Source organism: Myiozetetes cayanensis, unplaced genomic scaffold, assembly GCF_022539395.1.
Source record: "Myiozetetes cayanensis isolate MyiCay16 unplaced genomic scaffold, myiCay2020 scf1, whole genome shotgun sequence".
Lineage (NCBI taxonomy): Eukaryota > Metazoa > Chordata > Aves > Passeriformes > Tyrannidae > Myiozetetes > Myiozetetes cayanensis.
The window spans coordinates 28,018,667-28,162,845 of NW_026086604.1; the positions used below are offsets into that span (position 1 = coordinate 28,018,667).

Consider the following 144,179-nt stretch of genomic DNA (forward strand, 5'->3'; position numbering starts at 1 on the left):
TCAGGTCATTCCTAATTGATAACATTTTTGTGTGCTTTATGTGGTTTTTAAATAAACATAAAACAGGCCAAATAAATCAAACAGGACACCTCAATAAGTGATTTAATTTTTAGCTCTTGTTATTCAGCTTTTTAGATGCGGAAAAAGTTTTGTTTGGTTGTTTATTTTGGGGTGTTTGTTTGTTTGTTTGCTAGTTTTAAACTTAAGAAATCTTAATTATTTCTTTTGGAAAGAGAAAAAATGCATTTGGAGAGGTAACATTTTTTATGAATTCTTGATGTGCAAAACATTAAAGTGTCCTTTATAAAAATCTATATTAGTTTCTTCTTTCTTTAGTCTCCAGTTCCAATTGTTGTTATAATTAGCAGCTCTCATATTTATTGAAGGCTGTCAAAACTACAGGTTTAAAATTAATTTAAAACAAAATAGTCACATTTGGCAAATACAGCTCGTTCATCAATTCACAACATTGATATCTAAATGTATTTAGAACAAAATAAGAGAATGAGTTTGCAAAGATTAAGGTGGTTTCTGAAGAACATTGAAAGTCTTCCAGTAAAGCTGTGTTTAAATAGTTTTGGTCTAACTCAAAACATTTGAATGTTTCACTTGATCTGCTCAGATCTCCAGTAGGTAAATACCAAAGAAAATGTATTGGAAAAAGATCCATAGGTGGAACTGATGGAGGAGCACCAAATCTCTGAATTATGTTAAGAGATAAGTAATTGTAAAGGCTGGGTATTAAATAATTCAGTATTACTGACACTTAGGTTTTCCTAGTCAGAGACAGTCAGGCAACAAGAGGATTTTTATGCTAGAATATTAAGCACACAAAGCACCCTGGGAAATCCCTGCATTATTCTCAGGGTCTTAAAATAAAGCGAGTTGACAGTGACCAAGTCACACAGTCATGTTTATGACATTCACTGAAAAATGTCTCAGGCTCCACAAAATGAAAAGATGAAGTACCTTGCTGAAAGAAATTTGGATGCCTTTCTGGTTAGGTGATAGCTAAGTGCAGTTCAGGTCCCCCTTAATTTCCATTTTGCATGCTGTGGTTAATGGGAAAATGTAAAATTTCATCTAAAAGACATCTAGGTAACTGTGTCCTGTTCTGAGGCTTTCTCACATTGATCTTCATTTGTAAAACAGAGATAACAATATCCAATATAAATCTTGGTTTTGTTTGCTTTGAAATGAAAGGTAAACATTATCATTGGGTTCAGAGTGGAAGGATCAGACTTCATAGCACTTCTGCTAGAACTCAGCAACTGTAGTATCAGGTTGTCCCAAGGATTGACCATCTGCCTGGTAAATGCTAAAAACCAAATTACCACCACTCCCTAAAGAGAACAACTTTTTCAGACCTTGACCAAATAGCATCACAATTTTTTTTTGTCACCTATTTTGGTGTGTGTGTTTTCTTTTGGGAGGCACAATGGTGGAAAAAAAGATGAAAACAAGAGTTTTTTGAACAGTGATATGAGCTTTAGTAGTCCTCCCCAGAGAGTACTCCTTTTGTTTTACATATGAATGACTCTAATCACCTCTGGGATGTCTTCTTAATGTGTATTTCTATTTTTCATCAGGAAGGGAAATACGTATAAATAACACTCCAAAGGTGGAGAAAGGCTTATCATTTGAACTAAATAATGAAGGAAGGAACACTGTGAGCAAGGAAGAAAAAAATGCACCAAAAAGAATATTAAATCAGAGATGATGACATGATAAAAACATAAAACTTGTATGTTTTATTATTCATCGCCTACTGTTATGGAAATGTATGCGGTAGCTCCACTCTGATGCATGCAAATCCTCGACCCATTCTTCTGATATTCACTATCTGTAGGGTTTTCATTAACCCAACCTTTTTAGGTCAGTTTCAAGTGCTTCTGTACTCATATTTAAACTAATGAACAAAAAAGGAGAACTAGAGAGAGGTCCTCCTATTGTGATGTAGCAGTATGGTAGCTGTTACTGGAAAAGTGTGGATGTGGGAACTGAAATCTGCTGATGTGTGTGCAAGACTTCCAGTGATAAGGTGAAAAGGCATGAAGCTGGTGCCATGTGTAATCAGTTTGTAGTTAATTTCTTTGCTATATTGTCTCTAAGCTCCCTAGTCACATAGCTCCTTGTACTTGGAGGGCTGTAGTGGAAAGGTAGCAGATCAGCACTATCAGTTTCCATCTGCACAAATTTTCTGAATGTCTTCGTTAGGAGGACAGACTTCCCTGCACTGCCTTATTTCATGAAGAGGGGAATTTAGCTCCAGGGACATTACCTAGAAGCAGAATTTATGCACATTTCTGCTGATGTCCCAGCAACATGAGGATTTTTTCCAGAATTCAGGCATTTTGGGATCCTATATTTAAACTTGATTATGACAGAATTCACAATTATGCCCATGCTGAAATGCATTATTGACTCAGTACAATGGAAAGGGTCACTACATGAAAGTGAATCACAGTACCACAATGATGAACCTCCCTAAAAAAATGTATTGTAGAACTTATTATACAATTTTGTTACTAATGTGATATCACCATTCTTAGATAGAAGATCTCACACACTGTCATTCTCTCTGGCCTCTAATACGCAGTGTCACGGACCTGCTTGTAGAAATACTTAATTTTGACCAGGAACATTCTAAACATAACTTACAGGAACAATGGCGCTTCCTGAATATTTTTAAATGCTTAATGCTTAATATTTTTAATCCTTTAAGTGAGCCTTTTAGTCTCAATGCATACCCTAATACAGTGCTGGAGCTGTAGTTTCTGAGAAATGTCAAGTCACTAGAATGGTCAAAGCACTGAAATCCTGCCCTATAAGAGATGCTGAAATTTCAGAAATTTGCCCCCACCCTGAGTTAGGATAAGAACCACTTTGGAATACTTCACAAATCTGAATATTCTGCAAATTTTGCTGTGATTAATCACATCCTTTTGATCTATAAGTAACTGAAAGGTTGTATTGATAAAGTTGATAGCAAATTCATGAGAAATGTCTTGATTTTGCACAGATTCCTACAGATTGCTTCATCTGAGAACTAGAAAACTGTTGTGAATGCTAAAATTGGTGCTAAAACAATGGTTCAGCTAAAATTGGGATTTTTTTTTAAAATAAATTATATGATAATTTCTACTGCTGAAGTGTGGCATACCATTAGTGCTAGAAAGCTGAGCAGTCTGAAGTGCATCTGAATATTTAAAAACTTATTATTAATTTATGAATACAGAAATTATATAGGCATTTGTGCCTGTAAGAATGCCCATGAGAATATAATATACCTGTATTTCTTATCTTTTACAGCATAAAAAAAACCCCAAACCTGAATGTCGGAGAATTGAATAATATAATCATAAAATAATATAATCAAAATGTATGGTGGTATGTGGAAGCAGAGGTTTGGTAGCTTATGGTTATCCCTGTGTGGCTGTAAGCCAGGGAAAAGTGAGAGAAGCTGAAGAACCCATGGAGTCCTCCACAGGCTGCAGTGTGAATATCTGCTCCACCATGGTCTCCTCCATGGGCTGCAGGAGAATCTCTGCTCTGGTGCTTGGAGCACCTCCTTCCCTTCCTTCTCTGAGCCTGGATTCAGCAGGACTGCTTCTCCTGCATATAAATATGCATATATATAATAAAATTGAGATGAGGAAGCTCCACTTCACTGTCAACATGTCTCAAAAACAGCTTTAGGAGCCTGTGAATACCCTGTGGGAAACATTATATATAACTTAGCATTTACAGCACGGGATGGGTGGAGTGCAAAAATGGTAATTTTCATTTGAAGGAAATACTTGAAAAAAATCAAAGAGCCAAAATTCTTTCAAGAGTGTTTCTGAATGTCTCCACATAGGATTAACTAATGATTCAGTTTCTGTGGACCAACAAATTAAAACAGGCAAGGTACTGCATAACACAGTGCATGTGTAAGTGGCATGGGCAAGAAAATAGTACAGTTAGCAGTGACACAGCAACACATGAACACATAGTATAGTCACTAGACCCATTTTAGGAATAATAAGCTTTTAAGTACCTTTATGGACCTTGCTTTTATTCTTTTTTTTTTTTTTTTTTTTTCTTAGTCTAAGAATCAGATTATGGTTTGTAAACTCAGCACCTATATCCAAAGTTCTTGGTGGTCCTCATAAAACTGCTGGACTGTTTCCAAGTTTCCAGAAGAAATCAGGTTCTCTGGCCATAGTTAGGACACTTGACTGGTTAAAAGTAAACTGGAATTCCAGGACTAGCTCCATTGATGACTAGTACATTTTATTTATTGGCTATTTAATGTTAAATCCATAAATGATGACTTTTGTCTTGATCTTGGAACAAAACTACCTGCAGAAGATGATGTAGGCTTGAGAACCTTGAATGAAAAGATTCACCCCCTCATAGCACTTCCCATACTTTGCAGTTCCTGGGGAGCGGTAGAATTTGGAAGTCAGTCAACATTGCCTGCTGATTGGGGTTTAGCAGCTCTTGCCAGCTCTTCACAGAACCAACATTTAGCTGTCACCACCCTTCATACAGAACAGGTGAACTGCTGAGAGTTCCAATGTCCCTTCAGGGAGCAAGTTCCCCTGCATAGTACACAAGCAACCGGACAAAAACTTCATTTAAGTGAGTCACAAAGAACCTGAATGAGAAGGTGGGATCCCTGATGTGCCTTTTCTTTGTCTTAAACACACAAGCGTTTTTAATTATCTTAAAATTAATACATTAATAATGTCTTTGCTTGGCTTTAGGTATAAATAGTTAACTTTAAAGAAATTTTACCTTTTACCCCTAGTTTTCTGATATGTGAAATCATTCCAAGTGATGATCTGTCTTTTACAAATTGTTGCAGGAACATTTAGATCACAGAAAAATTTTAAAACACGTAGGACCTGACAATCAAACATTTTTATTTCTTAAACTGGGAAATACATTTTAATGAGAACTGTCTTTACAAATGCATATGAAATTGAGCAAGACAAAATTTTGGTTTTGCCATGCACTATGCAGCACCAACTTCGTGCTATCCTGTGTGCAGGTGCAAAGACGTGTCATGAAGGTAGCTCACTGATAGCTGCGCCCTGACTCTCACACTGGCAGTGTAAGAATAAGGAGAAGGAAATTGAAACTTTTGCTGCTAGAAGAGAAAATGTTCTGGCAGGTGGAGACTACTGCTGCAAAAAGAGTCACTGCATTTTTGCCTGAAGTGTCAGTAGAAATTTGTAGAACTGTAGAATAGTTTGGGTTGGAAGGGACCTTGGAGATCATGCAGTTCCAACCCCCCTGCCATGGGCAGGGACACCTTCCACTAGACCAGGTTGCTCAGGGCTCCATCCAGTCTGACTTTGGACACCTCCAAGGGTGGGTTACTCTGTTGTAGAGCATAACCACCAAAATGTTAGGCTAGTGGGTTTGGTCATTAAATACTCCGAGTTTTTCCTGTTAGTTATTCAAAGATGGCTTCTTACCAAAGGGAAATACAACACGTGGGGATCTTTATATTTAAACTTACATTCAGCTAATAGTTGCAAGGTTACAATTTCCTCCTGTCTGTTCATGAATGACATTTTTCACTATATTTTTTGTACTATGTACAGCTGATATCAGGGACAATAGCATCCTAGTGAGGAGTTAAAGTCTTACTGTATAGTATACTATAAATGATTAAATTTCCTTCTACCAGTAGTCTTTGTTGTTGTACTGTGCATTTGAAGGGCAGTAGAGATATGTGTGAAGGACACTTTGCTGAAAATATTTGTCAACTACTATACAGAGCCAAATCAATTCCCCAGACACGTGTGTTACACACCAGCAGGATCTCAACTCTGTATTCTGATGGGTACAATTGATAAAGATACTATGCATCAAACTGTGCCTACTTCTGCATACTTATGTACTCACTACTCAGTGTAAGACCTTCTTGTGTCATGGTTGGTTTCTCAATCAATTAAATTTATCCTTGCTTTGATATACAGACTTGTAATTAATGTTTTAGAATTATGAAATATTTTGCACACTGACTGTAAATAGATTAATTTCCATCTGATTTACTGGTTAAAGAGAGGAAATAACTGTGTGTTCTCTCTAGAGATATGAAATCTAGATATGAAATCACTATGCTAATGTTGATTGAATAGATACAAGACTGTAGTTTCTAAAACTGTCTTTGCAGTTTTTCATTGTTACATCTCCTAAGAAAAGTTACATATCAAAATGCATAAATGAATTTTGTCCTTCTTCTGTCTTTCCTTCTACCTATGAGACAGACAAAGGTTAAAGATGCAACGTGAATCTAAATGCATGATTGGAGGATTACCTCAGTCTCCCTGGCATCTCAGCACTTAAGGTGCTTCTACTGTGGCCACCTCCAGTGCTGCATCAGGTATTCTCCATTTGTGAAGATGATGGAATGAAAAACCTCACAACAGTAGTAATGGCATTTTAAAGTGAAATGACTGTCTTGGCTCTGCTCCCTGATGTATGAACAATGAACAGAAGAAGATTAGCAACTTCAGCTTTTGACTGCAAAAGTGAGAAACTGTGAAACAGACTGTGGCATGTGTTGGAAGGGTGAAAGCATAGATGAGGACTGGTGGGCCAAAGAGCCAGTTATACAGATATGTTTGAAATATCATAGTCATAAAGCGTGGCACAAAAGTAGGGTCCTGGAGAGTTGCTCTACCATAGCATTGTGATGGCTTTTATTTGTCTCCTGAATGGAAGAAGAGCTGGCACATGAAATCTGTGACAGCTCTAGACAATGGCTTTGGGTTTGATCAAGGCTGAGTGAAAATACAAATGATTATTCTATAATGACGATGAGCAATACGGTTGATGACAGACTCAGATCTACTGACTTGAGAGCAAGGTCAAAGTCACAAGAAGACAGGTGGAGGCCCATGAATAAACATCCTTGACATGCCAGGGGAACAATAACAAGACCTTTACTGGTGATTATCTTTAGGTGTGTTTTGAGGGTTCAGAGCTGCAAGTCAGTTGTCATATACATGGCTGTGAATGCAGGTCCTATTAAATTATGCTGTGTGCTATCCCAAAAGATGAATAGTGAAGCTAAGCTATTTCCTAATTTTGATTGCACAAAGAAATGTTTACTGATTGATGCACTGTATCATGCCTAAGAAAAGAGGTGTCTGATGTTCTAAAGAACATTCAACTCTTTATGTGCCAAGGATGTCAACCTATCATGCACAACTGGGAAGAGGGCAGAGTGTTTTAGACATATATCAGAGGACATGACAGACCACTACTTAATTAAACCACAACCACTGTGTCGTTTATTGACACCCTTCTCTTTGTGTAGGAGGCAGCGGCAAGGTTGCAACGTCTGCAGCCAGCAAGAATATTTGAGTTTGTATTGGGTTTGTGTGGCCAGGTTTTGCTAGCATGGGGGCTTTAGTGGGAAGCTGCCAGAAGCTTCCTCCATGTCTGGCAGAGCCAACACCAGGTGGCTCTAAGACAGACCCACCGCTGGCCAAGCCAATCAGAAACAGTAGTAATGCCTCTGTATAACTTATTTAAGAAGGAAAAAGTTATTGCTCATATGTAATTATGCTCAGAGAAGACATACTTTAGAATATGTGAGAGGAATAACTCTGCAGACATCAAGGTCAGTGAAGAAGGAGGGGGAGGAGGTGCTGCAGGTGCCAGAGCAAAGATTCCCCCCAATGGTGAAAACTGTGGTGAAGCAGCTGTGCCCCTGTGGCCCGTGGAGGTTCCAATGTGGTGCAGATATCCACCTGCAACTCATGGAGGAGACCCATGCTGGAGCAGATGGGAAGAAGTCTGTGACCCCATGGGAAGCTGTGCTGCAGCAGGCTCCTGACAAGGGCCTGTGGACCCATGGGGAGAGGAGCCCACTCTGGAGCAGGGTTGCTGGTAGGACTTGGGACCCTGCAGGGGACCCGTGCCAGGGCAGGCTGTTCTTGAGGAACTGCAGCCCATGGAAAGGGTCCCACACTGGAGCATTTTGTGAAGATATGTAGCCCATTGGAAGGACTCACAATGGAGAAGTTCATGGAGAACTGTCTCTCATAGGAGGGACCTCACACTGGAGCACAGAAAGGACTCCTTTCTCTGAGGAGTGGCAGAAACAGCTTCTGATGAACAGGCCACAACCACCATTCCCTATCTCCTTGTGCCTCCTGCAAGGAGGTAGGGCCAGCAAAGGAGGGAGGGGTGGGAGAAGATGCTTTTAAGATTTTATTTCACTTCTCATTACCCTGTTCTGATTTTGATTGGTAATGAATTCAGTTAATTTCGCGAAGTCAAGTCTGGTTTGCCCGTGACAGTAATCAGTGAGTGATCTCCCCCTGCCTTTATCTCAACTCATGAACCTTGCATCATATTTTCTCTCCTCTGTCCAGTTGTGGAGAAGAGTGATAGAGCGCCTCTGGTGAGTGTCTGGCATCCAGCCAGGGTCAAACCACCACTGTCTTTTCCAAAGTAAGACTGGGGGGAGAAGGAAAAAGAGGAATTTCTTGTGAGTATAGACAGAGGCAGGGGACAGAATTCCAATAACGTTCAAGTATCACGGGAGGTTTGTAGTACAATCTGTTTGCAAAATGAGAAGGATCCATTTGAAACGCTTGTCCTGAGAGGGAAGAAAAGCAAGGCTTTTATGTAGCACCTTAGCTCTGTAAACCCAAGCTGACTCTAATCACATAAGCTATCAGAGGAAGTGCAGATAGGAAATCAAAGGACAATACAACACTGTAAAGCTGTAGATTATGCGGTGCAGAAGTTAAGGATGTATTCCACAAAAAAAAAAAAAATGGAAAAGGTCCTTGAATTAAGGTCAAAACCCAGAGAAGTGGCTAGGGAAAAACAAGAATTGAATGAGATTTAAAAATAAAAAAGGCCAAAGGAATCCCATATCCTGAGGGAAAGACAGATAGTGATGTCATAACCCAGGTAGCTTTCTGGTAGGCAATCATGAGTCAAATTTTAAGACATATTTGTTGAAGTGTTACATCTTCAAATTTTACATGTCTATATCTAACACTACTTTTAATCAAGAAATGCTAGTGTATCCCTCTGACCAGAAAGGTGAAGGTAAGGCAGTAGGAAATTTGGCCTTTCCACACCTGTAATTCAGAATAATGCCAACTGATCATTGAATATAGTTGTTTTTCAGCATTTGGTTTCTTTGGCCCTATTGGGAGTGTATAAAGACATATTCAAATGACACTGTGATTTTCAGCGGACAATGGGAAGACCAGATACATGTGATCAGAATTTTTTTTTTTCCTGATTTTGAAATTTGGTTAGGATGAAAGACTGAGAGCGATCCCTGGGTATTGTGTGCAGAATGTGAGTGAGTTTTCTCATTTGGGCTTCTATGCAGAAGGCACATAAAACACATGATGGAATAATGTCTAGATGCAATGGAAACATTATCACAAAGGGACAAACAAGACAGATGTACAAATTCTTTTTTTGTGTGCTTGGCTAGATGCATTAGGTTCTTTGTATCTAGGTTCTTGGAAGTGTTGAATTAAGGAAGAGAACAGCAACACTGCTGATGGTGCCAGATTCTCCAAGCTATTTCTGTTCCAGACAGATGCCTCCAGCAAGGTGAAGCAACTGCATTATATTGATATGATGTTAAGTATCCTTTAAAATATAATATTAGCCTTAAGCACAAAGATATCAGCATGGGAGAAAGCATCTTTAGCCACTGAAAGGGTTTCCTTGCCAGCTGGTTGGGAAATTACAAGACTGAATCAGTGTCTACTAAACACTTATTTGTCTTTGATGGATACTATGTACCCCATTATCCTGGATAAAAGGTTGTACCTACAAATTACTGGCATTGTCCTTCACTCTACAACTCTCTTCCTTTTCATTGCAATGTGTCCTTGAGAAGGTACAAATACAGATTTATTTCACAGAATTAGTGACCATGGCATGAAGTATCCTGTGATTTCCACAGAGGTGGTCCTGGAGATACAAAGCCCAGGTGTTCTCAGAGCTTTCTTTAATGGGCAATCTACAACGCTGATGTTTTTGAGGTGAAGGAGGGCAATAATCTCTCTATGCTTTCTGTAAAGTTGATGCCCAAATATATGTCCAATTTGTATGAGCCTGATTTTCAAACATACTCATTCACCCACAGGTGAGACTAATGTGAGAGCAAAGAGCAACTGGAAATTTGAACACAGCATGTATTATATTTACAAAGCTAAAAATAAGTCTCTGCCTTGGGCACAAGAATAACCAAGCATTATTCATAGCTAATATCAGTGTCACAGAGAAAGGTAAAGGCACAGATGGAAAGAGAATGTCTGATGCCTTGAGAAATGAAAATTAAAGAAACTGGACATTGTGCAAAACCCATATTTTCCCTGGAACGTGGTGAGTGGTGAGAAGAGGTCATAAAAGAACAGGTAATAGCAAAGGGCAGTAATATGTTTCTATAAAGCAATACGTCTATTATACCTTTAAAAATAATCTTCTGCCTTATCTCCCAGGCTCAATGCATGTCAGGTGGGGCTATTTACAGGCTAGAATTTGCAGTTGTCCAGTATTGCTGGCCTTAATATTAACAAAACTGTATGACACAGCTCTGGGGTGCCCTGTCTCTGTAATGCAATAGGTACAGGTGTTGGTCACTGTAGAGTTAAAGCTGCTTTGGCATCCACTCATGCTTTTTGCTAATGAACCATCTGGCTTATCAAGAGAGGTTGCTCATCCACAAATCAGCAGTTTTCTTGCAGATGTTTGCTATTTGCTACTTCTTAATTCCCTTACTCCCAGTTCCTCCTCTTGCCTTGCAGAGCTCTCACTCTGCCATTTGTCTCAATTCTTTCTTCAGAGGTAGCTTTGATTGCATATATACTGGTGTCTGGGACTCTCACTGTAATTATTTCTTTCTACATTCAAAACACCAAGTTTTAGCATCTTGGAAGTAGAGATTTTGCCTCTTAAATTACAGTATGACATCTTCTGCAGGCTGTGCTGGGATACATTTTTGTCCTGGGTGTACAGAGTTGAAAAGGATAAGCATCACAACCTACTTTCCTTCTCTTTGAATTTAATTTCAAAGGCTAAGTGTTTAAGGTCATGGACAGCAAGGTTTTCCTTACACCAATTATGTCATCATTTTGCTGTAGAAGAAACAGAAAACGTGCTACATTCTACTGCACTTTTGTTAGTTATATAATGTCCCATTCACAAATATGTACAAAGGAATCAAAATAAGTGCTCAGGAAATGGGGCTTTGCTCTTGGAAGAAGGTAAATTATGGGGACTGAAATCTGGACCTTGATGTTGGCGTAGAAGAGAAATACTGTAAGGGAGAGATAAGTCTCTCGATTTCCAGGGCATTTTTACGAACTACAACATCCTGCTTAGTTTCTGCCCTGTACTTTCACTCAGATGATACCTTTCATCTGCATTTTCTTTTACTTACCTCCTTCCTGGCTTCAGGGGTGACATTCTATTTCCTGTTCAATTTACATGAAAATTAACTTTCCTCATTTGTGCAAATCCATGTGGGTGGAAAGAATGTCATCTGTGAATTGCCCAGTAACCAGGGGCTTTTGAGCAGACCCTGTAAGACATTCAGTAAAAACTCATTTACCATGCTTTCTGTAATAGCAGATTCTTTCCTAAAAGCTGTTCTCCTGCAAGATGTTGCTATACTGACTCAGGATGGATTTTAATGTTACCTGTGCATGTAGAAAATTTTTATCTGAAACAAAATTGATAATAATTTAAAATCCAAACCTGTTAGGAAATTGGAAAAAATGTGAAAGAAAACCTAGGGCCATAACCAGTTTCTGTGTGAGAGACATCAACATCTGCAGAAAGTAGTGGTGTCCTGAGGGATTGCTTTTACCTATTTGCTTTCTTCCAGTGAATAATGAGTTTAATGGGTAGAGTTCCTCCAGGTGGGCAATCACAAAGCTAGCATTTTTATTTTCTTGACAGAAAATTACATCTCTTTTTCCTAGCAGAACATTACATTTTCCCTAGAAAATTCTGATGGGTTTGCATAAGTGGTTTTCCTTGTCAGAGTATCTATCTGAAACAGCATGTCCCACTGTTTTTAGCAATCTAGGAAAATTCTTGAGCAAATCCTTCTTCTTTACTCATTTTTTGTTAGCATGCTGCTCTGATGAGGGGGGCTGGGTGGCCTTTTTTAAAAATACACAGGCCAGCGTCTCTTTGTAGATTGTTAAAGGGGAGTACAGAGAAGGGCTTCACGGGATCTGTGCATAATCTTTAATTTGAACTGAAAACAGAGCCTATAGCCAGTCAGGCTGTCCTGTGTTAGGAGTATTGTCATCAGGAATGCTGCTAGAGATGCAGTTGAGTATTTGCAGCTGCTATGAAACCAGAGGACAGACTTGCATTGTTTAACTTTGGTTTCTGGGGCTTTTGCTAGGAGAAGAGCAGACTGAGGGGGTACCTCATCACAGTCTACAACTTCCTCGTGAGAAGGAGACACTGATCTCTTCTCTGTGGTGACCAGTGACAGGATGCAAGGGAATGGCCTGAAGTTGTCTCAGGGAAGTTTGGGTTTGATATTAGAAAAAGGTTCTTCATCCAGAGAGTAGTTGGGTACTGGAACAGGTTCCCCAAGGAAGTGGTCACAGCACCAAGCCTGACAGAGTTCAAGAAGTGTTTGGATGATACTCTCAGGCACATGGTGTGACTGTTGGGGATAGTCTTGTGCAGGGCTAAGGGCTGGACTTGATGATCCTTGTGGGTCCCTTCCAATTCAGCATAGTGGTGATTCTGTGATTTTAGGAATACAGCCATCCCTTTCTAAGCACAATGAGAGAGACGTGTTTGCAAAGGCTGGTTCCATACCACTCTGTAATCACTGCCTATGGCAGCACCTCAATGTTACAGAAATCCTAATTAAATTTATAGCGAGCCTGGGCTGAACCTGGACTGCATCTGAAGGAGTGGTAAGGAATAAATTTGACTTGCCAGACATCTCCAGACTGGCAAATGCAGGCACAGACTTAATATATTCTAGTTTCCCAAAAAGCAAAACTTGCTGCATCATGAGTATCAGTTACTGGGAACACACCCACAACTCTCCGTAACACTAGGTTTAGATCAAGACACCACTACCAATTCCCTATGACAGCCATACAGTAGGTCTCAGATACTTTTTCTTATCACAGATTTGAGCTTTCTCATAACCTATGTTCCTCAGCAGTTATGAGATCACTACTAAAAGGAGGGAGCTTTACTATGGAATGGCTCAGGACTGTGGACATTAAGATGGAGTCATTTGGTGGTAGTTCTAATGAAAGGGAGGTCAAATTCACATTTTTATTGGCTTTCATGTGATTTCAATCCAATCAGCAATGTCTGAGAAAAAGGAGTCTGAGAGGGATTAAATCTCAGCTTGTTTCAAGACAAAGAGAAGGTAAGATCACAGGTAAAAGCTGTAATTTGTGTACTCTACTGTCTAGTACGAAGCGGAGTTAAAGATTTTTAGACCTTTAAGACATCTCAAAACAGCTTTCTCATATGCACTAAGTATGTGTTTAATTGTTATTCTTTACACACATTTTTATTTTTTCTTTGACTACTCTGTCTTATCTATTTCCTGCTATTGCAATTGTGTTTTGCTACAGACTGAGGAGATTTTGATGTTTTGTCAAAGACTGAAGGCAGCTGCAAATATTATTTATAAGTAAATAATCTATGCTCTTCAAAAGATGTTCCTTTAAAATCTTAAGTTGCATGCCTGCATTTTGGAAACAGAGATAAGTGTTTTCTGTCTTTGTACTGAGTTTCTTCTCCTAGTTGAGTAAGTTCTTGAGTAAGAATTTGGTGCAACCAAGATCTGTCACTTAGAAAAATCTGATGCTTGTTGCTTGCTGTGTTTATCAGTTGTCCTGTGTCAAGTCAAACAAATTGTTTAAATGTTCACCCTCTTATATGGTTTGATCAGGCAGGCGGACTATTGCTTCAGCTGCTGGTGAGGTTTAGGGGGTTCCCTGAGGTGGTGGATGTGTCTGTTCAGGTTGGTTTTGCACAGCACTGCTACTGAAAACAGACTAGCCATTTCTGCACACTCAGACCTGCCTTCTTTCTGATGTTAGGGAGTCTAAATCTGCTCTCAGGACTTTGACATACTTCAGCTAAGTTTATAGTAAAAAGAAATTACAAAACTCCCAACAAAAAGACTCTAACTCTCTTTGTTTTGTAGTTGGTTTCCAGGAGAGGTTTGCATATGCGCACAATGAAACACACATTAAGCTGACATAGTTTCCCTTTTATGTTACTGAAAGGTACACAACCAGTCTGAGGAACCACACATGTGCTTAGCCAAAGGGTTAGTGGCTTGCACATTTTGACATTTAACCAACACAGAGGTAACTGGATAGCAATAGATGGCATTTATCAAGAATCTCAAAGTAAGGCTCAACCATTGTATGTAGTGATAAATAGGATCTCAGAGAGGAGAAATCAGATGTGGAGTAAATGGGAGAGACATGGCTGGCCTCACACACACACAAACACAGAAGTGAGTACACATACATACACATAATCAAATTTGAATTTTGAATTAATTTTTCCTAGGTCATGAAGGGCATGGAATTTGTCTTGGTCCTACTGAAAACACACATTTTTGATTATTCCTTCTTTGTATGATGCTCATCTTTTAACCCTATAAATCTTTTTTTTTTATCCTTCCTAGTTTATCAACTGGATTCTTAGAAGAGGTAGAAAATTGTTTAACACATTAATAGAAACTGTTTATTGCATTACTTCTTGTGATGCTCTTTGAGATTTTAGGAAAATAAGTATGTTTGAGGGAATCTGGATACCTTAGTCCCTTAGACATCAGGCTAACTTTGTAGAGCAACAGTGTGCATTTTAAAGGTGTCCTCACTAGAAATATTTGATTTAAAAAAATTGCAGAAAATGGAATCAGTGAAAGACCTGTTAAGAATGTGCTCAGAAGTAAGAGTCAAAACTACCAAGCACTGAAAATTCTGAGAGATGCAAAAATTCAAGGCTTTTATTGCAAGAAAAAGTGGCACTTATCCTCATTCAGTCTGTCTTTTTTATCTGGCAAATATTTTCAGTGAAAATAATATACTGCAAAGAAGTCTTCTATGCTTCTGAGTGCAGTGCACAATTACAATGATCAGGAAAAATAGAGCTGCTGATTCTGTGAATAACTGGCTTTGACTTTCATTTCAAGGTACAAATGACAGTGCAGCCTTTTCTGAGTCCCAGAAGTGATGCAGAAGTTAAACTCTTTTATTCCCCTTTGTCATACTGAAAGTCACCACTGCATAGGGAAGACTCAATTTTATGGGTAATTTTACACATTTTGTTACGTCAGCTCAAGAGCTCAGAAATATGCAACCATTCAGACTTATGACAGAAATTCAGATGGGAGTTTCTAAAGAAACTCCCCTCTAATCTCATTTAATGCCATCTGTCAACCCAGTGGCACATGCTTAAGGTCAACCTTAGACATTCAAATAACCTCAAAGAACACATTTCTTTTCACAGGTTTAAACACATTAATGAGGTATAAGGCAAAATATATTCTGGATTTTCCTCTTGGAAGTGAGTTCCCGCCATTTGTCCATGCCTGTTTTAAATGACTGCATGCAACATCTGTGTCCTGCTTTGAGGCTGCAGTTTGCTGGAGAGCCTTTGGGATTTTTTTATTCTATAGTCTTTCTGTCTTTCCTGGTACGCAACCCCATCTTTCCATACCTTTCCTGTTCCATACCTTTCATGCAATAAAGAAGATATTTTCACTCTTCTTACTTTACATTCTCACAATATATTTTAGATTGTCTTCTTTAAGTGTCCTTACATTTCTCTAATCCAAGATTCTTTAAAATTTTGTCTCATATTTCATGTTTTACATCAATGCATCTTTCTTCCAATCCAATTGTCTTTACAATTCTGTTTTCCAAAACCATGTCAGTAAAATCACCAATCTGGAAAGCTTTCAGGAAATCCATGCCAAAAGTCACGTCTACTGAAGGACTAAGTACTAGATTTAGTAAGGTGCTATAGACCTGCTGATATTTTTTCCATTATTAGCCAATAATATTAGTTAATGTGAATGAACTAGAGACTCGTGGTTATTAGTTATGCATCATACTACACTATTATTTCAAAGTAACTTTTTTATTGTTATGGAGTGACAGTCTGATAATACCCTTAGAATTAATTAGCTTGCACATAGCTGACAAACCATTTTGTGTCTTGAACTCCTAATTTAAAAATAGCTATGCCACTAGACCTAGGAAGAGAGAAGTCAGATACAAAACAATTCCTACCAGTGAAGCCTGTGGGACAGCGGGCAACAACCATTCCTTTTGACTGATTCTGCTTCTTTATCAACCAAGTGAGATATATAGGCAAGAATAAACCAGAAAATAACAGTTGTAAGCTACGTGTGAAATCAATTCAGAAGACACGTAGATCCCTTTGTGAAGATTTAGGGCAGTTCAGGCTTTAAGAATAAACATTTAGAGACAAAGAGCAATGTCTGCAGGCAGTGTAAGTCATGCATTTTCATTAGCTTAAGTGCAAATATGGAAATACACACCAGAGTAGATCTGACCCTCAGTGTTACCCAGAGCATATTCCTTACTCACAGAATGCCCTCTAAAGGATGAATGTAATGCGTAATCTTATTTGATAATGTATGTTCACGTTTCAGAAGATGCTAGGGAATTATTAGCCTTTGACAGACTTCCTTTTGGCTTTAGCAATTAGCAGAAACGAAACTCCTTAAGATTAAATTTCTCCTTTGGACCATGCATAATTTTAAGGCTTTTTCTATAACCCCATAAAGTAATGATAGAAGCCAAACACTGAGTTTTCAAATAATTGTGCAGTGATTTAGCCAGCTTCTGTTGAAGCTGTTCAGACTATGAAAATGAAATTCTTGGCCTTTAGAGCTCCTTTGAAAAGCATGTCCTCTCTCCCCAGTATCTGAATATAGCATGTGACCATAGGGACTTCTTGATGGAACCGAGGAGCAGGGTTTTTGGGCATTGTTTAAATTACTGTTCACGTATGTTTTAAGTTTGATTGAACATATCCTCATCACAAAGAAAATAGCATTCTTTTAGTGTTGGAAAGTGAAATTGCTACATAAAGCAGTGCTGAAGCCTTTCAGAGGAATGGCAAGGGTCTGTGCCTTAATAACCAAACTTATTGATGCAGGAAAATGAAATGAAAGTCGATAAATTGGTGAGGAAATGGAGTTCAGTGAATTGTTCAGTCCATTCCTTGCTGAATTGGTCTCTACCATACATTATTGTCTACCCTGCCCAACTCAGTTTTAAATAATGGAGCTCCTGACATTTTTCTTGTTACCTTTGCAAAAGTAATGGCTTCCTCTTTTTGTTCACTTGACAGGCTAAAACATATTTAAGTGGAAAAAACTGATGGTAGACCAGTATTTGTCTGAATTGCACAAAGGGTTCATTAAAGCAGCAGCCTCTGGTGAAAGTTTATTCATGTGTAAAGGTACCTGCAGGTTGGTCTGGATTCTTGGTGGAGGCTGAGCAGAAGTAGCCACTTGTCACAATTGCAGCATTGGATATAACCTACATAGAAGAATACTTGTCCTTACTCATTGACAAATATCTTGTTTCCATCACACGGGAGGAAGAAACTGTGGAAAAACAAAATTAGTAGAACAGAAGGTCTGTATTGGAAATGATTACGTAAAGTCAACTGAGTCTAGGAAATCCTTATGAAAAGTCCACTGACTACAGTAATTTGTATGTAGGTGCATACACTGTAAGACTTTATATCTTGATTAAAAGAGATCAGGTATGGAGTTTTCTGTTCAGGAGGTAATCAAGAGTCCTGTTGCTATTGAATGCCAACAGATCTTTCAAAAATCTGTTTCAGTGGCTAGGCAGGGCAGGGCAGGGCTGGGGAAGCTGGAGCCTGGCCCTGCTGCAGCATCACTGGGGCAGGGGCTGATGTTTTGTCAGCTGCCTGTTACACTGGGTTGAATGGGGCACAGGGGCTGTGCCTGCCCTACCCACCACAGTCCTGATCCATCCTGAATCTGGCTTCATCTCAGCAAGAAATGCAACAGCAGGGAGGTTGTAGGAGTCTATGTTAAAGCAGTGCGTTCCTATGGTAACAGACATCTTTCAGTCCTGACCAGGTGAATTACCACAAATGGGGCCCAACCTACCTCATAGCTGCATAAAATTGCAACTAAAGACCTACATGCATTATTGCTTTGGAGAGTGCTGGCAATGTTTAGGATGTTCATTTGTTCTGAGGAAGTCTAACTACTCACTAATGCATGGGAAAGCACTGGAAGGATGAGGTGACTGTTACTGTCTCAGATTAGCTGATTTTTGAGGCAATCAACAGGTATAAAGTATTTGAAATACCTCTGACTATTTATTATTTCTGTGAGTGACTATCAAAGCCTAAATAGCATAGGTGACAGGCTTTTAAGCATGAAGTAGCAAGTTACCTAGAGAGAGATATTTCCCTTTCCCAGGGTAGGTTTGGAGTATTTTTGTTTCACTCCAGCTGGCAAAGCCTTGGCTGATGCAGTAACATCTGGAGAACTATCTAAATTCTTAAATGCTGTGGGACAGAGCCAGAGGATAAAGAACGTTATCCAAAGAAAGGCGTATGGGTTTACACAGTCTGGCCACTGGGTCACCAGTAAAGGCTGGATTTCATTCACAGAGCCATGAAAGCTCAGCACAATCCACCACTTTTTCCCCAGCTTTTCAAATGTATCTTGGCAGCAGAACCCCCTTTGCCAGATCCATTCTCAGCACTGTGTTTTGTCAGCCCTTCCCCTGACCTGAGAAAGGCTTTCTAACTCAGTGTGTCAGGAGCCAGGTTAGTCAAATAAAGCCATTTCTTCTTTTCTGTATCCCTCTTTTCTGTTTGGGATTCCCAGCACTGGGATCTCTCTTTTCCAGAGGTGAAAAGGACAATGTGTATGAGCAAGCACTGCCTGCCTATGGGACATGCCAAGGCATGCTCATGCTGAAGACAAGCAATCAAAGAATTTGGAAGGTACATCATCTGCTATCTCATCTCAGGGAGAACCATGGTTACTCAGACATTGACTCAAAGAATTTGGGTTAGCATTTTTCTAATTAATCTTTTTATCACTTTTTTTTTTTTTTTTTTCACTTCAGAGTAAATCTATTAAGGGTTTCCTGCTGATTTTAAAGAAGAAAAGAAAAAGGTTTTTAATCAGAGCTGTACAGTTCATGTACCTAATGAATTAATAGTAATTGAATATAGCGGAAGTTTCTTCAAAGCACATCCATGGAGTATAGTAAAACCTCCTTTAACAGGTTTAGTTCCATGCCAGTGATGTTTTAAGGGGATTCTCCATCATATATTGGCTTGAATGTATGGTTTTATTCCATATATTCTCTGGAGTTCATCCAGGTACTATTTGCTTGGATATCCAGTGGTATAAATTATAGCTGTGGGTAATAGATCCAGGCACACATATACTTGTTGATTAATACACTTCCTAAAATTTTGTTATTCTCTGTATGTAGTTCTATGAAGGCCTAAATGGATTATCCCTACAGACTACCAAAAATAGCCAATATATTTCCATTTAAATTGTTCTAAGCACTACTTTAATCTTAAAGTTAAGGCTGCAAAATATCTTTAATCAACAGATTTGAAAAAGAAAATTCAGGCCACGAGAGGCCTTCCTGAATAAGTACTGCCTTAGCAATACATTAATCACACTTTCTTAGGGAAAAAGAGAGATTCATAGTGGAACACACTTCTCCAGATCAAGAAATCATTGTATAGGAGAGAGTTTCTGGAGAAGATTCTTGTGTAAGAATATCCTCCCTAACTTCTCCTTCAAAGAAAAGCCTTCAGGTATGGATGCAGACTTGGACCTTCAGAACTTGTCCACACATTTTTTGAGGACATTTGAGGTCATAACCGTACTAGGCTCAGGATATAATAGTTGAATTGATATTACCCTACTGATGAGGATGATTCCTGAGCCTCACAAAAAGGTGCCTTTACAGTGTCTAGCCCTTTTTGGTATGGTCGCAGATATACTCTGTATTGGCTTAGGTTTCTTCATCCTACTGTGACTTCATCTGCACTAGCAGCTTGCAATGATGTACCTGCACGGTTCACAGGGCAAAGCACTTGAACAGATCTCAGCTAGTCCTGCTCAGCCCCCTCCTATGGCAGCACATGTCGGAGGGGCCTGGGCAGGAAGAGTTCAGCAGATAATGAAATATTGCTTTGATTTCTTTGGTAATTCAGTTTCTTCAAGAATTTCACCGATGCCCAAAGGGTTTCTGCCTTCATGCAAATCAAGGGACTGTTCAGTCTTGTTTTATGTGGGGTCTTTTTGTTATAGATGAAGGTACAAGCCTTTTAACTGAAAAGCAAAGAGGCTTGGCTCTGACAGAGGGAAGGAAGCTCACATATACAACAACAAAACCACACTGTGCTTTAGACCGGTGCACCTTAATGTTAAGTCATCCACACTGCTCTGGGTCAACCCTCATCACACAAAGTAAAAATTCCTTATCCTGGGAAAAACCAAGCACAAAGGCAATTGCCTCAAAAGACTAATTTGTAAGACTTAAATCAGAGTTTAGTAAAATCTAAGCTTTAATTTTCAAAAAGCTCTCTAGTCTTCTTTTTTTTTTTTTTTTTTAAATGCAACCTGAAAGCATGCCAAGACTGTAAAGCCACAAGGCATTAATACAATACATATATATATATATAATATCTTTAAATTATACAATAAAGATGGAATGAATTAAGTATATTTGATCTCATGGTTTTCAGATTAATATCCTCCTTCTCTAAGCTCTCTGTGTTGATTCTGGAACATTCATAGCTCTCAATATTGAAAAATCTTCCCTTAAGAAAGAAAATAAAAAAGCTACAAAGCAAGTTTTTTTACCAAGTAATTGAAAATCTGAAATTAAAATGTGAGCTTTTTTTAGTTAAACTGTTCCCATAAAAAGTCTGATGTATTGGCTGGCTAAGATCTCTATTATGTCCTGCCAGAATGTAGATCTGAATTTCAATGTCTCTTTAATGTATATTTTTTTCCATTTTCAAGAACTCTCTTTCTAGAGCTCATCATCTGATGTTATGCATTAAAATTCATAAAATTCAGCAGCTTTGTATTAAATTTAGGAAACATTCAAACAATTTAGCTGTCAGAAGGGTCTTGATAAGGACCTAGAAACCTCTAATATCTCAGTGTGAAAAAGAGGGAGCTTAGGTGTGCTTATTTGAACTTGATTTATTATTATCAGAGAGTGCTGGTGCCTGGAGCACCTGAATGTCCTTCTAAAGGTAACTCCTGGCAAGTGGTGAGGAACAGTCAAACAATTCAAAAGCAGAATTAATTTTTGGATGCTCTTTTCTGACATGATAGCCCATGATGTGTTCTTTAGGTGATAATAGTGGTACCAAATTAGCTCTTAGCTGGAAGGACCTGTGCTGAAAGGTGCTCTACCAGGATTCCTTTCTAGTTGTGACAAGTTTTTTATCTATTAGAAATAGGGCAAATATAAGGGAAATTCATTACTCCATTAATGGAAAAACTCCTCCTCATTTGAGTCTGCATGTCCAAGTGGGTTTATCTCTTGGAAAATTGGTATAACAGTGTTTAAGTGGATATAATAATGCTTGCACACCTCAAAAGAAAGTTGTGAGACGTAATAGGCTGATTAATTGACTTTTGTGCTGTGTGAAATGTTTCTATCAATTCTTAGATTTCGTGTGTGTGTCAAAAATAAGATAGACGGATAAATGTGTAGTTACACATACAGGAAAAAGAAATTTTGACTTCAAATACAAAATGTTGTGTTTTGAGAGACCAGGAACAAGACCTTGGGGAGCTTATAGATAGATAGTTCTATGAAATTGTCACCTTAGTGTTCAGCAGCAGTTTGAAGAGTAAAGAGATACTCATAAGTATTAGGAGAGGAATAGAGCAGAAAACAGAAGACATCATTATGACAATAAGTACATTCATGGTTTTCCCACATCTTGATAGCTGTGTGCAATTCTGGTCCTCTCATTTTAAAAAAGTATGTCCTTAAAGGGGAAAAGGTTCAGTTCGTAGTGACAAGGGCAATTCAGAGGTCTGGAACAGTATCTGTGTGAGGAGAATCAAGTTACATCTACCAGTGCACTTACTGCACTTCAGTTCAAACACAGGACAGTCTTGGAGCACCTGAAACTGAGTTCCCTTTGGATGAAACAAAACCAGTCCATGTCCTGGAACGTGCCTAATACAATGCTGGAACATGCCCAGTGCAATCCAGCTGCTATTGAGTGTAAGATTTGCAGGACCAATTTTATTCTAATTGGAAGAAAAACAAATGGTGAGGATGCTGGAGACTCTATATCAATAATTTTATTTTGCAAATGCACTCCTATTACTTGTTCTACAATGCAGGCATAGCTGAGATGGACGCTTCAACCTGAAAAATAACTTATTTATTTGAGATATGAGAGAGGTCAACATAATTCCAAGTGGCATGGAGAGAAATGCTGGAGATCAACTGGTTATTGTATTTTTCAGATACAGATCCCATAGAATTAGGTATTACATTAATTTGGATCAGGTTCAAAACAAAGAAAAGGCTAAAACCAAAGACTTCAAAACAAAAGTTCTTTGTGTGGCATGTAGTGGTCCTCCAGAACTCCTTGTCAAAGGAAGTTTTATGTGGGTGAAGTTCAAGTGGGTGTGAAGACAGACTGGACAAATGCTTGGAAGAGAGATCTGTTGATGTTAAAACTGGATTACCAATTGCATCAGGATCAGAAAATCTCTTTGGGTGAAAGTGGCTGGATCACTTATGCTCCCTTTTCTTTCTCTTCCCTGCATGTCCACTTGTGACCACTGCTGGAGATGGAACATTGATCAAGGTAAGCCCTTGCTCTGAGCCAGTGGTATGTTCTTTCTTCTGTTATATTTTGTCCTTATATACCTTTCTTCTATATATAAGAAATGCTTTAAAAATGATCTTTGAATAGGCAATTAGATCTGAATTTTACCTTTGTGGCTGGTGCTGGTGATTTCCATATTAGTAATATTTCTCAAAAAACTATGCATGTTAAATTATAGTGTGTTTTTCTAAGGAAGTTTTAAATGAGTCATTTAGATGATTTTCAGCATCACAGCCTACCTAAACTCTAGACGACTGCAACAATAAAGGGTATTCATTTGAAGCAGCCACAATTCAATTTCCTATTGATATTTTATGTTCCTTTTGCTTTAAGCTTTATTGTTTCATCATTGCATAATTTCACAGGTGTATAAAAAAGCTGGGTGTGTTAAATATGCATTTGGAAAAGAGGAGGGGAAACAGCTGAGGAGACCTCAGGTCTTCTTAGTCTTGGTGTTTGTGTCATTTTTTGGCATAATATATATTTATGAATGCCTTTATACAGTAATGAAATAAATCCACCTTTGGGTTGAACGTGACAATTTTTAGCAATAAACAGCAACACTATATTTGACATTTATGACATGCAAGGAATGCAAGGCCTATTGCAATAGTAGAAGTTTTGAAACATTCTCCTTAGAGAGATGGTAAGTTAGGTGATGTTGTGCCAAAGCTGTAAGAGGATTGTCAAATAAAGGGCAATTGGTTTAAAGTGATGGTTCTGTGCTTTGGGAGAAAGCAGCTTGCTTGATCTAATAGTCAGAAATAGCCAGAATATTTTTTCTTTTTTTACTTTTTTTCCAACCAGAGTACAATGCTTTCAGCTACCCCTTTTCCTAACTGCTCTTCTTGGATGAGGTGTTGGCTGTGGAGTGGCAGCTGTTCCCAGTGTTGGACACCTGTCCTTGCCACACTGCTCTGGAGGTGACTGGGGACAGGGTTTCCTGGCATTACCTTGGATATGGAGCATGGCTGGTTCACAGCCTGGGGTGGCATGGCTGCAGGGAATACTCTTTATTACAGCTGAATGACTAAACTAACCAATAACAGTAAATATTTAATGTGAATCAGACAAACCTTATGACTCAACACTTCTCATGGTATTATGAGATGTTTTTTCTTACCAGTTGTACCTTGAATTCCTGTAACTGCACTCTGCTGGCAATGATCTCAGACTACGGGATGGCAAGATGTGACTACCTATCTCTGTCATGCACCAGGTCATTTGGGTGCTGGGCAGTGCTCTGACTCCCAGTTGCTTATGTATTGTGATCTGTGCTTACCTGGAGAGCAAAGCACCATGAGAGACAGAAAAGTTGCCAAAGAAAAACATACCTCTACTCTGGCCTCTGGCTTAGTTCAATGAAAAGACTTGTCATTTAAGAGATATGTAATCATGAAGAGATAAGTAATATGCTTTTTAAAGATAGATGGTCTGTAATGTATTTTTAGCTGCAATTTAACATATAGTGGGGAAAGCATTTATATAGATATTGGTTATCAGCTCCATGCAGTTGTGAGTTTTAAAATTTGCAGAGGGGAGAAAGACTCATAGAACCTTCTGGGGCTGATTTAGAGAGATTTGAGCCTCAAGAAGTTGACATATTCCTGCTGTTCAAGTTATCTTTTGTTTATGGTAAGAATGACTTCATCACCAGCATTCTGCTCCTTTAGGTGTAAACACTGGCTTTGCTCTAGGAAAAAGCTGTGCCAGAGTTTTATCAATGCACATGATACAGTGCACCAGGTGTTTTCAGTATGAAAATGTCTTCACAATAAATCAGTAGGGACATAATTTCAGAGGTTATTTGGTTTGTTCTCACTGTACTTAGTGTGCATGCAAGAGAGAGTGCACATACACTTCAATGTAGGTGACTAGAAACGACACAACTGCTAAAATACAAGCAATACCATGGTACAACACCTGAGGAAAGACAGTTAAGGAGAAATCAAGATGAGGAAACACCTTTCCATTTCCTCCAGGATTTTTAGACTGAGAAATGGTATAAAAATGGAGAAACCTAACCTCTGACTGTGCTTTCATTCAGAGATTTCCTTTTTATTTGACTTATCCTTCTAATAAGACAAGGAGTTTCATTTCATTGTGGGATGTTTCCTTCTCTGAAGGTAGAGGAAAGGGTTAAGGCTCTACCAATATGTCATGAATTCCTTCTTTCAGAGGCTGTGGTAATGTATGGAAAGGTCTATAAGCATGGCGTTTTTGTATTTTAATCCTCTTCCATTAAATTCTAATGACCAGTTGCTAAACGATGTCATGCATTTCCTGCTCCTTTTATGGTGAACTGTTTTATAAAGCAGCAGCTTGGAAGCGTGCAGGAAGCAGTCATCTCTGGAATTGATTGCATTTCTGATAGAGCACTTTTGTACTGTATCCCTGGAGAAACGCTGCAGGTCATAATGGCTTATGTTCTCCTTGTAGCTGCAGCAAATTAATTTACAGAAGTAGACCAAAAGCAACTCTACCATCTTTAAAACTCTTACTAGATTTATTTTACTCTGTTTCTTTCTTTCTTTATTTATTTAAAGAAAGCAGATCATTATTACTAGTGGCGGGGGGGAGTAAATGGCTGTGTGCAATACAATGAAACCCTCTAGGTCTGAAAGGGCTGATGTTTATAAATTGATCGGGCATATGATCCACAGAAAACCTATCCAGTTTGGTCAAGTGATGTGGAAAGGGCAGTTGAACAAAAGCAATGTTTGCATACATTGGGATGGCAGTAAAGATGTGACCCTTATGTCTGTCACATGGTTCATTAGAAATGGGTGTCAGCCATTAGGCTTTGATTTTCAGCACAGATAACTAATGAACAAGCAAATAAAGGAAACAAAGGCAGGCCACACTGCAGAGCAGAGTGATGATCTGATTATGCTGAGACACTGGCTGCCACTTTCTTGTCTCGGTGGTCAGTATAAGAGGATGCTTCCCATTGTTTCTGTTTCCACAATTCTGTCCTCAGTCAAATATTGGTAAGACATGAATGGGTCTTTCATGTATCTTCCCTGGAAAATTGCTTTCCTTGGTTACTGATAGAAATCAATAAGACAACACCCCGAGTGAATTCTTTCTGATGCTCCAGATTCAGTGAGTGTCTGGGTGTACACAAAGCATGTAGAAAAAAGCTTTTGAGGTTTCTAAAACACATGGTATTTGCTGTGGTTTCTCTTTTTACCATTTGCAAGTGTGTTGATCTGAAGAATGTGTAGAAACTGAGATGGTTTTAACTCTTTCTTTCTGCAGATACCTGAAATTTTAGCATGGGACTGAAGGTTTCTGCCAAATAATAACTGACACTGAATATCAATCTCTCTACTAGTATCAGGCTGTCACAAACAATTTTTTATGACTGGACTGATGTTAACTTGAGCAGGTTTCACATGACTGACTTACACAGTATCTCAGACCACTTTTTCTTTAATACTCTGATATTGTATGTTCATTGAACCATGAACTACCTCGTCACCAAAAGTGCAAGTGGACTAAGAAAATGCACTGCTGTGACCAGAGAAGGGCTAGGATATTTAAAATATGCTAGTAAATGAACCTGTGTCTTCTACTATAACTTTAGGAAGGTTACCTTCCATATTTCAGCTTGCCTGTTTCTGAAATGTTGATAATCCAATGTCACTGAGTTCAATGGAATTTAACGAATAAATATTTGCAAGGCATTTGGAGATTTCACATAAAAGATTTTGCAGTAATTCTTAAGACTGCAATGTCTTGCTGGTAAAGTCCATAATGGTCACCCTGAGATGAGACTGCTTTTGAAAACTGAGAGAAAGCAGTGGCAAAGGGAGCCTCAGTTTACTCCTTCCCCTTTTTTTTTTTTTTGGTGCTGAGTAACACTTAACACTGTGTGTAAATCCACTGGTTTCAAAGCTTCTCATGTAGAAGAATCTAGCCTGTTCTTTTTCTGGAATTATAGAAATAAGCATACACTAGGCATGCCATAAGGGAATGAGGGGTATAGGACAAATGGATATTGATTTAATTGATATGATTTTCACTAATTGTGTCACTGGCTCCTAATATACAATCATCTTTACATTAAGAAGAAAATTAAGGAACAAAATACTGTGGTTTTAAGCTGTGATTCATCTTTTGCTCCATCTGCTCTCCCAAGCCCTAGATCTGTGCAGCAGTAAAGAAAGGCACAAAGTGATCAAGCAAAAAAACATTTGAGATTTTTAGCTTTTACCTTTTTATCAAGCTGATTTGAAAATTTACATATATATTTTGTGATGTTCTGTTGAATGTTTTGCTTCTTTCAGTGGCCACTTGGCTAAGAAGACGAGGGCTTGAAAAAAGCTAAGCTTGAAAGTCCTGCCAGAGGTGAATGGTAAGTACCTTGTCATTTTTCCTGCTGCTTTTTTTTGGATGGTTTTAGGCACGTTGAATTTGATAACTTATTGTGTAGAGCCAACTAATCAAACAATAGTTTTCAAGTAAGTGGCAACACTAGGACCAGGCAGAAAAAGAGTGGGAAAATTGTAGAAACCTCAGAAGCATGGCTGAATGTCAACTCTGAAAGCACAGTATTAACTTTGCAAGGAATATGAGTGATAGTGATGGGTTAGTGATATCCATTCTCTCTGCTTTTTCTCTGTACTGAAAAAATAATTTTGTGAAGAACTCATTGGATCATCTGTTAATGTTTGTATCTGAGAAAGGAATGGTATTGGATTGAATGATATTTGTATATCGTTAATATTGGTCATAAGACAGTTGGGATTTTGGCATCAAAACAATCAGAAAAGGGCTATCTGTTCTTAGTTTTGAACTTTATTCATTGAAATTGTTTTCATGTGGTGAACAGTCCTGAAGACACACATCCCTACTTGGTGCTCTTCCTACTTGGGTCTCTGGGCTATTAAAAAATCAAATTTTATCATGTTCCCTTACATTTGAATGAAGCTGGGCTCTTGCAGGAAAGAGGAGTTGTCACTATTGATATATTTATTTTCCTGGGGTCATTTAGATGGGTCTTTTATCATCTTTATAGCAGCAAAATGAGAATGTGATGATTGTGAGGACTCTGGAATAGAGTAATCAGACTTTTTGCATGTGGAAACCCAAGAAAAGTGTGATCTATAGAACTATACTTTTATCCATGAAGGTCAGAGAGGTGACTGTGTTTTCCAGGATCTTTCCTTTCCTTGGGGCTCTAAGCAGCCTGGGCTAGAGGAAGGTGTTCCTGCCTTGGCAGCGTGGTTGAAACTAAAGGATCTTTAAAGTTCCTTCCAACCCAAACCATTCTATGCTTCTCCCTCCTGGATGCTGGAAGGTCTTAATCTCTAAATTTAGGAGAGGTGTTAAGAAAGAATAGCTGAGTTAGGAGTAGATTGATTGGTTGTCCCTTATTTTTAAGTCTAGTCTTTAGTGGAATGATGATTGCTTATTTTGCACCTGTCAGTAACAGACCCTACCCCATCACCTCCACTCCTTCCCCCAAAGTTCCAGTAGAAAAAAGCATCCATGAGTTTGAATGCAGTAATCTTGGCATTTTTTATAATCCAAATCTGCCCACCATTGTTGTAAAATTCCAGGAGTATATTTCCAAATCTTCTCAAACTGTGATTTGTTCCTGAATATGCATTTTGCATTAGTAGTTAATATTTGCAATGGGGTCCCTCTCCATGCATTAAAAAACACAGGCAGTGTCCCTAAGGAAATCAGAGCACTAAAATGCATCAAGATCTTTGTGAAGATGGTCACAGAGAGAGAGAGAGAGAGCAAAGTGACATTGTATTTAATGAAATGCCTCCACAGCAGTCTCATCTCTTTGGATGATGACAGATTATATAGAAACATAACCTAAGCACTGTAGGATGCAGCCAGCATGGTGGGGGAGAACTAAAAATTCCTGTAAGCAGAGCAGTCTCTAGATAAAGACATACTCAGGGCAAAAATGTTCATCACAATGTGCTGAGCAAGGAAATTTAGACATTAATAGTCATGATAAGTCCTTAATCTATATTTCCTATCTGTTTTTATTTATAAAAGTCATTTTGATTTACATATTAAGAAACAGGCAACTCTGTCTTACTAGCTACTTTCTGGATGAGGCACGTTTTCCGTAGACTTTTGACAATACAACTGCTTACTACTATAAGATTGCTAGTGGCCACACTTACATGCTAAACAAAGAGAAAATTCCCTCAAATACCTATTTCTATACATCTGTTTTTGCTTGCTTTCCTAGTTATGACAGGATGCAGATACAGGTGGTCGAAATGTTTGTGTATTGGGACTCTGGGAGCCTCCTTATTGTCACTGCTTTCATAAATTCTTTAGGTAAGGTTCATAAATGTATTACTCTCCATCTGGCTATATTAGAATGTGGTGTTGGAAGATATTTTGTAGTCTTCATTTTCTGAAAGATAAATTCTAATGGGATCTGTCACTGTAAGCATGACTATAGCAAGTAAGTCATTCAAGAACTCAAGTATTCTGATTTGGGTTATTTCATTCTCATCACCAAAATTCCGCTCTCAATTTTAGGTCACCTACCCAATCACTGAAGACCGTGGCAGAGAGGTGCTTCTGTATTCTGCTCCAGCTTTGCACTATGCAGGTAGCAGAGTTTCTTGTATATCTTGTGCCTATCCACCACTTGGCTGAGTCTTCTGTTGTCTATGCCCTGTTAGTAAAACCCACCAGAAGGAAGAGGAATAAACTAGAAATTACCCTATTTCTTGGAAAATGAAGAAGGTTGTACTATTCCTGCTGCAGTGTTTCTTGTACATTCACCAATTTTCCCTTCTCAATCAGCATTTCTCTCCCCAGTCAGCACACATCTCTACCTCAGCAGCATCAACAAATCAATGGCTGTAGTTGTATAGCCTAACATAACTCTGAATTCTCTGGGCATTTCTGCAACTAAATATTGAAAATTAATTTCTGTTAAAATATTTTCCATGTAATATAATGTTTTCCAAAGCACATTATTTTTTTTTTTTAACATATGCTCGATCCTTTTAATTATGGATACATTTTCATATTGCAAATTGTGTATCCATTAAGCTGTATGTTTAACATTGTTCAGTTTCCTGTTAGTATTTATCCTGCAGTAATATTCAGGAATGGAACAGTGAAAGGTTCTGTTTATCATTTGGTGTTCATTTATTATTAATCTAAGATTTGACAGACTCCAAGAGTCTTTTGTTTTTTCTTGTGGCACATAAGTGAGCTAGAGGAACCAATAGAATTTTTATGTTTAATGGAAATCCATTTTTCTAGAGTGTTGTTGTTTTTCCAAATACACTACCTGCTAAAGGAGATTATGATTCTGATAATTTTTGCTACTTTTGATTTAAGAATGTATTATAGGTAGATCAATTAAAATTCTATCTCCAAAAAGGAGAGGGAAATGCAATAAAACCCCCACATTATAGAATTCCACTGGCATAAACTTATTTAACAAAAATTTTCAAAAATATACAAGAAAGCAGCCAATATATTTTTCATGGTAGCTAACTCTGAGAGAAGCAAATCACATAAAAATGCAGTACTTTTGGTGCGTTTATAAATACCCATAGTGTTCTTGTATCAGAAATTAATATTAAGGAGATTATATTTATAATGCTTATCCATAGCATTATTTTAAAAAGTAAGTTGAGCTCCTGAATTTTAGTCCAGCTAACATTGCTGCTCTCAGGGGATTTAAAACAAATGAAAATGCCTACTAATAAATGATAACATTTAGGTGCTACTGGGAGTGGGTATTCCAGATCTGGAGTGCTACCAGGTACAATTACTTTGTAAAACTACACCATGCCTCTGTTCAGTATATTACCTCAGGTATAAGACCTGTTTTTTCAGGCTGCTGTTATGCTCCTGCTGTTTCATTCTGAATGTGTCTTAGAAAGATGTGTCTTATTCATGCAAATAATAACCATTTACCATCCATCTCTGAATATGCTTACATTCTTTCTGACTTTAATTAAAGCTGTCATCTGCTTCAATCCCCTTATTTTAACTTACTTGTCTTCGGGTTTATTTGACCTTTTGAGGTAGCAATGTCAGCTCTGAAGTATTTTTGTCTATTTAGTGACTACTATCTAGCAATATACATAGAATGAAAATCTATAATTTGACAGGAGGCAAGGAAAGTCAAAGTAGTAAATTTAGATCAATTTGTGGTCTATTCTTGGAAATAGTTTTAGCCTTTAGTGGGCTTTAAATTGATGCAAAGCAGTTACTGAAACAAAGCTAAAGATTCATCAAACTTGTTATTGTAGTTAAATATAGTAGCAATATTCAGGAAGGTGTGTACCCACATGACCCTTTGGTAACCAGTTTTATTTTAAAGCAGTTGTGAAATTGTTAAAAGTGAATTATTAATATTGCAAAAATCAAAAGATACCTGAGAAACTGAGTAGACAGATAGTAAAATTCTGAGACTATTGGAACCCATGACAATAATTCCTATGCCAATAGGAATCCAGTAATTCAGACCCTTTCCTGTGTATACCAGCTAAGCTAAAACCTGAAAAGCAGAAATGTGATCTGATAAGTAATTTCTGCAGGTGAAAAACACACAGGATGGTTTGTGTGCATCCCTTTGTGACTGAGGCAGTAAGAGTTCCCTGTTCATTCTCCCCTAGCAGTGGAAACCTGCAAAAACACGAGTTCTTGTTCTTCCTCGAGGACTAGCATGCTGTGAAAGTTGCACTGCTGTAATGATAAGGTACAATCCAGTGGAAGAAGTAGGAGGATCAGAATAGTAATATAAGTTTTCTTGCAGCAGTCAGTAGAAAGGCCCAAGAAAACAGAAGGGAAAAGAGTTCTTTAAACCTTTCTTAAACTCTCTCATAAATCTTTCTATAACCTTTCACAGGCAGGTGGGCAGGCGGGCAGGCAGGAATTTCTAGGAACATGCCCCACCAGCCCCACTCGTAGCTGTGTAGGTATGTGCATGCACACACAGTTTTGTTCCCATTCTAAACCTAGCCTGGAATCTGAAATGGGATGATCATCTTGCTCTGCAGGAAGACCCTCTGAGTATGTGGTTTCTGTCAGCAGTGGCAGGGGAGAGGAGGAAAATGACACTGGAATTTGAAACACGAGACAGTGCATCCCAGTGGCCCTGTAATCCTAACAATGATAACTTGCCTCCATTACAGAATTTGAATATGGGGAGCCTCAAATCACCCCATGCACAATCACAGCCTTCTTAGTCTGCAAATAAAGCAGTGAAGAAAACAGAACATTAAAGGCCTAATAAATTTCCTAGATAAGTTTTGAGAAGTGAACTTATGAAGAGCACATCAGTCTGTGGTGACAAGGAATTGGCTTTCATGTCTCTTGTTATCATTTTGAAGGTTAAATTTGGTCCCTGGGTTAGAAGCACTTGAGTGTTGTGACTGGAGTAGGATGGTTTGGCACTCTTTTAGATTCCTCATCTGAATCCCTCCATCAGCCGGGGCGGCAATGGGTCTAGTGCAGGACAAACCCCATCTTCAATCTTCTTTTGGTTGTCCTGGATATTTGATTTCACCCTGAGACTAAAGTTATCCTATCTTTACTGCCACTGTATAACACTCTCATATGGGAATCAGTAGTCAAATTATGATCTGAGGTTTGAAAACTTTTCCTGTCTTTATAGTCATGGTTGCCAGGAGAAATCCATGACCAGGCACGTTTAATGGGATCCATCTGAGAACATGGGTATGTAGGTAGATGCCACCTGTACATGGTAAATTATGAATGATTTATCTAAACTATCTACATTGTATCACTATTAAGTCATATCATTCTGACAGATTCACATCATGTCTCATAAGGAATCTGACATTTTATTCTTTGTAAATCACAGTGTTAGCAGTAAACAACTAAACAGTTACTGAGTCTTTCATTGTCCACTCCTCATGTGTCTGTTAGAATCTTCATTAACTTCTGCTGTAGAAAGTGATCATTTGACAGCCTGTAGAACATTATTTTTTCTTTTTTTTTCTCCTGGAACATTGAGAGTGCAGTTTGATGTGTGCTCTGATGTGTATTGGGTTACAATTATGACATGAATCACTCTTGCCTGACTTGACCACAAGCTAGTTGACTTCCTATTGCATGTCTACATTGAGATTTCACAATAATTAAATCATTAAACTTATAAAACATAGGTTACTTATTTGAAATATAACATGAGACTGAATGGCATCTGTAGTACTGAAACAATTCACTAAATGCACATCTGTGCTCCTACTGTTTACAGAATTTATAAATCCGCCATCTGACACTTTCAGGAAATGCTTGTGTATGCAATGTGGAGATCAATATCTTGTTGGTAGGAAATTGCCTTTCTGTTAGTCTGGGAGATCAGTGTACAGGGGGCAGGGCTCGCTGTTAGTGTTTTATGTCTGAATAACCTTATTTTTTTTCTGGTAGAGTCTCTTGCTTCTGTTTTACAGTTGGTTGCACGTACCTTAAACAGAACACCCTAAGCTACAGGTAATAATGGTTTGGTTGCCCCTGCGTTGATTTCTTCTCTGTCTGTTAAGAAACCAAGGCACAAAAATTAAAATTTGTGTATTTGCAGTGAATCTGCAAGTGCCTTGTAGGGAAACAAAAAGAAATTTCCTGAAAAAGAATCGCATCTTTGCTAGGCATCTTTGATGCATTTTAACACAATAAACTGTGAATTCTGACAATATGTACGTGTAGTGAAGACAACCATCAACAAGGGTTAGAGACAGCAGAACTGGTGTTATTAATGCATTGCTGGATTTAGCCAGGAGATTTAGGCTACAGGGGTCTGCCCTTGTCTGATATGTAATAAATAGTAAGGCTTTATCCTCTCCGTGCTTCTGTTTGCCCATCTTTAAAATAAACATAAAGCTTCTGACTTCCTTGGTGGGGAGAGAGAAAGAGAATGAGAGAGAGAGCGAGAGGGAGGGATTTTTATTGCTCAGGGGTGCACATTTTTACTCCTTGCTCTGATGCATATAAGGGTATTATGGACTTTTAAGGGAAGGGCAGAGAGCAACATTGTTTGACCATTTATGTCAAGATAAGAGCTAACTTATGAGCCAAAAATTGTAAAGTAGGGATGCAAGGTGGGATGTTCTTTGCTTGACACATGGTCACAGCAGACAGTTTATCAAAAGGAAGATGTCTAAATGTTCTCTTGGTTCAAAAATATCCAACAAGAATAAGATGGAGAAGAAGAAGAACCAGTGACTGAAAGTAAAAACCTCAGAATTGAAATGAAAAGTAACATGCAAATTCAAATTGAATGTGGATGGCTTTTAGAAAGATGTGCTTTTGCTAAACTCAAATTATTGCACTCAGAATGGGTGTAATTGAATGAAAATCTTTGCCCTCTGGTAGAAAGATGCTCTAATGGTTTCTCTGGCTTTAACATGGGAAGCTATGGCAACAAATGACTGCAGTAATAAGACTCTTTCCCTTCATTAAATGAAGCAGCTGCTATTGAAGGATCTGCCACTGTTATCTACCCCTGAAAATCTCTGACACAGAAATTTAGCTCCTGAAGCAAGGCAGGTTGCCAGGTGTTGAGCTGAATGAATGGCCTCTTAGTTTCTGTGAGTGAAGGTGGCTGTAACCAGCTGATGGAAAAAAAGACTTTCAGTATGGTAGTAATCAAGAGCAGAGCTGAAGTTATTTATTATCTTCTTTAAAATGTCATATTTTTCAATGCTTTGAAATAATATTTACAGACCCTGATTCCTCAACATTTGAAAAAAAAAAAGACCAACAAAAATGAGAACCTGATTTCTCATATATTTCAGGGTGGGGTTTTTTTGTTTGTTTCCCTTTTTACAAAATTCACAATAATTCTTTAGTTTCAGGTTTTTAGTTGGTGTGCAGATAGCACAAAACATAGACAACATGCAGTGGATAAAATGACTCTCTGGAAGACTTTCAGCGCAAAAAGATGACATACATATCAGTCATTTTATGTTTTCTGCGTTCTGGTTAGTGAGGTACATTGCACTAGCTACAGTAACATTTCCTGCATTGAGCGTTTAAATTTGTGCATGTATAATTTCATCAGTTTGTAAGCTAAAGGCATCCTACTATAAAGCCATATGCATCCAGAATTTGTGCCAAGATTCCTGGATTCTGCATCGTTGCTGGGGATTTGGGCATTTTTTTGCAGGAGCTTCAGATATGTCTAAATGGAGATTCAGATTTGAAACTCGACATATTATCTGCTGTTACTATCATTAAATTATTTTGTGATGTTTCCACACTTTCTGCTGATTATTTCCTACTTTCAGAGTTCCAGGGTTAGCAGCCCTTTAAAACAAATGATGCTGCTGAGGTCTGTGTCCTATTGTTTCAGACTGCTTGCTAGTGCAGGAAGACGTGTCTGTTGCAGTTGGTATTCAGCTCACATTCTCAGGCTTTTCCTTGCACCACAGAGGCTTTGCTAGAACCGCTTTTGTGCATGGTGAAAGCTGGGTACCTGGAACATATTTTGCAGCAAGGGATGCACTGCAGAGTCACCAAATCGTATACCATAAAGGACCCTGCCTGTAACAACACATCTGTCTCAGTGAGTTCACAGGGATACTTAAGTATCCATGTGGATGTAGTGAATGCAAATAAATTAACTGTGCATAATTTTATGGTTACTGACACAGAGGGAAGCAAGTTAAAATCTCATATGTCATGCTGAACCATATATATTTGCAATCCAAAGAACCATATATATTTGCAATCTTCTAACAAGTGAGTATTTTTTTTTTTTTTTTTTGTAAATCATATCATCATTCACCCTATAATGAGTCAGATGGATCTTTGTCCATGTGCAGGTATATTTTCAGAATATTTTTACTCCTTGTATTTGATGTGGCTGGGATAGAGTTAACTTTCCCCATAGCAACCCTCATAGTGCTCTGCTTTGTATCTGTAGCTAGAAAGTCATTGATGACACATCATTGTGTTGGCTACTGCTGAGCATTGCTCCCACAGCATCAGCAGTGTCTCTACAACATTCATCTCGCACCAGGAGGCAAGGGGTGGGAAACACCTTGTGAGGGAACACAGCCAGGACAGCTGACCAAAATTGACCAAAGGGATATTCCATACCATGTCACATCTGGTTAGCGATAAGAGCTAAGAGAAAGGAGGAAGGATGGGCATTCATTGTTTACAAAGTTTGTCTTCCAGACCAACCCCCACATGTACTGAAGCCCTGCTTCCTGTGAAATAGCTGGACATCACCTGTTGATAAGAAGACGAGATTTCATTTGGTTTTGTATGTGGTCTTTGCTTTTGCTTTATTAAACTACCTTTATCTTGATCCACGACCTTTTTCCAATTTATTTTCTTCCCCCACTATCCAGTTGAGGAGGGATAGTGCAGCCTGGTGGGTGTGTGGTGTCCAGCCCACCATTATCACTGACGATTTACATCATGAATAATGGATGCCAAATAAACCTGACGTCACCAATTACAGGATAATCTACAGATGGTGAGGAATTTTGTATCAGTTATGCGCTGTCACTACAGAAATATAGAAAACAAAATGCACAGGAAAATGATGATTCAGTATTCTGCTAGGAACAGTACTTTTCCTCAGCTGAATGCAAAGGCTCTGAATCCCTGTGCCTGAGAACACAACTGGAAGCATTAATTACAAGCATGGGGCAGAAGGTTTCATCTTCATTTGAATTTTGCCTCAGGGTAACAGGCTGGTATCAAACCCTTGTCCCTGGCTTCTGGGCAACTTTAATTACCTGCCTCCAAGTTTCTAACCGCCGGGTCTCCCTCTCTGTCGCCATGACAACCTCCCTGCTGTCAGCATCCTGAACTTTCTGTCTATGCTGCAGTCACTTGGAAACCCATTCAAGTAGTTTAAACAATATGGAAATAATACAGACATATAGAAAGGCGAATGCAGAAAGGAAATTAATTTTCTCCCTTCTCTTGGCAGCTCCTGTGAGTCAGGTGACCGTGGGGCATCTAGGAGTGTCCATGGGGACTACCTCTGTACAAAAAACTGAAAGCTTGGTTTAGTTGTCTTCTTGTATGACAAAACCTTCTGTCCATGACTTGTTAAATCCAGCAGGTCTCTAGTGAAGTGTTGCATGGGTAAAGAGTGAAAAAACCAGATAATAGAAAGGGTGGGGGAGGCAATAAAGAGGAGCATGGGGAAGTGCATGTCTGGCTGCTGCCAGCTGGACCTGCTTGGAGCACCTGGGGCTCCCAATTTGCTGCTGCTGCGGCTCTCATGGATGCCTGAGGCTGAGCTGGGTGAGGATGGGGGAAAGGAGAGAGCCCAGGGGTGCATTCCCAACAGGGTGTTCAGCACCCCCCTGTGCAAGCTGCAAGCCCTGAAAGTTTCCTCAAAGCTTCTCCCTGCCAGAGTGCAAGCCTGGATTTGGGTCTCTCTTGCCTCTTGTACTGGGGTCATAAGACTTGTGGGTCATAATGTATCAACAGAAAGGCAAACACTAGGAAAGTTCACTCTCTTTTCTGCCTCCTGTGGTTGCACTGAAGTGTACTGGCCCTTTGCTGTTGTGACAATCTGACTGCCTCAGCTGGCCACAACACACTCAGTTGTGAGCTTCTCAGTTCTCGATGGGTTAATGAAATTCCTCAAAACCAGTTTCTTGTGAGCATAAATGCAGTTACACTGCAAAATTTGCACTGTGGTTTTATGGACCCCTTAGAAACAAATGAGGTAAGAGTGAGACTCATCTGTTGTCGCTCCTGTTGCAAATCCCCCCAAATAGAAGCTGTTCTCAAGTGCCATCTTGCACCATCACCCAAAGTGTTTCTCTCTACCATTTTTTGCCAGTGCAGGTATGACGTATGTCTCTGTATTAGTAATGGCCTCAGCACAGCATGTAGTTTCTCAGCAGACTGTACTGGAAAGTAAACCAACAGATTTATGGATATTCAGCTGACCATTAAAGGACATACTAAATCTTACAGAAGATGACCTTAGGAAGAAGTGGAGAATAAACAGATTATTGAGCCATTGGCAGTCACGTTTATTACTGCCTGCAGTAAGGATTGTCTGTGTCTTCCAGCTAGAGATGAAGGCCATCTGGGCTGAGGGAAAGTTTGCAGACTGATGCAAAGGAAGATTTAGGTAAATAGAAATATATTTATAAAGCCCAATATTGACTGGGTTTTTTTGGCATGCTTTATACTTTGAGGTGCAGGAAAAATGACTTTGTTTTGAAGAAGCTGCCAGAGTCATTTACAGGGTCACTAGAACAAAAGGCTGAGATTCCTCCTACCAATGTCTGGGGACTTGTGGTGGGTGTAAAGGACTGAATGCATGACTCTGCATGCCTCCGGACTTTGTGTCTGCTTACCAAATTTGGATCCTGAATCAAGTTTTGCAAAGCTCTCTTTCAGGATCCAAAGGAATAACCTACTTTGAACTCTGAATCTAAGTATTTGAAAAAATAAATAAAGGCCAAAGGTACTTTTCTATGTTTAGGTACTTGAACAAGTGACCTGATTTCTAAAGCACTGAAGTTAAACTCTGAATTAAAGTTTTTGCTGACATCTGTGGGAGTTAATACATGCAAGAAATTCATAAAATCAGGTCATTCATTTTGCAGTTCTGATTTGGAGTTGGAATCTTATTGTGTGCTCTTAATTTTTGAAATCTGGCTATGTTTGTAGTCTAAATTCAGGTATGACTTGGTTTGAAAACTGGATTAAAATTTAAAAAATAGCTTGTGGAATGCTGGAAAAAAATCCCCAACAACACTATCTTTGCTCTCTTTTTAAGAGAAAGAGACCTTAGAAATATGATTTAAGTGTTGTGTGATGATAGGTGGTTACGTTGTGTGTTGGCTAAGGGTAAGAAATGTAGGATACTTTGCAGTCAGCCCCTTTATTTGCTTAAGCAAGGTACAGATCTTAGGATTTGATATCCCCTTTCTTTTCGAGGTTTTCTCCTGTGTTTCCCATCTCCAGTGTTACTTTACACAAGTAAAAATCAGAGGTGATTTTGAGAGAGGTGATCTTGAATGCCAGTGAAACTGTGTGAGATGTAACTTATTTCAGGCAACATGAAACCCACCCCAATATCAGCATCCTGGCTGTGGTGTGTCACTGCCCCATCACTGATAAATGCAGCTCTCATGGCTTCCTGGCCATGAGGTCAGCATATGTCTGTCCTACCACAGCTCAGGATTGTGGCTTCAGTCAGAAATCTGCCTTGAGCCTCCTGCCTGCTGGTCCTACCTATTGCCCCACTTCACCTCAGACTCCCACCAGGACAATACTCAGATGTTCCTCACTGCAACCTCAGGCACTGAACAGGAGGGCTGTGGGTCCGTGTCCTGGTCACACTGGTGCCAGATATCATCTCTAGTATGTATGACCAGTGGGTCTTTGATCACAAGGGATGTGACATACGGACAGGTAATGAAGGACAACAGAAAATGAGCTTACTGTCAAAAAAATGTGTGCTTTTCCTATTTCAAGTAATTCAATTTAGTACTTTTGCACTTATTTAAGTGAGAAGGCTGTGAAGAACTGTTTGGAGCAGAAAGAGTTACTGCAGCTTAGCAAGTCAGCTCTGTTTGTGTGCAACTGTCAAGGCAAATGTGATGGTGGTTTAAAACTAATGCATTTTACTTAACAAGTACTGTGCACAAGGTTTAATTACCAAGGTTCATCCCATGAACTAAAAGACAGCATTTTAGTCCATTTTTCTCCTTAGTGCTCAATATCAGTACCTTCTCTGCCTGCTCATCTGTTGCTGATACCTGACAGGTTAAGCCAAGAAACTTCCTTAATTAATAATGTGAGTTGCAAGAGACAGTTAATAATGTGAGTTGCACTCACAAACAGAGAGCAGGAATTCGGATATGGTAACACCTCATCCTCTGCGGATTAACCTGGCTGGGGGACACATCCAGTGGAGAACTGTGTGTGCATTCAGGCACAGGTTACTGATTTTCTATCTTCATCAGTTAATGTGAACTCGACAATATCGATGAAACATTAACTTTCTCACCTCTTGTATTTTCTTATTTATTTGGGTTGTATGTGCTTTGGCCTATGGAAAGTCTCCTGTCTTCACTGCTGTTTGAAGCACTTGATGATGTTTGCACTGCCCTCAGCTGCATCTTTAGATAATGTTTCCACATGACATTATAAAAGCAATGATTACCAATGACTGATGGGATAACTCCTGTTACATAAAAGTAGCTGCATTTGCAGCTACTGTAAAAAGAAAACATATTTGCTGCCATACAGAAAGTGGGTAAGACCTGGCCATGGTCTGATAAAGAGTGCACCTGGACATCACCTGGGAATTCTTATGGTTCTGCTTTAGGGATTTACAGGAATTTAATCAGGGCACGAGGAAGTTTTTCCTAGAAACTCCAATTAATCCTTCTGCTTGGAGTCCATTGAGATCTCTCCAGTTATTGCGAGGGTGCATGGGAGTCTGACAGTGGGACTTCAGTGGGAGCAAGTTACTGCTCTTCAGCTTTAAAACAATACTTGAAACAGCTGAGAAAATGTAATGTACTGTAAAAATCTGCTTTGAGATCTTCCTCAGTTATCAAAAAAGGAACTTCACTACTATAAATGTTATAATTCTTCATCATTTGAGTGTGTTGTCACATCTAGGAAACATTGTAATAGTGTTATTAGCCTTGTATATGATCATTATTTTCTCCATATCAAACTGCTATCCCCGAGAAAGTGAATACTACACCCTTACTGATGGTGAAATAAAAAGAATCAAAATCTACAGTATTAGCATCTCCAGTACTTTAAATACGTCCTTGTTAAAGCTGAAAAAAATGATATTGCAACATGCAGTCTGATCACAATTTGGAGATCGGAAGCTTGGAGAACTGACTCTCCCCTCATCCCATGGGCGGTGAACAGCTGATGGGAACACTTGGAGCCCTGAATCCAAATGCATCTATTCATGAGAGGCTGTTCTTCTGGTTGCCCATCCTTTCCAAGGTGGGGATTATATAATTTGCTTTGCATACTGAAACACAGTGACCTAGTAAAAAGGTGCATATAATTTAAGTAATGAACAGAAGAGATGCTCTAGCAAGCACATTATGTGAGCTAGAGTTACAGGTGGTTGATATGCATGAAAACAATCTCTATAAACAGAAAAAAAAAAAAAAAGAGGAAGAAAAGGTTTTGTCTTAATAATAAATGGAACAAAGCATGTTCTCTATATTATGATACCTTAGGGTAAGTACCATAACAGAATTTATATTCCACGTGACCACAATTTCTGGAACTTGTTAGGAAAAATCTATCTTGACCATCTCACCTCTATTTTCTTTTAGATATATTTCTTCCACTAATTAATAGATAGCCCTTTGTTATTTGTATCTGTTTCCTTTGAGTAACTCTAGCTAAGTCCTTCTTTGAAGATGAGGACGGGTTTTCTATCTACCTTCCTTACATAAAGAACAGTCAAAAAGCCTCTCTTCTGGCATCAAGGAATCCACATTTTCATAAATTGTAATTATTATTTCTCTTATTTTAAGCAAATTTTTTCATCCTCCTACCCATTTTTGTACTATCAAATACAATGAAGAAAATAGTCAACCTTGGAAAAAGGTCAGTGCTGTAATTGTTATGTGCTTATCAATTATTTGAAATTAAAAGTGTCTTTGTACTTGGCTCAAGAGCAGGAATGTAATTTCATTCCAGTGCAGATTGACTACAACATTTTTTCACAATTATTTTGCCTTGTAAATAACATTCAGTTTTATGGCTGAGGCACAAGGATGTTTAAAAATGTTTTATCAAAGTTGTGGTTTAATGGTTTAGCTTTCAACAAAAACATTTTTGTGTGGAAGTTCTGAGGTTCCCAAAATAATTGTCTAACATAATTTGAAAACAACAACAAACCCCCTTTATATTTCCAATCCTAGAAGTGTCACTGGTCTTTCTCCTAGGCAATGTCAAATCAGTTGTTTGAGAGCCCCATTGTCCTTCACAGTTTGGGTTCCCAAACTGACTTGTCCCTTACTGCATTTCAGTGGTAATTTTATTTTTTTCTCAGTAATACATTACAGAATTTCAATCAGAAGAAAAACAACTTTGTATCTTAGAGATGTTGTCCAGTAGTGGAATAAGTCTTAGAAATAAAAGTAAGAAAATTTGAGTTGATAATTTTTATAGTCGAGAGGTTCTGTGGCAACTTCTCTGCATGATCTTCTCAGTTTTCAGTGAAGAATTTATGTGTTTCATTTGAGGATAAAATGAATTTGGTTTAAATTATTTGCAAAGTTGCTGAGTTCTGTGGGATGTGCATGGAAGAACATGTTCTACGGGTCTGGGATGTAATTTCTATTTGGAGCCAACATAGTTCAGAGATCCCAGTTTAAGAATAGGAAATCAAAGTATCAAAGTTGTTTCAATTTCTGGTTTCAGTTTCTGTTTTCAGTCTGGCAAAACTGGGTGTGTAGTATTTTGTACCTAAAATTGTCTTTCACCACTACATATACATGCACAAATCATGGCTAGGCTTCGCAAACGAAGATTTGAGAAGGTGCTCTACCCACGCTTGCTACAAGCACACTGATGGCTGAAAAGGCCAATGCGAGATAGACAAGTCCGGTTGCAGAAGGCACAGCAGAAAGACTCCCCAGGTGATATCGATGAGACGCGATTCTTTCTGCGTTGTCTTTTCTCCTCGAGAGTGATCCTGCGTGTGTTCTCAAAAGCAGCAGCAGCGTTATAGATGGTGTGTCTCCAGGCCTCCTGATTGGAGGCCAGGGTAGACCAATGGTGGTGATCGATATGGCCAAGGCTGAGGGATTGTTTCAGGCAGTCCTTGTATCTCCTCTTCAGGGCTCCTCTCTTGCGGCAGCCAGTGGCAAGTTCCCCATAGAGCACGATCTTAGGGAGGCGGTAGTCCTGCATCCTGGAGATGTGCCCTGCCCAGCGCAGCTGTGTTCTCAGCAGCATGGCCTCAATGCTCATGACAAATAAAGACTAATATAAATATATATATATGTATACAAACACTTAAGTAAGTACACAATTAATATGCCTAAGTATTCAACAGTTTAATATGGAAAAAATTACTTCTGGGATAATGGAACTGTTTCACTTAAACCTTAAGCTTGAAGTTATTGATTAGATGAATTAAAAATAAGAAGAATATATTTTTCTTCAGTGAATCACCTTTTGCTATATTATGAAGTGTTCGTTGCTGAAATTTTAAGAAAAACAGTATAGAGTATAAGAGACAACCTCCTAAAATCACATCTCCTGCCTGCTCTCTGCGTAATTCAGTATTCTCAATATTGAAACTTTCACACATAATTAATTGTAAATTTCCACAACATACTTACGGCACCAAGTGATTTTTTTCCATGTAATTTGATCACAAAAAAAGAGAGGTTGAAAATCAGCAACTGTAATGTCTAACAACCTATTTGCTCAAGATGGGACATGCTTTTATAGGTTTTCTTCAGATCCATTTTAAAGCTATTTTTCTAGCCGCTTGAACCAGAATTTGGAGGTGAAATCACACACATTTTAATTTTTCTCTGGAAGTGTGAAGAAAGCAAAATATTTGTGTTCATATGACTGAAAAAAAAATAATGAGGGAAGATTATATCATAGAATCATTTAGGCTGCCAAAAACCTCTAAGATATCTTGAGAAACTTTGCTGAGTGGGAAAGACAGTGAAACTAAGCAAAACACATTTTCAATTACTTGTAAAGGTAAGATTTTTTTAAATAGCTGTGGCTGAACTCTTTAACTCTTCTTTGAAAACCAAGATCAGGCATAGATAAAGTCTGAACAAAAATAGAGAGCTTGGGCTAATCTAAAACTGAAACTGTATAAAATAACTTAGTTCAGAACTTAAATTATCAAGAAGTTCATCTAAAGGCTGACCATTTGTTGTTTTGCAAATTTTGGCTTTTGCTTGACTTGAGAATTAAATGTTTGCATGCCTGCAGTATTGTTTTAACGTAAACAATGCAATCTCTAGGTCAGCTGTGTTCCCACAGACAGGAGGATGAGAGCTGAAAGATTCTAAAAATTGTTATTCACAGAAAAGGTCTCATCAAATGCTTTAATATCAAATGCCTCAATCACTGACATATTCATAATGAATTCAGATTCTAGTGTCCATATAAGAAAGAAGGCAAAATAAGCCCAAAAAATCCTTTTTAAATTTCAAAATACTTTGGTTTAGAAAAAAAAGATATTTCTTAAAGGCTAAACAGATTTAAATACAAGTGCAATGAAATCTTTAATTTCTATTCCAGGAAAATATTCCAGTCTGACCGGCTTTAAACTTAAAAAAATATTCAGTAGTAAAGGGAAACTTTCAATTTCTAGAAGAACAAACAATCTTTTTCTTAGACTGTCAATGAGACAAAGTCAATCTTTTTCTGCAGTCTTACTTACTAGTTATAGACCTAGAATAATGGAAATTAAATGTATTAATGTGGATGAATGTGTAGTTAGTTATTAATGTGGATGAATGTGTAGTTAATATTTCACATAACTTATTAAAATATTATTTAAAATATTGCATTAGTGGAATAACAATTTTTTTTTTTTAGCAAAACTTATTTTTCAAGAAATATATGTAAAGTTTATTCTGACCAGTGAAGGCAGAAGGATGTTTCTAACCTTTTCTAACTTTTGCATCTTCTTATAGTGCTTCTGCTCCTGGCCCCTCTGGCACAGAGGATCCCAGGCTGGAGTGTGGCTCTGCACTCCAGGTGAAACACTCCCACCACCTTGCTTCTTCTGCAGGGTGCTCTGGCAGACAACAGTGACTTTTTTGCAGCTGCTCTTAGTCAGGTTTCCTTCAGTTTTAGTGGCTATATCTATCTGATTTCTTTCTTGCTCCTAAAGGGATCTCTCTGCAGGAGGGGCTAGAGAATCTTTGTGGAAAAGATTATCTTTCTTTTATGATACATCCTTTTTGATCTTTTCTCAGGCATGCAGCTGAGTGGACATTAAATCACGTTCTCTTGATGTGGCAAGAATAGTGCTGTTTGGTCTCAATTGCCATTCATACCTGACCAGTCACGAATTTCTCTGACCTGGAAATAGAAAAGACTGTTTCCAATGACCTGAGTTAAAGGCTTTCCACACTCAATTATAGACTTATTAATGATTTGTTATTTCTCAGTCCTCTTTTTGGGCCTAATGTTGCCTTTTGATGTTTGCTTTTAATCTTCCAGTATAAACAATCACAGTGAAATCTCATAAACCAAACCCCGGAACAGCTAGTATGACATTTGCTCTTCTTAGATAAGGACAGCATGAATGTGGTTGGTTTTATTGACATTCGTATAATTTCAAACCTCTAAGAGATAATAAATGGCTGTATTTCATTTGTTTCAGTTAAAATCACAAAACCAGGACATTTATCCAAAATTTAGAATACCTTACTCCTACATGTGGAACATTGGGTTGTAGCTGTGTTGTGTGTTGTTTAATCAAACTGGATCCAAAAACTGGAAAAATATCTTCTTTTTAAGATCTGGAAAGGACTCCACCTTATTCTGGTTTTACAACACCTCCCATTTTCATTCTGGGCTAGAAAACTCAATAAATGAGTACATACTTCAAATTACAGTTTCAAGAGAAATGTTTACAATATTTCTTAGACCTCAACTTTTAAACCCTAAAAATTCCTATTTTATGTCTTGGGAGAGAAGGATAGATTGCCAAATTGCCCAGTAAAATTGAATTATTAATCCAAATGTCTGTCTTTCCTCCACTGTCACTGGTGGATTTCCAAAAAACAATTCTGCTTTTTTTTTGGAAGTCTTGATATTTTCTCTTCGTTTTACTGAGTTTCACTGGGATTTCTAAAACATAGAATCAAGGATTAATACTGTAAATGAAGCCTTCTTTGTAGGAATTTGAATTTTGCTAGAGTGTAATCAGAACTTTTATGTAAAAGGACTGTCACTGGGATGAAAGTGAAAATTAAGAACGCAGAAGACATCAAAGTTCACGGAAATGTGAGAGAGATGATAAGCAGCAGGAAAACCAAAAGGACCCTTAAACATGTACCTGGAAATTGCAAAGGAGGCAGATTCTGTGCTGTGATGCATTTCAGCCATATGCACAGCTGTTTAAGCAATCAAGGTGGAGAAGTGTTAGTTCTGCCCTATGTTTGCCTGCTCAGAGCTTCTCAAACTATTTGGGGGTTTTGTTAATGCTTTTAGCACTTGATTAATACAAAAATGTTCTCTTCTAACTATGAGGTCTTACCAGGAAACTGGCTCTTTAAGAACCGAGCATGAATAGTTATTACCTCTCTAAATATGATGCCTGTGTTGCTTCTCTCTTGGTTTTGATGGGTTAGGAGCAAGCCTGGGTGAAACTAGGTCAAAGAGGCATGAACTTCACAAGAAAGCAAAACTATGAGTTTGGAAAAGAAAATATTTTACTTTAACAGATTTTTTTGCTACTTCTAAAATCTCGTTGAACCTACACATGTATGCAATTATCTAAAGGCTTCTTGGCTTATTCAAGAAAACTTTTCTACAGCTGGAAATGCTTCAGTGAGTTGAGTAACTGCTGAGTGATGGGGACTGTTTCCAGAAATATGGTGTCCCAGAGGTGGTCTCACAACAAAGCAGATGAAGGGAGCTATCAGGAAGGTCGGTAACATGGTACACTTAAGGACATCTGTAGAAGGCTAAATCATCACCTTTTCATTTCATAGAAAGCAATTGAGAAAGAATGCCTTCTTTTTCCATCTGGTGGAGAGTGAGTCAGTGAGTCTTTTTTCACCATTTCTGTTTAACCCAAGGCAAATGCATTCATCCCTGTCGAATGCAGGACTCTGACAATAGAGTAACAACTTTGCACTACAAGAAGAAGGGGCTTTGTTCACAGGAGGAAGGAGCCTTCCTTACAAGGCTCTGTGCTGTGTGCACCTAGTTATTTGAAAATCAGGTGCCTAGTCTAAGCAGATGCAAAAAGAGAGTAGGATGAATCAACACCCAGAGATAGCTACTTCTCTTCATTGACTACTGGGACAGTCAAAATTATTGGCTAAGATGCAATGTCTTGCAATGGCTAAAATTAAGGGAGATGAATTCCAGTCAAATTCTACTGTTCATCAAGGATGCTGGGTTTTTTTCCACACAGCTGCACCAAGCCTTTTCTTTGTTGTTGTTTATTTTATTTGTTGTTGGATTTTTAAATTTTTTATTTTGAGTGTGTGCGTTCCGAGCGAAGCTGAATGCAAGGAAATGGAAGGATGTAATGTTCTGTAAAGAACCCAGTAGGAAATAATGCCGAGAAGATCTGTAATACATACTTGGTTATTAAGGAAAGATGAATTAGAATGTTGCTCACCAGACCTCTTTGCTTACTGCTGATGTTTGGTCATTGCTGAAGGGTAAGAAGAAAAGCCTGGGATTTACCTTAAAACAGTCAGTGTACCAGGTTGTTAACAGGATGTGGAGAACAGAGTAAAAGGAGCAAATGACAGCAAAACATGCCACGGTGTATGGATACAGAATGTGTTACAATAGGCTAATAATGAGTATATGCCCCATGTGGGGAATCAGACATGTCAAGGGATGGGATAGATTAGGTCTCTAGTGATCTATTGAGAAGGTCAATGACTGGAGAATATGACACCACTCATGTAATTCTGAGAGATGAAAAGTGGAAAGAACATGAAAGCAAATGCTTTTATGAGATGAAAAAAATCCCTCACAATTAAACAAAGTACTTCTATTTGTTAATATAATTTATTTTTCCATTTATCTATACCTGATTTCTATGTTAAAAGTGTAAGTAGTTCTTAGTGCATGTAATATTGATTCTTTGATGACATGTACATATTAATGGAGTACTATGCCCCTTTATCTTGTAAATTCTTGGGAAATTAAGAACATGAATCAAAATCTAAAAATAAGGCAATGATTGATTGCTTTTTGTGATTATCTGATGATTATTTCATTAATCTCTAATCTAATAAAATATAAATTTGACTTTTTAATTTTTTTTTTATTATTATTCTCAGATATTTTTGTCATACTCCTCATCCTGGGTACAGTCTCCATCACATACAGTCCCTGAATTTGAGAACAAATAATCAAAGCTTCCAGGTACTAGTCGAAGTGCCTCATGCACTCAGTGTAGTAGGGAAGATAGCTAGGAGATGGTGGTCATGGGAAGGAGTGATCTGGGCAGGGATATAGCTTCTTCCAGACCTTCATCATGCTGCTGCAAAATAATTCCACTGGGTTGTCAAGTTGCTCCCTTCCATCTCCTCATCATCCCACTGCTGACTTTTCTTTTTATATCACGTTAAATGTGAAGCACTTGGCTTCACCTTGAATGCCTTTCAAAGCTGCACCTTCCCTACAGACCATCTAAAATTCACAGAAAGTGTAATCTCTTAGACCTTTTAGGTTACTGATGCCAGCTTCACCATTCACTTGTTAACATTTCAAACGAGTTCCATGTCTCCTCTCACTCTGCCTGCAAGGAGCGCACTGCACACCTCGATGAAGCTACCTCATTGCCCTCCATCAGACCCCAGGCAAAGCTCCCCCTGGCCAGGGTGTTTGTGACAGTCTCCAGACAACAAGTGCGCTGTCAGGCCGAGCCCACCGTTAGCTGTGCTGCCCACTCAGTGTCCCATCACTCACATCTCTTCCCTAGATGGTTGTTTCTTCTCTCATGTTGTCAGGGTTTTGCCCCTTTTTTTCTACCCAACCCTGTACAGAACCAAACAAAATGGGATCCTTGTTGATGACCCCTGAGCAGTCACAAAATAGTAGCTTGTAAGAATAGAAATGTGACTGGCATTCAAGAGTTTAGTTATTTAAGATCTGGTGGTGGAAAACCTTGATTCATTATAGAATCTGTCAGACACACTTTGTTCAATAAGATGTATTTCCGTCCCACTGACTTCAAATGGAGAGAGTGTATATTTATTTTTAAATGTGTGGGTAAGAATCTGGCTGAATCATGCTGTTAAACAAGCCATAATTTTGGTGTCATCAGCCATTGCATATGCAGGTCCCTCGTTGCCACCCTCACTCTTTGAGCCCCTTGCAGACATTGCACAGTGGCAATTAACCATACACAGATTCCATAAGCATTCCATAAGCAGGAAAAGTGGAGAAGGCTCTGTTCTAGGGTTGGTGCTTGGCAAGAAGGTCATGTCTTTAATTCGGGGTTAATTGCAAATAACCTCTGTTTTTGCATAGCCGCATCCATGCACATGTGAATAAAATTAAAAGGAAATGGAAAGGAACTTCCTATGGAGATATGGAGATCAAAGGAAAGCTGGAGGCCTGGAAAATGAAAATTATCTAGCACCCTTAAATATGCTCAGGCAACCTGACATGTTACAGAACAAGAACATAAATTTGTCTTCTGACAGACCTTTGTGTGACCTTTGTGATTTACTCTATGTACCCAATGCAGAATAAGAGAAAATGTGTTCTGCATAGTGGGGCAAGGCAAAGGAGAGCATTATTAGTTGCTTTGAATGTGTGGAATAAAATACTTTGGGAGAAATATAGCAGTGTTGTGTGTATTCTGCAGAGATGCAAATAGGCAATAATGGCAATCTATAAATTTCTGTCTTATTTATGGAAGGCCCAACTGATTGTATTTTGGATTTTGCTGTTCAGCACGGCAACCATGCACTCTGCTCATGTGAGGTTCCTATTTTGGATGCTTTAAAGTAGGAGGCTTAAATAAAGCAGCAAAGCAAAATTTAAAGAATTCAAATGAACAGTATAAGATGAATGCACTCTTCATAAATGCTTATATGTGGGCTGGACTGAAACCTTGTGTATCTCCTGGTGCAGTTGCAGAAAGTCGGGATATTATCTGAGCTGGTGTGATTAATTAGCCTGAATCTACTAGTGCCTCTTTGCACATCTATCAGTTTTGCTCTTTTGGCCACGTGACACAAAATTCCACCTTGAGTCCAGGCCCCTGCTATTCCTTTCTGCCTTGCTGACTGCTTTGCCCTTCTGCAAGCAATATTCAGCCCCAGCGGAGCAGCTGGTCACCTTGCCTCGCCTGGGACTGTTAACAAAACCTCTTCTTACCACTGTGACCACTGTCCCAGGCAGATCCCGCGTGACTGTGTTAGGAAGGGTACCATCCTACCAGTTGCAAATCAGAAGAGCACCACGTGCACTTTAATGGTGTGTCTCTTCTGAGCTTGGCAAACCTTCTTCTGTGTGAGTCATACCCTTGACTTGCACGCATTTGTGCTCTCAGAGGATAAACAAACATTTTGTGCTTTGACCCCAAAAGCTGTGTTTTAATGAGCTGCTGAAAAGCTGAAGTTTCCTGCTGCAATACAAGGTATCCTGTATAGCATTGCAATGGGACAGCTGTTTATAAATTTTAGAGTCATAGTCCCTAAAGCAGAAGGGAGCTGCCTTTTCTTCCTGAGCCAAGCATCCAATCATCAACCTGGCACTACCATGTTCACCATTAAACCATGTCCTCAAGTGCCATATCCACAAAACTTCCAGGGATGGTGACTCCACCACTTGCCTAGGCAACCTTTTCCACGAAGAATTTTTTCCTAATATCTAATCTAAACCTTCCCTGGTGCAACTTGAGGCTATTTCCTCTCATCTTGTCACTTGTTACCTGTGAGAAGAGACTGATACCCACACCACTGCAAGCTCCTTTCAGGTAGTTGCTCATTCACCCATGTATGCTCTTTCATATACACACTTATGTGTATACTCACAAAGTTCAGATTGGCCTTGTGAAAACTGAAGATCAGTTTTGATGGCTATGTTCATTTTACAGTGGTAATTTATTTAATAATTTTTGAAACTAATTGCTCCTGTATATAACAAAAAGGTATTTTCAGTCTTTGTGGTGAATGTTGCAAGGACCAGTAAATGACTGAGAAAGAGAGAAGTCTGAGGTTATAGAGTTATCAATTATTTTTTCATTCTGAAGTGTTTTATACTGTCTCTGGATTAAGTATTATATTTGAGATAAATCTAGGTTAGTTATAAAAGCAAAAGAACAAGCACAATAATAAGCTCAGGTTCCTTGCCTTAATTAGTGGAAGAGTATTTTATGCCCTATACAATGTGATGATACACTGAACTGATCCAGTCTCTATCTGCACATTGAAACAGATGAGAATGTGCAGTGCCTAAAGCAAAAAATGATAGATAGGTTCTAAGATAGCTTTACAAATACACAACCAAAAGTTACTGAAAAATCATTCTTGAAAAAAAAAAGACAGCTAAACCTCATTACTAGGCATCAAGTAATATCTATATAGAGATGACTGTGCTGATTTTGGCTGAGGTAGAGTTAATTTTCTTCAGAATAGCTAGTATGGGGCTGTGTTTTGGATTTGTGCTGAAAGGATTGATAATATAGAGATTTTTTTGTTATTGCTGAGCAGTGTTTGCACAGAGCCAAGGCCTTTTCTGCTTTTCATACTACCACACTGGTGAGGAGGCTGGGGGTGCCTGGGAGTCTGGGAGGGGACACAGCCAGGACAGCTGACTCCAACTGACCAAAGGGATATTCCACACCATATGGTATCATGCACAGTATATAAACTGAGGGGAAGAAGGAGAAATCGGGGGACATTTGGATTGATGTCATTTGTCCTCCCAAGTAATCACTACACGTGATGGGGCCCTGGTCTCCTGGAGATGGCTAAACATCTGCCTGCCCTTGGGAAAAAGTGAATTAATTCCTCATTTTGCTTTGCCTGTGTGTGGCTTTTGCTTTTCCCATTAAACTGTCTTTATCTCAACTCACAAGTTTTCTGCCTTTTACTCTTCTGATTCTCTCCCTAATGCTGCTGGTGGAGGAGTGAGCAAACATGGTCGTTGGTTGCTGACTTGGGTTAAACCATGATGATCTACCTATTTTTCATCTTCTCTTACTTTACATCTCACATTTTGTCCCTGAAGCCAATATAACTTGAATAGATTAAACTATAATTTTTGTAACAACTGCCTTTTAAAAGGAATTGATTTATCGTTTCTCTTGCCCTCAAGTTGACTTCCAGTGCAACCACTCTGAAATGCCATAATTTATTGAAAATGCCAGTGTGGTCCATTAAATTGGTCTGCATCAAACAGTGTGCTAATGACACTGAACCTTGTTGGCTGTTTTTAACGATTTTCTCAAATAGTGTGTGATAGTCTCCTCACATTGATCACAATATTGTCTCCTTTGTGCCTCTGGCAGCAGCTGTGTTTGTCCTCTCTGAGATGCTTTACTCCACCGTATGTTATTGATAGATGATAATCATCCTTTCCTGGAGTAGGAATGCAGAATAAATGACCTCTACTGTTCACTTTTGCATGTTATGTAGATTCACATTCATGAGCTAGATTTTATACTTATAAAGAGAGGTTGCAAAAAATTTTACATAGAGTAATAGGCACTTCAAACCAGCCCTTGAAATGAGAATCCCTACTTACGAGGGTAGGTGTGATTGGGTGAGTCCCTGGATGATTGGAAGAGATGGTGGTTGCAATTATGGGTACATGGGTAAGAGAAGATGTGTTTATTGATCTAGTCAGGAGATAACCACATGAAGCAGATTGTGTCAATACTTCACTGCTTGACATCATTTGGACCCATAATTGAAAAAACTAATGTGGTTAAAACTTACAAGATGTGTGCTTCCTCTTTCTTCTTTGTGTTTACTTTGGAGAAGTTTGCTGTAAGTACCATGGCAGAAACTGTTTAACTTCATGGTAGGCCTTATAACCTTTCTTATGTATTTCAATGAAGCTGGTGTTTGAAGTCTTCTACTGCTTTTTTTGTTTCTTAGTGGGTGTGAGAAAGCCAAATTGGATCCATCACTCACAGAAAGAGAGTAATATGCTTGTTTCCCACAGATTTGTGTCTGGCAATCTTCATTGACTGACATTAACAGTCATTCCAGAGACTGGAGGGAAATCCTTTCACTGACAGTAAGGCAAAATCTAAGTGGTTGGATTGAGCATCCTTACATCTCTGTGTTCATGCCTGTTCCAGGCCTGACAGTGTTGGCAGCTGCTCACCACTTTGTAACACCTTCCTTTTATCTGCCCTTAATATAGGGAATAGATATAATTTGAGGCAGGAACTACTGAAAGGCGTAGTCTTTTTATGTAACTGAGCATAGAAATAGGTTTAAGCAATATAATGTATATAATATAATTAAATCCTTCTTCAAAAGGTACATATTTATAGATCTATAAGGTTTTTGTTTTTAAATTGTCCTGTAAAGATTTTGCAAGTGATGAAGCTGAGAACACACTAGTCTCTGAAAGTGCCTAACACAGTATCTACTCTTTATTACGATCAATAATTATGGGACTTCTTTTTTTATTCACCTTCAGGCCCTGGTGGTATGTTTGACCTACATGGAGTGAACCACCACCATGACAGTATCATGTCCTGCATGAATTTTTCTTCTTTCAGAAAGTACAACATCTTTCCAATTGATATAGCAAATGGTACAGAGAATGCATAATGTGGAGGATTCCCTATTCTCTCTCCACATGGCTGAACACAATAACTTAAGGGATAGAGGACAGTCATGATAAGCTCCCATGTGGCATAGCATAAGTGTCTCCTCCATGGCTTCCACTATCTCCTGGTGCCCTAGTATAATAGGTACCAGACTCTAAAAGTGGAGCTGAACAATAACAAGAATGATGGTTCATCTAGGCTGAAGGTGTCGCTGAGGTTTTCAGCCTATGCTCTGTGTAAAACTGCTTCCGTAAAGAAAAGAAAGTGTCGTTGTCATAGGAGACTTGCTTTTGAAGGGAACAGAAGGCCCAATGTGCAGACTGAGGCCTGGGTTAAAGATGTGGAAAAAAATTTCCCACCCTAGCACAGCCCTCAGATTATCATCCATTATTGATTTCTCAGGTAGTTAACACTGGAGTTGTAACAAGAAGTCCAAGGGCAATCGAGAGACTTCAGGGCCTTGGAATGACTGGTTAAGTTACCAGGAGAACAAATAGTGTCTCTGTCCTTCCAGTCTCACTATAAGAAGGACACTGAGGCACTGGAGTGTGTCCAGAGAAGGGCAAGGAAGCTGGTGAATGGGCCAGAGCACAAATCTGATGAGGAACAACTGAGAGAGCTGGAGTTGTTTAGCTTGGAGCAAAGGAGACTGAGGGGAGATGTTTTTGCTCTCTATAACCACCTGAATGGAGGCTGTAGTGAGGCGGGGATCAGTCTCTTCTCCCAAGTGTCAAGTGATAGGATGAGTTCAAATGGCCTCAGATTGTCCCAGGGGAGGTTTAGATTAGGCATTAGGAAATGTTTCTTCACTGAGAAGGAGGTATTTGAGTCACCTTCTCTGGTAGTATTTTAAAGATGTGTAGATGTGGCACTTGGCAATATGGTTTAGTGTGAACTTGGCAGTGATGAGTTGACATTTGGCCTTGATGATCTTGAGGTCTTTTCCAATCTAAACAACTCTAAGATTCTACAAATCATCTAGTAACAATAATTCTCATCTTCCTTGAGAACCATCATCTGTATAGTATGCTTGTGATATCAGAAACACTGTATTTTGAAGCACTTAAAGGCAGGTCATGAGATTTACTGCTATTCTGAGACATGTTTTATTCTGAGTACATCCACATAATTTGTTATGCTGGTTTGTCCTCTTGAGACAAATCTGTCTCTGACTATACAATTCATCAGTGAGATATTTTTCAAGTCACTGGGAAAAGTGACTAGGAGAAAAATGTCAAAAATATCCCTCCTCAAATTCCATTAAAGAGAAGTATATAAAAATACTGATAATTATCTGTTTTGTGTTCTATCATGCTTTCTTCAGGTAAAAAAAAAGATGCTCCAAAAGAAATATGCATGAACAACCCTAATGGGACATGATCTAGAAATAAGCAGATTATTTGCAAATAGAATTGACATCAATATTCACATGATTCTTAGAAATAATAGTGCATGTTTCCTTCCAAATAACTCCATTCAAGGAGTTCAAGTTTAATTTAATTCCCCAAGCTTGAAAAATGGTTATTCAGTCACTGGGGAGTTCTGAATTATAGTTTTGGAAATTAAACAGAACTATCCTCAGATAGTTATTTACTTGCTGCCTCAATTATCCAAACAGAGCAAATTTCAAATTCTACCCAGTGAGAATAATAAACCAAAGAATGTTTTAGTGCATGCAAATTGTAGTACACTTCAAAGGAACAAACAAGACACAAACATTAACAAATGAGTATATATTTTTATGATCTGAGGTCCACATATCTGTCCAAATTGACTTTGCTATTGACCCTTGAAACAACTCACTTGCTTATGGGTAGTAGAGATTTGCCAGTACTTTGTTTCTAAGCATCCCAGGTCTTCCAACTATCTCAACTAATCCAACTTCAATTTTCATGCTTCAGGTCAGGGAAATCCACACTTGTTCCCTGGTCTGCTGCAGACTCCTATAGGGTCAGATGTAAGAACAAGAAATAATATCATGTTCTGCTTTTTGAGTGTTTGACTTGTTTATGGGCCCCAGAGGCAAAGAGAAAGAATATCTGTGTGGGGAAAGAAACAGATGCACCTGCACCTCACCTTGGTTAATCTAGCTGGAAAAAGCTATAAGCTTAGAGAACATGCACTGGATTGTCAGAAGGAAGTGTGCACGAAATGGGTGGGTGGGGGAAAACATAACATGGAGTCTTAAGATAAGATTAATCCCTTAGAAACATCTGGTGGCAGTTTCCTATGCTGATTTCTGTAGCAAAAATCAGTTTAAGAACTCACCCATCGAAGTTCAGTTTACAGACACCTCAGCCCTGCAATCTTTACTTTCACAGTGTGAGGGAAACACAGTGATGAAGTAACAGGAGAGAGGAATAGCCCCTGTACTTCAGCACAGGCTTTGTGCAGACTTTTGCACGCCGCAAGAGGTGCACTGTGGTTGTTCTGGAGTCAGAAATGGGGCCTGTATGTCCTAGTCTTTGCGTTGAACTGAATCCAGCTGTAATATTTCTAACTGTTTTCTTCAGCTTTTCTTTGATATGAATAGTTATCTACAAAATCACTGAAATGTTATAGACCATTTTAATTTGACGAAACATTGTGTTATAATTCCTTGCAGAGGTTACTCGTATTTAAGGAAAACTATAATGTTTACTATATATTATATTTATACAATATACTACTATATATTGACTATTATATTATAGTGTTCCTTAAATGCGAGTAATCTCTGCATTTGCATATAACACAGCCACACACTTAGGTGCTCCAGCACGACTTCATGCACAGCCACTGATGCTTCAAGGTTTAGCTGCGGCAGCACAGACATAACCACAGTCACAGGTGCTTTGAGGTGTACCTGGTCTGGTGTGGACTTATCCACAGCCACCGACACTTAGGGGTGCCCTGCTCCCCCATGGACTTGTCCACAGGTCACAGTACCTTCGACTTGAGTTCACACTGGGTTTCCAGCCTCGCCAGTGCAGCAGCACAGGCACAGTGATGATGCCCTGGCCGTCTGCCAGCTCAGGTGCATCGTAATTGCTGTTATCAAAATGTTCCCAGGCACAGCAGGGTAAGATGATAAGCAGTGCAGCACTGCAGCAAGCAGTGAAAACAAAAAGCAGCCACTAATGAGAAATAGACTCTAACAGACAGTCAGGCAGGCAAGCCCCATGGCAAGCACAGGAGCCTGACAATTAATAGCTATACAGCAACATCAGCTATAAACTTGATCTAGCACATTCCAATCAAATCTGTCATTGTGTGAATGCACTGAGGCCCATGTTATATACCAGGAAGGAATGTTATGGTGTAACCCCAGGGGGCAACTAAGCACCATCATAATGCTTGCTCACTCTGCCTGCATTGGGATGGGGAGAGAATCAGAAGAGTAAAAGTGAGAAAAGTCATGGGTTGAGACAAAGACAGTTTAATAGATAAAACAAAAGCTGTGCATGCAAACAATGCAGAACAATTAATTAGTTCACCATGTCCATTCACTGAAAGCACCCTGTTTCAGCTAAATTTCTATCGAAAAATATTTCTTTAAGTCCAGGATAGAGCTTTAGATCTCAGTAAGATGAATGCTGTCAACCTATCTTCACACAGAGTCTGGCCAGTGTGGTTCAGTTATGACAAAGATTAGGACTCAGGTTTCTGTTTAAGAGTCTATCACATCCTGAAGGATGATATTATCCCTAAATTCTTGTGTGGTTTATCTCGCTTGTATTAAAACCAAAATAAAAGTATTAAAAACCCCCAAACAATCTACACCTGCAAATGTCATTGAGTTAGTTTAATCGTGAATAAAAAACCAGCTGGTTGAGGTTTCTAAGGTCATGTTTATGCCAGTATATCAAAATGGCACAGAGGTACCTGCATGCATACCTTCAAATACTGCAAAACTGAGTGGCCACCTCCACAATTTTAACTGGATTTTGGCCCCAACCTGTTCCAGTTCCTGAGCTGTGGATGGGAGAATGCTGTGTGGTCCCTCATACGATTTGTTTTGGGTTTTGTAAAAATTAGGAGGATTTTGTTTCCTTGCTTGGGGATGTTGTTTATTACTGTTAAATTCCAAAGAAGTGTAATTTAAAAATGTTTCTATACAAGAAAACTGCTAATCTCCCAAGTTTGTCAAGCAGACAGGCAGAAAAAAGATGTGTTTAGTTTAAAAGCATTCTATGCAGGTTTTCAAACTCTGGTTCAATTAATTTTTTCAGTTTTGAGGTCAGATGAGAAATACATCTAAACTAGGGAAGTTGCCTGAATATTTTAAATAATTTTCCATTACTTACTGAGAGTATTGTATAGCCTTTTTGTGTATACTTTCCATTAGAATCTGAGGATTAAAGGACTGTGATTGTTTGGCATGACTGGCAACAGAAAATATAAGCAACATAGAGGAAAAGTGGTTTAATTCATACTAGTAGTGTTAATTTATAAACCAATCAATAAACAGGAAAAAAATGCAATCATTTTTTATCACTTAGAAAAAAAGTAATAATATTCAGATAAAAAGCTGTTATCTTTTTGTATAGTTTATCTCATTTCTCACAGAGCAGTTATGGAAAACTATGTTCAAAAGAGCTAGTAAGGAATTTCTTACTGTCATCTTGTCAGATCTTTTTGGGAGAAAGTGGAATAACTGTGTTTGCTTATTTTCACAGAATCCCAGAATCATTTAGATGGAGATCATCTAGTCCAACCCCACTGCCAAGGCAGGGTCCCCTAGAACAGGTTACACAGGAATGTGTCTGGGTGTGTTTTGAATATCACCAGAGACGGAAACGCCATGACGTCCCTGCTCAGTCTCTTCCAGTGCTCTGCCACCCTGAACGAAAAGTTCTTCATCATGTTAAGGTGGAACTTCTTGTGTTTTATTTTATGGCCATTACTCCTGTCTCTGGGCACCACTGAATAGAACCTGGCACCATCCTCTTGGCACCAGCCTTGAAGATATCTATATGCATTAATGAGATCCCCTCTCAGTCTTCTCTTCTTTAGACTAAACAGGCCCAACTCCTGCAGGCTCTCCTCATAAGTGATATGCTTCAGACCCCCAAATATTTGTCCCTGCAAAAATCCTTGTGAAGGGACTTCAGAGCTGCTACTTAGGATATTTGCAGTTTGGACTGTATGTTATAACCTGCCTCTTAAAGCTGGATCATCGATTTTTCCTTTATCTATGTAGCAAAACTCCTGACAGCATAACTTTCCCTGGGTTGCTAGCATCTGACATTTATTGTGAACCATGGAGCATGTCTGACTTCAAAGCCTTCCATTGACTCAGGCTGGCTTTTGACCTGCCTTAAAGACAAAATATAGAACTATAGTGGAAGAAAAGAATCCTTCACGTTCTGCTTGTCACTACTCCACAAGAGAAAGGAGAGAATAAATTATTCATTGTGAATCACTCAGCCTGCCCTAGTAGGCGGCCTTTCATAGTGCAACAACTTTAAATGAACTACTCCCCTTCCCTACTCTCAAAAGTGCCACCAGTTCTTAATGCATAGTGACATGCAATTAACATGATAGGCAAATGACCTAAATGCTAGATATGGCCCACTGAAGAAACCACATTTTTTTTTAATACTTCTGAATATTTTATAGATATTCTTTATTTTCCACAATCGAAAGGGGAAAAAAAAATCCTCCGAAGTGTTTTGTGTGTGTTAAAGGAAAAAAACAATGCAGAGAACATGCTTACTGTAAAGCAGCTTACCACTGAGGGTATTCTCTTAGAAAATAGCACTACCTACCTACAAGCAGGTAGAGTGCAAAGACCATTAGGCTATTAGCTAGTTCACAATGGAATTGTCCTTTCCCTTTCTTTGCAATAAAAATTCTAGTCTAAAACCCCTGGAATGATGAAAATAATGGGGAAAATGTTTCCTTAAGCACTTTCAGTCATTTGGCATTTTCACATGACAAGCTATTTCATGGGAAAATGTCAGAAGAGCTTTCAGTCCCAGGCTTGGAAGTCGATACTGTTCCCATAGCTAAAATGCACATTTTGTATACCAAATTTGGTTGATTTGCAATCTGTTCTCTTCCTTCCTCTTTCTCCACCAGGCCCCCGCCCCGCTTTTATCTCATGCGTCTACTGTCCTCTTTATTGCCACAGTTTAAATGTGAGTGATCATGTTCTTGCATGCCAGGACTTCATAATTTGCCATTATATCATGTAACACTGCTTCCACATAACTCACAGCCTACTTAACCCCTCTCTTTCTCCATTCCTTATAGACAAAACCAAGCAAAGCTTTCCACTGACCTTAACTGTTCATGAAAACAGACCTGGATTTTACAGGTTTGAACAGGTTAGTAAAGAGCTATTACTTTAGCTGACTGTAAATACCATAAATCATCTTCGCAGTTGTCATCCATTGTAAATGATTCATCAAACATTATTTATTTCTTTTTTTTTTTACAGTCACAGTTTTTATCCTCTGAACTTCTCCTATGTGAGCTCACCTTGGCATGTGAGGCAACAGCTTTTGCCTTTGAGGAATGCTTTTTATTTTGGACTTTTTTTTCCCTCCCTCTTTGCAAATGTCTTTTTTTCCTAAAGAGTATTTTTAAGGCATGGTAGAATCATACTAAAACAAATAGTTGATAATTGGCTCCAGGGAAGGGTGTTCTGTATGGCATACTGAATCTTCTCCTAGGAGAAGAGGTCCTGCCTTCTGCCACAAGCTTCCCACATAGCCCTTAGCAGGTCATTCAACTGCTTTGTTCATCAAGGAAATGGTTGTTGAGATTGTACTTCCATTCCTAGCTTCTTCAGACTGTAAGGACTCTAGGGTGGCCACTACATTTGCATATATGTCTTAATATGCATGTGTTCCCCATAGCTTGGTCTGCATCCAAATATTAATTACAGTGGCGAAGATCAGGCAGGAAAGAGGGAGTTTGAAGATAATTTCTTCTGGTGCCTGATCTCCACAGTCTCAGACAGATCACAATTTCAAGCACTCTGCTTTAACAGTTCTGTATTCTCAAATAATATTATTAATTTTTGATTGAAATCACTATCACAATGCCACAACTAATGGCAATTTTCATTCTGCATTGTTCCTTCAGTGAAGTAACATAGGTTTGCTTTATTTAAGGTCTTATAAATTGACAGTCTATAGGGAACTGGTAGAAAAATGCGAGTGCCCCTCCCTGAGGCAGCCAACCAGGAGACAGTGACATTTCGCACATTAGTACAGCAGTGCACAAAATGAATTCCAAGTTTCTCCCTATTGATTTCCCATCTGAACCCACTAATTCATCCCTGGCTACAGTTCCTATGCAATCACAGGAATGTGCAGTTATAGGCTCTTGAGCAGAACTTTACTGTTTTCCCTCAACATGGATCCTGTTCTCTCAGAACTGACGTCCTTGAATCAGATGTGGCTTTCCTTCTCAGTCCTGTTTGACAGACTGCACAGCTTTAATAACCAGTATCTTAAAGTTTTATCAAATGGCACTGAATAATTTATTGAGTATAGTCTTCCCCTTTAAAACTGCCAGCATTCGGTGTGTTGGAGCACCAGTCTGATCCACTGGGGCTGACCCTGGGCTTCCTTGCACTCCTTCAGTTTAATGTGAGCTTTGAATCGTGCTTTTTCAGAGCTTTTACAAATCCATGGCAGCTCTGTTCATGTACACAGACATTTGTGTGACAGTTGTTTTCCCTCTTATTTTTAGCCTTGAGAAAATAGTTCTTTTCCTGTTGAAATATTTTTTCATCCTTCTGTTTTGCAGAACTTCATCTCTTATAGAAGATCTTCCAAGTGCTTTTAAAACATGAACAAAATATGCAGTTTTAGTTAATCATCCTTTTGGAAGGGCAGAAGCGTAGATACACCAGTGTTAGCAAAATTGTGTTATTTTGAGACAGATTACTAAGAAGATTAGGAAAAGTCAGGATAACAGCCTTTTATAAATATTTGAGTTATGATACTTGCTTTTCTTATTATTTGTTATTTATATTTCTGAGACTAAAGTAGGGGCGTAATTTTCCTTTCAGTTAGCACGTGATGAGAATTCTGGTAGAGCTTCCTGCTCAACACACTCCAGGCAGGAGGCACCAATTTTTTAAGGCTGGGTTAGCCCGAGACAAGCCCTAGTGACATTTCTCACTTTAGCTGTCTCTGTGGGTGCCCACTGTAAAGTACTTGCAACACCTAGCATCTCTGGAAAACTGGCATTTCCCAGTCCAACCAAAAGCTCACCCAGATCTGGCTTTTTCTGTAGGACACTAACAAGAAAAAAAAAGTAGGAAAATAAGTTTATGAGTCTTTATGTATCTTAACACTGGTTTGGTGTTTTTTTTGTTTGTTTTCTTTTAGCACAAGAGCTTGTGTTATGTGTCAGCTGCCAGGTTGCCTTTACCTTCCCCATTTGGCACTGGCTTTCTCTGAATCACAAATGAATGCAACGGCTGCTCTTTCTCTACTACTCTGCAAGCAGCAGTATTTGGGGTGAAGTCTGCTCTCTGAGTGACTGCACATCCCAGCCTGGCACCACTGCCTCTGGGGCAACCTTCCCCAGCACTGCAGCCACCAGCCAGGACAAAACCCTCCTGAGGTGGCCACTGAATTACCTGGGAAATCAGGTTGGCTCCTGAGGGCAGGAAGCAAATGAAAGGTCATGGAGACACGTCCTTCTCTTTGTACCACCCACCTACATCAAATCTCGTTGGAGTTTCCCCAGGCCCACAACAGCTCTCTGAGCCCTCTTGGGCTACTCTTTTGTTCACAGCTTCTCATGAAACCTTTCTGATACTTCTCGGGGATCATACCAGGCACCCAGGAATGTCAGTACTGCAGGATTTCTTGTTTGGTATTGCAGGTAAAAATTATTTTGCCCTTGAGATGTCAACGGATGGTTCTGCCTCTAAGAAGCTCCGTGATCTCTGTAACATCATATGACCTGGATTTACATCCCTATGTTTCCTAGGATCTTAAACATGACTGTGCCTAGGGCTCTATCACAGTGTGAACCCTGGCTGGTAGAGCTCTACTTTGAGTGCACTTTTACTCCTTAAGGATGTGTGACAAAGCAATTTACAGACCTTCTAAAAGCAGTTATTCCTTAGGTATTGTGAGAAAACCACAGAAATAAATGGACTACGAATCATCTCTACACAAACAATATTCACTTTGTAAAGATTTTTTTAATCCCACTTGAGCAATATTGGGCTTCTGACCAAAATCTTATAGAAACTCTTGTCCTCTTCTGTCTCTTCCCATATATGTTTTCTTTCCTGGAACATGAAACCTCTTTTCCCCAGAAGATCTATAGCTGTTATTCTGTAATTATTCATATCACTTGAATAACTTTCATGATAAATGAAGATTTCTGAGGTAAGGTCTAATAGCCTAATTCATTTCAGAGACTATGGTATCCATCCATTTTGGAAGACTGTCATGAAGGATACCCATTATCACATGATTGGATAACCTTTCATTTTATAAATATGTTAGGGTTGAATGATTGAGTTATAAATGTGAACTAGAACAGATTTACTAGAGTTCAATTTAAAAATTGTTATTCTGGTAGTGTATTTCCATGGGTGTGTTTAGTCTGATTAGGTTAACTTTGTTTATTTGAGATTACTTCATCTTCAACCACATAACATTCTGCTCTTCATTTTGCCATTCTGTTCATAGCAATTGCTATTATTTGTTAACAAATATTTTTATCCATTATGCAGCCTCTGTGCAGATCTTGTTTTCCATCTCTGTGAGGGAGAAGAGTGAGAAATTGAGTGTAAAGAAAGGCAGTTGAGCATGTGGGAGCTGGCTTATGCTTGTAAAGACAACTAAGTCTTAACAGCATCACCAGGTTATTGAGCAAAGCAATATAAGCTCAGAGAGCTGAAATGCATCCTCATCACATCTGATGGTATACCCAGTTTTAATAAACAAACTATCCTGATGATAGAACTTCAAATTTTGTCATTCGATCTTAGTGTAACTTATTTTAACTTGTGGTGATTACTGCTGCCTTAGGAATAGGATCTATATATAGGATTCTATATATAAAGTGTAGACATCAGTGTGTGAACTATCTTGCAAATCAAGGCATGTTAATTCCCAAATGAAGCCATCTTTAGCAAGCTGTTCAGTGGAGCAGTGATTTCAAGAGCAAGTGATCTACATTAAGATTCAGACAGATACAGGTTTTGGTTTGGAGTGGAAGTCTATCCAATGAATATGATCACTTCAAATGTGTTTAAAATTAGTACATTTATGCATAGTTTAAAAGCTTTGCATCGGTTCCAGTGCATTTAGCACTTCTAGGGTTTCTGTGCTTTACAATTATTGGTTAAAGATTCACTCTGAGGTTTGGATCTTATGGAACAGGCTTAATAATTGGGACATATTTATGAGAAGACTACAAGTATAACATCCAGTGTGCACTCCTATAAGACAAACCTGGGTAATGGGACAGCCTCCACTACAATATCCAGACAAAGGTCCATATGACAATGATGTTAGACAAGATAATGTACCATCTGCATTCAGCTTTATTGAAAATGTTTTTTTTTTTCTTTCTTTGCTTATCATTGTTTGCCTACTGTGGGCCATAGAGTCAATTAAGCAAAATTAATCAGCCTGTCCTGAGACAGAATTAAACAACTCTCTATTGAGAGTATGAAAATTATGCTGTGTTGGAAGAGATGCAGGAAAATTGCAAAGACTACAGCATGCTGCTAATCATCAGTGAATATTTGACAAGGATTGTTTGGCTTAATCCGTCCTTTCCTTAAAACACCTTGGTAGTGGGCCAAGGGCAAGCTTTATGCCAACTTTGTCCTTTGAGTCAAAGCTAAAAATAGCCCATGGAGGGTTCCTAGGTCTGATTTTTTGGCTTCCAGAGATCCCAAAAGGAAATTCATCATACCAAAGTAATCCATGTGTACCACAACCCTGTTATAGGTGGATCTGTTTTATTTAGTTCCTATTTAAATATTTCTTTAGTGTATTGAGGATTCTTCTATAATTTGTTTTAAAATGCGTACATCTGCACTGAAGTTGCAAAGAAATGCACAAAGACAATCCGCTGCTCTAGGGGTGAATTTTAAGAGAAACAATGACTTTCTTTTCACCTTTGCAATGTGGAAGACCAGTCTTGAGTCAGGAACGTTATTTCTGCTTTGGGAATAATGGTTCAGTTTACTCTTGAGTGGTTCTTACATAAACTCTATGATTTTACAACAAGATTTTTGAAAGTAATCCCAATATGAATTTCTGAAATATATATACTAATGTGGATTTGATGAGAAAAATGGGGTCTGATCTCTACAGTGAGGGACGAAGCAAGCAAGAATGATGTAGCAAACATAATTAGCAGAGCAAACATTACTGAGATTAGAGTAATGCTTGCATTAGTGCCTACACCAAGCTGTTTCCTATCTGTTAAATGGTGATTTGTGATGGCATGGGAAATGTTATTTGGACAATGTTTTTTTTTCCAGAGAATCTAATAGAGTCTAATCCATTCCCCAGGTATGAAGCCAAACAACAGAAATAGGTGCAGAACAGGAGAGGAAACCAGTGTTTCTTCATCCCAAGAGCACACTCTAAATAAAGAGCTACCTGAGAAGCCAGTATGTGGCCACAGACATATTTCCTTTAGTACTCTGTTTTGAAAATACCTATGGATTAGAACATGAGGGAAAACTAGGTGGGAAAAAAATGTCTGCTTTGTGTATCTAGAGGAATCTAGAAGGTTCCACACTACCCTGAGTGCGTTCAAAGCCCTCTTACTCAGCATCCCAGGGACTTGACTCACAAAAATTGATGCAGGCAGGTGTTATGTCTCTAGAGGAGCAAATAAGAGAGAGTTGGAGTATACAAAACCTTGTAAATCAGTGCCTATAGGAAAATTTAGGAAATGTTTCAACATCATGAGGTGATCACCACAGAATGCAGTGTTTCAGTATTCGTAGGCTCTTTTCAGTGCCCACATTAGGTATAAATCCCAATAGATCTGTGCTCCCTCTGATCCAAAGAAGTAGCATGTTTGGGTGGGAGCCACCTAGGGTAGACTGCTGACAAGACAGGCAGCTCCTCTGCTCAGCTTGTAACCAGTATTTTGTCCCCCAGGCTTTGAGACTTTAGCAGGCTCTTCTTTCTACTGCAGGTCCTAAGTCCAATACCCTCTTTCAAAATGATTATCCCAAAATTTTCCTTTAAAGACTGTTGTCATGGAGCTGCTGTTCTCTTCTGTCACAACATTTCCCTGTCACTCAGTTTGAGTGGATTCAGATTACATTCTCCACCTTTCTGGAGAGTGCTCTGTGCATTAGACTGAAGATTATGCCTGCCCAGCTATAAATGGAATGAGGCAAAAAAAGGGGAAAGGAAAATGTACAATTTTAGGAAAGACAGACTGAGTAAGAGATAGAAATGAATGAGATGTATTGGACTCTGAAATCTGCTGGACTCTTTCAAGGTGGAAAGTGAAAGCAACTTTTTTCCAACACTATGGAGATGAACAAGATATTTCCTCTAATCCATTACCCTTACAGCACTTGTAAATTCCTGAGTGCTTATTCTCTTCTATGAACAACTTAAAGGAATAGCTTCACAAAATATGAATTTCATGCTATGAAATCACCTGCAAAAATTGGGGCTAGATGTTCTAAAGGAGAGTCAGACTGATGAACCTCTGAATGATATGCAACTCAAATTATATGAGTTTGGGGACACTTTGTCTATGTGGTTTTCTTCAGAATCATTGATACCAAAAACAGAGGAACAGTTTTTGTTTGTTGTCTTGCCATAGTTATGTCATCATTTACAAAGCTGTCATACTTACCATAGTTATCTTTCTTGTCCAAATATTCAGCTGATTTTGGTAGGCTTTTTATTGTGGGGGGTGTATTTTTTGTTTTAATCAGACAAGAACTTGATTTTTTTCTGGTACAGTTACTGGAATTCTAACAGGAAAGGCTTTTACTAATGTATATGTAGCAGCTGCACAGTGCTAATGAAGCTATTAGACATCTAATGTGTTTTCTATTATTCAGTCCTGTCTGAATTAACACTTAGTATTTGAAGAAAAACATGACAAAAATGAGGAGGATATATACTAAATACCATTTTTCACTTTCAATTGGTTACTACTTGTAAGAGGCACCTGAAAAAAAAAACAAACCACCATACATTTTTCAGAATACTGCTAGAAAAACTAGAAACCATGACTTATTTCTTAAACTAAGTGCTGAAGAGGAGTGACTGTGTGAATGTCTCTGTAAAACCTAGAGTAGTAGTGTCTCAGTAAAACCTAGAGTAGTAAAGATTTGTGTTTTGGTCAGAGGAATGACCAAAAGCAATTTAAACAAAACTGGCTGAGAAAAAGATGTGTATTGGATTTCCTTTGGTTTTACCCTCTTCTTTTTCTCAGTTCCTTCTCTCAAATTTCTCCACATTGCCTTGCTTCACCCTTGGTCTGGACTGAGATGATTCACAGAGCATAAAACTTGTTCTCAAAAACAGAGAATTGCAGCAGATATTGGGTAGGTCTCTGTGACATTTGACGGATTTGGGTACAAATCTGTATCTAGACAGAGCTGAATAACTAAAATTCCTGGGAAGATCTCTGCAATAAACAAGGCAATGTCAGGGAGGGAGCTGGTGCTTAATCCTAAACAATTCAGGGAGCCTTAGTGCAAACCAAGACTGACCTGAAAAATGTGGTCAGTAAGGGTGGGTTATAAAAAAATACAGCCTTTTTAGGAAGAAAAAGGAAAAGAAAAAGAAAAAAGAAAGAAGAAAAAATAAAAATAAAAAGAAAGAAGAAAAAATAAAAATATAAAGAAAAAGAAAAATAAAAAGAAAAAGAAAAAGAAAAAGAAAAAGAAAAAGAAAAAGAAAAAGAAAAAGAAAGAAAAGAGAATCTTTAGCTGCTGCCTAACTGGGACAAAGAGTATGATTGCTCTAAAAACAATGTTTACTAGGATATATCTCTGGCCTCGAAGGAGAAAAAGTGCATCCAGAGCTATATTTGCATAGATAAAAGAGGCCTGTAAAAAGTTAGAATACACTGATCAAGTGGAATTTAATTACTCCTACACTGCTAGAAATCTGAACTTCAGAACTGAACTGAATCCTAGGGAAAGAAACAAGTTTGGAAAAATAAGACAGCTTACCCATGAGTGCTTAAGAACAAGTAATTACACTCAAGTCAGAGAAAAGACAGGTCTACTCAACAGGGAATAGAATAAAAATATTTTATAAAGTACACTTCAAGCAAAAGGAACTCAGGTGAAACCACTAACTTCTAGGACTTTTTCAGGAATTTGTGAGTGATGAGTGGTAATTAAAGATTTGTAGTCAAAGCATGTGTTTGCATTGAGTCCAGGATTACATAAATATTTCTTTTCTTCCTTTTTGGATTAAATTTTGGAGAAGTTTCCTGAAGTCTGATTTCAGTTCTTGTTTTCTTCTGCTTAGAGAAGCCTGAATTTTGCTGCTTTGAATTCTGTTTGGTCACTGATGTTCTGTATCACCATTATATATTCATATCACATGAGATCCTGTTTTTGTCATATGATTTATATCCAGGCAGTGATCCCTTAAGACATCTATTTCTCAGGCACCTGATAAGAGTACCACAGTATTGCATGTGCCCAATCCAGGGTAAAGAAACAGAAGGACAGATAATACTAGCAGAATAAAAGGTCTGGAGACAAAACAAAGATGCAGCTGAACACATAACTAATCACTTGTCCTGAAAACAGAAAATTAAAAGGTATGAGGCAACAGAGATTCCTTTAATATGTACTAATAGATGCAATTTGTTTTCCAGAAATCCTGTTATTATCACAGATCTCTTAGTCATGAGAATTAATATGCCAGATTTTCTCTGCTTTTCAATCAGACTTCTAAATGAAAATTTAGAATTTCTACATGAAATACAATGAAAATACAGTTCTGCAAGGTTTTATTGTCTGTGCTATTAAAGGGAAGCTTTAATCCTAGCTTAAAGTAGATGAGTTAGTTTTTTAAAATAATTAAAAAAATTAATTGCAGATGCATGACTGTGTTTCTTACATGATTTCAAAGATTTTACACATGAACCTTTCTTGGCCAGTGGCACAGGGTAACCCGCTCCCCCTCCCAGTTTACCCATTGCCTGCAGCAGTTGAAGAAAGCAAGGTGAAATCCACATGGAGAATGCCAGCTGATCCGGGTCAGCACTCAGTTATATAAGTGCATGAAGCTGTGGTGTTCTGACCTTTAAGTTCACTGTACAGAGGCTGGTGCAGGGCCTTTGCAATCAATCCCATTTGAAAGATCTAAATTTCCAATACATCACGAGCATGTAGCAAAATGTTCACTTCTATAAATTTGCTTTTACCTTGAGTAGTTTTGTCAGAAGCAGGTAAAAGGTCTTTCATATTCAGAGCCACACTAGCTCCACAGCTTTAACATTTGAGTCAAGAAAGGCTTTTGAGAGAAAATGTATTCATAATTCCCAGCATCCATCAGTAGAGGAAGGGTTTTGAAGAAAAAAACCCAAACTCATAGTAACAGAAGTCCAGGATACTAATTCAGTATAACTAGCCTCCTGTTAGCAAAGCTGACTGAGTGACAAAATTAGATCTTTAAAGGTCTGGAGCGGAAGCCGCCTCAAAATGTGGTAAAGAAGAATTAGCAAGAATTGTCTTCACAGACTGCAACAAGATCATATCCTGGGCAGACAGAAAGTGTATGAAACAAGAAAACACTAGTTTTAGGGCACTCCAATACCTGATAAATGTGTAAGCCATTCTCCAATGCTCTGTATATCTCTTTCCTCATGATTTACCTTTAATCAATTCAAACTTAAACTCCTTTACCATGAAAATCAATGGAAGTTTTATCAGGAGAGCTAATCTTGCTTTCAGGCTTTCAATTTCTGTCTTTTGTTTTGTCTCCCTTACATTTTGTCTCAAAGCACACAGTGTCAGAGCAACATCAGTCCATCAGTTTAAAAGTATTCTTTATACAGTCCGATGGTACGGTTTTTAGAATTTAGAAACTATGAACATAAAACCTAAGCTACTGTAAAAGTAAGACAAAAATAGAATATATCTGTTGTGTGAAAATGTTTTCAACAGTAATTGCATTTTTATTTCCATTGTATCTCTTATCCGAGGATCTCTAGATACTTTTAGTTCTGACACACACAGGAGTCAAGATTATTGCTCCCTGAAACACACCAAATGTAGTTCCATAACCAGATTCTACCAGGTATTGATAATTCTATAATTTGAGCACAGAAAAGTAAAAAGTGTAGAAAATATTCTTTTTAACTACAACAGGAGCTACTGTTTGAAAAGATACGTAAGAGATATAGGCAAAATAACACAGAGCTATAGGCCTGTGAGTCCCAGAGAATATGTAGAGCTTGGGTATGACTAATCAAATACACCAGAACATTCAATATGAAATTTAGATTTAGATGAGGAATAAATTAGGGGTGGATCTAACTATTCTACTCTATCAGTTTGAATTCTCAGAACATTGGTCACAAATGTGTATTTTCACATTTTTATTTATCATACTCAGTATTCTTTCCCTTTGGGTTTCTCTGTTACATCAAAAGATATAATAAATGTATATCACTCACAGAATAGAATTTTACAATAAAAGTAATCCTTTCCTTTCCAAAGATTTTTGACAAGTTAAGGACTTTAACAGAAATTGTCTCCATAAAAATAGCTTGAACTTTTTGATTAATTTTTGTCTGCATAACTGCAAAATTCCAGTCTCAAAAGATGAAGTTTTTTTCTTATTTCCTATCTTCTTTTGAAAATTTTGTACATTTTTTTCATGGTTGCAGAACAGTCCTATATCTCTGTACTCAAATCCCTCAGTGATATTTCACTGACTGATATGAAGCAACATGCATCCACTAACCCCTATGATTCTTTGGTCCTATGCATTGAAAAAAAGAGTAATACCAAAAAACAACTCACCAGACTGGTTTTTGGTGACTATATGGTAGATTCAATGTTCATTAATTTTCTTTGTGATATTGGTCAAAGTTCTCTTCCTTCTGAAGAGCATTGGAGGAGATTAAATATGGTAACATAAAATCATAAAGTATTGCACTCACTCAGTGTCCTGGATCAGTCTTAAGGTATAGCACAGATTTGCAGGATTTTTTTTAATGTGGTTTTGGACTTTTTTTGCTTGATTTTTTGTTTGTTTTGGTTTGGTTTCAGGTTTGTTTGTTTATTTGTTTGTAGTTTGGGGATTTTTGTTTCTTTGCTTGTTTTTGGTTTTGTTTTTGTTTTTCTATATTTTTTTCCAGTGAGAGCAATTCACAATTGGTTATTTGTCAAGGGGCCTTAGGAAATTCCTCTTTCTAATAAGTAAACTAAGCTAATATTGATCATACTTTTCTGGAAAGTTTTTTTTTCCCAAAGACTTGAAAACATTTTTTTTTTTCAGATATGGCTGAAGAATATGGCTATATGTCAAACATTTCCTGGTTAACACAGAGGATAAAAACATCTTAATGGGATGTAAATAAAATACGCCATTGATAGGAATGTCCTTGTAGTGAACACTCTGGGGTAGTTAGTCCAGGGATGCCTCACTCCAGAAATACAGGCATGGCACTGCTCTTGGTATTATGATGTTAGAAGAAATAGTCTTTATCAAACAGCACAGAGTTTGGTTATCTGAGATATAGAGATAGAAACAATTGTACTGTCTTAAACAAATTATAAGCCAAAGGTATGATTTTCAGTCAGAATGCCCAGAAGGGAGTCAAAAGATGAGACAAAGTACACTGAAAAAGTAAGAACTATCAGTGAATGTAGAGGGCTGGGATATTGGACATACAAGAAGATGTATGATGGTGCAATACAAAAGAAGTTAAGGATATGATTTCTTTAAAAAAATAAAAAAATACTCTGAATAGATCAGTGAAGAAAACTAGCTTGATTGATATAGCAGAACTGTCAGTATATATCTGAGTAGCAGGAACACCAAAAAGTGGGAAAAATATTACAAAAGAGAAAGTTGAAATTGAAATATTTTCTCCATGTTTACATTAGCATAAATTTGGCAATGGGCAATGAAGATGGACATTTTAATTCCACTCCCTTTCAATGCAAGAAGGTGGAAGGGTTCATGAATGTATTCTACAACAGAGTACAAGAGGAAGAAGTTAATTTACTTGCCTTCATTGTACACTACTCATTTATTGATTCTTTCAGCCCTGGAGGAACTTTGTACAGCTCTAAGTCAGGCCTCCAAGCTGTGTATGCAGAGCAAAAGGGGCTTGGAAAGGTGATCTATAAAGAGGAATGCGCTGGGGGGAAGTTGTCTGAATTGTTCAGTAGGAAACACTAAGAAGGAAGGAACATCTTAAATCTTTGCATACGTGATACTCTAGGCAAGCACTACTGAAAGCTCAGAAATTTTAATCTGTGCTAAGGGTAAGCATGAAAGACTTTTCAATATAGATCCTTAAATAATTGTAATGCAGTATTTTTGTGGATCTAGTCCATAGACAGAAAATAGAAGCAAATTTGGAAGTTTTTGACTCAACAGGGTTAATGACTCAAAGAATCATTATCACCACTAGGTACTGATCTACCTCTGAGCCTGTATCTTGCTCCATCATCATCACAAGTTGGTACAAAATCTTATTTTAATCAGATTTGGTGAAATACAAAAACAGTGCATCTTAAAGAAACTAGGCAAAGGTTTGCATCTAAATATACCAAACAGGCAGAACGATAACACATCTATTTGGACCAGAACTTCTACAAATGCAAGTGGTATGAACTTGCATAAATAGTAACTCAATTTTATAGGGCTGTAAGCTGTGAAAAAATGTAACAGAAAAGCTAACAGAAGCATTTAATAGAGGACAATGAACAGGCACCATAAAGCTAAGCAGGAATAAACATCAGAGAAATGTATGCAGTGGCTCTGTTTGTACAGAAAAGATTCCTTTACTGCAGGATATTTAATATGTTTCTGAGGTCTAACAATTATCTAGGTATCTATAGAAGGCATGTGTGTGGTCCAGTATCATAGAATCATAGAATATCCTGAGTTGGAAAGGACCCACCAGGATCATTGAGTTCAACTCCTGGCCCTGTGCAGGACACGCCAAGAATCACACCGTGTGCCTGAGAGCATTGTCTGAATACCTCTTGAACTCAGACAGGCTTGGGGCTCTGACCACTTCCCTGGAGAGGCTATTCCAGTGCCCAACCACCCTCTGGGTGAAGAACCTTTTCCTGATATGTAACCTAAAGCTCCCCTGCCTCAGCTTCATGCTATTTCCTTGAGTCCTGTCACTTGTCATGAGAGTGACAAGATCAGTACCCGCCCCTCTGCTTCCCTTCATGAGGATGTTGAAGACCATGGTAGGTCTTCCTTAAGTTTCCACTTCTCCAGGCTGAACAACCCAAGTGACCTCTGACACTCCTCATAAGGCTTCCCCTTCAGCCCCTTCACCATCCCTGTGGCCTTCCTTTGGCTGCTTTCTAATAGGTTAATGTATTTTGTATATTGTGGTGCCCAAACCTGCACGCAATATTCCAGGTGAGAACACACCAGTGCAGAGCAGAGCAGAGCAGGACAATCCCCTCCCTCGATTGGCTGATGATGCTTTACCTGATGCCCCTCAGGACACAGTTGACCCTCCTATCTGGCAGAGCACTATTGATATTCAACTTGCCATCATATTCAACTTACCATTAACCAGGACCCGCAGGTCTCTTCCCACAGTTCTGCTCTCCAACCCCTCATTCCCCAGTCTATACATACAACCAGGGTTGCCCCGTACCAGGTTCAGAATCCAGCACTTGCCCTTGTTAAACTTCATATGGTTGATGATTGTCCATCTATCTGACCTGTTGAGATCTCTCTGCAGGGCCTCTCTGCCCTCAAGGGAGTCAACAGCTTCTCCTGATTTGGTGTCATCAACAAACTTACTTAGTACTTATTATTCTTTCCATCAACAAACTTACTTAGTATTCTTTCCAAGTCTCTGATGAACCAGGCAGAGGATGGAGCCCTGTGGAACTCCACTAGTGACCAGTCACCTGTCTGATGTCACCCCATTCACTATAAATTTTGGGCTTGACTCAAGAGACATTTTCTCACCCATCGTGTAACAGTTATCCAACTGTACATTTTGTCCAGAAGGATACTGTGAGACACAGTATCGAAAGCTTTTTGGAGTCCAAAGAAATTGCATCTACTGGCTTTCCTTTGTTATCTAGGCAAGTTACCCGAGAGTGGTTGAGGTTCTGTGAAGTGTACGGACAATCTGCTCCAGTGCTTAGAACCCCCTGTGGGTAGAACATTACCACCCAAAAGCAAACAAACACAGTCATTTTAATCTTTCAAATGGCATCCCAGTTTTTTGGGGGAAAGTGTTAAGTATGACCTTCTCTGTTGTCTTCCTCTGGATTTCCTTGAAATGACCAACTGGGGAGGCCTCGGGCTTTTAGTGGTGGACTCCCGTTGTCTGCTCATGTCTCAATAGAATCAGCACTGACCGAGACCAAATCCAGGTCTTCTCCACAAAGGTCCTGATTTTTATAGAAATGGGAGTTTATAAGTATTCATCATCCTTTATGATAGATAATGTTCAGTGCATGTCAGATCATCCTGCGAACCCCCTGGGGGTGCAGGGGCAGAGGAAATTAAAGGGGATGATCAAAATACTGATGAGCTCGATACTTTTTTGTTAATACTATGTTAAATACTAATTTTTTAATGGAGGAGTTGGATTTTCTAGTGACCTAAAATGATACATCACCATCAAATCTTACCTGCCTGTGAGGAATTTTTCCCTGTGTTTTCTAGCTGGGCATATTCTAAAAATGTTAGTTTTTGATTATTCCAGCTAAGGTAGGGTAGCCAATTCTTAACCCTGTCAACTGAAAAAGTTTATTTCTTTTTGCTGTTCAAGACACTCCTGTCATCAGTCTTAGTTCAGCACTGCAGTTTCAAACAAAGTACATATCTACAGTGTTCAACTTTCCTCTTAGACAAAAATAAAAAAGATTTTTTTTTAAAGGAAATGTACTTTTATTCTGGTCGTAAAATGAAATGGCAGTGTTTTTCTCTTTGTTTTGTATTATAAAGATTGGCATGGTCATTTTCTTGCAAAAAAGTTATAATTTTCTGTAAACTAATCTGTTTTTAAAAATTGCGTACTTGTCACCATTTTGCTTTAGAAGCAATATGAACATTAAAGGATTTATTATTTCTATTGTCAGAACACAGATTACGCACTTCAGAAAGACAGTCAGCCACCAAGTCTGGCTGGCAGCTGTGCAGGTGATAGTAACTCTGTTGTGTATGAGGTATTATCACCTCTTGATAATGAGTATCTTTGACAACAGAGGAATTTCTGCAGTGAAGTAGGAAAATTGTATATGAGTAAAATAATTTCTGATTTTACATAACTCACCAGATGTATTTGCAAGTGTATGTTATTTAGAAATCCAAACTAAATATACTGGAATGAGCCAGCAATTTTTATGATACAATCTTTTAATAGGCTGTCAAAAATACAAAGCAGCTTTTCATAGATCTTCAGATTAATTCATAATCCTTTAGGGAAAAATTATGCTGTGAATCTATTCAGAACATAAACATGTTCCTTATAACCATGTTGCCCTGGCAAATGTAGACAGAAGGCCATTGCAAGTAAACGTATAAGTTGGGTGACAGATTGGAAGAAGCAAAATGGGTTATGACATTCAGTTGCTGGTTATCTGAAGTGAAAATGTTATATGCCTTTCCATAATGTCAGTCCCCATAAATAGTTTACAGACTTTGATCTTAAAATTCTTATTTGTTCCCATCAATTGTTACTATGTGGGAAAGTATTTCAGTACCTCCCTTCTACGATGTGTAGAAATTTTTCTCTAGCTGCCAGTCTAAATGCAATGCACACACGTTATTGATATTCCTAGAAATTACTTCACTGGGAAAAACTGGTTTTGGCTCCTAAATGATCCTGACCATGTTGTGTATGTCTGGCTGGGCTGGCAGCAGTGACATAACATCATGAACAAAGTATCTTTCCACACTGCAAAGGCCAAAAGAGGGTTGGACAGTCTATTTGTTTGTTTGTCTATCTCATATTATTTGCTTGCGTGACATCTGTGCTCATCTACAGAACTGTCAAAATTCACGGAGGACACAAGTGTGTGTATTTCCCATTTTTAACATGGAACAGACTGCTGAATGGACTGCCATAAGCTGCCTCTGAGACAAATTAGTTCTGAGCAAACAATCCTACTGCATGCTATTGCTTCAATGGTATGATTTAGCACTTGAGTATTTATTAAAAGAGAAATTTAAGGGGTTAAATAGTAAATGATAAAATTCAGCAAGAAACTTTATGTTGCTGTAAGAGTTTTAACTTGTGGATTAACTGATTTATACCTTCAGACTTTCATTGTTCTATCTGTTTGTCTAGTGATTGTCCTTTACCTTATAAATAGATGTGAAATGAGCATATTTGGGTATTGAAAAAGGTACTTGTATGTGTCTTTGTGGTATATCTACATGTGGGGTTTTTTTTTACCTCAAATGTCTGCTTCTTTCTTTTTATATTGTTTATGTATTGCCCTTCACTATTAGCATTTGAAGATTTTTCAGCATCAACCTTAAAATGGAATCATAGGTCATTTATCTTAGAATGCATGCTGAGAAGTAATCAATTGTAGCATCACTTTATTGATGGTGTTTTGAAGCTCTTCCAGAAAAACTCTTTACCTTGTTCTGTAGTTCATTCTGATGGGATTGATTTATGCTAAATATATGTCCTTAGGTTCCACAAAAGTTGTATTCTAGTGGTTGGCATCTTGCTGTCCTTTATTGGCAGTAATAACAATAATAACAAAAAAAGGATAACGTTTTCCATGAAAATACTACATGCCATTAGCAGAATTTAATTATTCTGATAAGTACAATGGAGCAACTAATAAGACACTGGAGTGACGTCAAACACTACTCACAAAACAATCATCATCATGGCTAGGCTTCGCGAACGAAGCGCATTGATTCCCATGAAGATTTCACAGACTAAAGTGCCTTGTTTGTGACAAGAAAGAAAAATATTGAGCACAAAACCTACTTAATTAGGAAGCAAAAAATTATTTGAAATTAGGACAGTCAATCCAATTTGTGAAAGACGGTGATATAGTAAAATATTTTATTATTCTTAAATTATTTTCAAATTAACTTTCATTAATCCCATAACAGAAAAATCTGCAGAGGAAAATCAGACCTTTATAGGCCTCAGGTTATGTTTTCTTGATTTAGAGGATGAATACCAATGAACTCTAAAACAATTATCAAAATAATCAATATGACAAAGCAAATGTAAGCAGGATGGTTTATTGGAGTAACAGTGCATTTGTCTCTGGGGAGACAAACTTGTGTCAGGTGTGGAAAGAATATAGTTAAATAGTTAAATAGTTTCAAGTATTTAATGGAATCTCTCGTTTGAAACAGGCTTGCTAAATTATTTATTGAAACATCTAATTAGTAAGTGTAGTTCTTAGAGCTTGGATTTACTCTTTCTGAAATGACCCATATAACTCTCATGCAACAGGATATCAGAAGAATTCTGAAGATTGCAAAAATTGCTAGGAGATATTAAAGCAGCAATTTAATCTGTCCATGTAGTAACAAATGCATAATTTTCTTCTGATTTACATTTTTGGGGAAACAATAAATTTTGTATATTAAGAGACCAAAAAAAAAAAAAAATCCAATTTCTCTTGTTCCATAAGCTCTCAGTCTTTTGCAATTCATGAAGGACAAAATGCCTCCAAGAAACCAATACCATGCACCACTTCCTCCTCTATTTATGTTTTGACATCAGGTAGTGTTTTTCTGACTATAATTTGTTGGACAACTTTTACTGGCGATGGACTCGGTCTTCTGGAAGGTGCTTTGATGTGTGCAATGCCAGTAAAAGGGAGAGTAAAACATTATTAGTCATGATACCTGGAACCATTTAGTATTGCTTGACAGTATTAGAACTCTGATTGAAGAAGGGTATTTTCTTCATGAAAACTGGACTTGATATGTTGCCATTTCTACTACCTTTTCTTACTTACTGGAGAAAAAAAAATATGTATGCATGCATGTGTATATATGCCTTTCAGTGTGAGAAGGAGAGAAAGGGAGGAAAAACTCTAAAAAGTTTCAATTAGTTGGAAGAAAGATACTCAGAAGTGAGTTCTGGGAAAGAATCTGGAAAAACTAAAAAACCTTAAGTGGCTACTCAGAGTTTTTTTCTACATCATATAAAACATTAATTATCAGTGAGAGAATGAGGCAATAAGAAAAGGAATAATGACTGATCACGTTCAAATCTCAGTCAAGCATTATTACCACTGGCAAGTTACTGATTCAACAAAATACTGAATATCCAAGATATCTAGAGAGGCAGAGATATTACTTAGAAAAGAATTTCGGGTTTTGTTTTTTTGAATTATTTTGTTTGCAATTAGAAGTCTGCCTATTATAATGATATAATGTCTTGCCTTGCTAGCAATCTGTACTGGATTTTCCCCACAGTTATAGGAAGTCCTTTACCAGAACAGATTAAAAAATTGCTAAGAAAGATTCAGCAGCTTAAAAATGTAAATAATTCCATCTCTCAAAAACTATAAATCCAAAGGATTTGAAACATCAACTCTGTTGGAGCTGTGAGGGGAGAAACAGTGTGGGGACTCAGGTCATTGTCATCCATCAGGGAGACCTGGAGGCCTGGGGAGTGTGCTGGGAATGCACTGCAGTGCTTTCAAATCGAGCAAGAGGTTATTTCAGAGGGACGGTAGGTGGGATTTAAAACAGGGCAAGTCCCTCTACCCCTTGTCATCACAGCCTGCTAAACATAGGTCTCCTTAGATGTTACCATAACACAGCTAATAAATTGGAGGTGGGGTACTTAAAGCAGGATGATTGGAAAGAGAAAACAGTTCACAATCCTCTAACACCTTACCCCTTTTTGTGCTTGCATATAGCTTTTCACAGCCTGTTCTACTGCCACGCAGAAGAGCAGCAGTGAAAATGCCCATGTTTCTGGAACCCACTCCTGTGCATGGCTGGATTGAGAACGGAAGGGAGCGTGTGGCGCTGCTATACGGAAATACAGAGAGAACAAGTAAGACAGCTCCTGCAGCACTTAGAGGAAATATAACTGCATCAGAATCTAGAAATGGACTTTTCAGGGTGAATATATATGCTTCTAAAAGCCAGATTGGAGAAGATTAACAGGGTGAAGATGTGCTCTCAGCATGCCAATACCAATGGGCTGTGCTACAGACCATCATTTATTTTTGTTTCCCTGTTGTTAGCTATTGCAGGTGTACTCTTATGCCTGCGTTTTCATATCCTGCCTTTAACATCATTTATCTGGTTTTGTCTCATTAATTTTTTTATATTAATCCCAGGAAATGCATTAACTGCCCTGCTGGTTTAATATTTCCTCCTTGCCTCAGGAAGATAGTGTTCAATATCTTGTGCGAAGATTAAAACATTCAGTCAAAGTGCCTGCCTTTCTCATATTTATTAAAAGAAAGTATTTATCTCATCTGTTACAGTACTGGTGTTTTTCCTAGAAACACATCTTCCACTTGGGAAATCTTAACCTCTAGTACAAAAAATGCAATGACAGCCACCACAAAACATGAACAAGACAGAGAGAGATCAAGTAAGGGAAAACTGTAAGAGGCCAGGTATTTTTTTTGTCTTATGGAGACAGGTTGTAATTACTAACAGCTTCACTAAAAACTCATTATGCCTGGTTAGTTACAATGTAGCTCACTTTCCATGCTCTCCAGAAATGCAGTAAACCAGATACTAAAGGATCCATTCTTCCTTGTGCTGGAGAAATGTAAGGAAGAAAGCGAAAGAGCTGGTGGTTATTAGCAATAGTATTGACATTTAGGAATTCAAGAGTCTCTCTGAGGATCTGAACCTGTGTCAAATGTAAAAGGAATAGGATCTGTGAAATAATTTCATCCCTATAATGAAATTGCTGACATGAAATCTCCCAGCTGCTGAATTATTTAGAGGACGAAAAAGTAGTAAGTAAAATCTGCTTTTGCCATTCCTAAAATAATTGCTTCTGTATTTTCTGCTTGCATATTTTTTTCTGGAAGCTTTTTCTATCTACAAATTCCAGTTGGACTTTCACCAGGTATAGGCTTTTAACAGTTTCTTTTATGAATTGAGTAATACAGAAGGAAATAACATAGATTAAACTTGGGATGCGATGCCCAGTAGGAGCAACCACTTAATCATTTTTGGCATGTACGTTTTATGTGAAGGAAACCCACAAGGAGTTTTCATACTGACCAGTGTGGGTGTCTCAGACAAAGTTCCTGTCATTCTAAACTCTCATATGCCAAGTGAACCTTACTATAGGAATTTCAAACAAAAAAATGAAGTCCAAACCCAGACTAGAGAGAGACGAATTGTCAGAGCAGAGCTCACGCTTTTAAATGTCTGTTTATTTTTTGCATGCCTCTTTCATTTAATAGGGTTTTGTCTAAGTGTAATTTGTGAGTTTAATTTCTTTGAGGTGCTGTGGTTATAGCACAGACAGAGCTTGCAGAAGGCTTTTTCTCCATGTTTGGAAACTGACCTCACTACAGACACAGGTCTTTAAGTTCAGCTGCTTTACAGAATTTACCTATTCAATCAGGACAATGGCAAAACACCTATTACTGCAAGATCCCTTTTACATTTAATGTAACACTGAGAGTAGGGATTGTTTCTGCCCATATGGCTTTGCAAATAAATATTGATTGAGCATTTGCCTTTTGTTTGTGTTCAAACGTCAGTGTTTATGACTCACTCAATTCTTCATTTTCCTCCACCCCGTTATGCTAACAAATTTCTTCAGTGAAAACAGTAAAGAATATTTGCAGAGAAATATTTTCTAATATGTTTTTCTATCTCTTGTGCATCATTAAACCTTTACATCCTCCCCGCTCAGACTCTCAGCTTTTCCACTTCAAGACTTAATTCTTCAACTGTCTTCTGATTGTTAACCTGTCTCTGTAAAGTGTGACTGCACATCCAACTCACACAATGTCATTTCTTTTTCCTAGTGGTTATCCACCGAATTTTCAATGGAACTACAACAAACAAGGACCAATAAGCACTTCTGGGAACACAATGAGAATATAGATATTTATATGGGACTGAGTATTTGCAGAAGATAAAGTTAACTCCTGACAGAATTCTGGCAGCCAAGGAGATTCTGCTTGGTATGACTCCAACTATTCAAAAGGAAACAGTACACTGTCATGGGAGGTTGCAAAACACTGATGGCAAATCAGTTTTCATTTCTGATAAGTTATATATCATATTTGTATTAATTAAAGCAATAAAAAATATTTATATCAGACATTCCTTTGGTGTGAAGGTGAGGAGCAGAAAAGGCCTTGATGGTGTTTAAGCAATGCTCAACTATAGCTGAAACATCTCTATATTATCAACTTTGTTTCCAGCACAAATCCAAAACACAGCCCCATACTAGTTAATGTAAAGAAAATAAACTTTACCCCAGCCAAAACCATCACATAGGTATTCTCTTTAAGCCAAAGAGGAATGAGGTTCAAAGAATCATTCTGAAGAGGAAGCAACAGTGAGTAAAAAGGTTCACTGTGAGATATGAGCTAATATGGAAAACAAGGAGGCAGAGATTATAAAAAAAGTAAAATTCTCATCAATTAACCTAGCCTGTAAATAAACTGCAGAAGTTCCTATTGTAATTAGGGCCTAAAAAATCTAATATTTGGTTTAAAGGTTGGATTATGGTTCTGCCATGGACTTTCAGTCAGGGATTAGGATAAAAAAGAAATAAATTTTCTTTAGACAGAGATTTATAAGTTCAGAAAAAGACTTAGAATGGGACTTGATGTGGTGACCCAGATTTCTATTTACAGCCTTGTTTGCTTGTGCAGTTTTAAACAAATATTTACCCTAGCATGATATATTTCTTCTTTGTTCTGTGGAATTAAAGACACTTACTGAGTGCATGTCTTTAATTCTCATGTTGTAGATGAGGACCAGTTATTAAGTCTGAAAAGTTTGTATTACTTTAATGAATCTGAAAGGCTCGTGCAGAACCGGGACCATCAGGAGGCATTTCATTTCATGCTCAGGTGCATTGAAAATGATAATGTATGAAAAGTTTAAACTGCTACACTTTTTCATCCTGTTATTTAGCTATTGTGCTGTGAAAGTGAGAGAGATTATTTATGAACCGTTCCTTAACATCAGTGTGCAGCCTCACATCACCACTTGGCTTTCTTACAATGTCTGAAGTGATGAAGGTTGTTCAAGTAGACCAGTCAATGCTTTGTGATTTACCATCTCTTTTTCATCTAAGTGATGTGCCAGGGTAATACAGCATAGCAGCTGCCTCACACCCTGCCTTGATCATTATTTGATGTTGCATGAAGTCATAGTAACAACAAGTCCAAATTCAATATCTGTTGGCTCTCCTCACAGCAAAATAAGTGGTTTATGATTTTTGGCTGTTAGAAGTTCTTCTGCTTTCCTTTTTTTTCCCCTGAACTAGAAGTTTTTCAGATTCTGTAATCTAAGAACTTTTGTGCTTTAGGTCACTGGCATTTCCAGCTTCACATCTGATCTGATGGGACTGTCTATAAAGTAGATCTGGCTTTTTGTCTGAGCTGGTGGCCTAACATTAATTTTTAATGAGTAAAATGAAACATGCTTTGGTAAAATGAGATCCATTCAGGCTAGAGTAGCTAAGATGAACCATGCCCTAAAACTACTTATATACCTATTTCATACTGTCAGTTACAAGAAGAACCTCCAGTAATGAGGTCAGAAGTAGAAATCTACAGTTTAGGCATCTGAAGTATAGATATCTGTCTATCTCAGTTTAAACCACACATAACATGTATCTGTGAAGCTTAATACGTAGGTTGCCCTAATGTCTCTGAATTCCACCAGAAACTTCTGACATCCTTGGATGTGGCTTCCATCTGGGTGTGCAGTCTCATTTCCAAGAACTTTTGTTTTTTTCTTACCACCAAATGAAATGAGGCCTCATCTTAATCAAGGGACAGAACTTCTGAAATGATTTGGAAAATTTCTTTGTCTATGTGGTAGAGTCCTCACATTGTAAACCATCATCACAATCATCCCTAGCTGATGGCCAAAGCGTTATATTAGGCAGGTTCCCCTAAACTAAAGGAAGAACGATGCCAGCTTATTTCCTCATCTTGAAAAGTGGTCCCTTTGGTGCAGTACTGCAACACTGCAGTACTACAGTACTGGTTTAGGTTGTGTTTCATGCTATATCCATTACCTCCATAGACTACATATGGATAAAAGGTTTGTAATTTAACAAACTTGCGATTACTAAATAGCAGGATGTAAAAGAGAAAGAAACACCACTGAAACAAATAATAAGTGTTGGAATGTTACATTTTCTTGTTTTTTACATATGACAGAGACACACCATCATTCTGGAGTTTGTTACTGTATGACAGCGAAGTTGAATTTTGACAGTAATTTAACAGGTTTTCTCAGATATATCAAAACTACAGAGCTGGGATGGCTGTTTAATTGCTGTCTTCTGGCAATCTCTGAAATTAAACAGCATGTCCATAACTTTACTGTTCATTATAGCCCAAACTAAACAATAATCAGAGTGTGAGACTCAGATGTTTAAAGTCAGTTTTGTAGTTTTCTTTGGTATTAATGCATTGCATCAAGCTGCACAACTGCTTGGATCAAATTTACATTTGTATGTTTATTCTGTAGCTCAGTAGTTAATTTGTTTTCAATCTGTGATGGAGAACATTACAAAATGTTATTCTCTGGTGTTTCATTGTTAATCCTCTGTATAATACACACCAAATATGCTATAGCATTTTTAGAGGAAACTTAGTTTTACAATTCTGTAAGCATTTTTAATCTAATCTAATACTTCTCCTTCAATTATTTTACTTTTATGAGATATTGTCTTTTGAATTTACATTTCCAAGTCTTAAGTAGCTTTTTTTTGGTAGTTATTCTGATTTTGAGAGGCTCTGCTATTTTTAAGACAAGCAAAGAAAAATAATGGACATTTCTCTAATTGGAAAAAATATTGTACCATTATTGAATAAACTCTTACAATGTCTTGCCAGAACACTGATGCAGGGGTCATTTGTATGACTAATGTTGTCTCTCAAGGATGTTGAGAGATTCATGGGCTACATTAGATTCCAGGGAGGGTCTGCACCAGAGATCTCCTACTTGATTAGGAGAGATACATTGTTCCATCTAGCAAAAAGAGGCAGTGATGTAAGTGGGGAATAAAAGGCAGGAACTTTACTCTGTTGAAGAAAATAGACAGAAGGGTAAATATTTAGATACATCTGCCTTGTCAGTTCAACACAAAAGGGCAGGAGAACTGGAAACCTTCAAGTGACAGTTCCTATCGACCAAAGCAATAATATAATCTCATTAAAAGGAATGGCATGGGAAGATGCAAAGCTACCCAGGGGCTTCTGACTGTTCTAGCACTATTCGTTCACCCTTTATTTAACACCACCATTAGAAAGCCTAATGGACTGTTTATATCACACTATTAGACATATGGCAAGATCTTTAGTAATTGGAGTGTGATATATAGTAATGGGCTATTGTTTGCTTGGTGCTACCTGCAATCAGGCCAGGGCTGAATACTTATTTACTGCATATTCCAGCTATAAAGGCAGAGAAGATGAGGCTGCCAGAGATAAATGTTAGGGTGGAAACAGGCTTTCCTGAGGCCTCAGAAGCTGAAACATTAGCTGCTTGTTTTATCTGGAGTTTTTTACACAGCATGGTGAATTATTTTATAATATCAGCTTGAGGCTATGCTTAGATCATGTTTCTTCAGAACACTGTCTGGAAGGGTTTGCCAGACAGAAGTGTCATTAAATATATATTACAAATGCTCCAACAAATTAGGTAATTAATTACAATTCATTTCTATAGGAGAGGCCATTTGATATTACTATTCTTCTTATGGTAGATTAGGTTTGATGATATTATGATATTCTTTCTGAGCCATTAAAGCTTACTACTGACTTTGGAGAAAACATACTTAAAAGCAGGGGATTTTATCATGTTTCAAATACATTTCTGAAGTGGTAAAGAAATTAGCAATGTTAAATTTTCTTTCACTTCTTCTGGAAAATAAATATCAAATTTGTATGACTGAAGATAGATCAGTAAAACTCTCACAAAGGAATTTAATAAAAAAAGAAAGAGAAGGAAACAATTTTCCCACTCCACAATCCTCATTTTTATCAGGCTAGTCTTTGTGTCTCTCTAGAGTATGAGCACATTGTAGGCTTAACTGACTGTTTATATTTGCTGAAGCAATATAATGCCAATAAACATAATATGAAGGTCATCTAACCCCCACAGCTACCCACAATTATAAACTCCAAAACAGTCCTTAATATTTGTTTTCTGATTTTTTAATGAAACAAAATAATGGTGTATACATAGCAGAAAAATTCCCATAAGAGCATGACTATGTTTTTGATGCTCATCTCCATGCTGGGGGGCTGTGTCTCTGCTGGAGGAGATCTGGGGTTGTTTCTTCTGCAGGGTGGAAAAGCAATTGTACTCCTCTGGGGAAGACCAAGCCAGGCTGCCAGCACTGCTGGCTGGTGAGCAAGAAGACCAGACCCCGTGGAAGAGCCTCTAGTTTTTCTTCTTACATAAGTGGATGGCATTTCCTATCTGTTAAGATATTAAGCAAAGGACTGTAGAGATTTGGACATGTAATATTCAATTTATTTTTAATATTGCACAGGTAATATGTGTACAGAACAATAGGTTGCCTTTGGATATCATCCTTTGACATCAGTGGGGATACAACTTGGAGAACCTGATTCTTCCTTCAGAGCAATTTAATCTTATTTCCCTCAAAAGATTTCAGCTGATAGATATGCAAGTCACAAATAATTAAAAGGTCATGTACAACTAAAAATTCCCTGAAGTGTAACATCTATGGGGATTTTGTCTAGGAATAAAGGGCAGCAAAGCAATGAAAATTATTCTCTTGAAAGTGAAAAATAGACTTTTTCAATAATCAATGGGCAGGAGCAATCAATACCAAATTTAAAGAAGAATCAATAACACCCAAAACATGTGGCTCCTCTTTTGCACAGGTTATCCTACTATAATGTTTTCTCGTCCTGTGGCTTGGGAAATTGCAGTGTGTTCGCATATAAATTCTCTTCCATCAATAGTGTCCAATTCCCTTCTCCAACTGCATTATTGAGATATGGATTATGCATTGTGATAGAGGTGGAAAAAACACACACTATTGCCTTCATATCTACCACAAATTATAAAGGAGAACTCTTCAGTTTTTTTTTTTTGTAGCAGTCATGCTCCATAATGATTATTCCATCCCTTCATAATAGTGTAGTATAAAGATTCTGCTGCTTATTAATTCCTCTTTACTGAAATATTGGCATCAAAATACAAATTACTTTCCAACGATTTTTCTAATGTTACAATAAAATGAAAAACATTGTTAAATAGCTGAACAAAAAAATATAATTTATAAAGCAGAGTTAGAGAAGGATTCTCCAATGACTAATTTCTGAGGAATAAAATAGCATGAAAAGCAAGACACTTCATAAAGATGACAGCTACTGTCTATTGTATATAGGAAAAGAGAGAAATTGAAAACAGAAATCAAATTAACCTTGTTATTTTCTCAGTGAATATGTGTAACTGAGAGTTTCAGTAAGAACTTAGTCCCATTTGCTACACTGTCCAATGGCACTGAGAAAATGGAAATAACTCGCAAGTGTTATGAGCTTTCTTTGCTACAGCTCATCAGTGCAGTGAAAATTTTATGGTGGATCTAAGTAACACGAACTGAAGTTAATAGGATGGTTTAAAAAACAATTGCAATTGAGATTTTTTTTTTCCCTCCATAAAGACATCAGTGTGTTCATTTTGCCTTATAAATGCTTCACTCAGAAACATTTGAAGGGACGGAGAGTGGACAATTTCTTGCACAGCTCATTATAACCACAATAAAAACAAACTAAAAAAATCAGATACCCACTATCAGAGAATGATAGAATCAATCCATTCCAAGGATAACGTTAAATCCAAAGCAATTCACTAAAAGCTTGCAATTTGTTTTTATCAGCATGTTTGTCTTCCCTGTGAAACATCTGGTAAAGCATATGTTGCATCAGGGTATAGAACCTCTCAACCTGATGGATAAACAATTCTTAGACATGTAGTTCTTATCAGGGTAAAGTGGGTCAATTATTCATAAAAGATTATACAGATAAGGAATCTCCAAGAGATGTAGAAATTAATTTCTAATTGCTAAAATGAAACTATGAATGTAAAAGGCTCATGACTGTTTTCTTAACAAGGCACTTATTAATAAAAATTTAATTTGATATATAGAATAACTGATAGACCTAAATATTTTCATATACATTTTGCAGCATATATCTAAAGTGTAGAAGTACAGAAAAGAATGGAGAAGGTCAAGGAAGTCTGTGAAGCTGTGGTACTAAAATGTGAGAAGCATTTTGAAGGATTTGCATTTGATTATTCTAAAAAAAATTCCTCTAAAGTTCCATGCAAATACCTGCTAACCCACTCCTATTGTAAACATGTAAACATGTTGATACCTTACTGTTTTTATTCTGTCCATTCCTCTTTGCTACTTATTCATTCTCTATCTCAATTCACAATTGTAAAATGCAGTTTCTTTTTTCCTTCTTACCTCTGCCCCTCTTCTATCTCATCTTTTAAGGTTTCAGTTCTCTAAGAGTCTATTTTTTACTACGTGTTCACCGCCTTGGATTCCTTTTAGCTTTTGGATACTTTTTTCAGTGTGTGATAACTTTACAGTGGATAGTTATATGCTTACCAGTGCGAGGCAGCCTACCAACATGTGTTATTGCACTGTCTTAATGACTAATCATAGAATCATAGAATCACCAAATGGATTGGATTGGAAGCGACCATAAAGGTCATCTAGTTCCAACACCCCAACCATGGGCAGGGACACCTTCCATATCCAATCCACATCCAACCTGGCCTTGAACACTTTCAGGAATGGAGAGTCCAAAACTTACCTGGCCTATCTGTTCCAGTGCCTAACCAGCCTCTGAGTAAAGAATTTCTTCCTAATATCTAATCTAAACTCTACTCTCTTTGAGTTGAAAGCCACTGACACCTGACCAAGATCCTCTTATGTCCTATATTTGTCCAATGCATGACTGACAACAGAAAAGTCCATCTGTGTTTCACAGTTCACTACACAGAAAATTCTGTGCTCTCACTGTGTAGCAATTTATCTGTTCCTTCTTGAAACTGAGGGAAGAAATTTTTGTTGAATGGTACTCCAGTTATAAGGTGATGAGATTTTTTGGAGGGTGAGAGGGTGTTTCTGGTTCTTCCACACATTTTGAGTTGCCTCTTCTCTCAGAGAAGCTGGAATTTTATGTATCTTCATATGCTACTGCCAGAAGAAGTCACAAGAAGTTTTGGAGACAGTTATAGAGCAAATAGGAGTGAATTGTAATTACACGGCACTTCACAATAGCAGTGGGGCAATGTACACCTGGAGATAGGACTGGGATTAATGACAGCACCTACTCAGACCATAGAACCCACCCAAAGTCACGTTCCCATGCTGGCCACGAAAGATGTCCTCTTTTGTAGCATGTATACTAGTACAAGGATTAGTACAAAGACAGCTTTTGGTGTATTCTGTGTGCTGCTACTTTATATGTCCTCCTCATTACCTGCCTTACACTTCCTTAGCTACTATTCAGTAATTAATGACACATTTACAAGAGTTAGCAGACTGTGACTGCAATGTTCTCTCAGTAATGGCAATTAGTTGCCAACGTTGTTGATACTTTACCTGCAATCAAGATGTTGTACTTTTACCATAACTGCACATTACTCTTATCATTCCTGCCTTTGCTGTTCCAAAATAAGATATCTGCAATGGAATTTACACAGACTCTGAAATTGACATACCTGGAAAAGGTCCAGATTACAGTCTTATGAGATGCAAGATTCCAGAGACTCCTGATTACAAATTCTTGCAAATGGGTAAGTAAAAGGACACTGAGGACCATGTATGTTTAGGTAGTGAATATTTATAACAGTATTAGGCTTTAGCAGTGTATTCCCTCTAAAACATATAAACTTATCGTTAATGATTAAAGAAGTCATCCCTGTTTTCATTAAATGAGACGCATCTCCACTCTTCATTTGTCGAAGAAGTGTCTGAAAATGTGAATCAAGCATAATGAATGGGATGTCACTTGCCTGAGTCTGCAGAGACTGAAATAATAACCCTGACATTGACAACATGACCCAGGCAGCCCAGAACATCATTAACTGCAAGACATGGTTTTCACAGAAATAGAGCAAGAGCAGTGGGCCCTGCTTTCCTGCATATGCAGTGCAATTCACTTGCTAAAGCTTCTGGGGCCTTTTTATTGCCATCCCTAGCTCAATGGGATGAAATGCAACAGTTTAGAAGAGGAGATAGAGGCTTCTGCCACATCCAAAGGCAGGAGAGGCTAGTCCAAAAGGCAAAGGAATCTTTGCATGACAACCTTTTTACATCTATGGTTGGTCAGGAGAACTGAGAAATAAAAAAAAGCCACTATTTCATAATATGTCAGAGCTTAGTAAGGAGATACTTAACAAGACAGTGTGGAAGGATTGAACCAAACCACTTGGATATTAAATATATTTATTTCTATGGTTACCTAAAGTCCAAATACTTTTCTGAGCAAGGATTGCAAGCTTCAAGCCCAGATCTTGGTCTGGGAAGTCACTAGAAGATAAAAGAATAAATAACCATTCTTATGTACATAAATTAGAACACTTTTTTTTTTTTGCTTAAATTATTATACAATTATAATGTATTTACTTTTATAGGATGAATAGATTATTATTACTACTGTATAAAATTTATGTATTATGAAAATCACAATTTGAAATATGTGATTCATAATGATATTTCAAAACACCATAGACCCTAGAATTTAGATGAAACACAGGCAAGTTTAAGTTTGTACCATATAGAAGAAGAATGGTAGCAAGTATAGAATTCTCTAAGAAATGGAATGGTGCAAAATAGCCTTTTTTTAAAAATTTATTCTACATCTGAAAGTTTGAGCTCTATGTGCAGTGATTTTATGAGTGGAATTGGATGGGATAAATGGTAGCCTGAAGATGATGACATCTGAAGCCAGGGCAGAAGGATAATGATGTCACAAAAGTAACATCTGCAGTGAGTAGAACAGAAGAGATTTTGTAGCAAAGAATTATGTTATTTACAGCTTTCATGATGCTGACAACCTTGGACTGGATGACAGATTAAGTTCACATCCAAACTGGACTTCTCAACATGTAATTTTCTAGATTAAAGCACATGTGGGTGGAAAAAGGATGACTTTCTGAATCTAACTTGATCTCAGAGCAGAGTCTTGGAAGAATACTCCCCTCTTTCTCTTCCCCTTCCCTCTTTCTTGACATTCAGTTGCTCAGGTTTTTCAGTTTCCCAGGGGGTTCTGACTGCTTGATAAGTGAGAAACAAAATGTTTAGAAAGGTTCAAATTTAATGTTTCAGATTCATAGGCAATACATTCAGTGAAGATCAGAACTATTCTTTTGCTTTTGTTTATTGTAGAAAAGGTTCCTCACACTGACTGAATTTGAGTGTTTCTGCCATTGACATCCAGCACATAAACTGTTCCTTCTTCTGATCCCAAGTTTATCTGTGCACATGAATTCTACACATAACATGTGTTAACATGAGAATTATACATGGAGTCTTTGCCTGCTATTTGGGGAGTATCCTCTAACTGGGAGTAAAGCCTATTTTCCCCTAATTGGATTGCAATAACAAAAGTGAGTCTAATAAACCATTCTGCAGAAAGTGGGGGTGCAGCTATGGCTAGTACAACACAGCAGACATATTTACTTATTTATAGGGATCTTTCCTTCTTGCCTAAGAAGGTTTCAAATTTCTGCTTGTGTATACCCAGAACTGTATAAAATCTGAAGCACACTTCATAGGCCAAAAATTTAGACCATAACAACCATAAAACCAAATCCCTCTCTCTGCCAAAGACAGAGACATCATTAAACATAGTGCCCTGATTATGTTTTACAGAATGCACCAGCCACAGTATGGTGGGATTACATTTATTGCTTGAGATACAAAAAAAAGGAGAAGCAACACAGCTCATCTGACAAGAAAACTGAATGGTATCAGCTAATTAACACTAATGCACATTTATGTAACCTGTCTTGAGTATGCTAATAGGATGTTTGACAGTAATGTTTGTTGAAATTTCATAGAATAGACTGCAGGAGAAGCTGCAAAAAAGATCTTGGCCAGAGGATGTTAATTCCAGGGAGATTGATTGATAGATTGATTTTACATGCAACAAACTGTGCTACTCCAGCTATTAAAAACCAGAAAGTTGAGCTGGGGGGTGGAGGGAAGACATAAAATGCATTGGCCTGAGAAGTCTGCAACAAATTCCAGGAGCTGAAAGAAGAGAGAGGTTGTATTCAAGTTGGTTCCAGCTAAATGAAAAATAAATTTTTCTGTTAGTTCTGTTGTAAGGAACAATTGGCATTTTAGACATTATTAATTTGCATCTGACGGAATATGCCAAAAGGTTAGTTTTAAATAGTATGCGTAGAGTTAAGATATTTTTCAGTCTGAGTTTATGTTATGTGTGGGTAGTATTTCAATTTTATTTTAGTGTGCTTTTAACATCACTGGAGTTCCCAGGATTCATACAGAAAAATAGGCTTCCTTTTCTTCAGTATTTGGTTACCCCTACCTCTATGCTAAACTAGATCAAAAGAAGACAGTGGCCTCAACCTCTTTAATTCAATTTATAGTCATTGGAGCATATTGTTTTCTTCTGGATAAGCCCTTTTCCTTCCTTAGCCATTTTACTTATCAACCTTTAACAGCTTTTCCCACTCTTCTGAAATCAGTCTGCTTCATGTTAAAAAGGCTGTGCACTTTAAAATCCAATTCAAATTCTCAAATACAGACTTAAAATGCAGTCTAAATTACATTTTTAAGAAAAATGTCACACTTCCATATTAAGAAAGGACTTGTGCTGAGTTTTATTTGGGGACTTGAAATGAATGCAGATCATTCCTTTTCAAGTACAGCATAATATTGCTGAAATCTGACCTTAGAAGTGTTTGTTATTTCTACTTTTACCAAGCCATAGGCCTTTTAGATCTGTTTACTCTTTAGTAAGCTTTGGTTTTCCTATTAGGTTTCTTGCTCTTAGCTCCTTGAATGTAAAGAAGGAGAATGGAGAGAAGGGGTGGTATCCTCATGATAAATCTTCATTTCATTCTGAGAGTCCCTGCAAACAAGGGATAGTACTTAAACTACAACATTTGTGAATAATTGCTCTCCTGTAATTTCTCAATAAATATGATTAACATTTGCCATGTAAAGTCATGAAAAACTTCCTGCATCAAATAAGTTTACCAGAAGAGAGGTGCAGAAGGAAAGGTGGTACCTATATTGAAAGTAACACCAAATGAATAGCAAAAAATCAAAACTGTACAATTTCTGCATTTAACCTACATTTTGGTTTCAATTGCATCATTCATGCTACAGGAGGAAGCTCATGTTGAGTAGGGGAGAACACAGGAAGAGCCAGAAGAAGGGACCATCCCTTAAGACACTTCCAGTGAGTGATAGAAATAATTCTTATTCATGGTGACAGGTGAAATTGGGCACAAGAATGATGGCTGTGACCTCTTGAGATGTTTCTTCCTGAACTGGATTCAGGAATCTGATTCCAACATATTGACACTGAGGTTGGGGATGTTTCGTAAGTGTAGATCCCTTTCCTTTTCCTTAGCATCAGAAAGCTTTTGTCTTAGAGTACATCTTTCATGCACTTCAGAAGACAATCAAAACAACTCCATGGAACAAAACTTTGGAAAATGTCCCATCTGTCAATTTGAAATGTGTCAATAAATTTTAAGTAAGGGTATTCAACTGGCTCTCTATTTCCTAGTGGTGAAGGTCTTAAATATTAATGGCTGTGTTGCACTTCATGATTGATATTTAACAGTAGAGGGGATGTTCTTGGAACTGTGAGTTAGTCATCTGAGCTTTTGGTTATTGTGAGTCATATTTTCAATGGTAAGTTATTTGTTTGAGGAATATGGATACTATCAAGCTTTTTTTTTTCCACAGCCTCTTCAGAGCTGCCTCAGTTTTCCTGATGACATCTATTTTCATTTTATTCAAGTAGAGGTAAGTTAATATCTTTCTAGGGAATAATTTCAGGGTCTACATGGAAAGTCTCATTAAATCCATTTCTGTTGTTTTTACTTTCCTCTCCATGCAAGATACTTTTTAAGAGAACAGTTATAATGTCACAAATCTGCTGATTTAATTTGAGATCAGACAGCTAGCTTGTCATCTAAGAGTTGTACAATTGCCAACCAGACAGGAAAAAAAGTTTCAAATTTGACAGGAAATTATCTTGTAGCAAATCAGCTTTATATTTGGCTCTTGAGGAAGACTGCATAGTAATCTATCAACTATTTGCAGTTAACTGTTGTTTACCAAACTATGAAATTTGGACCTTGATCCAGTTTTAGCTACAGATTCACTCAAAGTTTGCAGGATGTTGCTTGGCACCCTGCTAAATTTGAGGTGAATTAAAATTAATACTGCAAATTCCCTGTACACTGTATAGAAGCAATATCCTTTCGCAGTGATGTTACTTTCTAACTAATGTAGCAAGTATCTAGCGTTCATAAATCTGATTTTTTTTTCTTTTTTGGCATGGGAAGTAATGAAAAATGTGACAAGGGTGAATTCAGTCCTCACTTGGATATTATTTTTTCTCAACTTAAGCACAGAAGTCCAGTAAGGTCTGTTCCAGAGGTCCTATGCTCTTACCAAAGCACAATTAATGGGATTGGGAAATTGTATCAAAGTGAATATTCATGGGTGAACTTGAACGTACACGAATTTCAAGGAGTGAAAAAAATTCATCTTATTACTATATAATGTCTTCCTGCTTTTATGGGTGTCCTATTCTTTCAAAGCAAAGAAAACATCATTATTTTTCCCATATCTTCATTTAATACCCTTTCTCTTCCTTTTTATGCCTACAGATCTGACTCAAAGCTTCTCAACAGAGTAGCCAAAGTGGAGGTCTCTTGCCTCACAGACTGAGGGTAGAGGCAGGAACAGCTTCCCTAATGAAGGAAGGGGACATTTTTCTCCCACCTTCTTTCCTTCTCTATGATTCTCACAGCTAATATTGATAAGTATTGATATTTATTGATATTATTGATATTTATGGATAAATATAAGCTATGCTTCTCATAGCTTATATTTAGCTACCACCATATCACTGGCCAGGTCTGCCTGCCCTTTTGCAGTCAAGGGAACTGCCAAGTCTTTGTTGAGAACTCAAGTTGAACAGCACAGCTCTCAGAGACCACTACTAATCAGCCAGCTATCCTCTACTTGGGGAGATTTTATTTTCATTTTTCAGTACCTGGTTTTAATATTCTACCAAAAAGCTTTTTAAGATATTTTTCCTTCCTATGAAAGGTATCTTCTAAATTACTATTTCCATCCAGAAAACTTCACTTTCCACACTGCAAATTTCACAGCAAAGCCTATATTTACCCAGAGCTTCAGTCTACCCTATCCCCAGCCTCCAAGCATTAAATATCACCTTGCACCTTGCCTTCAAAACAGTCAGGACTCCACCACTCCCCTCCTGCCCTGCACATATTCTCTAGGGGTCTGGCTGCCTGTCTTCCCTGTCACTTAGCACATTCTATGCAGTCATTTGGTCCCTCCAGGAGTGGTTAGAAATGAGGACAAGTTTGCAGCAGCAGACCTGACTCCTCTCAGTGCAGGCCAGGATGTGCTCTGAGTCTGCTCTTCACTTGTTGCATTCCTCAGGGAGGTTTTGGTATGCTTATCGTGCTTTAATAACACACCTGATCTTTAGTGTGCAGAAATGAGCACTGTGCAGCATCTGCAAGGGATTTTAAGATGGAATTGCTTTTAAAAACCTCTCATGGATAATTTACCAGATAGTATAACTCACTGTGCCCCCAAAGAAAGAGAAAAATCACCCTTTGAAATCTAGTTTTCTTAAAAAAATATTATGAAGGTAAGCTCTGACTGGTTTCCATGGCTACCATCTACTGTACATCAGTATTTGCTGTGACCAGCATTTTAAATGGCCCAGGATGAGTCCTTGTAACACAGATTCACACCTGTAACATATCATGTGTCACATCTGAGAAGTGGTTTCTGCCACTGATTGTGACATTGACATTTACTGTTATAAAATATTGAATGAATTAAATTAAAATAATATACTTGAAATTCAGTGCACTTAGCTGAACACTAAAGTTAGAAGATGCCATGTGAAAAAAAATTAATGATCCCACCTGTCTTTCTTTTCAGAATAGATAAGATACAGTTTTCTAATGATAGAGCTAACAACTATGATCTCTGCTCGGAGAAAGGTGATGTAGTACAGTTTTCTTACAAAGTTATGTATGCATATTTGCTCATGTGTTAATTACAATGCAGGCACTCTGATTATAGTGGTTGAATCAGTCTTCAGTAATTTCATTCCATGAAGTTCTGCGAAGAATAATGTATTCTAAAGACTGATGACAGTACCTAGATATCACACATTTTGCCATAACACACTTCTTCTCTTGGTGAGGCACAGATTACTTAATTTCTTAGAGTCCAAATTGTTAGAAGCGTTAAATTTTATTTTTTCTCCCATTGGCTAATGTTTTGAAATGAAAATGAAGCAGCAAGATGAATTCAAATTAGCAATTTTGCAGATGTTCATGATCGTACCTCTTTATCATTAGAAGCAATATATCTTTTCTTCCCAGCCTTACTATCTGCCCAGTTTTGAGGATGTCTCTAGTGTACCTCTGGTATTTTACTGTGTTCACACAAGCAGAAAGAAGAGCCTTCTCAATGCTCACTGCTTATTCTAAGTATCTGATCATTATGAATCCACTGGAGCTTCATTACAACAGGACCAAGTATAATAAATTTACTAGTATTCATATAGATGTCTAAGGCAAGTGCTGGAGAGTTATTTGGTATTGGCTGAGCATTAATAAGAAAATGATTTAGATGAAATACTGAACAGTAATGAACTCTATATTAGGCAAATTGGATGTTAATGTTAACAGCATGCTTTCTTAATATTAATATCTGCAATAACCCGCCTCATTTCTTTTTCAGCTGTGAAGATATTTCCCATCGTGAAAACATCACATTTACATTGCTTTGACGTTTCTATGTCAATTAGTTTTCCCCCTTTTTCTCTTATTAAGTTCTATGTAATGCTTCCAGTTTCTCAGAAAATGGAGGTCAATGTCATCCTAAATGGCTTGCAAAAGCTTTTACCAGTGATTGTTTGGACAAATAGGGCATTCTTAGAGATGCTAATCTTCAGCCTTTGATATCTCAATACCATTAAGTTCCCTGTGCACTTAGCCATGAGTTGAATAAGGGAATACCTTTAAATAGTTCTTTCTTTTCTACTGCATAAAAAACTCCTTGCTCCTGAAGTGTATTTGTGATGTGCAACGCCCAACTGATTCAATATACAAAAGAACTAAAAAGAATATGTTGAACAAATTAAGTGGGCAAATGATGGAATCAGTAAATATGTTAATGACACTTAAGAGAGGGTGGCTCTGAATACTTAAAATCAGATGTCTCTGAAAATGAGTAAAATGGGGCAAAAGAAGAGTAGAGGTTTGAACCATGACTAACACCTGACAGGTGAGGGCCCCAAGGAGACACTAAGGCTTTTGTGTCCTGTTCCCTCTACCCACAAGCTGCTTAACCTGAACTTCTACCCAGCATCATGGCTGCAGGAAGCTGCAGAGTCTGTATTACTTCTGCTTCTCTATCTAGTACATTGCAGAATTTTGAGGGAAAAGGGGGAAAATAAATGTTAGTTACCTGCTTATGGGAAACCTCATAGGAGAGGTTAGGTTGCTGTCACTGCCTTTTCCCACTAAATGCATGTCGAAAAATTCTTCATAAACATGAACCCCCATATTCCTGGGAAAGATTTAACATAGCTAAACTCTTTGAGAGGAAATAAGTTGGAGCTTTGTTAAAAAATCACAGGGATCACTTGAGGGCTACAAGCTGTCAGATGTAACAACTATGAGTGAACATGTTTGCCCAGAGCCTGGAAACCCTTGGTAGAAGCTTGTGGTCTTATTTACCATATGGTTCCAGGCAGTTGCAATTCATCCAGGCCAGTGTTTTTGACAGGCAGCCAGATATGTTCACGCTTCGTCTATGAGAGGCTTTGGAGCTGAATGTTAAGCAGTGAGCACCATCACTCCACAGTGCATTTGACACTAACATCCCCAGTGAATCTGTGCAGCTTTGAATAAGAATGAAGTAGTAGAAAGGGATGTGAAGAACAGCTCAGTTAATGGCTTTGATCAAGAAAGAATCTATTTATTACACGGACATCTACAAAGTCTGACGCGGTGGTGGAGGTGGGAAACTGCCTCCATTTTAGTGATTACACTGACCGTGGGCCTTGGCAGGGTGCCAGGTATCTATGACCAAACTTTGGGTAGGAGCCAGAGCTAAGTGTGACCTAGATGTGTTTGCTAAGATGGATTTATCAACCTCCACAAGTTGTGGGTCATGTCAAACCACAATGTGGGTAGGTAAACGTCCTCATACTGTTACTATTTCCTTAATTTATTGTGTCTGGGAACTGAGTTTACAGCTACTGAAAGTGATATTTTTTTATGTCCTACATGCAATGATGCCTAAATTGCACATCAGAGACAAGTCTGCCATTCCTTGGTCCAGTGCCTTAGATAAAAATCTAGTAAACTCCACAGTTAAATTTTGTCATGGACTTTTTGGTTTCTACAAGTGAAAGACACTACTTAGGTATGTGTCAGATAACAAGCATGTTCTACTGTGAAAATAGATATTAAAAAATTCTGGAAAACTTAGAACCATCTCTAGGAAATACAATCATTTTCCTCTCCTATATTCACCCCAAGTTAAAAAACAAAAAGCAAAATGGCAAAATTCTCAGCAATGAAAGAGACATGTCCCATTGGAAGTCTTTAAAATTTGTACATGTTTTTCAGATGCTTCTAACAACTCTTTTATAATGTTTGTCTAAATAAGTCACAGAAACAGCAAAACCAAAACCAATAGTGTGTAAACAATTTTAGCTGTCAGAGAGGATTAATGGGAATTCATATCATTAATGGAATATGAATAAAGCATGTGCATGTATGTATAATACATGCATATATATATATATATGTATTTTTAAAAAAAACTATGCATAAATCAGCAGCTTTTAGAGGAAGGAGAATTTTTAATTTCTCTGTTATGAATTATATTAGATGGCCTGAAGAGAGTTGAAGACATTGCAGCTATTAGCAGGGTCTCCCTTGATTTTGCTGGACTTCAGGTCAGGACCCAAAGTATTGCACTGCTACCCTTTCCCCTAAATGTTTTCTAAGCAGTGACCAGGTGGGCCATTTGACCAACACATTTTAAGAAGAAACAGATAAAAAATATTAATGTAAGGCTAAACAGAGACAATTGCTATTTTAGTAGTGTTATCAAAGCAGAACGTGAGGTTGTTAGTGCATCCAAGTAGGTTTTATCGCATCTGATGGTAGTAATTTAGTTTTGATAGACTTAATGGCCTAGAGTATTATGCTATTATCATGTCAGTGCTGTATTGGGAAAGAATGCTAGTTTGAGAGCTAGCAGCAGCTTAGTTAGACGAGATTCTTAGAAGACCATTATGTTGTACACTGTAGAAAATTATATAACATCATTATTTATAAGGGGCTTCAGTGCTGTCTTAACAGTCATTTCCTAATTCATGGTCTATAACATAGTAACACTGAACATTAGAGTGAGTTGGAGAAGATTAGCTTTGAAATGGGGAAAAATGAGAATTTACTTTAGATTAAGAAGAAAGACTATTGAAAGACTGAAGGCAGATCCTCTGGAACTTGGTGACATCTTTTATGAAGCACAAGTTTGAATATTTTCATTTTATTTTTTAAAGAATTTGACTCTTGTGTTTATTAACATTGTATTTTAATCAAAGGAATGTAGGAAACTATAAAATATGCAGCATGAATTAGGTTAAAGGTACAATTTGTGTTTATAAGCCAGATCCTATTGTGCACACCCACATGTTGTCAATATCAAAGGATATTTGTTTGTGTGGAAGTGGTGTGAGCTGCTGTCTGCCTTGCAGGGAACCACTACAGCTTTCACAGGCCAAACTTTCTGCTTTAGTGTCCAGACACTTCAGTGGGGCATGCTGTTGGTGGGGGTTTCCTAATAGACAGGACTAGATGCAGGGCCAGGTGGGGCCTTCCACAGAACAGCAAAACAGCAGAAAGCAGCATTTTGTACAGTGTGAGTAGAGTGTGTGCCACAGAGGATGATGCTAAAAGGGATCTGCTGTCCCCAAAGCTCTTTTGATAAATTTGTTTCTGCTCACAGAAGTACCTTCTCCTTATGCTACATCTAATTCCCTCGGGTCACTGTGGTATCTGTTATGCAGCTCCGTATCAGGCATCTGGTGTCTGATTAAAGCAATTATTTCAATTTCTAAGGCTACTGCTAGACATTTTCTACCAGTGTGGAGTATTTATAGGAAGGATGCCAAGGGCTTAATCATCTCACATACATTTTAAATTATTGATTTTATATAGATGTAAAATCAACAGGAGTTTATTTAAGTATATGTGTTCTATTCTAATGGTGACTTTTAAAAGTCAGATGAAGAATTTTCTGTATTTAATCTGGAAAACTATCAGCTTTTCAGCTTCTTCTCACTATTGTAGGTGAGGTGGTTTGGGAAGGTTTAATATCATCTGATAACCTTTCCAATCTGTGAGGCTTCATGGCATCACCTTTCTATAAATACATATTCCCTGGAAATCTATTGGGACGGGACTCAGGTGCTCCATCTCCTTCAATTATATTGTTTGATAGAGTATGTTTGCTCACTGCCTGCAGCAGCTGAGGTATCTGCAGGCCCACCTTCACCCCCCTCTGCCCCTCGAGGATTGATGTTCTGAGGATGTTGCCTCCAGGCTGCATATGGGCCAGACTTGTAGGAACACAGCCACAAGTCCACTATTGTGGGTCCTTACCAGTGTGGTGTGCACTGCAGCACTGGCTGAAGAAACACATTGTGGAAACTTCTTAAAAAGCTTGACATTAAAACCCTCCCATTGTGTAGGCACAGAGACGAACAACCAAATTAGCCAGCTGAAGATATGTAACCTGCTATCCTCCTTTCTCTGGTGAGGGTACTGGGCTATTCCCACCGTGCCCCTCTGGGGTTTGTCAACACTTTTTGTGTAACAGCATTCTCTGTTTGTACACACCACATTTTTTTACATACGCCTTATTTTTTTTAGGCTATATAAAAATATTCAGAATATCCTGATCTAACTTTCAACCTGATTTTGATGATTTTCAGTTAAACCTGTAGCATGATGCATTTTTAGTGTAAATTATCTTGAAAGAATATGAGAATTTAAATGAATGAGGAGAAATATACTTTAATTATTTCTATGTGCATGTGCTACTCTTCCATTTAGCTGAGAGAAAATAAGCTATCTGCCTCCAACGTCAACTAATCTGCCCTACTAGAGTGATCGAAATATTCTCAAAGGAATCTGCTGCTCTGGAAAAAGAAAACAGCATTAGACATTTAAAGCTTCAATGGTTAAAACGTTTTCTTCATAAATATTAAAGCCAAGCCAAAGCTTCTACCTCTCCCACTCCTGTAAAGAATGGTGTTCAATCACAGTGGAGCAGAGGGGGTGTCAGGGAAGATGCTGGAAAGGATCGATACAGTTCCCTAGCAACAGGGCTACGTGCCTGGGGTTCCTGCATCCACAGGGACCCTCCTGACCCACTAAACCAAGGCAGCAGTTTTGCCTCTGCTGCCTTTGTGCTATCTTGGAGCAAACATTTCCACTGCTCTTATTTCTCAGATCAGCCCAGAGATAAGAGAAAGAAGTAGCACTGGGGTGAGAGGAAGCTAATGATATTGTTTCTTTAAAAAGGCAAGTGTGTTGTCTGTCAGGATAATACTTTAAGCAAAGGTAGGTTTATGAAGGGAAAGAATCCTCAAATGCACTGGTATAATTATTATTTTCTAATATCCAGTGATGGACCTATTGTTTTGTTACAGAGCAATTGCAGTCTGCAGCCATGGAGTGTAGCTTCTGAGCAGAGGTTAAATCAGCTGTGTTCACAGGGCTGCATAATTATTATGGAGAAAGCAGGCAGTGAAAAGCATACACAGCTGCTTTGCCATTCTTTTAACACTGTTGAACTTTGTAAGTTAATTGTGGGTGGTGACTTAAAAATAATTTAGTTTCCCATTATGAAACAGCATTTTTAGGATTCTTCCATTCTACATGAGAAAGCACTGACTCAGTATGCATGTGCTTTTTCCTCCCTGTCTGCTCAGAGCCAGTATAGGGTCCAAACCAATCTGTTTTTGTTTCAAATTTGGCTAACTAATCAAAAAAAAGACAATAGGACAAGAGAAGCAGACAGACAAAAGTCAACTAAGATTAAACTCAGAGTCTTCCTCAGACTATTATTTTCATCTGAAAGTTATAGAATTAAATGACAAACACATGTGTTGTATCAGAATAAGGAGTATATTCTACTATTGTTATAGGACTATGTGTTTATTGCAATGCCTCTGACAAATTTAATATTCTTTATTGACAAATTTTAACTCAATTTTGCTTTAAATGTAGTATCATGAGTATATATCCTATATATTTTCTCCCTGTCTTGTTTTCCCTTTCTTCTCTTTAAAGAAAAGACCCAGATGTTCCAGTGTGGTGTTAGATATTTGAGCAGTCTGTCTGATCTCTTCATGAAATGCCTGGGCCTACAAGTAACAAAGATACTGGATCACAAAAAGAGCCAATTTCAGCAGCAAGGCTCCTATATTTCAAAATACCCTGGATTGTTTTTAAGTTGAGAATCACTCTTGTCCTGATCTCAGAATTTTCTTCATTATAAAATACACTGAAAATGCAAGAAGGTACTGGAATCATTAATTTATTCCTTTGAGTAGTTATGAAGATCATCTTAAGGCAATTGGTTTGAGCTGCCTTCACAGGATATTTGTAATTAAAAAATTCACATAGCTTAAATGCTCTTAAAAATCTGGAGGAGAATGCACTGTCTGCTGTGGATAGACCAAGTATTTACTATTGACTACCTCAGAATAGATAGTTAATAATTACGCGGGTCTCTAGTTTGTTCTACACTGAAATAATTTCAGTACATTATATCAAAAGCCTGAAGGTTGTAGGAGCATTGCTGATGTTTTTTTCTTGATTATCCCCATTCTAATTGAATTGTACAAGTGTAACTGAGAGCCGAATTGAGTGCTCAATCACAGAGTAAGAAAAATTTTTCATCTTCTGAAGCCTGTGGCCATAAGCCATTAATTTCAGAAAGAAGTCTCAGGCCAGCACCCCTGTCGAGAGGCTAAATGAGAGTAAACAGCAGATGAAATAAAGATGAAAATCCTATGAACCTTGAATTTAATTTTAAAAAAATTAGTATTATGATAGTCTGGGCTAGTTGCATTACCTCATCTTTAGTTTTTTTGAACTAGTAGTCAATATCCAAACTAATTATTATGCAATCTGAGTAGTTTAGGATATATACACTTCAGATTTATCATTTCATTGTCTTAGCAAGCAAGTCCTCCTATTCTGAGAGAAATGAAGGCCAAAGCAGTATCTTTCAATAATCTGTTTCCACTGCAGGACATGGCAGGGTTGCATTATTGTGTATCCCTGAATGAGCATCATCCCACAGCAAATCCTCTCTGTTATCTGAGGAACAGCATTTTAGATTTTGAATCTTGCCCTTAGGAAGATTTTGGACACAGGAGTTATATGGTCATACCGGCTGACTGCTGCTGATATAAAGAAGTTCTATAAAACTCTGACTTGTCTTTATCCTGTGCACTGACTTCTACAACGAGTCCTAAAAATATCGTAGATGTTAGCAGACTTTTCCTTGGCCTTAGGCAAACTTTGGCTGTAGTCAACTCTATACCTCAGCAAAGAGGCCTCCTAGAAGCCATGGATTTTATTAGAGCTCACCTGTTGCTCACCAGTATAATCACCCCAAAAAAGGTCTGCCAGCTAATAGAGGCAAAAGCAGGCTTGGCATTGTTACAGCTTATGGTGAGGAGAAAATTGCTGTCCCTCTACCTTCTATCAGACCGGTGAAACAATGAGAAAGAAAGACAACTTTTTCTTCCATTGCAGTCTTGCCTCATTCAGGCTTAGCTGGACATCTATACCAGACTCTGGATGTGGGCTCCTTATCAAAGTCTGTGCTCAACACACAAGCAGCAACTATGGCACAAAATGGAAAGGAAGGCCATTTCTTATATAGCTTTTATCTGAAAAAACCAAATATCCTGGGATAGGGAAAGGCACTTTTTTAACAACCAGACATCTTGACAGGTCCACTGTGAAAGATGGAAAAACCTCCTATGCCTCCAAAAATATACAAGAGTAGTTGAACAATTTGCGCTCACTGAGGTGTGGAGGGCACAGCTAAGAAGTACTGGCACAATTCTTCGGGGCTTGACAGCTCCTCGGGAAGAGTCTATTTTTTAGTAAGCTGCTCATTAATCAGGATTCTCTGTAACACTTGGGATAGCCCCAGGACCTTAAGTGATTGTCTTTTCTTAGTGGAAAACTACACAGTCTAGCAAAATGTAAGCTTGGTGCACATAACAAGCCACCCCCTGGCACTGGGTTGTGTTTTATAGGTGTTAGACTTTTCCTGGGTGATATGTGCAGTTGAACTAAATGTTTGTTTGAAGGCAGCAAACAGTCAATAGCCAACAAAACATTATGGACTGTCTATTTAGACAAAAAACATATGAAAAAGTGCCCATAAAAGTAATTCAGTTCCAAAGAGTCAATGGGAAGAGGAAGATCGGACCCCTTCCAAAGGCGGCTCAGTGCCCTCTCAAGCTCAGTATAAGATGCCTACATCCCATCAGCATCCTGTGGCTGCTGTTGGGGACAGAGCAGTAGGTTCCTCTGTCACCCTCTAGGGTGTCCCCTGGGACTGGGTGGCCTCAACCCTGCACACTGGCAGCAGCCCCAGCTCTCTCTGTCAGCTGAGCAGCTCAGGCTCTGGGCAACATTTAAATGTCCATTCTTTTACCCTTTCTTTAGGCTACTGCTCTGAAAAGAACTGAACGTTTATACAGAAATGAAAGAGCAGGGCTCAGTAACTCATCTATGGCAGTCTCTGTGTTGGTTGTTGTGATATTTAATGACTTCTCATACAAAAGCAGTCCCTGCTGAAGGTACTAATCCTCCAAATCCTCAGGGGACCATCTTTATAGAGTGGCCTGTAAAGTCTTTGTGATATATATGAATACAACGATAAAACAAGTGCTTCCAAAATCTTGGGCATATTGAAGAGTAGAGGCAGATGTTCTGGCTATTCATTTGCTAGGTCACAAACATTCTGATGATCTGGTAGTCTTAACTTTGCTGGTTTATCGTTTTTATTTTCTCCTGGATGGCTGGTTTGGAGAAATACAGGTTACTGTTTTAATTGACAAGTGACTGGAAATACCAGTAGGAATAATATAAACAGTCTAAATGTTTTTTGTATCTGTAGTATTTGTGAAAATCCATGCTCCTTAAGCATCTAGCTTATTGCTTTAGCAATGATGGTTAGTACAGTGAAAATGTAAAGTATTTGCTGTGATTCAGAAGATATTTGGGTTTGTTTGTTAAGTAGCACAGACGTGATATGTTAATGTATTACATTAGGGTGGAATGTGTTTAGATAGATTACAGGCAGTTAAATGCCCCCATTTAACTCTGGGGCATGAATTATGTCTCATCAAGATATTTGTCGGCTTTTGCTGACTTTTCACCAACAAAGTTTTAAGTTACTGTAAAGTCATTATGTCCAGAAACATGTTGTAAATGTGGAACTGAGGTAATTCCAAATGCATTGTAGATCAGCTCAAGAAATAAGGTGTCTCTAACACACCATTGTATACACGTGAGCAAAGAAATAAATTGAAATTTTGGGGCTCTGAAAGAGTTTGGATAAACTCCACAGTTTATCCAAGATGATACCTTGATTGGACTTGATGATCCTGATGGGTCCCTTCCTACTCAGGATATTCTATGATTTTATGATATTTAGAAGTGGTAGGGAGTTTTGTTTTACAAGTCCAATTTTCTTTCATGATGCACAGAATAGCAAACTGTGGGCAGTGTTTTGCTTTATAAGGGTTCTTTTTAGCTCTAATAATAATAATTACTTTCTAATTTTCTATTGAAACAAATGTATACTTTCTATATATGGTGGTCAGAAATTCACCAGCAGGAGTGGCAAAGATTAACTAGGCATTGTAAGATCCTGGTTCATTCTAAGAGTCATCAGTATCTTTCTCTTTATGTCCAAATGCTGCTGTTCCAGGCTTCTCAGGCAGATTTATCCCAGATACTTGCACACATTTATTTATTATTATCATATGGTTTATGTATAGAGAGTTGTAAAACAGCAATTATTTTCAGAGGTTCCACATAGAACAATGTTGAAAACTATAAAATGTTACTAATCAGTATGGTAATAAGAAGCTCCTAGTGCAAACGCCTACATATGACCTGAATTTACAATGCATGAGATCAAAAAAGAACTGATATCCTGCTGATTTGCTGTAATTCTACCATCACCTAGAAGGAGCAGTGCTGATAAGAAAGAAAAAGTATTAAATGGCACTGCTTATTTCATGTATGATCCAGTATTGTCTTTTAGGAAGTATTTGGCATTTCAAACAAAGAAGTGTAAAAGAAAATACAGATTTAGGCCAATACTTTTCATGGTCAAGTTATAAACAATCTTCCCCTTTCACTTCCTATAAAAATTATTTCACACCTTTGCTCTAGAAGTGATAATTCAGGCCTTTTGGCATTGGTCACTACTCAATAAATTAGATGGCTGGAACAATATTGGAACCTTATGACTCTTAATAAACCTTAATAAAGAAAAGGAAAAAAGTCTTTTTCTTTTTCTATGAGGGTAGGGAATTCTTTTTCTTCTCTTTTTCTTTTTCTATGAGGGTAGGGAATCTTACTGTTGTGTCCTATGACTGTCATCCTAAATTCATCTGCACTCTTAAAACCGTGCTTCAAGTCCCAGTTTGTATGTATGGATTGCTGCAGCATAAAACTTCAGTGGGACTGAAAACAGTGTCAAAGAGCAAAAAATGCAGCTTCTTATTTTAAGAAATCTTGATCTATTATATCTTCTATGTAAAAACAAGATGATTTTTCCCCTCCCATCTATTTTGCAATCAGCCAACATTCCTCCTTCAAGTTGCACTGAGTACTTTGACTTTATGATTTTACATCATAAAATTGAAATAAATTCGTTATTTTAATTAGCATAACTTCTAGAGGTATTAACTGAGCTGAGGTAATTTTAGATCTTGGACTTTTTTTTTCTAAGAGATACACCCCAGAATACTAGATCTTATATATCCTAATTACTCTTTGCCTCAATACTCCTTTCTTCAGGTTTGCATCACAGGGTAGGAAATACAAAGGCAAGTGTTATTATTTTATTTATTATTGTCCCTATTTTGCAGAGTGCTTCCTATGTGTGAACCTCCGGGATGTCTGTGGCAGAACCAAACTTTTTGATTAAGCAGAGTGATTTCCACAACATTCTTTATGGCTTTTGACTGAAATTGAGTTGCCTGGAAGAAAAAAAAAAATAGGGGGGTGGTACAAAAATGTGTAAAATAATCTTAGCAACATTTTTTTTCCCTGACTTTGACAATGTGTAAATTTGTTTTCATGTGTGACTTGCAAGTGATGGAAGTCAACCACATGGAGCTTTTCATCAATTTCAACTACTAAGTGAGAAAATAAGGGTGAGTCAGCATGTGCAGCACTGAACCTTGATCTTCCTTGTGTCTATTTTTAAGTGACCTAAATCACCATGGAATAGTTCAACGAGGTTTTAGCAGAGTTCTCACCAAGATCCTTTCAGTAGGATCACTGAACACACATTTCATGCTTTGGTATATCATCAAATGCAGATTCCCTGGGAAGTCAAAGTAGCAAAGTTCAGTAATTTACACCACAGTCAGTCCAAAAGGGCGTCTGCTCCTCCACATGCACTCTTGTGATATTAGAGAGGAAAAACACCAACACAAACAAGTAGAAGTGTGGTTTTCTTATCCCTTTGCATTTTAAACTATCTAAATTTCATATCTTTCCCTTGTACAGGATACAATAAAAAGATGTAAACTTAAGAGTGTATTTCTATCCTTTCTAAAGGTGTTAACTAAAAGGTAGACACTGTCAATAAAAGTCACAAAATACCTTTATTTGAAAGCTAGTGTCATCCTAATAGAAAATAAATACTATTTAGAACTGGTTGAATACTCATCATTTTTGCCCTCCTCATAAGGAAGCTCATAGTTATTTCCATCCTAGGTTTTCAGAGGAATGACTGCAAAAATAGGGATAACCAGAGAGCTTTATGCCTTATTTTATAAGTGCTACTAGGATTAATTGCCATTACTACAACGCCATCTGTCATTGTCCCACAACATATCATATAAGCATCCAATTAGCAAATTCAAGATGCAGTTTAATTAATCAAATATAAAGCTTCAAATTTAAGACTCCTTATTTCTCTATTCAATAATCCCTTATTTCATTTGATATGATCTCATCCCTATTTTTTTCTGCTCTTCGCATTACATCACCTTTGCATCTCAAAATTGCACTTAAAACCCAATATTTTTTCACCATTTTATGCACTTTGCCTATCATATATACCAAGACCTAATTTAGAACTATGATAAGTAGTCTTTTTATTCAAAGTACAACCTAACTAAAAGGATTATTATATTTTTGATGTTCACATTTGAAAAATCAAAATATTTCTGGCTATTGCTGACAAGTCGTTCTTCACTTACAGATTCAAATGGCGAAAAATTGCATTAAGCACAGCACTAAACTTCATTCATTATCTTTGTTCCTCAAAAGAAAGAGTCTGGGAGGTTCTATGTGTTTGCCTATGTGCGTTTGTTCTTCAGTGAAAGTCCATGACAGTATGTTGGAAGAGAATATTATGGAAATTGGTGTCTAAACTTGGATTACTTTGCAGTAGGAGAGGGATTTTTTCATAAAATTTAATAAATAAATTCACTGATAAATAAATTTTACTCCTATAAGACTGTCATGCTGTGACAGAATATTTCCAAAGTACATATTATTCCTGGTGGTGATGGCAGAAATTCTAAACGTGCTTGAATGTTTGATCCTGTAAGAATGTTTTTGTAGCTTCTCCTTTTGTTCAACTGGTCAGCCGTAGATACTAATTCTGTCTTCATGATTTCATTCTGCTGTTGTCAAAATAATTACAGTGGAAAATATTTCTTTCCCAAGATGCTGTATAAGTATAGAAATGGCATTTTTCTCTCTAAAATGTTTGTTTCGAATGGACTGGTGCTCGATTATTGTAAGGTAAAGAATGGTAATCACAGTACTGAAGAAGACGTCTCTCCCCAAAGCAGGAAGGTGTATTTTTGGACATTACAGAGACAGCCTTCCAGTTTTTCTTATTGTTTACATTGAACACTTGTCTGATTTTTCATCATTTGTTTGAAAATAATTCCACAAATATATTTTAAAAACATACAGAACAAGAAATATAGTGAGTAAAATGATCTGCTGTTACTTGCAGCTGCCTTTCATCACTCACTATCTATCATTGCTAATGGTATTAGGTATTAACACCCAGATGATATTATTATTACAATGATATTGGGTATTAGCACCCTGAATGAATTACATCCTGGAATTAGTGCTATTGAGACAAGATCTTTCTGAAGGTCCTTTGGACCCCTTCTTAATCTGTGCTAATTGCTGGGTTAGTGTTCTGGGGAAAAAAAAAGTAACGATAAACCCCACTTTTAAAATGTTGCAGAAATGTGTATCATACATAACCCTGGATGCTGGCACTCTGAGATAAGTAACTGGGAGACCAACGGTAGGATCAGGCCTAGAAAATGCCCTCCTATTTACCAACATGTGAAAAAACAAATACAATCTATACTTGCAAACACAGAAACATGCAAGGTTTTGTATTGTTTTTTTCTCCAGCCTTTTCTCCTAAGTTTTAAAATAGCTATAAACTGTTTGTTCATACTAAGGTAAGCTGTAATTGTTCCTTCACCCTCTTCACTGTTAAGAATGGTCTGTTCTTGGTCTTTCTCAGATTTTGTGTTCATTCATGCCCACAAAAATTCAGTTCCACAGATGTCTGATACTTCTCAAAAGACTAACCAGAGAAAATTTTAAGGGTCTTATTTTAAATGGGAAAGGATATTTTCCAAAAAAAGATAAGCCATCCAAGCAAAGGAAAGAGCTTGATATACTAAGTAATGTTGTCATTGAGAAGGATATGCAAGTGGGGCTGTAATCCAAAAATTGCTCTTTTGGTTGCTTTCTGATCCCATTGGACCTGTCTTGCTGAGGACTGTGAAGAAGCAGAGGGTGGTTTGGCACTGGAACAGGTTCCCCAGAGAAGTGGTCCCAGCACCAAGCTTGACAGAGTTCAAGAAGTGTTTGGACAACACTCTCAGGCACCTGGTGTGACTCTTGGGGATGGTCCTGTGCATGACCAGGGGTTAGACTCAGTGAGCCTTGTGGGTGCTTTCCAACTCAGCATATTCTCTGATTCTGTGAAGTGCTTGTGCTTTTGCAGAGTTTTACCACATTGACAAAGCTTGAGCTCTGTCATTACTGGTGTTCTTATGTCAAATCACCACTTCTCCACACACATTCCTGGAGCCCCTGTAACCCACACAAGGCACCAGCAAGGAGGACACTTTGTGGTAAGAAGATATGTTCCATTTTTCCCAGTGGCTGTGAGGGATGTGGGATCTGAGTGTTGCCCCCCAACACCACTTACAAGCTATCATCTCACCCAGGGCCTGCTGGAAACAGTCTCATATACCTCAACTGGAGGAGTTCAGAGAATAGCTTTTGAGTGAGCTTTGTCCTGTGTACTCTACCAAGGCCTGTGGCATTTTCAGCTGTGAAGTTCTGGTGCCACAGGAAGTAGGAAGGGAAGGCATTTGAGTGGCAGCATAGAGAAATCAGGGAAGTACTGACTCTACGTTCCTCTTTATGCTTGAAAAGGTCATGCCACTCTGATGTGAAGAGGACAGAGGGCAAGGAAAGCAAACACAAGACCTCATGGTTCTTGCTCTCATGAACAGGCGCATCAATAATGTTCACATTTCACCAGATGTAAAGAGGGTTGTACAGAGGCAGAGACAGACCTTCCTTGGCCAGTCCAACTTGGACCAGGTGCTTCTCCTCCACTGTGGACAGGCAGGGCACTCCTCCACCATATCTCCTCAGGGACACACTCTTGCATTTAGAAATATCTGTGGATGTGTGCAACAGGGAGCATCTATAGCTATAATCAATGCTTAGTCCACAGTTCTTCCAATAATGCATAAACAAAGAGGTCAGGATAACAATACTGAGAGAGTTGGAATTGTTCAACCTGGAGAAGAGAAAGCTCCAGAGAAATCTCATAGCAGCCTTGCAGTACCTAAAGGAGCCTACAAGAAAGATGGATAAGGGGCAATAGCCTTAAGATGAAAGAGAGGAGGTTTAGATTAGACATTAGGAAGAAATTTTTTACTGTGAGGGTGGCAAGACAGTGGAACAGGTTGCCCAGAGAAGCTGTGAACTCCTCATTCCTGGAGCGGTTCAAAGCCAGGTTGGATGGGGCTCTGAACAACCTGGTCCAGTAGAAGTTGTCCCTGCTCATGACAGGAGGGATTGGAACTAGATAATCTCTAAGGTCCCTTCCAATCCAAACTATTCAGTGAGTCTATATTCTATTACTCCATGATTCTATACACTTATGCCTTTAGCCTATAGCATTTCTACAAAAGCATTTCTACTGCCCCCAACTTAAAGGAACGTATATTTGTCTCACGCTTCCCATAGCCAGCTTTGGAGATTATGGATTCACCGTGTCCTGGCAGGACTGGTTTCAGCTCAGATCAGGAATGAGCACATTTAATCTCAAACCTTCCTAAAGTGAATTTATTGACTCAGTGCACCATAGTCAAAATCAGAACATCTTTTTACCTCTTTTTTTCTCTTTTCCTCTCTGATGTGAGCATTGTGCATCCTTCAGTCTTTCTTAGTTATTTTTGTTTTTGTTCTGGCCTTCATTCCCTTCCCTTTTTCCTTTTATCCTTGCATAAATGACACATGAGTGTGCATCGGTTTTCTTTGCATTCAGAATCAGTTAGCTGTGGCACAAAGTACTAAGGTCGAAGAGCAGAGAAACACAATTATGGTATGACAATATCCTGCTTTGGAGAGGCTTCAGAACAAACTGACATTTAATGAATCAATATACAGTTGCCATGGCAACCTTCAGTGATCACATTTGACCTTGCCACCATGGAATCCTTCCTTTAAGAAACAGGCAAACAAGAGTATTTGCCGCATGAATTTTCATACTCCTGATTAAAACCTGAACACCAAGTTCTGAACAGCCTAGTAGCATCTGCAGTGTGATTAGTGTAAGAAAAAAATAATGCATTAAATTCTGGCTCCATGTTTTGAATGTTTCTTTGAGGTCACAGGTATGGAGACAAATTGGAATTTTAAGCGCTTTGGAATCAGATTCTGCTTGTGTTGAACAAGTTGCAGAAAAAAACAATCAGAAGATCACATTGTCTTTCTGTCTCTCTGTAAGTCTATTGTGCTTTATTATAATATCTTCTATGATGGCCTCTGGAGGAGGGATTAGCAATTGTATTGAATATGCATCATAGCTAGTCTTGGGTGATATGATCTCTTGTGTCAGCAAGAAGCTGAGCTGTTGTCAGCTATCGTATTGATACCTTGCAACAGTTAAGAATGCCCTTTAAAATATTCTAAAAGCAAATAATAATGAGCAAGACTTTGGGAGTGTAACAGTGGTACCTCCATTGATCTTGGAGGCTAATCAATGCCTCCCCTGACACTTTGAGGCTAAGGAGCGCATAAAGGTGTAAGCTGCTCAAACAGCATAATGCCTCTTGCTTTCTTGCTTTGTGATGTTCACCATATGCTTTAATAATTTCTTGCTTTAATAACGCCTCTCTTGACATACAGCTACTTATTATTTTCTGACTGTTAATTTTTACAAGTTTTCATTTTTTTAATTACTGACACATGGCATATTACAGCTTCATTCTCCTACAAACGTGCTGTTTGAACTTATGAAACAATAAAAGCTTGTATTCACCTAGGGACTCTTTAAAACATCATCTAATAAAAATCTTTAATATATAGTTCTTACTCTTTGGGAACATTTATGTATAGCATCTTTGTGTTCTGTTCCCCAGTGTGTCTTCTTGGGATGGAACTATATCTGAGGCCAATATCAAGCAGTTCAAATTGTTTGGGTTTCTTGTTCCCTCCATTTGTAGGAGATTTTTTGGTTGGTTGGTTGGTTGGTTTTTGTTTGGGTTTTTTGTTTGTTTGTTTTTTTGGTTTTGGGGGGTTTGTTGTTGTTGTTTGTTTATTTGTTTTTTTAATGAAAGGATTGTAAAATCCAGAAAACTGGAATAAACACCTGGAATGGCTGCCTCTCAGCTGAGGAGAAAAGTTCATGCTAAGCAACCTGCCAGTTTGCTGGGTGATAGTGAGTACACGCCACAGCAGAAGTGTGTTGATGAATTTTCAAATGACGGGAGCTAGGAGGTGATGGAACCTGTGTAAATTAATGCATGTGCATTTCTCTGTGCCCTCTTTTTCTAGATTTACCTTTTGACTGGCCTTAGTCCAATTAATTTTACATTTTCTCATTTTGGAAAATTTTTTCCTATAATGCGATTACTCTTCAGGTTAAGAAAAACATAAATTTTGGGGGAAATATTTGATTTCTAATTAAATTTAAGTTTCTGAAAGCCTTAGACACTTTTGCAAAAAGTGTTTGTTCTATTAGGAATAGGATGCTGAGTGTTGTATGTTCAGTTGGCCTAAGTCAGTAAGATGAACAGCCTCTCTGTTGTCATTCTCATCTTTTTTTTTTTTTTTTTTTTTTTATAATAGAAATTAATTTGGAAATTTTGTAGATATAAAAAAATCTTCATAATCTTTTTCAGCCCTCATGTATGCCCTCATTCTATCAAATTTTCAACTGTTTTCACACTGGTTACATTTCTTTAGATCCCCTTGATACTTAGATAATGGTGTACTTTTAGCACTAGTAGTCCATGTGAGAATTAATTTTTGTATCACTGGAAAAAGCTAGAAAACTAGTGATGAGTGGTGCAGTAAAAAAAGTTTTCTCTGAAAAATTGGATGAATCATTTGTAAAAATGATGTGACATTGTGGAAACAAAATCTGGTTATTATATACAGGGGTTTAGATCTGTTTAAATATAAAATTAAATTTTGTGCTTCTTCCACAATTTTGTTCTGCAAGAAGTTCATTTTAGGCTTTGATACTTTCTTACAGTTTTCAGTATTAAATAGTGCCCTGATACTGTTTTATATTATATTGCAGTGTTTTGTTTTCAAGCTCTCATCTTTTTTTTGACTAAAATAACATACCTGATATAGCTATAGTTACAGTATTGGGCCTTTAAAAAGACTGTGCTCTTTCCAAAAAATCAGTCCATTTGTAAAGAAAGCTATGGCTTTAAATCAAGACCAATGTTTTCTGTCTGACTGCAAGGCTCTGTGAGGAGCTAGCAAAGCTGGCTCAGGATAGAACCAAGCTGGTAAGATCCCATTGGTATGAAGGCTCCTAATATTAGTGCATCACTCTGATAGGTTTGAGGTGCCCAGGGGCAAGAGGGCTACCAGAAAAACCAGGGAAGAAATCAGAGGAATCCGAGAAAACTTTTACTCATTCAGTATTTTTAACACACCCAAAGAAAGACAAAAAAAGATGTGCAGAAGGCAGTATGAACTTGTGCTGTTCTATAAAAATCTGTCAGGATTTTACATCTTTCTTTCAGTTCATATGAGTGCATAAAATTGCTTTTATCAACGTGCTGGGAGGCCTTTTTGATACCTCCTCTGCTCCACCCGTCCAGGCTTGCTGCAAAAAAGCTGATGTGGAGAACCATTCCCCAAGAGCTGCTATTGGTATTGGCAGAAACAAACTTGCTCCTTCCTTTCTTCTGTGCAATATCTGGAAGGAAATGATATCTAGGAGAGGTATATATTCCAGTATACTAGGCAATCTTTTGCAGGAAGAGGGTCTGCCTTTGCCACAGTCCTGTCCCACAGCATACCAATCAAACCTGAGAATCTTAGAAGTCAGTAGGAATTAGTGATAGGAAGAAAATACGGGAATAAATAAATGTCTGGACTCAATGATCTTAGAGGTCTTCTCCAGCTTAAGCAAATCTGGGACTCTATAACACTTGCCAAAACAGAGAAATATCTAGATAAAAGAATGGAAAGATGCTCGGTTTAGGTCAGTTTAAATACACTGAATAGAAAATGTTGCTATTTTCAGAGTACCTCAAAACCCTCTCCTGTCTGCACTGCTCTTTGCTGCTTTGTATGTTTCCAGTCCCATGCAGAGCCAGACTCATCTCAGAGGTGTCTGTGAGCATACAAGAGGTTCCTGTAGCAAAGGAAACTCTGACTAGAGAGAAGGAAATATTCTTAGAAGAGGTGGTAGTGATTTTGGAGGGCTGAACAGAGAGGTCCCTTCTGATTGAAACTGTTCTAGGATATATGTTTTTTCTGATGTAAATAGAACAAATCCCTTTTGTTTCTGTGTTAGTGCTAGAAAGGTTTGTGGTGCACTGCCTCGTGGTACAAAGCAGTATATCCGCTGCTTAAACTTTCCCTTCCTAAAGCATAAACACTTCATTTTCTTTCATTCTTCTTTCTTTGACATCAGAATTACCAGATAAACCCCCCATACATGTTCTCTACCAACCACAGCTTCTGGATTAAAAGTATTTGTGAGGCTCCAATTATTTTAGTCAGACATACAAAATTCAGACTTGCATATTTCACAGAGAAGAACAGGCCAAACAGTGAAATCCAAAGTGCCATGTTTCCTTCAGCTTCTTTTTGATGCCGGGTGTTAAGATCTCCAGTGCAGAGAAGGCTGAGGAAGCCATTTGCACAGCACAACAAGGGTTCCACTTCTTAGGTATGATCAATGTTGCACATTCTTGAGTGCCCTCTACTGGCTTTTCATTAACCATTTACAGACTCAAACAGACAGTGCTCCTGTACTCTCTGCTGCTAATCAGAATCCCACTATGATGGTCCCTATGTTTCAAAATCTAGTGCAAGGAACTGTATCTTAATATGTGCTCTCTCATAGAATGACAGGAAAAAAAAAAAATCCCCAACATCCCCAATTTTAAACATAAACCAAGAAATTGCGTATTTTGAAGTCATTCTCAAATACAAGCCTGTTACCAGGAAATAAAATGCACTCACTGCCTATCTACTTGCCTCCTGTCACTGGGAAAAAGAAATTTTCTTTAAACCAAAGCTGAATGGTTTTTGGTTTTCAAAAAAAATCCCCCTGACTTTACTTTGGTTCTGTGTGTAATACTTTAGTTTATTCTAGTTTCAGAGATATTAAATAATTTTTGTATTTTAAAGAGGAAAATTGAGATAAACTTTTAAACCAAGTAGTCATTTTAAAATGAAAAAATGATTTATGACCAAAGAATATTAAAATTAGTATTTTTGCATTTTCAAGACTAAACATATAAATTTTATTTAATAGCATGTGATATCCTGAAATGTTCCAAAATCCCCAAGTTCAACTTATTTTTATCCATTGGTAGATGAAAAGCATGTGATGTTCATCTGAGAATTTTGGCCCAGCTGTAGATCCCTTACTCTATTTAGGTTTGTCCCAAGGAAAAAAATAAAAGGCTATTTAGTATAACTTCATGTTTTTAAGACGTAACTTGCAAATTCTTCCCCTAGCTGCACAGATAAAGTTCATGTGTCTAATAAGAGCTTGAATCTTTGATGCTACATCAGTTTTATCGTGATTCATCTAACAGGTGATAAAAATTGTAACTGGGAAATATTTTTGGTTCTAAGAGTCCCATTTTTCCCACCTGTGCTCCCAGCTTACTACCACTACTGAGAAGATGAAGCTATGCTTTATTACTAGGCTCGACCTGTCAGAATAACGCTGATTTAGTTTGGAAAGTATTTTCGGACAAAAACTCCCAGCCAGATTCCAATCAACTCCATTGCATTATGCCGCTAGACTTGTCACTTCAGAGGCCAGGGGTGATGTCTGAAAGTGTGGTGTTATAAATAGAGTGCAAAGCATTGTTATAATAGTCCCTGGTCTGAGGCTAGAGTGAAAATGAGTATGTTGAGCTGAAGTTGAAATGAACTCTTTCTAGAATTTCTAAACTGATTGAGTGGGTTGGTGAGAGAAAGGAATAGAAGACCTATTATAACTCTTTTTCCCTTGGTTTTCCTGCTACCGTTGTCTGACAGTAAATCCCCAGGATGTATAAAGCTGTCAGGTTCACAGGGACGTAGCAAGACCTGGTTGGTATTGTTACAGGGCCACAGGAGAGAATGAAATGCACTAAAAAACCCTCTATTTCCTTAGGTGGGGGCATAGTTACTGACGTCTTATAAATAAATGAAAAAGGTGTAATATGACAAGTTTTTGAAATCAAAGTCATCCACAACTCAATCAATAGCAAACTTCCATTTATTCCCCTTCTAATAAATCTTTTTTTCGCAATTCTGTAGCTGGTAACATAAAGAAGGGATTAAAACAGCAGCAGCTACACACTATTTTTCTCAAGTCTTGTTTCCTCAAAGCCTCTCTGGCCTCCAACCACACCATAGAGCTTGCAGTGTCACCTATCTAGCCTATGTAAACCAGTCCTGATATCCCTTTATTTTATGAAGGAAATATTTTTCCATATCTGCTGCTTAATTCCAAACCCTGGCAAAGCAAGGAAGAAGTCCATCCAGCCTTCCCAATCCCAGTAGTCTTCCCAACATATTGTTTTCTGGGATTCTTTGAAGTTGTTTGTCTAAATATGTAATTACTTTGGTCATTGTTTAATTTTGTGATGGTTCCTCTCAACAATCTTTTCTGATTCCAATGATTCCATTCCATAAATTATGCCATCATTAGAAACTGGATAAAAAAAGGCACAAAACAATCCTGAAAAATAATTTGGCTTAGAATATTTACGTGAGTTGAAAATTATATTTGCATTGCTCCTATTCTGACCTACATCTGAAAAATTCTGTCCCTGGGCAGCTCTGTTCTCAGTGACAGATTATTACTTGTGCTTTTTTGAACAGATTTTGAGATTCGCGTGTTTTACAGCTATTCCCATGATAATAATTTTGGTTTCTCTTCTTATAAACTGTCATGCATTTCAGCTTTCCTCCTGTTAAATCTTGCTGTTTGGCAGTCTCACACTGAAAACAGTTAAGCTGTTTTGCATGAGCAGCATTGTTCTAGAATAGCTTTAAATATATATCCATATTCAGTGAGCGTTTAACTGATTTTTTGTCTTTCTAAGCATTACAATCCTGGTTTTGTAATAAGTTGCATTTTGCTGATTGAGGAGGAGTCATTGCAGTCTGTGGCAGTACACCTGGAAAAAAGAAGACATCTAGTTACCAACATTTCAAGCAACACTCTTCAAAGGCAGCTGTGTTATCCTTTCAAGACAGTAGCTGACAGTTTCCATTACTCAGGTAGCTCTTCTTTCATCAGAGTTGTTGTTCTGCCCTTTAAACTACTCAGTTTTGTGTACCTTATGAGTTGGCAGCTGTTAGTATAAATGGGAAGAAGACCCAAGCATTGAATGCCCTTGAGAACCAGCTCTTCATATCTTGCACCTCTGCTCACTGGCACATTGATTGCATAGCAATTAATCTTGAAGTCTGATCAAGCCAGTGAACACTGCAATTCAACAGATTTGCCACCTTACCATACTAATTAGGGAAGAAAATCCAATGTGCCATACATCATGCTGGGTTATTCTCCTCATCAAACCCATGGTGAGCATTGTCATCTCTTTTTTTTTATAGTGAACTTCATAAGCACTTAGTTAAGCCTCTGCTGTGCTAGTCATGGACCAACTTACAGTGTTTCTAGACAAGGCCCTATCAATTTTTTTCCTACCAAGTGAGACTGGTCTTATCAGTAATATAAATATCATTAAAAAATCAATTCTAGAAGAAAATATTCTCTCTAGAAGAAAATAACCTCCTTCTGCAGCTCAAATGTAAGATATATTTCTCCATAATGATGCCAGTACTAGAAAGCTCACAGGTGCCAGTGATTATTTGGACAGAAGACTTAATTTAATCTGACATATTCTTATCTTGCTTCTCACGACCCACAGGGATGTCAGCAAACAGCAAAAGCTTCAAAAGTTCTCTAAAATGCCCAGATAACCTCCCAAATGTAAGATGGCAATGTTCATGTTGGAGGTTTTTGTTAATATCGTGAGTTTTACTGTTTAAGCCATTAGGTAAAGCAAAGAGGCTTGGGGGCAGATCTGTTTCAGTCTGTTTTCTGTGTTTAGCAAGTGGATTGATTTCCTCCTACTGAGATTGCGACTTAAGGACTATCAATCCTTCTGCATCTTTGAACATTAAACAGTGTTGCTCCTTTTCAGCTCCCTTTCTATGTGTGACTCAAATGTTTTCTTGAAATGTAGCTGATTTCCTCTCTTACCATGGCATAAGGCAACACCAGATTGCAGAGGGTGCCACAGGGTGGTCATCTCATGGCAGCCTTCCAGACGGAGAGAGTCAGTGATCTGGAGAGGTGGCTGACGTCTTCATTGCTTAGCTAAACATTCACCTGCCCTCAGCAAGGGGTAAGTTACAACTGTGGGATTTACAAGAGTAAAACAAACATTTTACCCCTAAACCCAATAAACAACCAATTAGAGAAGTTTTTCACTACCTCAGTTACAGAATTTATAAACCCTGTTCCACCTAAATATGACATTATTGTCAGGGAAAGCAGAGAGAAGTGCCAGCAACATTGAAGTGCAAGACTCTAACCTAAGAAATATACATTTCTGCCCTGCTTCATTTCTCCCCTGTGCCATTTCTCCCCAGCAAACAGGAGAACTGGAACATCAAATATTGATAACGTTCAGACAACTAAGTGCAGTCAATCCACAGAGTATAAAAACTGTAACAATAAAAATAATGTTGACAATTTTAAATAATGGATAGGTTCAAATAAAGCCAAATCTGCTCATATATATTCTGTGAGAAAAACATGCCTAAACTATCCATGCTAAATATTTATTATAAATTATATGTCTGCCATTAGATTGCTATGAAAAAGTATTACAGTAGGCTCTGTGATCAACCTAAACTGCCAGTGGAATTTTAGATGCTGTAGGGTATCCTTTCTCCACAAATTGGTGTAAAAGGACACAGGTCTCTTGTAGGTACCATATCTGCCAATCCCATATGGATGTCTCAGGCACTCTGGAGGTTGTGAGTGACATTAGATGCATTTGTTAAGACCTTTGAACAAAATGTCAGATACCCCGTTTGGCCTCCAATTTTCTACCCTGCAGGACATGAGTATGTCTAAATCTCTTGCCACATCTGCCATATGGATGTCCTGGAGAGCTGTATGGTGTCACAGATGCATCCTAAGCCCCTCATCAACTCAGTGGAGCACAAGAAAGAATTCAGCTGATCAATCAGGTTCTTAAAGGAAGACAAACCTTGCTCTGAGCTCCTGACACATTGTCTTGGATTTAATTTTTTTGTACATTGAATGGAGATTTTTCTATTGTTTCCTTGTTACAAGTGAACATAGCATACAGGCAGAAGTAACAATGGGCAGAAGTTTGCTTTAAAGTGAACTTGAAAAAAAGTCTTAGTTATCTAAACTTTTGAAATTGATAATATGATTTTTTTAGCATTATTTCAACTTGAATATTATGCCATTTCTCTCACATTAGTCTTGCCAGTCTAGTGTTATTTTTCTTACTACAGCCTCAAAAGCCCATTGCAAAGATGTTTTTATAAAGTCACAAAGCAGCTATTAGAAGTAACTGTGAGACTTGTGTAAGGAAACAATGGTTACTATGTGGAAATACACACTTGTGAAGTTTTTGTCGAAGCATCCCTGGATGGGACAGCTGATGAATTACTCTTCTCACATAGTTGTCACAATGGTTTGTTTTCAGAGAAAGTGTCCTTTCTGCCTTCTGGTATTCATGATGGACAAGACTTAGTGGTGCTCTGTAATTTCTATTTCCAGTTTCATATCAAGACAGCAGCTCTAAGACAAGAACACATTTGAACTGCTGTATGAGTGACAGTGTAAGGATGTCAAAATGCTATTATAGTGGCCTACTCAACCAGAATGGAACTCCTCATGACACAAAGTCCCTGAAGCATAATAAATTAACCATATGAAAGGCCATTTCCAAATATTATACTGCTTATATCTCCTATAACATACCTCGTGAAAATCACATTAATCCAACCATAGCAGAGTTTGGAACACCCTCAGCAAATTGAAATAATGTAGCAAGAGTATGAGGCCTTCTAAATTTGATTCATTACTGCACTACAGTAAAATTACCATTACCTAAGAGCAAAATCTTTTTTGTAATAAAATGTTGAAACTTACTTTTTATTTTTAATATTTGACCTACTCAGCTGGTATTGTATATTGAGGTTTGGTGTTTTTTTCCATTTTTTTTGCTGCTGTTTTTATCCCCAAAGTATTTCTGTTTCTGAAGCCACTAAAAATTATTCTGGAGTTATGATAATGACTAAGTATTTTTAATTAGTGTCAATTAATTTAGCAATTAGAGCCCTATCTTGTTGTAACACAAAGATACTGTTTTAATATCTCCCTAAAACTATCATCATTTCTGTCACATTATGTACTTGCCTGCTGTTCAAATAATGGACTCTCTTTCCTCCTTTCCCTTCACTACCCGGAAGGTAGCTGCACTTGTTCTAGTAGAGTTTTAGGTTATTTTTTTCAGTATTTGATCCTTGTTTACACTGTGAGAAGGTGAAGAAATCTGAAGGGAAATTTGCAAATTATTGTCGTGGGAGTGCAATTCAATGGTCCTTGTGCTCTTAGATTACCCACTTAATCTGTGCATATCAGAAAATAATACTCAAAATAGAACACAGCTGGCTGTGCAAGATGCTGGCACAAAAGCAAGTGGGTGTATACTACCCATGAATAAATGTGTGGATGTTACAGGAAGGTTTCACAGCAAGGCTTCAAACACACTGATCAAAATGAACTGTCACCCACCACTGTGACACGGGATTTGCTTTAACAGAGGGCTGTTCCTCTGCAGAAGCAACAGCCTGATTTTTTGAAGTTTTCAGGTTTCACCAGCATTCTTATCAAGTGTCTGGACAACTGCCACTTATACCAAACACGTTAACATTTAACTTACAGCTGTACAAAACAGCTGATACACTCAGAATGACTTCTTGGAAACGAAGAACACATGCCTTCAAATTAATGACTCGGGGCGCTTAATAGCTCTGTGCACCCAACGGCTTCACTTCCAGAGTGCCATTGAGCCACAGATAATGTACTCAAGCCCTGTAACATCCTTTCCGCACACATCACCACCACACTCCCCCAATATTAAATAAGGAGGAAAATATAGCCATTCCAGGAACAAATATAATTTACTGAAGTTTGCTGAGTTTTGTGCAGGAGTTAAATGAGAACAAGATAGTTTCTTTTTGTTACGAAGGAGGAAAAAGTATTTCCAGCAGTATTGTATCAGGGCAGAGTTAGCAATAGTAGTATCACATTAAAAGCAGTGTTTTCAAGGCATTTGAAAATTGTGAGCTTTCTGTCATGCACTTACATCTTACATAATTATGCAGAGAATAAACCAGACTGAGTTTAAGCAAGAAATGAATTTTTACAAAGGAAATTAATTTAATTTTGCTACAAGGATTTTTGTTTGTTTATTTTAAGGTTTTTTGCATGGCTCAGGAATCTGTTCAACTAAATCCTTTTTGTCCTAGCCTTTGCTAACCCAGACTTATCTCAGTGCATACTCTCTTAAGATTTAAATATTTGTTTGTTCAAGTTGCTGTACTGAAATTCCTCCCCTTCCACCCTACTGGTATCTTGCAGTTCTAGGCATCAATCAGCCACTCAGCCCTCACTATCAGGCAGACAGAGCCGTGCTTATGTGTGACTGAAGCAAAGTCAGTTACCATCTGGTTTCAACTGAATACAGGGAAAAAACCTCAATAACAGCAGGAGTAGGCAATTTCTGAAAAAAGTGATAGCCTCCAAACTTCACTTACTTGATACCTAAAATTGCCAACATGGTACTCAGTGTATTTTTTTAAACCTCAGCCTTACTCCCACAGTACTCTCTCTTCTGATTAGAAATGCTTCAGGTTGTGTGTTTCCAGGATAAATATACTGCCATAGAATCATGGAATTGTTTAGGCTGGAAAAGTCCTTTAAGGTCGAGTCCAACTGTTAACCCAGCACTCCCATGTTCACCCCTGAACCGTGTCCCTAAATGCCATGTGCACACATTTTTTGAACACTTCCAGGGATGGTGATTTCACCGCTTTCCTGGGCAGCCCATGACTGACAACCCTTTCAGTGAAGAAATTTTTCCTCATATCCAGTCGAAACCTCACCTGGCACAAGTTGAGTATATACATTTCCTCTCATCCTTTCACTTAGGAGAAGTAACTCCTATCTCTCTACAACCTCCTTTCAGGTAGTCATAGAGAGTGATAAGGTCTCCCTCGAGCCTCCTTTTTTCCAGGCTAAACAACCTCAGCTCCCTCAGCTGCAGCTCATAAGACTTATGCTTCAGACCCTTCACCAGCTTTGTTACCCTTCTCTGGACATGCCACAAAACCTCAGTGCCTTGTAGTGAAGAGCCCAAAAATCAACACAGGATTTAAGGTGCAGCCTCACCAGTGCCTAGCACAGGCTTTGTCCTTTGACAAAGCTTCCCTTTTGAAAATGGTCAGTACTGCAGGAATCCAAATACAGGAATCCATACTGTTCCACAGTACAGCAATAGCATTTCTGTGACCAGCCCCTTTCCTTTCCCACTCTCTTGCCAATACCTTGCCAAAGCAGCTGAAAAATAAGTGGCCCATACAGGAGAGCCCACCCTGATCTGTCACTCCCAGTACAGGTGCAATAGGGTCTGAGATGCTTCTCTTTTCACTCAGTTATATTTAGTAGCAATCCATTGCCATAAACTTAGTTATTATTCTAACTTTATTACAGTGGTTTCTTTAGCATGCACTGATGAGTATTCTCTGAAAATGAGAGCTCCCATTATTTCTCCTTCAAGGTGAGATACAGGAGAATGGAGAATTGAAGTGACTTGCCTGTAACCAATAGTCTGTGAATGATGCAATAAAGCTTTATGAAGTTATGAATATGTGGAGGAGGTGGATTACACACCTAATTCATGATTTCTTACTGACTACTATTCAGGAACTGGAAGATATCCAGTAAGATAAGCAGATGGCAAATTTAAAACCAGTGAGGTTCTTGATATAGTCCCCAGGCAAAATTTGGGCTGCACAGCAGGGGTTTTTTCTGATTTGTGCAAAACTTACCTGACCAAACCAAGCACTAGACAAAACTATGGAAGGAACAATCCACCCTGTAGGATCCTGAACTTCAAAGCCTGAAGGCTACAAGAGAACATCAGAAAAGACCTTTGTAACTCCTAGGCATCCACTATTGACCAGGTTGTGAAAAAGACATTTATCTACACCAAACCATTGCTCTGGCCCAGCTCATATCCCATAGCTATCCTGTATATCCAAAAAATCTGTGCCAGAACTGTGCATAAATCCTTAGCTGTCCAGAACATGATAAGCTGAATAAATATTCCTGACCTAAATGACAGAAGGTAGAATAGGAAAATAAAACTGTCAAGAAAAGTCAGTTTAAAAAGTAATTTTAATGACATGGTGAAATGAATAAAGGTTAGTCTGTGGTGTTGCAGGCAGTTTGCTTCCTGCTCTACTCAATGCTTCTCGTACATCCTAGGCACATGGCTCATCAGATTTTGTGTTTCATTATTAACTGTGAAAGCCCCTTTCCCTTGTCATAAAGAGTGATTGCATGATATTCATTTGAAAGGTAAGTTTTTCAGAGTTCTCCAGAAAGAAGAGAGGCCTTGAAATCCCAAGGAGAAAACTGTTAAAATAAAAATATTAAAATGAAATAACTAAGTACAAATGCAAAAAAGATGGGATTGGGGCCTTTAGAAGCATTGGCTTTAATTAAAAAAAAAAAATCAGAAGTATTCTCTGTCTAGGTATTATTTCTCTATGGCATATACCTGAGATTACTGTTGAAAAATGTCTTTCACTCTTCCAGCCCATTAAGTGCTACAACTTACATTTTCTATTGGTATATAAAAGCATCAGAGAACTAAGAAGGTATTTTAAAATGACGTGCATTGACTTGTATATTGGTACTAAGATTTTTCTATACTGCCTGCAAGAAAAAATCACAGAACTATGGTGTTTCCATAGCAACTGCATTTTAATAAGGTGAAATTTCCAGTTTGATAGCGCTGAACAACTAATAATGTCAGCTTCCAGTGTTGCAGAAGCTCAAATGTCAGGAAGGGTCAGCATAAAATACAGGGCTAAAATTGATTCTTTGCAACAGTCATCTTTATTGCTAGCATAATTTCAAGAAAAAACCAATAAAAGATATGATTAAAGCAGTAATCTTATTTTCACACACTTCTCATATGATATCCTCATATCATAGAGCATCAACATTCAAAATATATCAATTTACAGCTTATTCGTATGCCTCCATAAGAAACTGCTCTTACTGTTAGATCACTTTTCACCTTTGAGCTTTTGCTATACAATACTTCATGTGAGAGTTCTGAGAATAATTTCCTGGTAGTAGGTGTAAAAGTTTAAAGCTCATACACTGGCTGTTGGTGTGTGTTGATGTTTGTCAGTCAGAACATAAAAACTCATTTGCAATTTTGCTGTAAAATCACAGTTCACTTAATGTCAAGAACTGAATTCAAGGGAGATTTCTTTTTAAGAACCCAGAAGAAATCACAAATTGTGATCTGGCTTTGAAAGTCAATTGAAGGTCTCTCAAAGGCTAGACCGATCTTTGGTTTTCTTTTCAGTCCCTTTCTCTGTGTCTGTGGTCTAATGTGAGCCTTTCTGAAGGGTTCCAGTGGTGTGCTAAGAAACCTCTTTCATGGGTTAAAGGTGCAGTAGATGGCCAGTGCAAAGTGACATCATTCATCTCCAACATGGTTCTCACTCTCAAAAAATGTGATGCTAGGATTATTTTGGGTTGCAGTATGAAGCTACTCTCTGCAACCCCTCCCTTCAAATATAGCAAAAAGTGTGATTAAAAACTAAAATAAAAAGAAAAAAGGACTGTTGTTTTCAACCACATCAAAAAGATGCTTCTCAAAAGGAAGCTAGTAATTAAATCACTTATTTCCAGAAATTAAGGTTTTAAATAAAATATCAAAGGTGCTTACAATAAAATCAGAGTTGAAAGAATAGGATTTTTTTCTGAAATTTCTGTTTAAGAGATAATTTTTCCCTGTGTTTCATCATGAACCATGTAGCTCCCTCTATGTTAGTGTGTAATCATGCCATCGCCTGGGTGGAGGACAACGGTAAAGGAAAGTCCTATGCACATAGTGTAAAATCATCTAAAAAAGGATGGGCATAATTAAATTCCCTATTGGATTGATTGGGTTTATTTCCCAAGCTGTGCTTGGGAGTGTTGGGATCCACTGGCCAGCTTGGGTCAAATCTGTGTCAGGGACCGTTCCTCCGACTGCACCAACTGGACAACAGATGTCTTTTTCTGGAAGCACTTTTTTGGTTTATACCTCTTTGTTTTATTGTTTCAGTCAAAACAAATGGCCAAATATCTGTATATGTTTTTGTTAGTGATTCATGCTACAGCCTGAAAACATATAAATCTCCTTATAAACTGCAAAAGAACAAAATATATCCTAGTATCTTGTAGAGCATGTTTAGGACCTACTGAATGCAATTACTGTGTAGTATTTTTGTGAATTTAACTTAGATTTTATTGCAATCACAATGTAACTCAGCCAGAGTTGAGAGTTTTTGAAAATTTCACCACCTGAAAGTTGGTACAGTACAATATCTCTGTAATTTAATTTTAATGTATATGCCTCTTAATAACAGATAATTATAACCCTCTGTATTCAAATATGATTTAAAACCTTAATGCAAATTGAAGAAAGTTTATATTTTACATTGATAATTTGCTAGTGTATGAAAATATAGTTGTCTCAAAATAAAACCTACATAACCCTACAGTCGTTCCATCTACTATTTCATTAGTTACATTTCCTATCTACACACAATTAATAAAAAAAAGTTATCCAAAGCCATAAATATGAGAAATTATGACAGCACAAAGTTATAAAAACATTTAAACTAAAGTATTTACATAATAATAGCACACTATCTTGAATAATTAATTGGATTTATTTAAAATTAGACTGTTTTTCATGCAGAGATTCAGATGCCATCAATTCAGCAGGACTATACTAAGTCACAAATTTGGAACCAGAATTTCACAGGAATGTTGTTTTCAGAGTGGTTACCTTTGAGGCACATCTGTGTTCTGAAGGAGGTAGGAGGGTAAGAGAAGATGTTTTAAATCAGACTGTGATGGGGATGAAGCATCCAGAATAAGCCATATTTAACTAAGACGTCTTGACATTGGCTTTAAACCAGGCTCAACCTGCAATCCTCTTTCTAGATGAGCTTTTTTTGAAAGACATGGTGAGCAAGACACCCATCTCTGCATGGTGGTGGTTATGGAAGGTGCCAGAATGATGGAGCTGGAGACACTGATCCTGTGTCCATGTATGGTAAAGGTGACTTGACTTTGAGCAGCAACAGCAGTTTTGGATCTATAGAACCTTGACTTCACTAGAGGAAAAGGTTGAGAATTAAATGCAAGGAAGGGTGGGGGATATATCTCCTAACCAGGGCCTTTCCTGACTTTCACAACTGGGTTGCAAATATCTAGCACGTGAGACCTTTACAATTTCTGTTTCCTTTGTAAACCATATTAAAGCTGCTACAACAGCTAAACAGTCTGTGCTATAATTTGAAAAATGCTTTAATACTAAGGAGAAGATTCCATTTTAAAGCACGTGACAATATGGAAGCAATTAGAAGTGTTCATGATCACTGGACCTATTCCTAACTGTGGTATTTGCATAAAAATAGCTGCTGGGTAGAAAATTATATGCAATTGTGCTTTTGCAGAATGTATTCACATGCAAAACTTCAAAACACCCAGCAGTACAGGCACAGAGAAACTGTATAATTTTGGATATTTCCTACTGTAAATAATTGACTTCTCTCAAAATTAACTTCTGTCTTATCTGCACTGATTATCCTAAGAAATATATTTATTACAAGCACTTGAAAATTACAGCTCATTTTGTTTCATCTTACATGGAAAACCTAATGTTTTATGGAAATATCTGTAGCATAGCTGAAGAATATATATTTGCTACTAGCCGTAGTACAGCAATTTTTCACCATCCTGACCAGCAGTAGGAATGTGTGGTGCTCTAATTAGCAGGGTTCCATGGTATTTATTGCTCCCATTAGTGCAGCAAGACAAACCAGAGCATGGCATTTAAATAGCTTGCCTAATGGTAGGCAATATGCTTGCATGAAAATCAGATAAGCATTGAGGAGTCAGAAGCTCCTGGCTCTGAGTTTCATCCAGATCGCACCACAATCAAATTTCCAGATGTCATTGAATTTCAAAGACTCACAGACAGACTCATAATGGCTTTTTGACATATAGGTATTTAGTTGGGTGGATAGGAACACCGTGGGATTTAAACAAAAAACAAAGGAGTTTTGGATTGTGTATCTTACGACATCTATCTAGCTTTACAGCTTTGACTGTATTCTCCATATCTTCTTTGGAAAGCTGGAAAGCCATGGTCTACATGGTTTATTACAAAAAAATTACAACATATGGATTGGTTTCCATAATGGAAAATGACACCTAGAGACCCTTCCTCACAAATTCAAGTTCTGCAGTATTTTCACCTGTAAAGTAGTAACATCGCAATAAATGTTCATATTAGTGCAGTGTTTCTGGACATCTGAGGGCTGATATTTGTCATTATGATATTTCACATAACAATAGGTAATCTAGCAAAGGGGGGGGGGAGCATTACAGTGAAGGGCATGGAATCGATTTCTCCCATTAAGGCACACTGACAACAACAGGTCTCAATGGGTTTATTTTAATATGAATTTTTTTACATGTGTGAGTGTGGGTTCCTATTCATCACGGCCTGAGCTGCTTGCCTCCTGCTCCTGTGTGGACAGGAGCGAGGTTGCAGCCAGAACCCATCATGCATTTGTCTTTCCCCATATGGCACATGAGTTGAGTGGCTGCAGGGTTAAAATCTGAGGGAGGATTATTTAGAGAGTTCAGTTTTAAGGATGAGCTTAAACACAAGCTAAAATGACAGTATAAATACATCAGCCAGAACATTTCATTTCAGCCCAAGGTTTTTAAAAACCTGTTACCCTCATGTTATTTTTAGAGAAAATGTCTAATGGAGACATGAGATATCACTCAAAATACATAAGATTGGTCGAAATTACTCCTAAAAATTCCAGTCTTTCAAAATACTGACCCACAGGTATTTTTATCAGATGTTAGGAAGCTGGAAGTTATTTTGATTTTTTTTTTTTAATAAACAGAAACCATTTATTTTGGATTCTCACAAGTTAAGATGCAGTTAAACTTTTCTGAGTAACTTATGCATCAACCACTTAATATTTTAAATGCACAAATTCAGCAAAAATTTCAAGTGGTACATTTTATTAATTCCAGGCAAGATTGTTAACAAGTTCACAACCAATGGGACATAGAGTATCTAATAGGCAGTTCAATTTATGGGCCTGTTGTAAGCCAAGCCTATATTTAATTTTTATTGTGATAAATAGTGCTCCAAGGGATGAGACATTTGCACGTAGGTGGAGTTTAATTTGGGAGATAAACGGCATTGAAGAATTATACTCCAAGAATTTTCTGTCTGTTGGAAAGTTTTATACATAGGCTATTGATCAAGTAAGAGGAAAGATTTTGCAAACTGTGTGGATTATTCCTCTTTGCTAGAAATATAAAATGAATAAAATATCAGCTGAGAAGTCTGCAAGATTTTTATTCCACTCAATTTAGTGTTTAATGACTATTAAGGGTAAATTTTCTGACAACAAAATTCAAATTTAACTGAAAGAAAAACTATCTCTAAACATAAAAAGGATCTTACAGAGATAAGGAGTAAATCACTGTAAATTTTCAGTGCCACAAAGAGAAGAAATGTTCTAGCTCTAGATAAGAAGTGGTGATTTTTGTTACAAAAGCATGTTTCCATGTAAGGCTGTGAGCTTTCTCCCAGCTTTCCTTGTGCAGTGACTAATATAAAGCCTTTCACAGAATCACAAAATTAATTAAGTTGGAAAAGATCTCTGAGGTCAAGTCCAACCTTAGCCCAAACACCCCCTTGTCAACTAGACCACGGCACTAAGTGCTACGTCCAGTCTTTCCTTATACACCTTCAGGGATGGTGACTCCACCACCCTCCTGGGCAGTCTGTCCCAATGCTCGACAACCCTTTCTATGAAGAAATTCCGCTGTTCTCCAGGTGAATGCTTTCAGTGATACTGCCAGCACACTTTATCTCCATAGCTACTGTCAAAATCTGAGCAATGTCAACATCAGCTCCTGGTACAGGTTATCCATTACTGAGCTTCCTCCATGCAGCAGCTGCTACTCAACTTTGGTTTCTGTTACTCAGCTCCTCCCTGGTTCCCCTGCCTTTTTTCCAGACAAGTTTTAAATGTTTGAGCTTTTTTCAGCAAGAACTTTCCCCAGGATGAATCTTCAGTTAGTGCTGAGTTACTCAGGGCATCTGTTGGCAGCAGACAGAAAAGTGCTGTTAGCAGGATATTGAAAATTATTGTCAGCTTGTCATACAGTCAAGGAACTCCTGGTAAATATCCTATCTCAGCATCTGCAAACAGGATGCATAAACCCATCAGATATTCTCTTCACCGCATCAATTTTATATATGTCCCAAAATGACTGTGGAATAAAAACTTGAAGTCTGAATATTTCATTAATGGATCTACCATTTACATTCCAAAAATATGTTCTTGAATTTGTGAAAAATTGCCATGCATATAGGGGGTATACATGGCAATATACAAAGGCAGCAACATTGGTGCATCCAACACAGACTTTAAACCCACATTACACAAACACAACATCCTTTCACAAACATCAGTAAAATCAAACACAGGCAGAAAAGAACATCTGCCTGTTTCAGAAGGTCACTTCCTGGGACTGTAGAAAGAGTGACCAGTGATGCATTTAAAACCATACAAGCTTTCAGTACATCAGTAATGTGAAGGAAGTTGCAACTCTTCTTCCTTCTGGTTGTAGCAAAGAACAATTTATCAAGTACAAATTGGGCTGCCTGAACTTAAAAACCAAAAAAATTTCCCAGACCACTGAATTAGAATATTTAAAAGATTTACCAAAATCTCCAAAGCCCCAGAAATGTCTTCTGTGGTACGAATTCAATAGAAGTAGAGACTGAGCAATTCTTTACAACCAAGGCAAACCTATATCAAGGTAAAAATTGGAAGCTAAGTTACATCTGGTACAGCTTTCTTGGTACAGAGTAGCCAGTTCTCAGAAAAGCTCTTGATAAACAAGAATATCTACAGCTTCAGAACATACCACTTTACTAGGCCATTTTCTTATACAAAGAGGAAAAGTTTAGATTTTAGGATATAAAAGAGAGGCAGTAGCAGTGATTTTTCTATCTGCACAGGAAAATAATTTCCAAGTTTTTTTATTAAATAAACAAAAAATTGATTCTAAAAAAAGAAAGGCTCAGGAAACCTAAATATTTAAAACATAGTTCAGGTTCACTAGGGATGACTTTTTGTTAGAATGATCATGTGAATTGCTGCAGATGCATAATATGTTGCACATATTTTAAAGATGTGGAGATGGAGAAATTTTATGGTCCACATTAATTCAACATATACAAAAATATTCCTACTTCACACCATAATAATTCAGTATCTATTAAAAAAAAAAAAAGGAAAGAAAAAGGGAAGAATAATTTTCCAATCCTCTACAGTGAAAATACCCCACACTTTCAAAATCCTATCACAACCAGCTAGAAAACAATACCACACTGATTCAGTAAAAAACCAGAATCATAAGAAATGCATGTTGGAAATGACCTTTGGAGCTCATCCACTCCAACTTCCCACTCAAAACAGGGAAAACTTCAAAGTTAGTTCAGGTTGCACAGGGTCTCACCTTACACAATTTTGATATTTGCCAGGATGGAGGTTCCAAAACCTCTCTGAGCAATTTCTACTAGTGCTCTTACATCACAGCATAAGTCTCCTGAAATTTAACATGCAGCTATTGTCTCTTCTTGACTCCCTACACACATGCGGAAATAAGTTCATCTTCTATTCTGTCCCCTTTAGGTAGTGGAGTAGAGCAAGAGAAAGAATTCTCTGCTCCTGACTGAACCAGTTCTGTTCCCTCATCCTCTCCTTGCTTTTTGTGTTCTCCAATCCTACCCATCCTCCTGGTCTTCTACTGGGCTCCTTCCAGCCTGTTGACCTTGTGTTGTTGTCTGTGGTAGTCGAAACCTGGGCACAGCATTTCAGGTGAGGCCTCTCCAGGGCTGAGCAGAGGGAAATAAAAAAAATTATACTTTTGCTGCACAAAAGTGCAGGCAGGCATTGCTGCCAAAGGGGCACACTAGCACACGTTCCATCTGTTGCCCATCAGGTTTTGCAGCAGTGTCCCTAGGCATCTGAGTTTAACAGTGCAGGACTTTGTGTTCATCTTTGCTGGAATTCAGGATGCTTCTCTCAAGCTCCCTATGAATGACAGCCTTCCCCTTCAAGTATATCAACAACAACCATTTTTTCATCCATCTCAGTTTTGTTACATCTATAAACTCGGAGAACGTGCAGGGTAGCTGATGAAGGATCTTGACTCTAAGTTTTTAACAGATGAGCTCTCCTTCGTGGAGAGTGCGATCCCCCAGCTTTCATCTTCACAGCCCGTCTTTCCCAAAGAGCCTCCACTTACCCAGTGCAGTGGCCCACTTGTGAGCTATCTGCCACATCTTCATAATCCTAATGTTACAAATTTTGGTTACTGCATATATCCACTTAAAACATGTTTTACAGGCTTTATTTTAGAGGGACTAAATTAGCATTTGGAGTCAATTAGGCACCTGCAGTACATATTTTGAATTAATTTTCTTCCAAAAGGAATACAGCTTTTGCCGTCTAAGACTGCTGTGTGCTGTAAACCAATTTGTTTTAAAAATGCACCAACTGAACCCAATATAGTTATGTAAATTCATTCACAGAATACTTTAAATTCTCACTGCTATACAGTGATTATCTGCATATCATTTTAAGTTCAAGGTTACAGGCAATACAATTTTTATAGTTTTATTAGTTTTACATAATTGTGTCATAACTTCAATTTTATTTCATGTTAACTGCGGCAAAAGTCCTTAGCCAATTCTTTCAGACAATTTTCTTCAAAATATTGCCAAAGGACAAGAAAATAAAGTCATACATGAAGACTTGTACTTCAGTGGAAATCAGCAAAACAACTTATATTGATTTTGTAAGTGATTCTGATTTAGATCCTTCCTGACTGCTCACAATAATTCCATATAGAAAGAGAAAAAAATGTGTAGGAGTTATTCTCCAAACAAATAAAAGTGGAATATACAAGCATTGAGTAATTCTTTGAAAAAATAGTCTCACTGGCAGACTGGGAAGGGTAAAAATTATTTATTTAATTTGTGGTTTCTGAATTCAGTCATGATAGGTTTATTTCAAGGCTGCCTTTTTTCTTCTCTCTCTCTTTTTTTTTTTTTTTTTTTAAGGATTCTAAAACCTTCAATGAACGCAAAAAATAAATATAAGCACACTAAATTTAAAAAGTAGCTCTTATTAAATAGTTTTGACCTGGGGTCTCAAGTATGTAACTCTGGATCTTATTGAAACTAGAAGCTTTCAGGGTCATAAGAAAACATTGGAAAACAGTTCTGTTTCCCTTGAGCATTGTAGGACCAACTCTCCACTTAACCAAGGCAGGCACTTATGGGTGATGTTCTGGCTCCTTGAAAAAGTTATTATATTCATCACCCTCGTTTGTTACTTTTAAGCTGTGTTAAATCACACCTACTCAAGCCAGGTGTGCTTGGTCGCTTCTTAAGGGGTTTTTTGGTAAGTTTTTGTTGTTTACTGATAACAACTATGCAGTCATCTATCATTTCTTGCTAACAATCCCTGTTCTTCACCACTACTTTGGTCAAAATTTATTCCCATAATAAAGGTACACATTCACCCTCCTTAAAATATCTACCGAGGGCTGAGTTTATGTTTGATATTTTATTCCTAGTGAGTCTTGGCTCTTCTCATATTGCCAATTTCTTATTGCATTTTCGTTGAATCAGATTGGATTCAAGGTAGTTCTTTTTCATTAAGGAATAATTACACTATCAGAAAATTCTTTGGCATGATACAACCACAACCACCTTTCCCAAGCTTACTGGAATCCAAGTAATCTACGATTTATAACTTTCACAACGTGCTTATTTGTGGTTATGTAACTTCAAATTGACAACTTTGCTTACTAAAATTACAATCCAACTCTTGTGTGACTTGTGTGTCTTAAAGTTCAAATTTAAGGTGGTGAAAGCCTTTTAATACAAGAATAGGGCAGGCCAACATTATAGCTCATACCAGAGACCTCGGATATCCTCTACAGAAAGTTTCACCTATGATGAGATGGGAAATATTTTCCTGAATTGATCTACAATTCTTACTGCTGATTTCTGTGTGGCCACCTGAGGCAGCATGCAAAGTGCTTGCTTTTCACCCCTGGAGAAGGTTGCTGGTGCAGTGCAGATGAATCAGTAAGGCTGGGGCAGTAGCTGTGCACTTGAGACAAGAAGAGGAGCAGAAGCCAGGAGAAAGCCCTCTTACCACCTGATGTCAGTGCTCCCATCCCTCTCTTCCCTGCCACTGTGCCCTCCTGGCTCAGGAAGTTTGCACATAGCACACAGGGCAGTGAGTGTAGGGAATCCAGAGCAGTAGGCTCACACCAGCACTTTAGCAATCTGCTCTGCATTGAAATATGTGCATCAGGACATCATTTTTTAAAGTGGCAATCATCAGCAATGAACAAATTAGAAACAGCTATGATGAGGTCCACTGGAAGGGAAGGAACGAAGCAAAGAGAATACTAGATATGTGGAGCTTTTGTGCAGAAAAAACAGCATACAGGGCCATCTAAGCAATAGGACAAATTTTAGAAAACCTCAGAAGGTACATTCAGGCTGGAGGAAGGGATTGGAAAGGACTGATTTAGTGGCATAACTTAGAAATTGAAAATTTTAACTCTTTCATGTGATTGTGGAGCAATGCAACAAAACTGATTTCCACTCCAAAGATATTTTTACTCTACCATTTTGCTGGTCAGCCAGAATTTCAGAAAGCCTGACAAGGACACTGTGAACAATAGGAAAATTACTTATGGTACATATGGACTCAGCTGTTTTTGAGAGTATCTGAATCTTACGGGTAGACAGAGCATCAATAATTTATTACTGTCATAAACTACTTTTGGCATAAATCCTTCTGCATTCACTATCTACCAGCTTTATTGGCTATTGTGATGCAGGATTATGAGATATTGATTTATTTACCCCTGCAAAATATAGAAGATTGATATGAATACTTCATTATTCAATATTTGTTTCAAAGTCATTTTTATCTTAAGTACTCTGCTATTCTGAAAGGCAAGATAGACTAATTATTTGTCCAAGAAGAGCATGCAGGGCAACCATGATGCCTTCTTCCTATGCAAAATTTTTAGGTCCAAAAACCTAAAGCAATAATCTGGCATTGAATAAAACCAAATACAACAAAACATAACATAGAGATTGAAGAAAAATGGGGAAAATTACTTATAAGGGGAACATGTAATGGGGTTAGACATCAGTCCCCGAGTCCTCAGGATTGTGTGGCACAATGAGTAAAGACAAGTGAAGGCTCCACTCCCAGAGAAGTAGTCTATCTTCCGCTGGGTTATGCCAGGCTGTCTAGCCTTCAATTGATCCTCAGGACACAGAGCCTCCATCAGCACTTCTGTTCCCCTACTTCTTGTGTGGAGATGAACAGCAGTCCCACATTTATTTTCAAATGAGGTATAAGTTTTCATTTGTTATTAGAAGTCAACTTTAAATTGAATTTTAAAATCACCAGATACAAACAAATCTGTAAGTCATTATTTTGTTTAACCTTTTATCAATTTTGGGACAATTCCACAGTTTTGTTACATAAATTGCGTAACATATCTTGGACATCCTATGCACTTTAATCGTAACTTGACAGCACTTATAGAAAATAGAAAATTATAAAGCTACAAGTCTTCTTCAACAACAGGTCCACAATCACCCTACAGCTACATTGCCATGCTACAACATCAGATGCCTGCTTCAGGTTAAAAATTACATAATGCATATAGTGGCATTTAATAATAAGTCTTGACTTGTTAGCAGAAGTGAAATGTCTTTCTCAGCAGCTTTCTATGGAAGCATTGCTTTTTAACAGTTGAGCTAGTTTTACTGTTAACATATATACACAAACTTCTTCAATACCTTTTTTTTTTAGGTTTTTTTATAGTCACTCTCAGTCACAAACTGTACTTTATTTTCATACATTGTTCCAGTTCACTGCCGGTATTTGCAAAGTGTCAGCAAGCTGGATTAGGACATTACTTGCAACTGTGCATCTATTGTTCACAACAATTCTGCTGAAGACGCTCATGACAAAGTGGGATCCACCTAATCTGCTTGGGAACTGAAGGGTCAAAGGAGAAAAGGAATTTTAGTAAAAAGTTTTCAGTATCCAGGTGAATAGAAACAAGTCAGTGCTGAGAAGTAGACCTGTTAATAAAGACCATTTCTTGGTCCCTTTCAGACTGCCACTGTAACTTAAAGTGCTATAGTAATTGTATTTGGTATTTTAACAGGAACAAGGAAGTTCTAGATTTTAGGAGAATCTGATAGGACACTGTTATTCTCAGTTGTGTCATTATCAAGGCTTTGTTGTCACAGCTCTGTATGGTCCTTAATTTCTTTTCACTACCCCAATAACACAATACTACCTGCTATTAGCCAGAGTTTTGCAGATGTAGTGAAGTGAGTATATACCCATTAAAATAAATGCACTGGATATTAACACATGCTGGAGCTTACTAATTTCCTTCCACATTTATATAAATAAATACTGAAGAGAATACAACAGATGCAGGAAGATATTCTAAACTACAGACATAAGAAATTAATTTTATGAAATGTTTATATTTTAATTTTTTGTGTTTTCAGCTTGACTCCAGATTGACAATTCTTACTGCTTTTAAAGTAATTCTAATTATTTTCATAATGTTTTATTTTGCTAATAAATATCCTCCCAGATATTAATTTTCATTTTTAAAAGATATATAAAACTGACCTCTTTTCCTCAAGAATTCCATGTTTTATCCATTTCCTTTTCATATTAATTTCCTCTTCCATTCTTCTCTAGATGCTTGAAATGCTATCTTGCAGAAGGGAAAAGAGACAGGCTGTCACATCATAATTAACTATCTTAACATCTGGACTCTAAATTAAAAAAATAGTTCCTTGTTCTCCTTCATTTGTGGCCTGAAAAAAACATAGCTTCAGGGGAAAAATCAGAGATGTAAACTCTGGATTCGAGTTGCTGCTCTCCCAGCCTGGGCAAGATACACAGCAAGATGTAATACTTGCAAAACTGTATTTCCCTTGGTGTAGTCTATCAGTTGCAATGTCTACTGGCTCCACAGACTGGGTTCTGTAGATGTTACATAATTCACAGAAAGGGTAAGGTTGGAATGGAGCACAGTGGGTCATCTGGTCCAACCTCTCTTGCCCAAGCAGGGACATCCCAAATTACATGGCATAGAATTTTGAGACAGACTCCTGTCTATTCCAGTGATCAGTCACCTGCACAGTAAAGAAGTTCTTCCTCATAATTAAGAACTTCCTGTATATCAGTTTCTGCCTGTTGCCTCTTTTCCTACTGCTTGGCACTACTGAGAAGAGCCTGGCTCCATCCTCATGACACCTTCCTTTCAGATACTTATATACATTGAGGAGGTCACCTCTTCTCAAATCTGGACAGGCCCAGCTCTCTCAGCCTTTCCTTGTAAGAGAGATGCTCCATTCATCTTTGTTGCTCTCCCCTGGACCTGCTCTGAACTCCATGTCTTTCTTGTACTGAGGAGCCCAGAAATGAACACTCCGAGATGTGCCTCACCAAAGCTGAGTAGAGGGGCAGGATCACCTCCTTCAACCTGCTGGCAATTCTCTTCCTTATACACCCCAGGATACCACCAGCCTTCTTGGTCACAAGGGCACACTGTTGGCTCATGGACAACTTGTGTCCACCAGGACCACCTTCCCTCCCCTCTCCCCGCCTCCCCCCCCTGCCCCCTTGCTTCTCCACAGAGCTGCTTTCCAGCCTGTGGAGATTCCTGGGGTTATTCCTCCTCATGTGCAGGACACTGCACTTGCCTTTGTTGAATTTCAGACAGTTCTCTGCCCATCTCTCCAACCTGTCCAGGTCCTTCTGAAAGGTAGCATAGCACTTTGGTCCATCAGCCACTCCTCTTAGCTTTGTGTCCCAACACGTTCTCCTCATGTGTTGCATATAGAGCATGGATGTTGCTCAGTTATGGACTTCAGGGAAAGGAATGCTCATGGCTGGACACTGTCACTCTAGTTTGGTGTTACTGAGGTTTCCTTTGCAGTCTTCAGGCATTAGGCATTACAGTGCTGCTCACATACACTTTCTCTTATTAGAGCCCAATCCTTGAGTTAGGCTACCCCAGGAAGATTTCTGGGGTTTTTTTAATGTTCAAATGTTCATTTGCTAATGCTCACTCCCAGTTTAGTGCCTTAGTAAATGGGTTGCCCTCCCTGGTGCAGTGAATACAGATTCAAGTATTCATACAAATGGACAAGTCCTAATAGCAGAGCTCCCTACCTAAGCACGCCTTTTTTCTGTGTGCTAAGAACACCTTGCTGGGAAACCAGACCATGATTTGAGGTCCTTTTTGCTTTCCCTCAAGAGACTGGATCTACAAATAAGATTAGTGGAAGTCCTGGTCTGATGATCCTATCAAGAGTCAAGTGTGGCTTGATGCTCCAAGTACCACTGTAATACTGTGCTTCATGTGGTTTTTCATGTGCCCAACAGCCAAAACATTGTAGTTTCAAGGGGAAGGTGAAGGGGGACTACATGTGAAACTACAGTACTATCCTTTTCTCATTTGCTCCTTTACACTGGCTATTTGAAAGAAACAGAAATAAGATTTTATTCCTTTTCTTTAGTTCATACGTGCATGCCCATATAATTTTTCTTCTGATTTATAATCTTCCTTTTAAAGGACCCTGGAGCACTCCTTTAGTTATGTCTACATTGGTCAGCTGTGCATTGACTTTTCACCTGTACTAATGTCCACTGCCCCTTTTGTCCCTTTTCTCGTATATGTTATTTTCAGTGCCTATTTTCTTCTCTTATCTTATGCCCATAATGTAGCCAACAGCTGCAGGTCCTCATTTACGTTAAGGAGGCCACAGCTTCTTCACTTTCTGTATCATTTGCTAGTTACTTCTAATCCTTTCAGCACTTTCTTTTGCCCTACTATTTCACAGAACAGTTTATATACTGTAAATTGCTTTCTGTCTCCCTTCCCCTTAAGTTACCATCTGTCATGCATTATCCTCAAATGCTATTTGCAGTCCAACAAACTTCCACTAAAAAACATGGGTTATTTCCCTTAATTTTCTCCTTCAGTCTAGATTTGGCTCTGTGTAAAGCATATGTGCAGCTGTTCAATGCTTGCTCAGAGGTTTATCTGCTACCTCAAGGCTTTATCTTTTTGTCTTCCATTTCTTTTACCTCTCACTCATTTTCTTGATTTTTTCATCCTCCTTTTTCCTCTCTAGGATTAAAGAGTGAGGAATAAGTGTGCCTACAGTCTCTCTCTGCAAGGATCTGCAACCTCATCCAGCCTCTACTATTGCCATCAAGTCAGATATGAGGGCAGGAATCCTTTCAGATTGTGCTATGAACTCACTTGCCCTCTCAGATACTTCAGTGAAATGGGACAAACTGCCAGCTGAGATGCATTTCTGTGTTTTAACATTTGCTTCAACAGAGCATTGTCTTCCTTTGCCAGTGTGACTTTTTATTTGATCCTGAACTGTAGTACACACTGACTTTCCTGTAACGTTTCAGAGATCCTTCCTGAAGCTTTTCATTTTGACACTTCAAACTAAATGCTGCAGAGATCCACTCAGCCATTGCTTTCCTCCTGCTGAGGGGGGCAGATATGGCTGTCTGTTCAACATTGTCCAACAGTGTTTCTGCAGCCAGCCAGAGCACCAGCTCTGCCATCCTCCCTAGCTGTTATTCCTCTTAGTATTAAATGGAAGATCACTTCAGTCCTGCAAAATCCTCTTTACAATTGGTGAAACTGTACTTCCAGAATCTGGCCAGTTTATTTCTTAGACCAGGCTATTTTTCTGTGAGTTATTTGTATCTCTGCACTGCAGATGGTAAGCAATTTGTTTACCAATCTCAGTAGAAAGAAGAGTGTTCTTTCTCCCCCTTAATCTACGTATAGTTTTTCCTCTTGGCTTTTTATCAGCGGCTTGGACCCCAAAGGTTTCCTCACCTGTCACCCCACCTTCACATTTTTCCATTCTGTGTTTCGTGCCTGATCAAACATGAGACCAAATCTCCCTTTGGTATGAGCATCTTTTGCTTGACAGCAAGTGGATACAACTTCCTCCCAGAGGTGATCCTTCAGACCTTCAGTCCTGATGGAGTTCAAGGACACCAAATTGCCCAGGTTCTCCTTTCTGTGGGCTGAAGGCAGATCTGGGGCCTTCCACAAGAAATTCAGGTTGTCCCTTTTCTTCAGGGGCTAGGATACTGCCAAAACTGTTGTTCTAAAATAGTTATTGAAAGAAAACTTTTGACTTCTGCAGACTTATTTCCCTTTAGGCCTCCTTCCTATGTTTTGAGCACAGCGAATATATTTATTTTATATTTAAAAGGTACCATATCAATGTGCCCCTGCTCTGATCCGTTACTATGTTATGATTATGTCAGAAACCCATTTCGTGATTTCCTAAAGATGAATATGCTTTGAAAAATGTATTCAAAACAAATTATACAGGTGGCAAAGGCTATAGGATAAAAGAAAGTAAAACTTTCCCAATTATGATGTCTCTCTAGCTATTTCCAGAGACATATATTTTTGACAACATTCTAAAAATTTCATCTGCCTTTAGAAATTTTTATTCTGAAGTGTGCTATGTTAGAATAATGACAGTAGAATAAATAATAAAATAGACAATATGAAAGTTAATAACAGTGGGATATCTTTTGTTTTATTTCAGTATTTTTGGAACATATATGACACGAAGGAAGTTCAAGAATCTTGTGAGATATGGCATAACAATGAATTAATACTATTAAATAGTTCAGAGTTGTCTTAGTAAACAGAATTAGAAGAATGATCTCAGCAGGTGCAATTACAAGGATAGATCTGAAGCACTGCAAGTTGACATTTTGGATTCCCCCTGCATTACAGTTTAAACAAATTAAAATACTCATAAATATCCAAACAATCCCTTTTTTCTCCTTCAAGCAAATTTTAAATGGATTTTATAGAAATAAGCCCCCTCCCAATATGCATGGTGGCATTAGAGAAACAAGAGGCTCTAATATAACCTCTAAAGTGACAGTTTCTGTTCCTAGTGAAGTTGGTGGCAGAATTCCAGTGTTTTCAGGACATATTGGAGTATAAGCATAGCAGCTTTCAGCAGATTTATTTAAATCTGGAACTTCGGTATTTTGAAACTTTAAAGTTTCACCACAGAACTTAGAATCAAAACTAGACTTCATTGCCTTTCTAGTCCCCCATTTTGGCACATTCTGCAGTATCTGGGTTGTCTCAGGTCAGAGAGATTATGTGAGCCCACAGTTTAAGGTGGACTGTAGAATGATGTATTGCCCAGAGAGACTGTGGAAATCTGCTCTCTGGTTCTCTACATGTCTGACTGGAGTTAGCCCTTCAGCATGCCATGTGTATGCAGTGCATGGCCTAGTATCCTTTTTTATTCAACATTAGCAGCCCAGAGAAGGACTGTAATTGCAGCCCATCTATCTAAGGAAGCTGACCAGCAAACGCTGGTGTTATAAGATATTTAAGTCTTCACTCCAAATAAAATAAGTCTTTCTGTAACTGCAACTGTACCCTACAAGGCAAAATGCCAGGTTCTGTTCAACTTGTGCTTGAAGGAGAAAATGTATGAAAGCCGGGTATTGACTGGCTTTCTACTTCATTGTTATGAGAATCTATTCTGGCTTGAATTTTTTCCCCCAATTACCTTTATATATTAAAAAAAGGAGGTGATTTAAACAAAGTTATTTAGCATAGACAAGAATAAAGATCTAAGCAACCTGTTTGAATTGACCCTACTTTGAGCACAGGGTTTGGACTGGTGGGACCTCTAGAATTGCCCTCCAACCTCAAATATGCTGTGATTCTGTGCTTCAGTTCTCTAGCTAAAAACCATCTAAAGTAGTGGGAAAATGTCTTTTTGACAATCAATATGAAGATATTTAAAAAATATTCCATAAATCAACAAAACCAAATAAAAAAATGCACTATTAAAGCATTACATTCTAACTGGATTTCCTCTGCTTGGTGTAGCTTTACTATAGTGAACTTAAATTTCCAAAGAAAATGCAATTCCAGAGAAAGAAAGAGAAATTTGTTCTTTAAAAGATATCTGTATAAGGAAATTTCAGAACACGTTTCTTTTTCTTTTCTTTCTTTTTTTTTTTTTTTTTCTGAGTTGTGCATATGGTTTTGACTTACAAAAAAATCTGGTATTGCATTGGAAAATGTGGTTTTAAAGAATCCCCAACTAACAAAGGATCCTTAATCTTGACTATTTTTATGCTGTGAGAATGTTCACATGAGTGTTTTCTCCAGCTATGCTAAACTTCATCCCATCTTCAATCTGACCTGAGGCAGGAGAGGCCAGATTGCCAGAATGGTTCATACTAAGGTCATTTCATGTTGTTTATGATGGCTGTGAAACTGTCAGATACAACAAAATAACTAAATTGTTTCTGTGGAGGCTACTGCTTCCACAGTAGTCTGGAAAGTTATGCCCAGGGGATGGTACTTCAAGCATTTTTGTTTCTGTGATCTGTGGTTCTGTGGTAACATAGGTGAGCTCAAAATCGGATCAGTAAATTTTAAATCATCTGTACCATTTGTCTTCATGAAAAATGAAAAAGTGAACTGCACCGTTCAGCCTCTTCTCCCAGGCAGTTTTCAAGAATCACGTGAGTCCAGTGGTTCCCTAGAGGAAACTGGTTCTCAGTCCAGTTAAAGATGTAGCAGCACTTTCCACAGCCACATGTTCCTTCCCTCATTCCCAGCATCAGTCACTTGCTCGAGACTGAGTAGTGATGGGTACATATTTCTACTCCAATCATATCTTGTTAGGGTCAGTAGTATCAACAATATATTTATGCAGGTCCCCAACACTCAGTGATGCCGAAATTACCAACTGCAGTCTCCTAGTCTTTACTGCTTTCTTGGCCCTGTCCCAGAAGTGCAGACATGGAAAGGCTGGAGGTAGGTCCAGGCCCTTTCCTATTTTCTGCAGTCAGTGATAATTCTGCTAGCTCTCCTCTTCCAAGTGCTGGAGCAGGGCATAGCTGCTCAAAGTGTGGGGGTAAACAAGGCTCTACACATCCAAAAGAGAAAGTTGTGTGGTATTGCCTAGCCAGGTGCTGTCAGGGCACTTCAAAATGTAGCCTCCACTGTGGAATTGAGTGGCATCACCAAGGGCAAGTACTGAGACCAGACTGGTGCAGAGAGGCGTTAGACACGGGGGACTGAGTGGGAGAGGGGGGGAAAGGAGCAACTGAGATGCTAGTGGGCAGTCTTAAAGAATTTCTCCAACCCCATACAGCTGCATAGATGCCTCTGTTGATCAGTGGCAAGTGCGCTATTTGTAGAACTGTGAAAATTTTGGTGGCGTCACACACACATCATAGACAGGCAGACTGCTCTTGGAAAGACCAGACAGGAAAAAAGCAGGATTATATTCTGAGTTCATTGAATGATGTCCAGCCCTTCTCCCCGAAAGGCACCAATGCTCTAGTTAATATGAGATGCAGTGAACAAAGCATTACTGTGGATAGTTATTGCTTTGAAGGGTTTAACTACTCTGTTTAATTTCACAAATAAACATCTCATTAGAAGGATCAGAAAAAGATGCATATTTGGGTTCAGCATTTTTCTGAGTCAGAAGCTCTGAAGATACTTCTTGGAGCAACCCCACAGGCACAATAAGCGCCTTCCACCTCCTCTGTGACCCCACAAGTAACCAGCTGGTTTCATTGATTAAATATTATTTTCTGTTTTCCTCAACTCTTCAGGGGTTTGTTACTGTTAAAAGAGGTCTGTGCCCTCAGAAACTATAGGTCTGTGGCTGCAGTCTGTAACTCCTGCAGATGAAGATCAAGGCTCAGATGCTACAGCTCTGCCTCCTGTGGCAAACCCAAAGATGTTGCCCGGACCTGGGAGCAGGGCTGACTGAGACCTGTCTCTGAGAAGTCTTGCAAGGTTGCTTACAAACTCTGACTTCACTGCACATGATGTAATTCGGGAGTTTTTTAGGAAATGCAAAGCCTTAGCTACATTTTTCCAGGGCAGATGGGATAACTGATGACACAAGAATTACCTTTTTCTGGATCTTTTATCAGTGTTACTGGAGATGAGGTTTGCTACTCACAACACAGTCCTGTTTGCCCAAAAATTTTTGTGCAGGCAATGCAAACAGACTGTCTATTTTGTTCTCCGGTACATGGTCAAGATCATTGTAAATGCAGGTATTACAATATTTAATTCCACAGAAGTCAGGCATAATTAGAAGACCTTGAGGTTAGAAAGGGAACATTAGACATTATAATATATCTGGGAATATTTCATCAGAGGAATAAAGTACTGCCTGTTCACTGTATGATAAAAACACATCTTTGGCAACCTGGGGAACTTCTGAAGATGATACTTGGCTTCCCCATCCACACTGTGATGCCAGTCACCCAAGGCCAGCCTCCACTGGGGATATTTATGTCCCACATAATGGGGATGCATCATAATAGACAGGCTTTTTCCGCAAAGGCGGAATTCATTTGCTGATGACCCAGTAGAACCTTAGACAGGACTAAGCATGTCAACTGAGATAAAGAGTAACAGGCAAGACAGAAGCAGTGACAAG

At 38.0% G+C, this 144,179-nt stretch overlaps 1 long non-coding RNA gene across 3 annotated transcripts; it reads left to right on the top strand.

The window, feature by feature from the left end:
* Positions 1-20,828: 20,828 nt before the first annotated feature.
* On the top strand, positions 20,829-83,499 carry LOC126646715 (uncharacterized). 3 transcript variants are annotated; one of them, XR_007630374.1, is made up of 6 exons: positions 20,829-22,938; positions 27,228-27,295; positions 29,159-29,250; positions 29,458-29,530; positions 78,390-78,529; positions 80,484-83,499. It is a non-coding gene; the product is annotated as an uncharacterized LOC126646715 (long non-coding RNA). The 3 variants fall into 3 exon arrangements; XR_007630376.1 differs by having other exon boundaries at positions 20,829-22,914; XR_007630375.1 differs by lacking the exons at positions 20,829-22,938; positions 27,228-27,295; positions 29,159-29,250; positions 29,458-29,530 and adding exons at positions 58,039-58,228; positions 59,615-59,688.
* Positions 83,500-144,179: the final 60,680 nt, after the last annotated feature.